The sequence below is a fragment of the Carassius auratus genome, chromosome 23 (genome assembly GCF_003368295.1).
Source record: "Carassius auratus strain Wakin chromosome 23, ASM336829v1, whole genome shotgun sequence".
Classification (NCBI taxonomy): Eukaryota; Metazoa; Chordata; class Actinopteri; order Cypriniformes; family Cyprinidae; genus Carassius; species Carassius auratus.
In genome coordinates this window covers 6,091,247-6,226,502 of record NC_039265.1, presented here as the reverse complement: position 1 = coordinate 6,226,502, position 135,256 = coordinate 6,091,247, and the positions used below count along the sequence as shown (strand labels likewise).

General features: G+C 37.8%; 4 protein-coding genes, 1 long non-coding RNA gene and 1 pseudogene across 14 annotated transcripts; 4 read left to right on the top strand and 2 right to left on the bottom strand.

Annotated features, from left to right (window-relative positions):
* Positions 1–2,139: 2,139 nt before the first annotated feature.
* Positions 2,140–6,697, bottom strand: krt8 (keratin 8). The gene is made up of 9 exons (XM_026199445.1): positions 6,216–6,697; positions 4,853–5,061; positions 4,282–4,342; positions 4,095–4,190; positions 3,832–3,996; positions 3,610–3,735; positions 3,299–3,519; positions 3,144–3,187; positions 2,140–2,980 (listed from the first exon to the last, which is right to left on the bottom strand). Exons 1-9 carry the CDS (start codon positions 6,594–6,596, stop codon positions 2,709–2,711), a joined length of 1,575 nt encoding a protein of 524 aa, XP_026055230.1. The 5' UTR covers positions 6,597–6,697; the 3' UTR covers positions 2,140–2,708.
* Positions 6,698–37,419: 30,722 nt separating this feature from the next.
* On the top strand, positions 37,420–41,137 carry LOC113041110 (keratin, type I cytoskeletal 18). The gene is made up of 7 exons (XM_026199444.1): positions 37,420–37,948; positions 39,318–39,400; positions 39,501–39,657; positions 39,772–39,936; positions 40,040–40,165; positions 40,311–40,531; positions 40,644–41,137. The coding sequence occupies exons 1-7, from the start codon at positions 37,511–37,513 to the stop codon at positions 40,756–40,758; spliced, it is 1,305 nt and encodes a 434-aa protein (XP_026055229.1). The 5' UTR covers positions 37,420–37,510; the 3' UTR covers positions 40,759–41,137.
* A 408-nt stretch (positions 41,138–41,545) lies between these two features.
* LOC113040859 (keratin, type I cytoskeletal 18-like) lies at positions 41,546–42,609 on the top strand (annotated as a pseudogene).
* Positions 42,610–59,669: 17,060 nt separating this feature from the next.
* On the top strand, positions 59,670–77,377 carry eif4ba (eukaryotic translation initiation factor 4Ba). 4 transcript variants are annotated; one of them, XM_026199440.1, is made up of 15 exons: positions 59,670–59,771; positions 61,434–61,574; positions 65,617–65,822; positions 67,076–67,192; positions 67,431–67,485; positions 67,606–67,749; positions 67,974–68,102; positions 68,245–68,412; positions 68,511–68,748; positions 70,453–70,541; positions 70,677–70,920; positions 72,309–72,346; positions 72,659–72,791; positions 74,454–74,526; positions 76,424–77,377. In XM_026199440.1, exons 1-15 carry the CDS (start codon positions 59,759–59,761, stop codon positions 76,499–76,501), a joined length of 1,866 nt encoding a protein of 621 aa, XP_026055225.1. In that variant the 5' UTR covers positions 59,670–59,758; the 3' UTR covers positions 76,502–77,377. The 4 variants fall into 4 exon arrangements, with proteins under 4 accessions (XP_026055225.1, XP_026055226.1, XP_026055227.1 ...); XM_026199441.1 differs by lacking the exon at positions 74,454–74,526; XM_026199442.1 differs by lacking the exons at positions 72,659–72,791; positions 74,454–74,526.
* A 7,301-nt stretch (positions 77,378–84,678) lies between these two features.
* On the bottom strand, positions 84,679–94,710 carry LOC113041107 (uncharacterized). Its single transcript, XR_003275342.1, has 3 exons — positions 94,121–94,710; positions 86,285–86,412; positions 84,679–85,334 (listed from the first exon to the last, which is right to left on the bottom strand). It is a non-coding gene; the product is annotated as an uncharacterized LOC113041107 (long non-coding RNA).
* Positions 89,864–134,845, top strand: tns2a (tensin 2a). Of its 7 annotated transcripts, none has more exons than XM_026199438.1 (30): positions 90,129–90,245; positions 104,578–104,643; positions 104,810–104,915; positions 105,776–105,813; positions 118,303–118,341; positions 118,437–118,466; positions 119,415–119,453; positions 120,017–120,066; positions 121,044–121,227; positions 121,327–121,377; positions 121,480–121,602; positions 122,565–122,629; positions 122,802–122,885; positions 122,975–123,087; positions 123,327–123,387; positions 123,595–123,670; positions 123,800–123,929; positions 124,429–124,494; positions 124,701–124,817; positions 125,421–126,860; positions 127,065–127,209; positions 127,513–128,486; positions 128,819–128,950; positions 129,554–129,649; positions 130,348–130,425; positions 131,147–131,224; positions 131,303–131,471; positions 131,590–131,658; positions 133,576–133,605; positions 133,826–134,845. In XM_026199438.1, exons 2-30 carry the CDS (start codon positions 104,587–104,589, stop codon positions 133,965–133,967), a joined length of 4,782 nt encoding a protein of 1,593 aa, XP_026055223.1. In that variant the 5' UTR covers positions 90,129–90,245; positions 104,578–104,586; the 3' UTR covers positions 133,968–134,845. The 7 variants fall into 7 exon arrangements, with proteins under 7 accessions (XP_026055217.1, XP_026055219.1, XP_026055220.1 ...); XM_026199437.1 differs by lacking the exon at positions 90,129–90,245 and adding an exon at positions 97,481–97,604; XM_026199432.1 differs by lacking the exon at positions 104,578–104,643 and having other exon boundaries at positions 89,864–90,245.
* The last annotated feature ends 411 nt before the right edge of the window (positions 134,846–135,256 follow it).

Sequence of the window (135,256 nt, the reverse complement as noted above, 5' to 3'; positions counted from 1 at the left end):
GTGATGGAGTGTAGCGTGGTAGAAGACTAGTTAGGTACGCAGGAGCTAAACCATTTAGGGCCTTATAGGTAAATAATAATATTTTGTAACTGATATGGAACTTAATAGGTAACCGATGCAGAAACTGTAAATTTGGGGTAATATGATCATATTTTCTTGACCTGGTAAGGACTCTAGCTGCTGCATTTTGGACTACCTGTAGCTTGTTTACTGAAGAAGCAGGACAACCACCTAGAAGTGCATTACAATAGTCCAGTCTAGAGGTCATAAATGCATGAACTAGCTTTTCTGCATCAGAAACAGATAACATATTTCGTATCTTGCCAGTGTTTCTAAGATGGAAGAATGCTGTTTATGTAAGATGGGAAAATATGATTTTTAAAAGGCAAGTTGCTGTCTAATATAACACCCATTTGATTTCATTAATATAACACCCACAGGATTTTTGACTTGTTGAGGATATAACAGCACATCTGTCTAGTTACAACTTGTAATCCATGAGATTCTGTGTACTGTCTTATTTTAATTTAATAAGAGAAAATTATTGGTCACCCAATCTTTTAAATTGTTAACACACTCTGTTAGCTTAGCAATTTAGAAGTTTCATCTGATCTCGTTGAGATATATAGTTGAATATCATCAGTTTAAAAGTGGAAACTAATCCAGTATTTTCTAGTAATATTACCAAGGAGCAACATGCATTCTGAAAATAGCAGAGGACCTAGGATGGATCCTTGTTGCACTCCATACTTTACTGGTGATAATTTAGATGATTCCTGAACCACTGGTCTGAAACCTGACTGAAATGAAAGACAAATTTTTTTCTAAAATTTTAAACATAAATGGAAGATTTGAAATGGGTCTGTAATTTGCCAGTTCACTAGGATCTAGTTTTGGTTTCTTTATAATATAGTTTTTTAATAACTTTTCTAAATTTATCTAAATGGTCCTAAAATAGACAGCATGTCATCTATGCTTTACTTGTTTATTACTTGTCTTTTTTTAATAAGCAATGTATTTTATGTCAATTATTTTATGATTAGTAATTGTTTTAGTGATTATAATTGGCACTAAGTAAAATAAACATTAAATACATTCATAAATACAATATGTGATCTGTTTATTTTAAACATATGTCCCAATCCTTTGACTTATTTTATAAGCAAAGATCTTATAATAAAATGATAATAAAATATAATAAATAATAATAAAATAAATAATAGTGATAATTTCAAAGTAGTATTGGCTAGTTGAGTAGTAGTATGTTTATTGCCATGTTTTTCGAACTCCTAAAAGAAAAAGACAAAGAAAAAAAAAAACAATAATGCCTTATTATCCCAGCATAGACCTATAACAACTGCACTTTTGTGCACTTTGGTGCAATAGGTGCTATTCATCCTTCTGACCACCAGATGTCCACAAAATAATTGAGTAATGAACCCTTTTACAATACAGTTGAAATGAAAGCTTCAGTTTTCCCAAAGCTTAGTTTCACTTGAATTCCTCACTTTATTTGGTGAGGACGGAATTCCCCATTTTATTTAATTCACTCTTCGATGATTGTGAACTCAACTGCCATACATTATACAGTATAAGGACTTGTTACCATAATCACTGTGTGATCACGGAAGGATGTTAAATTATTCATTATAGTTTGGGTGTGTATTGTCTTTCAAAAAACGTATTAATTTATATTATGTTACACTGATACACATGAATTAGCTTTTGCTGCTGAATAAGCTAACTGATTAATAAATAAACATATTTTATATTAAATATTATATAATAGTTAAGGTAGTACACCAGAGTCCTAAATTAGTTAATGTAGGTGATGTAGGCCTATCTCCTTTCCTGGAAATATACTGTAATAGCAAGTCACTATTTGAGTCAGACAGCACAAAGTCAAAATCAGGCATGAGTAAGAGGTGACATTGCTGCACTTACTGAAAAATTGGTGGCACGCAGATGCAGTTGTCCAGGGTTTCCCCACATCTGTTGCCAGTTGAACCACTATGATTTTAATTACTTTACACAAGTAGGCTAACCTTCCAATAAGAAAGCCCTTAGCTTTCTGACATGTCTTTGCAGGTTGTGGGTTTTGTAGAGAGGCTAATTATTTAACAAAACAAAAACAAAGACTAGTTTTAGGTAAACACTTTATTTTGGTAGCAAAAACAGCACCTCAGAAAACAGGATACACAGGCAACGTCTCTCTTAATTGCCAGAGTACAATGAAATGAGTTCCTACAAAATAGGCAAACCACGTGGATCTACCACTAACATGCTAGTAATTTAGCATAAACGCAAATATAACCCTTCATAGTTACTGTTGAAATCAGTTTCTTAGCATGTTGAGCAATTCAGCTAAATGGCTAGCTCATGTTAGTGGCACATCGAGGATTGTCCAGCCTACACACGTGGCCATGTTGTGCAAGGTAAGATCTGAAGACAGTATTGTTGTGCAGTGGCCTGAGGGCGTGAGGTTTTTGTGATGTGGATTAAGGCACGACAAGAGCAGTGAGAGTGTTTGGTCCCTCTGGAATTCTTTGGTCAGTGTGAATTGTTTTTTTTTTGTTTTACAACCTGGTTTATGACTGCATAACTGTCTAGTGCCTTAGACCGGCCGCAGCCTTATGAGTTGAGAGGGAAGGTCAGGAATGCATAAGAGGCGTGAGGTTTAGAGGACAGAATTGGGGAAGGGGACTCGCTCAATCTTGGACGACCTCTGAGGACTCTGACACAACTTTGCCATCCTTGGTCTCAATCATCTTGATCACAACGCTCTTCTTGGTCTGAGAGATGGTGTCACCATAGCCGCTGCCAGAGCTGTAGCCGCCGCCAGAGCTGTAGCCGGCGCCAGAGCTATAGCCACCACCAGAGCTGTAGCCGCTACCGTATCCACCACCGTAGCCGCTGGAATAACTAGAGTAGTTGCTGAAGGCGTTGCCTGCACTTTCCATGGGATAACCGCCATAGCTCGCTATGGGGAAAGAAACATGAAGAAGTGAGAGGAGAATCTCATGCATTTCATATAGTCATGCGAAGAAAGAACCCTGAAAAGATCAGCACCAAATGTCCATGATACAAGAGCATCCCATGCTAACTTTTCAGTAGGGATCTCTGTAATAAAGAATCAAACTTACTGCTCTGTTTTGAGATATTGATGGACTTGATTCCAGTTGCTAGTCTGTTGGAAAGAGTGAACAAGAAGTAATGAGACTCCTGTGCAGAATGAGAAATCTGAACTTTATCTAAAAAATAGAGTACTAGGTTTCACAGCTAGCATGCATTTCATTACCTGTCCTCCTCTCCCTCCAGGAGCTTCCTGTATGTGGCGATCTCAATGTCCAGGGCGAGTTTGACGTTCATCAGGTCCTGATATTCTCTAATCTGGCGGGCCATGTCCTGCTTGGCTCTCTGCAGGGCATCTTCCAGGTCCTTAATGCGGGCCTTGGCATCTCTCACGGCCAACTCACCACGTTCCTCTGCCTCAGCAATCTGGTTCTCCAGATTGGCGCGCTATTGAAACGAGAAATATTTGTGCTTAGTTTCAGTCCTAATGTCTGTTACCTTACAAAATACATTTGTACATTCCACATAGCTGCATACCTGTCCTTTCACGGCATCAATCTCGGACTGCAGTCTCTGAATCATGCGGTTAAGATCAGCGATCTCTGTCTTTGTTGATCTAAGGTCATCACCGTATTTGTTTGCAGATGACTGCATCTCTTCGTACTGAGAAACAGAACACGATTTAATATCTCACTCAACTCAATGAACAACTAGATATTAAAGACTTGCAGTTTGCATGATACTCAAAAGATTACACACCTTGGACTTGTACCACATCTCGGCTTCAGCGCGGCTTCGGTTAGCGATGTCTTCGTATTGAGCGCGGACCTCGGCGACGATGGCGTCCATGTCGAGATTCCTGCTGTTGTCCATCTCCACAACGACTGAGGTGTCCTTGATCTGAGACTGCAGCTCACGGATCTCCTACAAGTTCACAACGAGAGAGCGCGACATAATCAAAATGCGTTTTGTCATGAGTAAATAAATGGTATGTTTGTTGGGAATCTCTAGCTGTAATTTACCTCCTCAAAGATCTGCCTGAGGAAGTTGATCTCATCAGTGAGGCTTTCCAGTTTGGCCTCCAGCTCAACCTTATTCAAGTAGGCCTCATCGACATCCTACGATAAGCAAACATAATTCAATCACATCATTAAAGATAAAAGTAGGCGTTTATAAGTAGTCGTGAGTAGTAAAAGACAATCTACGAACCTTCTTGATGAGCACAAACTCGTTCTCACACTCTGTCCGCTTGTTGATCTCATCCTCATACCTGAAGAGAAGTAAAGAAAATGACATTGTTTATAAATGGGTTTTGTACACTAGGGGGCAGCAATGCTCCATTTTTTTTTTTTTTTGTGAGAACTGCTCATCAGTTTTTTTTTTTTATCTGGATTTGGTTTGGTGTCTCCCATGGGTCTTTACTTTAACTGGGCCATAAGATTTGTTTAGAGATCCATGAAAGATGCTGTGTAGATGTTTGTTCAATAGCTGTAATTTGACTGACTCATGCTGATGCCCATTTAATTAAGGCACATATTTTTTTTCATGGGATGTTATGAATACATTATGTATATGTATATCATGTATGAATTGAGTTTACTCCCATAAGAAATTTAAAACATGTTTTCCCTCAATTTGAATTTATAGAGCCTCAGTTATTCTGGGAACACTAAAGTGCACCATAAAAGCCTCCTCCAACAATACTTGGGCGCTGCCCATCCCCCAGACCAAACGTCTAACCAAATTGAAAAGAGGATTTTGTGAAAGCCATTGTACGTACTTGTTTTTGAAGTCCTCAACAAGGCCTTGCATGTTGTGAAGGTCAGCCTCCAGCTTCATTTTGTCATTGCCAAGGCTGTCGAGCTGTCTGCGCAGGTTGTTGATGTAGGCCTCGAACATGGCATCGATGTTGGAGCGTGTGGCCGTCTGGTTCTGAAGGAGGCTCCATTTAGTCTCCAGCATCTTGTTTTGCTGCTCCAGGAAACGTACCTACATTGGCAAGATTAGAATAGAGGTTTTGTCTCAATCAAGGCACAAATGAAAACCATACTTGGCAGTAAGCGCAGCTTCAGAGAGCAACGCCCCCAGACCGATGCTGCAAAGTCATTTTGGAAACATGGTTCTGCTCCAGCTCACAGAAGTGAGACCATATGCCAACATATTGCTTCTTCACAAAGGAAACCACTGTTTTCTTTAAATAACGAGAAATGCACATGTTTTCAGTTTGTAATGCTTTTCCCCCTGGAAATTGTGACGCATATTCCAGTAGGGTATCAGGAAGGGTGACTAGAGCTGTACTTATCCTGTGGAATTTACTTTTTGGAGAAGGGACTATCTATGTAGTTATTATTAATTAAGGGACAGCAGAAAGAGACCAGATCTGCCGGAGTCTGTAAGAGTGTGTAAATGATGGGCGGAGAGCAAATAATTCTGTGATAAGATTTTGAACAGCTCAAGGTGAACATTGCACACACAATTAGATTACAGTAAAGGTGTCACCGAGCCAGCTGACTTTACCAACCAGTTTTATCATGCAAAACAGTGTGTTTTAATCAAATAATGTAATACAAAGTAGACTATTGTAGTTACAAGAGGAAGGGCACCACAAAGGCTTAAAAGTGTGGCAGGGTATTTCCTCTTCTTGTTGAACGCTGTTACGTAACCTATCCAGAACATACCCACAGTTTTTCTAATTAAATATTAACTATATAGGTATGTGACTGACTTTTCTTCTAATATTGATCATTTTTGTTTGGAAATGTAATAGTTTGTAATAATTGAACAATGTTGATAAGCAGATAACAGGTTTTATGTCCTGCAGAACGTCCTTATTTGGGTGTGGACTCTCTGTAAGGGTTTCAGAAGAGCCTCATGGCATCCCATTCAAATGCAAAGCCCTCACAGTCTGACCACGTACACACCCTTTTCTCAGCTTTCCATAAGTCTAGCTTCTCTCTCTTTGATGAGAACGTATCCAGTCCCACATATATTTTCTGCACCACGCTAGATTCACTTCTAGAGATGTTTTAAGCAAGAAGATACAGTCTTGGGCCATTTTTCTGGGTTAATACCAACTTTAGTTTGACTCATACCTGGAAACTTTTTGACTAATAAAACTGCAAAGAAAGAAGCGTTAAACCCACCTTGTCAATGAAGGAAGCGAAACGGTTGTTGAGGGTCTTGATTTGCTCTTTCTCCTGGTTGCGGACAACCTGGATGTTGGGGTCGATCTCCAGGTTCAGAGGTGCCAGGAGGCTCTTGTTGACGGTGACCGCTTGGATGGGTGTTACACCGGTGCCCATGCCCATGCCCATGCCAAGACCATAGGCTGAAGAGCTGCTGATGAAGCCACCACCACCCATTCCAGCTCCCATGCCACGGTTGGCACCTCCATAGGAGCTCCGCACACTGTAGCTCTGCCGGCTGACGCTGGGGCCGGAGTAAGACATACTGCTGAAGCTGCGTGGGACAGATCCAGAGGAAGAGGACTTCACTGAGTAGCTGGTTTTCTTGGCGAACGACATCCTGCTGATGTGTTTTCTGTCTTGTGCTGGTATTGAATGACCCGGAGCAGGGGGAGCAAGAGCAGCAGATAAGAGCCTCGAGCAGATAGAGGACAGCAGACTCTGCTCTCCTACTATATGTGCTGCTGAGTGGGAGGAGCCAAAGGGAGGCTCTGATTGGCCGGTCAGTGTTTAGGTGTAGAGGGTGGGTGTAGTAGAAATTCAACACTTGTATCACTACATTCCTAGCCAAACCAGTACATGGATCTTTTAGTAATTCAATGTGACTAGAAACAAACATTTTTTCTGGAAATGTTAATGGTTGAAACAATAAAACGGCTTCAGTAGTTTCCACTTTTCTTTGGATAATTCTGGTTAATAGCCTATATATTATTTGTTCTGTCAAAGAATGGATTCACTTTGATAAAAGCCAAAATACAGAGTGTGAACTCATAATAATATGTCAGTAATATTAAACACTGGAACCAAAGTACTCCAATGCTGCAAACCGAATCTACAAGTCAATGTGTCACACTGAAATAGCATGCAACTATGGATTTGCTTATACAAATAAGACATCTGGAAGGTGTTGTATTTCACTTTAAACCTCTGACAGCTGATATTTTTTTATCTCTGAGTACTGGAAGCCATACAAAGTGGAGCATGCGATATCCAGCTGTGCTTTAACATCATCTCCGGTGATATAACATTTAAATTCATACAAAGATTATGTGGTAACTAACTCAAAGACTCTGTACAGTTGAGCTAAACATGGTGGAAATTAAGGATGTTACATACTGTAACACTTTGCAAATCATAACTTGACAGACAGGACTATAAGCAAACCTAGTTGAAACTGTCTAACATCATGGAGGCCACCAACAGTCTCTCACGTTACAGCAGGCAAAACCCATCAGGTTGTAAAAACTACCCCTAAGGTCCTGAAGCCCACTGGAATCCAGAAACCTCTTAAAATTAACCAGGTTTATGGTCTTTCTGGGTTTATAGTTAAATAACCAGAGGTGTGCATTTTAAAACATGGCTTAAGGGTGATGAAGGCTGTGTATTAAGCTTGTTTTAGCCATTGCATATTCAAGATGTTTCTAGATGACCACACCAATGCACTGGAATTCTTGTTAATCCTCTAAGCATTACGGTACCTGCTCAAACAAAACTGTTTCTGCCTTGACCTGTTCCTCCAGCACAGTCCTTTCCATTGACCACTCTGATTTCGTCACCAGGTGTTTCTACGGTTGGGTCATCAGGCGTGGCATGTGCTGTTACATTTAAAAGGCCTCATTAATGAAGTCAATAATGTTAATGGAGTCAGATAACAACTTCAAGCACCTAAAGAGTTTCCACAGAAACTGGATGACTTGCTGTAGTGCACGTGTCAAATGTTTTCTCTCTGAGCGTCTGCTGTCTTTCATTATTGGATAATACAAGAGCATTTAGAAAAGTTACTGATTTAATCATCAGTATCTTGAGATCCCCTCTGCTTTGATCTTCTTCACTGGTTTTCAGTCATGGATTTATAATGTTTTAAAGTGCTGGCCTTTCCTAAAATTAAATAATCCCTGGTATTGTTTTGGAGAGGAACCAGGGAAAACCTGATCAGGCTCACTTTTATCCTGCAGATATAATATGGCTTTATTTTCAGGCATGCCCTGATAATAACTTTGGACTTCGTATTCAAAACAATTAACAAGATAATTTATTCATTTATTATCATATAGCTGCCTGATAGACAAAACAACAACAACAAAAAATACCATAATTCATTTATGGAACATGTCTTTACAAAGGGAACAAAATGAGATACACATTGATAAACAACAAACAAAAAATAAATAAAGTATATTTTCCCAATAATGTTCAAATAAAATCTAATAATTATTATTAATATTTATTAAATAGTTAAAATAATAATAATAATAATTAATAAAAAAAATTATGTGGTTAAATATATATATATATAGTATATTTTTTTCTGAAATTCTCTGAAGTCTTATTTAGCAATCTACATTAATGCTTGTCAAGCAAATGTATAATTTTAAGTATATTTTTTTTATATTTTGAGGAATTCTTATTTATAAATAAATTATGTTAAAATAATACAAAAATATATAAGAATGATTATTGTTAATATTAAATATAAAAAACTAAGCAAAATAATTTGTCAGTGGTTAAATAAAATAAAATAAAATGAATATATATTCTCTAAAATGTTCTGAAGCCTACATAATTATGAAGAACTACATTATTTTTTCTCAAGCAACTGTATCATGTTTTAAGAGTATATCTGATATTTTACCAGAGACATGACAAAATACAAAGAACATGATTGTTTTGCTCAGTAATGTGGGACCATTGAAATGTACTTCTTGTTTCTAGCTATTTGTACCAGCTTTTGAAAATGGTTTATGATGTTTCTTAAGGACAGGCCTGCAGGAAGCATTCATGCCACTGAAACTAAGATATTTTTATAAACCAATGTGCCTCTGACTCACACTTTCTACTCAGAGAGTGAAAATGCGGCTCAGAATTACAACAGTGTTTCTCTGTGTCTCATTTTTTTACTTGAACCCCTCTAAACGAAGAACAGTGTACCATAACTAGTAGTTACTTGTGGAATGTCTTCTAACATTCCCTAAATGTAAAAACAGGTGTGTCTGTTCTGTTTTGAACAATCTGCTGTCATACCTTATCTCATAAACAACATGAAAACAAAACCAAGAGTTATGAATCTGCAAATGTCTGCCCAGAACATTGTTTAGTTATAAGATTCCTCTTTTCACGCAGGTATGGTGACTGACAGTGTCACTTTTAGTGACATCCAGAGAGAAAACCAGCATTTAATGTCACATAGTGAACATACCAACACCTCCTCTAGAGCCGATGTGTACATCCATATGTGTTTGTAAATCATCATGGGGGTATCTTGCATGTTTTCATGACATATTATAACAAGGGAGTGAATTAGAAATGAAGCTGTTAATTTCATAATGCACTTTCTTATTGCACAGAGTTAAGAATCAGTTATGAATCATGTTGAATCAGGATTTCATCACAGATTTGCCACCTGATATTCCTGCTGTACTTGACTCTGTATAAACTTGACAATTTAATTGAATCACTTTAACTTTGAGATTGCGATTTGATTGCATTTGATCCCATCAGGTGACTGATATGGTCAGAATCAGCTGAGCCTTTTGAAGATGGTCTTTTGAAAGCCACTTCACACCCCAGCAGAGAACAAAGAATAGTTTGAACTTTGTGTTCTGAGAAACAATGATATTTGATGCTTTCGTGGTTCAGATTTCAATGTTGCTTAATGCTTTTATTCTTGCTTCACTGGTTTCATCCACTAAGCACATACTGTTTTCGATTATCTTTGTGAAATCAGAGATACCCCTCTACACCCAAAACACATACACACACACACAGGACTTGTTCACGATCACTCCCTTTAAAGTGCGTTACACCAGATTTAATGCTAAATTACTGACCTTGTGTTGAATGCGGGTGACAGGATATGATGTCACACTCTATGGCTTCACTGTAATTACAATTCAGGCAACAGGATATGATGTCTCTCTATACCATCTGCTTTAAAAATATTAAGCAGAAGAGCTGTTTGATAATCCAACGATCATAATAACAAGAAATGTTTATTGAGCAGCAAATCAGCATATTAGAATGATTTCTGAAGGATCATGTGACACTGAAGACTGGAGTGATGATGCTAATTTTGCTATTATATTATCTATGCTATTATAAAATGTTAAATAGTTCTCTTAATTTGTAATAAAATTTCACAATATGACTATTTTACTGTATTTTTTATATAAATACATGCAGTCTTGGTGAGCATGAGACTTTCAAAAATATTAAAAAAAATTATACCAACTCTAACAGAAATATAAACATTCAGAATTCACTGATCTTAAACCAGAATTATGCTTATAAGCCTCAGACAATAAATCCGTAACTTCGCATTTTCAATTGCCGATTGAACATTTTCACTGGCCCACCACAGAATACATTTTTACTTTCAACAAAATAATTTTGCATTTATTGATATTTTCAGAATGAAAAATGAAATATTGATATTTTCAATTTTTTTTTTTTTTTTGTGTTCATGTGTTCAAAATTTACTTTTTACTGGAAAAAACTATGGGATATGATGCATTCATTATTGCTTTGTATGTAGTGTTCCTGTAGCTCAATTGGTAGAGCATTGCACTATCAAGCGCAAGGTTGGGGGTTCGATTCCCCCGGACCACAGGATAGGTTAAAATTGATAGCCTGAATGCAATGTAAGTTGCTTTGGATAAAAGTGTCTGCTAAATGCATAAATATATATAAATATATATATAACATTACCTTGATGACAAATCATCAAAATTTGAGATAATGTAGAATACACCACAGAAAATCAAATATATAAATCTGTCAGGTATTTCCAAAAAAGAAAAAAAAAAGAAAATTAAATAAATTAAAAATGCCAGAAAAGATGAGTGACACATCTGTCATAATTTGCATGCATATGAATGGAAGAAATGAACACAAAGTCTATCTTTAGCTCATCGTTGTGAACTGATTGTGAGTAAAAACTCATTCAGGCATTAGAGAAATCCCAAATGTATGAGGAGGAGGATGACCAAGGCATAGTAAAAATGCCAAAAACTTGGATCTGGGATATTTTCAGACAACCTTCAATTTCAATTTCAATGAGTCTAAGCACAAAACATCTGCAGCATTTGTTCAAAAGCTGCGATCTGAAAGCAGGACTGAGAAAGAAAGGGGGGCAAGATTCCTCAGAGGTGAAATATTCTGTGGCTTTCAGTGGTTGAGTTCAGTGGTTTGTCTGCTCAGTACTTCCCCAATGGCCGCCTGACCAGAGGCCACGCCCCTAGTTGTCATGGCAGCAGGGTTACCACAGAACACAAACTACTACTGACACACATTCACGTTTCCTGGCCTCAAGTACACAGCGCTCGAGTGTTACCGTTTGATATGTTGCCATGGAGACTTCTGAAGAGACGCCATGATTACTAGTAAGCTTATCATCAAGCGAAATATGTGTGGGAAATAAGAAGTTTGCGCAAGTTTATTCCGAAAATAAGCTTGCATTACATGATGAAAACATACGATAAAAAAGCTTGTCATATACATGTTTACAAAAGATAATCATCATGAAATAAAAATATCTTACCCTGGAAAGGTAAGTAGAAGTTACTGGGAAGTTGATTTGCTTTATTCTTTCTTTCTTTCTTTCTTTCTTTGCCAGTTTGTAAATCTACACATGCATATTTTCATATTTATGTATGTTGAAGTGTGCTAATGAGGAAAAACGTTTCATGTTATCGCCGAGGGCAAAGTTACTTCAAACACTTCAGGCTCATAAATCTCGAACCCTGAATCTACTCTGGTATGTCAGATACAAACTGCTAAAAATAATACGGGTTGTAAAAAAACACGTTTATTTGAATGTATAAACACTGAAACGTGCAAACGTTTAAGCAATTAGCCTATTAATTGTATTTTTTATTACACAGCTCTCTGAAACACTTGATTCTGATTAGTCAGTGGTCACATTTTTCAATGTATGATTTTTTTCTTTTAAGTAGCTTTAATGTAGTTACTTTAGCTACAGTACATTTAGCTTTTAAGCTGGTGTACTAACTACTTTTTCAAGAGACTACCTTATTAGTGTAAATTAATTACGAGTAGTCTGTATCTTGGCAAGCTACACTGGAATTTCGATAAAACTGATTGATATATGTTTATATAAGGCCTTTTGAGTGCAGTGTTTGGTTGCTGGGTGGAGATTTCTCACTCCTGACAATAGTAGACATAATATCCTTCCTCTCTAAAGTTTCCTAGCATATGGAATGAGTAAGGTGGCGAATGCAGCCTCTCTCTGGCTAGGACATGGATATTTTTGGATTGCATGGGAAATCCATGGAAGAATTTCAACCATTGCAGTATTATTGGAACCTGCGTGTTCATGATCCAGAGTTTCTACAACTCAGAGATATTTCTAGAGCCTAGGCCCGGTTTGTGTAGGTGTGTCTAAGGGTTGTGGGATTGACTTGAGTTGGAAAAGAGAGAGAAAAAAAAAAACACTCTCTGTGGTAACACTGTTTAAATAAGTTTCTGTAATCCTCAAAGTTATGAAAGCTTCTCCAGTGACAAATAAATATACTACAATTCATGCTAAGTATGCTACAAATACATTTGCATATTATATGGTTAATAAAAATGCACTGCAATTTTCCTTTTGGTATACTAAACTAGTATGCATTAAGTCTGATTTGTTAAAGTGGAACTACTGCAAGTGTATACTTCAGGTACACTTTAAATATCTTGCTTTTAAAGACTGATATTATTCAAAGATCATATCGTTCTCATCAATAATGACATTCAATCAGATTTTTAGGTTTAATATTAAGAAATGTGCATTGTGCGCAAGCAAACACCAAATAAAGTTGAATTATAATTTTTATAGGCTTTCAGTAAGTCTCAAATCAGTAAATATGTCAATATTTGAACTATACTTTGTATGAAATAAATGTACTTTTCACTAGGGTTGTTTCCACCATGAATTATGAAATGTAAACTCAGAATTATTGGGAAAAAGTCAGAATTACGAGATTCAAAATCTGAGTTTATTTCTCAGAATTGCGTGTACTGTATATATTCCGCAATTCTGTGTTTATATCTCTAGTTCTGACTTTTCTCAGAACGGCAAGGAACAAAGTCTGAATGGTGTGATAAAAATGTCTCAATGACCTTGTTTTGTATTAATTAGTGGTGGAAACAGGCTTCCATGCAGAATGTGCAGAATACACCAAGTGCAATGGGTCAAATGAACCGAACTGGCTATCATTTTTATAAACAATCTCTTACTTGACACCTTCTTGATCAGACTGCAGAAAAAGTAAGACATTTTTACATAAAATTAGAATAAAAATGCAAAAAATAGCTGGAAATGATAATAATAATCACGTCACGTCATACTTTGTTTGAAATATTTATTGTTCCATAATGTGTTCTTTATAATATATTTTTTTTTTATAGCAAGCTGTATCTAGTAATGAGTAAACAGTACACTAGTATTACACACCTAAGATGCCAGAACTTCCTTCAGCTCACAGTGGGACTCTTTCTCCTGTCATTATGATCTTTATCTTGTTCTTCATTCATCTCTGTTTATCTCTCTCTGTTTCCTCCCTTTTCACACAATTCACTCACACCTTCTGTTAATGAATCACCTGCTACTACCAGACAGGAATCTCTGGCAAACATCTAACGAGTGTATCCTGACGAGTGTACTCTACCTAGCATACGTTTTACGTTTCATAATTACCTACACACCCAGTTCTAACAGTTAAGGAACACTTCTCCTTTTACACATTGGTTAAGATCATTTAGATGTAGAGACTGCTGATGTTGAGAATGCACGTCTGAATCATGCATGTCTGGTTATTTTGATGGGCTTTCCCTGACTATTATGATTTAAATCAGAGAGCACACATCTATCTGGTCAAAACCTGTTTTGTTGTAAAACAGAGGGCGAGCGTGAAGCACAGTGTGTCCACCTCTTTCTGCCGCACCCTCCTGCTAATCAGACTGATACGCACCTGCATATCAGCTAGACAAGTCACAGGTCACACCACACCTTCTGGACGGGCCTTTTAAATCAGTGCTAAACAGATTTAGTGACACTGGTCATAATCTGCTGAACCTGAATTCTGATCCTGTTGCTCATCAAGTGATCTTAGAAAGTTAGTATTAGACTGAAATGTCATATATTGCCACATGACGAGGTTGGAGCCAAAGGAATGAGGGTGGGAGTGTTTTAGCGCAGTAACATCATATGACATCATGATCCACAGTGATTTGAGCCGTACTTTAGAGATGACCTCAGCGCTCATCTCTCCCTTAAATATGTTTTTTTTTTCTGCTAGGTTGCCAAGTCAAACTAAAGGATTTTTCTAAAGAAATAACCTTTTGTCTTGGGAATTCTTCACCACATACTTCTACAGATTTAGTTCCTTCCAAAATCAGACCAGGGGTGTATTCCAGAAAGCAGGGTTAACTTACCGTGAACTAAACCCTGAACTCTCGGTTGATTAACCCCAAACCTTGCTTACTCGAGGTATGTGGTTCCAAAAACGCTACCGGGAGTAAGTTCATTCAACTCAGAGTATGTTCCTGATTAAGACTCAAGACATTCTCAACAGAGTGAAGAATCGACGAGTCACTATAGAAACGGACGCTAAGAAAAAGCGCGCCAAGCTGTTTCTTTCTTCTTCTTTTGTTCATTAGATGTTTACATTCTTAGTGCATATCGCCAACTAATTGATGGATGTGCAATCATTTTTATTTTTATTTCCATTTAATCTTTAATCCTTGAGAATGTAAATTATATTGTTTGTTTTATGCTAATTATACATTAAGTCATATCAGATATGTACTTTGATTTAGAATTTAGACATTATAGAAAATACCACTCCATGTGTGAGATATTACAAGTAATAAATAAAATATATAAATATATATAAGTTAAACATGACCTTGTCATTGTGTTTTATAATTTATGCATACATCTTAATACATAATTTATAGATAACTCTTATATATCCCAATAAAAGAAATAATCATATTAGAATAATATATTACCTTATTTATTACTTATATTAGCGCTTCCTCATTAACATATCATATATATATACATAAAATAGGCTATATTACATATTGTAATATTATATAATGTTTTGTAATATTATATAATGTTCTGTCACGCCCACTGAAGGTTCGCTGAAGTGGCTCTGGAGCAGGTTAAGTTCAGAGAGTGAGTTGCTATGACTACTAACATACCCTGAAAGTTACCTCCGTTTTTGGAACCGAAATTTGAGGTTATCCGCTTACTTACTCTTAAACATACCCGGGTATGTCACATAACCTGCTTTCTGGAATACCCCCCAGAAGATGCAAAAAAACAACAACAAAAACAACAACAACAACAAAAACCAACAACAACAACAAACACCAAGTTCTGTCAGGGCCTGATCTTTTTTCTTGAGAATTCTACAGGTTGTTATCCAAAATCAGACCAGAAAATGCAACCAAAACAAAACAAAAAACGAAACAAAACAAAGCACCAAATTCTAATCAAGGCCTGAATTTTGTCTTATGAATTCCCCATAATCAGAACAGTTGATGAAAAGCAAAGCCATATTCTATCAGAAAATATCTACAGATTTTTAAAAACAGATCAGAAGATGCAAACAATAAATCTAATTAAAATTAGAACCCATTTCAACAATTCTATCAAAGCCTGAATTTCATACAGAAAAATTCTATAGTTTTTTTTCTCCAGAATCAGACCAGAAGATGCAAACAAAACAAAGCAAATCAAAATCCCATTCTATTGATTCTGTCAAAGACTGACTGTTGTCTTGAGAATTCTAGAGATTTTTATTTTATTTTCCACTGGATGGGATAACGAAGAGTACGATTTCTGGGTCACTGTTTTTGTGCTTATTTTTCTCGAACATTTACAAGACTTTACCAAAGAATTCTACCAATTCTTTTCCCCTAAACTCAAAACAGAAGAGGCAACTAAAGCAAATCAAGCAGGAACATTGCATCTGGGTCTGAATGTCTTGATTTCAAATCCATTGATGATTTAAATATTGAACGTTAATTTAAATAGAACTCACTTTTTGAAGTAAAACAGCTCCAGCAGGAGCCTGATTTAGTCCTGCTGTCATAGAGACCAAGAGACGCCTGTGGAATTTTATGACCATGTAAGTGAGAGGAAAAAACTTGGAAAATGTTATAAAACAGCTGGCAAAGATTGAAACTTTCCTAAGAGTACTGTGGCGTCCAATGTAGCAAAATGGAAAATAGCACAGTTCAGACCAGGCCATCCTACTAAATAAGCAACTGTACGAGAAGGGCTCAAATGTAAGAGAAACGATCATAAGTCCAGAAACTGAGAATGAGAGAAACTGTCCAGATGTTAACAATCTCTTCAACTCTTATAAGATTTAGACTATTTGTGAGAGTAGAGGGCCCGAAATGAAATCATGCCTGGGCACAATCATAAATGTACTGAATTTATTATTATATTAAAGGGAAAAACATTTGGATGTTTAACAGAAAAAAAAAGACTAAATATTTTCTAAATGCTTTGTAACCTCAGTGTGTTATCCAGAAACACAGATTTCCGCTTCTTTGTGAAAGAAGCGGTCATAAAATTTATCCCAGCTGTAGACATTAAACTATGACTGATACAAAAAAGAGCATGTTAAATAAATTTATGTGTTCCAGTCTTTGTGAATATACACTTTGGAAGCTTGCAATTGTCTGGTACAAAATCTAAATATCCAGCAGCATTGTGACAGGTTTACTGTTTTCACTCAAGCCAAACAGATTTCAAGGTGAATGCACACATGAACTCTAGTGACACCAGTACAGCTTTCATTTCACGATTTAATTATACTAATAAGGGTTATGAGTAACTCAAAGTAATTCTCAAATTATTCACTATACAAAAGAGCATAAGCTTCTCAGAGCCTCATGCTCTTATCTGAAAAATGTAGAGGAACTTTAATTGTTTTTTAACTAGATTGGACTGATCAGGTACAATTGTTTGCAATTGCAGTAATGAATCTAATAATACTTTAGTGGATGACTGTTTGTGCATGTTTTGAACATTTAAGGCATGAATCTATAAAAAATGTAACTTATTACAGTCATTGCATGCATATGCGTTTTTAATCAATTTTGAATGTGGTTTGAAGGATGCAAACCCTGTTAATCTACATTAAGAAATATATATATAAAAAAATGCAGTTTTGCAGAGGTAAAATGCTGATAAAGAAAAGTAATGTTCATTTTTTTTCAGTGTAGGGTTTGAGTCTATAGCATTCCAGCCTAGCACACACCCAAATGAATTAAGATTAAGTTAACAGATCTACTCAGTCAACTGATTTATAATATTTGCTCATATGTTGCTGAGATGAGCACAGACATGCAGCCTGTAAAAGTGCTAATGAAACTTTATCACTTTTCATGGCCAAACGTGAGCGAGTGAGGTATTGCTGCCATGTTTTACTTAACATATCCACTCTGTAATATGACCTAGTTATAGTGGGCGGTGTTTGTGTTTGTCGGTGTATGTGTGTGCCAGGCAGCTCTGAAAAAACACATCCGCATCAGTGTGAGGTCTGTATACACAACTCACAAGACAAGAGTCATGTGTATCTGTGTGCGCGCTCAACTGTCTGCCTGCATGTTGGCACAGTGTTAATGCATTAGTGTTGAGTGAGCTGTAGCAGAACGGTTTGTCTGGTTGGACGTCGACTGATACAGTATGCACTGAAAAGCAGTTTGGCTCAGTGTTTTATCCTTCCTAAAAACCATTAGTGAAACATCTGAAGAATTTAAAGCTCACCTTTAAAGAGCAATACAAACACTTGCTGTTTCCTCTCATTGTCTCTGTAGCTCGAGTGTCACCTTATATGATTAACGGCCACAACATTTCCTAAGGCTATGTATAGTCATTTAGTATAAATGTGCACATGGCAAAGACAAAGGAACGCTTGGGGTAATTTCGCCCACAATCTAATACATAACTAATGTAGTAATTGTCAGATAGCAAACACCTCAGAGAGACTCGGCGAGCTGTAACTGAAGGATTTTATGACATTTCTGGTGTAGATTAGTAGCTTGTGGTTGGGAGTGAGTCAGTCTGTACTGAAGCACACACGCATGTGGTTTCCGCACACCCTATCACATTTGTATCTGCTGATCTTGCTTCAATTAAAAGTTCTTTTTGGGGAATGTAATCCTCATAGCGAATGCATAACATACTTGCTTTCATTTTATGAACAGTAGGGATTGAGGTCAAGAAGTTAGCCAACAAAATCAGTTAAGCAACGCATCCTTTAGCGTTGTTAAAATTTGAATGAGCCTGCAAAGAACCCATCTTGCAGTGTTTGTGCTGTAAACATGAATGAAACCTGAAATCAGGCTGTGTATGAAGGAGAAGTGTTGCATCCCTTTAAAATAAACTAGTAGACTGTGCAATAAACCAGTCAGAAGTACTGAGTAACTGCTTAACAATTTGAGAAAAAAATACTCACACCTGCATAGCAACATAGAGAACCACCCCCGACCCCCCAATGTTTGTCTTAGCAACTGAATAAAAACATTACACATTTTTCAGAATTTATCTTAGGAACCGCATAGTAACATAAAGAACTGCTCTGAACACCTAGAAACTAATAGGCAACGTAAAAACCTCTGAATATCTGAGTTTACACAGAACACCTAGTGTGCTTAGTTAACAACACCTAGCAAGCGCATAGCAACATGCAGAAAGAACACTCTAGCCCCTTTCACACTGCCATTCCAGCAAATACACGGGTAAAGTGTTCCGGCAATTGTTCCAGGGTCGCTAGATTTTGCACTTTCACACTGCCAGTGATTACCCGGGATATGTGCGTGCTTTCACACACAACCCGTAAAGATCCCGTAACGACACGTGACATCAGGGCGTGACGTGTAATGTACGAGTCGAAAACGCTAGGCACGTTATACTTTCACTGAAGCAAGCGAACGATCTCGGCATCAGCGCGGAACTAACTGATCTCTGCTTCATTACAGTTTGCACATATATTTTCATCTCGAACGTTGATCTTCCTTCAAAACAGCCAGTAAAAGAGTCATCACTTATTCAGGCTTTTGTTCACACAGCGCTTGTCCCGGGTTGAACCCGGCAATGTTACTAGGTCCCCGACCCGGGTTCAATGCCGGAATTAATCCCGGGATGTGTTTGCTTTGTTCCAGCAATATGCCGGGTCCGACGTGCAGTGTGAAAGGGGCTTCTGAATGCCAGTGGCATAGCAATGCCCTGGTAACCACAGACAATGCTCTACATGGGTAAGCAGCACTCACTTTTTCCAGTTTAAAATTTGCTATGTGCTTCTCCTTTAAAATGCAGTAGCATCAAATTCAACCAAAATCCACTTTTTGGTGGTCTGCGTGAGTCACCAGCTCTGATTATAGTGTACAAAAACAAGACTTTTGTTTCAGACTCAGAAGGAAATTACAGATTTGGAGACGGCATGTGCATGATTGGTGACCAGCAGATGTTGGAATGAGTTCCCCTTTTTTTGGTGTTTCCTTCATTTTGGTAACCATGGTGTCCATTTCGCGGTTCCTCTGGCACGAGTCATCTGTCTGTCTGTCTTATCATCAGGGGAATTGAGTAGGGTGTGGGCTCGTTGTTAAAGTTGCACTTTTTTTTGGCCACAGATTTTTACACAAATGGAAAGACTGGCCCACAGCCAGCTTTATAAAAACCCCTGAATGGTCCAGAGGAAAACTCTGCCCCCTTTCCCCTGTTTTCTTGTGTTAATATTTTCCTCCTGTTTTGGACGTTGCCAACGACTTGTTTTTTCACCCCCCTCTGCAGTAGAACTGTCTGGTAACAGCGAAGGTCTTTGTGAGCAGGTCTGCGCATGATTGGTCAGTTGGGGAAGCGTGTAACAGCAGGTGTGATGGCAGAGGATTGGAATGCTCTGGACAGGGCAAAAGAGGAGGAGGAAAGAGGGAGGGTTTGGGTGGGAAGCAATTGGGTAAATCTAGACTAAAATGAAGGGATTTGATAGGAATCATGGGTGCTGGGAAATAAACGGCACACCTCGAAATGAGTTTAAACAACTTTTCTTTTCTTTCTTTCTTTCTTTCTTTCTTTCTTTCTTTCTTTCTTTCTTTCTTTCTCTCTCTTTTTCTCTCTCTCTCAATTTTTTGAGAGAGAGAGTGAGAGAGAGAGAGAGAGAAAGAGAAGCTTTTGGCTTTGACTTCACCACAGGAACCGAGGCCTGAAAATGAATATGCTTAATATGTGGTTTTGCCAGTTCTGCCTCAGGGCCTAGATTTTACACTGGGCATCCAGTGGTGACCATATTTAAAGAGATAGTTAACCCCCCAAAAAATAAAATTCTGTCATTTACTCAGCTTCATGTTGTTATGAAGTGATACATATCGTATCATGAGGTACCCTGCAATTCCCACCCCTAGTAATTATGTCACCATCGAATGCAATAGAATTTAGACAAGTTGAGGCACAACAAAATTAGCCCAACACATTGGAAACAAGCGACAACACAATGAAATTAGCACAACACAATGGACAAAATGGAAACAAGACAAAACTCAAGGAAACTAGCACAACAAAACAGAAAAAAGCTGTAACATAACGGAAACAAGCCACAACACAACAAAATTAGCACAACACAATGAAATTATTACAACACAATGGACAAAATGGAAACAAGACACAAATCAACAAAATTAGCCCAACTCAATGGAAACAAGACGCATCACAACAGAAAAAAGCAGAAATTCAACGAAATTAGCACAACACAAAGGAAACAACAATCTCTTTAATGTAGTCTCCTACATTCTTTTTCAAGGATGAGAGCATGTCACGCAATGTCCTTGTTGGTATCTGCTTAATTTGACTAGCTTTTACTGAGGGACCTATTGAGTTTGTGCCAAATACCAGTTGGCCTCAAGGCCTTTGACGTCAAAAACAAAAGATATGTTGAGCATCTTCTCCAACCTTTTAAAACGTTCATGAGCTTATTTTTGTTATCCAAACTATGCTTGATTAAATACTTATCTGCAGTTAAATCTTTTTGCATTTAACGTAAATCTACGATCCATTTTTGGGTTGTGGCCCATCATTGTAAACCACTGTATTTGATTATACAGTAATGCCATCTGTGTTTGGAAAAGACAGGAGATGGAAACCCTCAACTTATATACATTCTAACATATGGAAATGGTTAAAATTAGTGTGCTTTGGATGGTTAGTATTAGTCATAGTCAAGGAGTGTTGAGTAGATAATCATTGTGTTGCCAAATCCAGACTGTACGTTCCATTTTATTTTTTTATTTTTTATTTTTTTGCTTCTTAATCTCTCTTTCCAGCTCTTTTTTGGGGATTGCATAACTAACCTTTTCTTTTCTGGTTTGCCACCTAAAATCTTGCCAATCCCCCGATGAAAGATCATCATGAAAATATTCTGGCATAGTAACCAGTAATCATATCCACTACTGTATATAATCCAATAATCGCATTTAACCAATAAGACATTGCAACAAATTATTTATATTTCAAATAAAAAACAGTAACACAACTGTTTTCAGTAATGCTAATAAGGATCAGTATATTAGAATGATTTCCGAAGGCTCATGTGATACAAAATTCAGCCTTGTAATCACAGGAATAAATTACTTTTTGAAATTATATATTAAAAAATGTAAAACAATTGTTTTAATTTGTAATAATATTTTACAATAGTGCTGATTTTACTGTACTTTTATCCAATAAATACAAAATAAAAGTCTTTGTGAGTATAAATTACTTCTTTCAAAAACATAAAAAAAAATTCTAATGTGATACACCCATAAGTATAGTTATAATTATTTTTTATTTAATTTTTTACAAATTTGCTTAAAAAAAAAAAAAAAAAAAACTACAACTACACTGATTAAACTACCCCCACTCTAAATGTCTGGGGCATTGTTTACCCTTATACATCTGTCATTATTAATGGAGATGAATTATTAATAAAGCTGAATGTGCTTGGATCCATGCTGTTGCACCACACCTTTTACTGACACCTGTGAATTTCATCCAGTGATAACAGCTCAATTCAAGCCTCATTTCTATTCATGCTGTGCCAAAACCACAATTCAGACAGCTGCACATCTGCTCCAATGACGAGCGGACAGACATTGTTAATGAAACACTATTCCTGGCCCAGGTCTCTAATGCTGATAGTATTTACTCTAGTTTTACTCCCGTGGGATCCACCCAAGCAGAGCACACATGACGGAGCCTTTGATTGTGTCGTGTGACTTGGGAACCATTTGCGAATTAGCTTTGTTTTGTTTACACGAGGCATCTGTGAGTCAGAGAGGATAATATCTAGGGGTAGAGACACAGGTCGAGGGGGAGATTTTACTAAATATGTTGGCGGACTTGAATCCCCCGCAGGAGAGTGGGGGAGAGAAATGGGAAGAGGAGAGATTGGGTTACGCAAGACAGAGTGAAAAAGTGCAACAATGTGTGAAAGACCTCGAGTGCACGAGAGCAAAAATCCGATAAGCAGGAAGAGACATCGTAATTTGTTTGTTTTAAGGCCAGGATGGAAAAAAAGACAGAGAAAAGGAGATATAAAAAGAGGAATGCAGATGGAAGTGGGTTGAGGCTCATCCGCAGCGAGTGTGCACTGTTCTGATAACAGCTGTCTGGAGCATTCAGGCCACCATGGAGGATTGCCTTTCCTGCTGTCCCCTCCCCAACTTTCCCCGGTTGTTTTGGAAACCACACATGGTTTGTTAGGTATGCAGGTGGACATGTGATATGGGAGGCTTGATTTCACTCATCTTCGGTCCATACTGATGTCACAACAATGAGGCTTCACCATGACGAAAATGATCTCATGGTGATATTGTGGACAAAAGAAGGGCAGAGGTGAAGGAGAAGTAAAGAGGATGAAAATTACCTGTAGCTTACCTGCAAACTGTACTTCTGCCCTCTACTGTACTAAATGGGAAGTGTAATTACGTGCCACCAGAGGGCAATCACGATTATTTACAGTAATAATGCATGTGTACCTGAATGCACAATCATATTACCTTGATAAAGGTATACAAACAATTAAAACATGGGTTTAAATATAGCTTTATGTTCTAATATATCAATACATACTGATTAGAGCTCTACCAATATTGGATTTCGCTGATATAATGTGCATGAGATTAAATTTTTTCAGATATTAGTAAAATCAATATATTGAATTGTGTTAAATAATGTTCATTGTCTTTCTTTCCTGTGACAAGGCGGCCCAGGGAGAAGCTGTTTACGTTTACAAAGGAGATAAAATATGCACTCTTACAACTGTCTACAGCATATTACAATAAAACACTATTATGGAAACACTGTCCAACTGTGATTCATATGAAGTAGATCATTAATAACCACAAAAATCCACATATATAACATTGGCATGTAAATTAATATGTGTACTCTGTGTAGAGGAGATGGAACTGAGTAAGTAAAAACTAAACCAAGTTAACTACTAGCATGCAAAACGTTACTTTTTGGGGTAACATTTTAGTATAGCATGACTACTATTATTAATATTTAGGCTGTTTATTAGTGCTTATAAAGCACATATTCAGCATAACCATATTCTGCATGCCTAATCCTATCCAATACTTTACTAACTACTAATAAGAAGCAAATTAGGACTTTATTGAGGCAGAAGTCATAGTTAAAGGCTTGTTAAAAGCGAGAATTAGACCTTAAAATAAAGTGTGGCTCTTTTTTGTTACACAAATATAAATAAAGCAGAACTGTCACTTTTTAGAAAAAAATATTTAATAATTAAAAAAGTTTTGGACTGAAATATAATAGAATATTACAGTGCAGTCAGTGCCTTGAAGATATTACTCATACATGTATAGTGGAGCGATTGAGGATCACAGTCCAAACCAGAGTGAAAGACAAAGCTGCTAATGACCCTGTTTTTGTTTTATCCACCAATCAACACTTGTTCATAATGTCTGCAGACCAATCAAATACTGGTCAGCCAGTCGGTAAAACTAAACAAATCATGGGGGGTTGTTTTGGAGGTCACTGTCAGAATTTAAAGTAGTGACTCATTGTGTTTGCAAATGAAGCAGTTCAACTGAAATGGTTTCTCACTGCGAGCACTATAGTCTGCCATTCCCAGAACACTCTTGTGACCTCTGGGTCACTGACTGATTGAGCTTTGCCAAAAGCATACTCTGGATTTTGTTTTACTTGGAGGAAGCGTGACAAGGATCATTTGACCCTAGTCATAAAATCTTCATTCACTGGTTTATTTCCAATTCTTGGAATGGGGAGAGACTAATGAAACTGTCGTTTAGAGACATAAAAAGAATGAGGGCTCTCAAAATGTGCATAGTCACACAGAACAGCTTGATTACATACAGTCAGCAATGACTTTCACTGTTTAGAGAAAATATATTGCATGCAAAACAGTGGCAACATCCATCAACAAAGGAATGGATCAGCAAAACTACTGCCAAAGAGTGTGTGTGTGTGTGTGTGTGTGTGTGTGTGTGTGTGTGTGTGTGTGTGTGTGTGTGTGTGTGTGTGTCAATTCAGGAAAATTCATATCAATCAAAAGATGAAAGGGAGAAGACTAAACAGATTCATAAGACGAAATGCCTAAAAATATGTTTTTCTTATATGAAGGGGATTGAAAAAACTAAAACTAAATTAAAATAAACAAAACTAAAAGAAATAAAAAGTTGTGTAATTAAACACATTTAGATTTTAAGAAACAAGTTAAAAGTCTGACAAAAAAAAGTACTGTGGAGGCTCATGTTAAAGTTATGGTATCAGATGGGAAGTAAGGGAAGAAATGTTTCTTATATTATATTATTATTTACATAAAGCAAGTTTAATCATACAATTAACATACATACATTTTTTTATTCATTTTATTAAAAAAAACTTGACATTTTGACAATTTTTAGGATTTATTAATTCTCACTTTTACATGAATTCTATTTTTTTTTAGTTATTGTATAATTAATGAAATAATAATTTTAATATACATTTTTTAAAATGATAATATATTTTGACTATTTTTAGGTTTTATTATTTCTCACTTTTTAACACACTCTTAAAAATAAAGACATTCCCCAAAGAACCTTTCATTGAACAGTTCTAAGAGAACATTCGAAAGAATAATTCTAAATTCTAAATCACTCCACAGAAACTATTTCCATTTTAAAAATAGATTCCATAGATGGGAATAAACAATGTATAGTATTGTGTTATGGCTGCCAACTTTACAGTTATTTTTCCTAAAACATAATTTGCTCAGCCATAGTTTATTTGGATGCTTGATTGTTTGGAGCTGTGTTGGGAAGAACATTAGAGACTGGACCCTCTAGGAGTTTTAATTGAATACTCCTGTTTTATATTTTCTCTTAGGCCACTGCCAAGTCAAGTAAGAAGAACCTCATGTTCCGACATCCTTCTGTCAACAGAAAAATGAAACACTCAAATAAGCGCACACAGCGGGACCGACCAAATGTGAACAAGATAGAGAAATAGACCCAGAAGGGGTGTACAGACGGGAGTGTGGTTTAAAGCCTGTTAGTTTTAGCATAAGCTTGCTTAAGAATCCTTACCCATGAGTCTCTGCTGTTATCTATTCTCTCATGTTAGCTTGCGCACATTCAGGCACATTCCAGGGGAAAGTAAAGTGGCACAAAGCGAGCGGGAGGGATTTGAGAGAATGAGTGGGAGGCTTTGGGTTCTCTATCCTAACAAAATCCAGCGCTGTTGCCTGTCAACTCCTCTCTCAGGTCAGAGGTCACCGCTGCTAAGAGAGCAAGTCTGGAAGTCTTGGTTGTGTCTTTGATCACTGACTGAACACCCACCTCTGATAACAAAACCTGAACAAACATGTTTGAAAAAACAACGGCTGGGTTTACACAAAAACATTCTCATGTCTTAATTTTGTTGATGCCAAAGTGCACAATCAAGCTTGAAAATCAAGCGAATCAGCAGGGTCTCGTATACAGATGATTTTAAAGTGATAGTGCATCCAAAAATGAAAATGCGGTCATGAATTACTCACCCTCATGCCATTACAAACCTGTAAGACCTTTGTTAATCTTCAGAACACAAATTAAGATATTTCTGATGAATTTGGAGTGCTCTCTGACCCTCCACAGACATCAATGTAGTTATCATGATTAAAGTCCAGAAACATAGCAAGGAGATTGATAAAATAGTCCATGTAACATCAGGGGCTCAACAGTAATTTTACGAAACTACAACAATACTTTTTGTATGCAAAAAAAGATAATGACTTTATTCAACAATTCGTATCCTCCGCGTCACCCTGACACCATTTTGGCGAATATCCACTGAACTCACAGTAAATAGCGTATGCTATTCTGCGTCAGCTGTGTCAAGTGCATATGTTGTTTTTGTTCAAATCAAAGCGATAACAATGTAGAAAACATATCCGCGTGTCGCAGCTAACACAGAATAGCATACACTGTTTATGATTATTGCATAGCTGTCTATGGGAGGGTTAGAGAGCTCTCAGAATTAATTAAAAATATCTTAATTTGTGTTCTGAAGATGAACGAAGGTCTTACAGGTATGGAACGACATGTGGGTGAGTAATTAATGACCGCATTTTCATTTTTGGGTGAACTATCCCTTTAACGACCATGTGAAATCACATTTGGAGCCTTGTGGCTTTTGGCCAATGTCTGTTAGCACATTTAAACAGCTTAATCAGTTGTAGAACAGTAGACGTTTCTGTTAACCTTGCAGTTTCACCCCAATGTGGCGATCATGACTCACCCGTCAAGGTGTTGACTCACACGGCATAGCGGTCTTTGTGGTGTCATGAGGTCAAATTCCTGAGGATCTCCTCTGTGAAACCACTTGGACGAATGGCAAAACATGTAGTGAATGGAAAATACGCCCATGTGCTCCAAAAATAATGCTAAAGAGACAGAGATGTTCTTTTCAGTAGTGTCTTTATGCACCACTAAGTGAACATTCACTTTGGATGGACGGATCCATCCTCATACATATATAGATTCTAAGTGTTTTAATACTAGTAAATTTATTATTTATTAGATGTATTACTTTATTCTTATTTATTGTAAATTCCATTCATTAACGTATTTTTATTCGTTTATTTTTAGTTGTTGAACAAAAAAATTAATCAGCATCCAAGAAATTTTTATTTATTTAAGAGCAAACCATATAACAGAGAGAAACTTTCTCTCTTCATTAATGCTAAAAAGTGCAACAAACCATGATCATGCTAACAGTATTTACGTATTTAATTTCACTAAATAAAAAACAAGGTAAATTATGTGACATACAGTAGGCAAATTTTTGTGTGTGTTTGATAACACTTTAAAGTTTTAGTTCACCCAAAAATGAAAATTCTGTCATTAATTACCCACTTTCATGCTGTTCCAAACCCACAAGACCTTCGTTCATCTTCAGAGCACAAATTAAGATATTTTTGATGAAATCCGAGGGCTTTCTGACAATCCATAGACAGCAATGCAACTACCACGTTCAAGCCCCAGAAAAATAGTGCGGGCATCTTTAAAATAGTTCATGTGACATCACTGGTTCAACCTTATTGATATGAAGCTAAGAAAATACTTTCTGAGCGCAAAGAATTGCACACATGTGTCGTAGTACTGTCGTGAATGCTAAGATAGTCTAAGACTGATACAGAAGAGATGAAATTGTTAAATAAAGTCTTTTTTTTCACAAAAAGTATTCTCATAGCTTCATAAAATTACGGTTGAACCACTGATGTCACACGGACTATTTAAAAAATGTCTTTACCACTTTTCTTGGCCTTGAATGTGGTAGTTGTGTTGCTGTCTATGTAGGGTCAGAAAGCTCAAAAATTTTATCCGTATCTTAATTTGTGTTCTGTAGATGAACGAAGGTCTTACGGGTTTGGCACGACATGAGCGTGAGTAATTAATGACAGAATTTAAACTTTTGGGTAACTAGCCCTTTAAGTTCAGTTGTCAATAAATATTAAATAAATATATAATATCAGCCTATTATTTCCAACTTTTAAATGCTACAATTACTCATCTTATCTTGTATGCTTTCCTTGTAAGCATTATTATACACAGAACTGGCACTGATATATTTTTGTACTGAAAAGAATTGATGATAGCCCCTCCTTATCACTGACCCCAGAGCCCTCAAGACTCAGTCTGGATTGTTTTTTGCTGAGGTGGAACTTCCTGTAGAGCTGGGCAAAAACATTAACATGAACCCAATTTCAGAGGTTATCTCCTATCTTCATGTATTTATGTATTTAAGTCAACGAGCCCACAAAGGAGCAGAATAAAACCTTGGCCTTCTGGCTTTAATAATAAGACAGTGATTGCGAGTGAATGAAGAAATTGGAGCCTAGTACTGCATCCTCAGCCAAACACATATTGATGATACTGAGTCATGTGCAATTTTCAGCTCATTCCCGACAAGACATACGCTGCTGATACATGGTCTTCACACTGTCTGTCCAATTTCATACCACTGTGCCACTCTCCACAAACACATGAGGCATTTCTCTGACCAGAGAAAGAGCCATGAGCAAAGGAGGCAGAGGAAAGAGGTCATGGGGGTTGCCAGATCAAAGCCAAGTCCCCATAATGGCTGGTTTCGAACGGTCTTTTCTTGATCTGTTTTTGAGAGAGCATTTGAGGCTGGGCCTGGTTTTGATGTTTCTCACAAGGACACAGTCTAAAAGCATTATTGTGAGACAATCACTCAGGTATTAAAAATAGCGTGTAGCAATACGTTCTTTCGTAGTAATTGCATAACCTAGCATGTATTAAGAAAAAGCAATATGTTTTTACAATATTCATTCATTGTTGTTAATGTTTGTTTATGAAAAATACACTTGCTAATTGTTTGCTCATGTCAGTTTACAAGGTATTGAATACCAAACACAACCAGTGGTCGAATTATACAAATTTAATAATAAACCTAACTTTAAATTGCTCTACAAACAGGACTGAGTAATATATATATATAATAAATCATGCAATGATTTTTATATGCAATTCATGATTTTTTCCCTGATGTGAAAACAAAACAAAACAAGAAAACAAGCAAACAAACAAATACTAATAACAAGTTGAAGACATAAGCAGTATCTAGCAATAAGTAGCCTATACTGTAGACACTTGTGTGCGGGCTCGTTTGCTAGTAAACCACACCATAGTAACTGCACTGCAATGTGCTTAAAGCCCAGTAGAACATATTTGCAACCATACTGCAACACCCTGGCAACTAACCAGAACACTGTAGCATTGTGGCGGTGCAAAAATGTGGTGCGCTACATAAAATGTAGCAGGAACAAGTGGTGAAAGCAGCACAATGTGTGTCTGTTGTCGCTGTCTGGAACCAAACGATGAATCATTCCAGCAAAATAAAAAAAAGGAGTCTCCCATGCCCTGCTGCTGTCAAACATCATTATGCAGTGGTCTCCTTAAGAATGCTGGCTAATAAGACTGTGGGGTCCCGGCCAGATGAATGCAACACTGAATCATCTGACAGGATTTTTATGACCTTATAAAAAGGGAAGAATCCAGACATGGTGAAGATACCACTGTTCGCCTAAATGTCACAGCCGTGCATGAAAAGTTCTTCCTAGTGTGCTTCTAATTCATCATTCAGCACAAAGGCTGAAAATATTCTCTCACTCATAAGTCAACACGTTTTTCCATGCCTCCACACACACATAGTCTTCTCTAATTTAAGAGCTACTGAGTGTGAGTGAGCTGCTGTGGGCCTTTGAGAAGAACACAGTGGTTCTTTTCATTCAGTGTTTCGCACCTCCCTCCGTCTGTTCGGTCTATATAGTAAAAGCTGGGTCTCAGTATGCTGGACATTGTAAATGAGCCAGCGCCTCTGCGCTCCAGCTGTAGGGCCGACACTGTTGTGAAATGTGGTGTGTAAAATTCACAAGAACTCGGCAAGAGCTGGGTGGCGTGGTAAGAAATACAAAAAAAATTATGTATGAAAGGGAAAGTTGTTTCCTGCTGTCTTGGGAATGTATTTCTGGAGCTTGTTTTACGTAAGAGGGGGGATTCTTCACACTAATTGCTGTGTGATTTTCCATGCCCTGAATTTGCACTTTGTGCTGCTTACAGACATTTGCTAAATCAGTGTAAGTATGATTTCCACTTGATGGGTAAAAAAAACCCTACAGGCTTACACTGAAGGGGAAATCTGATGCATATCTATGGACGGGAATATCATAAAGACTTTGATTGGGATCTTTGGACTGTAAACAACAACCTAGAACACCCTAGCAACTGAATATCAATAAACACTGAGAGAAAATGCAAAGCAACAGCTGTAGAATAGCCACAGCGTTATTGTTGAATAACCATAAACAATAACCATAAAGAAAACTACTATTGCACAATACTGTTCTATTTATTATAAGCGCACGCTGCAGTTTATTGTCAGCCAATTTAAATGCTTGAGGTCTTAAACTCGAGTGGATTCTGATTGGCTGTTAATATTTTAATCATTCATCAGTTTGAGAAAAAAAAAAAATCAGAAAGTGATTCCAACAATATTGTAATGTTATTGTATAGCTGTGCTGTGGACTATTGTCCTAAAATTAGATTGATTATTAAATTATTATAGTTTTTATTTTTGTTAGAGTTATTATTCTTGGTTTTGCATTCCCCTGTGCTTTTTTTAAATTGCTTTTCATTGTTTGTCTTCAAAAATTTTTTAAAAAGAAGTTCAATGTTTAAAAGTTAATCTATTTTTATTTTTTTCTTGTCAACAGCACTGACCTGGATTTTACACAAAAACACATTCACTATGTGAATGAACTCTTTAGGTGCGGTTGCATTTATAATTTTTCTGAAAATGTTCACAGTTAAAATACAGTCATTTCAGTAGGGATCCATGCAACCTGTAAAGGGAAAATACTTCCTTAATGCAGATTTCACAATAATTTAAAGTTTGCTTTCTTAAAAAACACAAGCTGTGAGTTATGTTTCATCTACACTATGACAAATGACAAACATACCTTTTTCTTGTTTATGAAATTTCCCTGAAATTTCCCTAATGTGGGCACACCTGTGGATGTGGAGTTTAAAAGGGTTTGTATACACACATACACAGAACTAAACTAGTGTACATATAAACAGATCATCAGTACATTTGATGTGTGCAAATGGGGATTTACATGCATTTTTGCACGTTATCTAACATGCTCAAAGTGCAAAAGGATTTTAGATGAGACACAGGATGACTGAGCCACACACAGCATTTCCCCTCACTCTCCTCCTCCCAAATCTGATCCTACTGAGAAGCAGAACAAAGAGTTGTACTGGAATGTAGGAATCAATGCATCTTACTCACACTATCAGACATCCAGTAAGTGCCCCCACCCTTCTTACTCCACCTTTCCCAACACCTCCCCTTCTTTTGATGTGTCTGCACCCCCATCTCTGACTGACTGCTGTCTGCTCTGTGCTGTGTCAGATCCGAGGAATGTGTTCGACACCTGCCATGTGTTTAATCAGGTGCCTTCACATCTGGAACATTCTGTGCATTTTGTGGTTTCTTGTCCACGCCTGAATGTGTACAACATAAAGTCAGGTCAGGTGTCCAGCTCTAGTGACGCCAAACTGCACGTCCTACCTTGAGGTATTTGTAGTTTGATACAAGGAAAGGTTTCATGCTTCAGGTTGCAAGACAGTTGCAGGAAAAAAAATAATGGGACTTAGCGCCATTAGAATCTTAGAGGAATGTTGGTTCAAATAAAATAAAAAAAGAATATTTTAGAAAATGAAGACATGCCACACCTACCGGATTCAGCCTGACTCAGTGAGTGACACTTCATGACTATGTCAATGTTACCGGCAAACTGATTTTTGAGCTTGCTGATAAGGTACTGGGAAAAAAAACGATTTGGTAAGCGCCACACCCTCGGTGTGCACTGCGAAAACCATCTGCCTGGACAGGAAAAATTATCTGATTTCATGGTAAAATTATCATGTTTTTTCATCCAACCAGCCTGGATGATGGTACTGTACATATTGCTCATAGATGGTTTTGACTGTGACTGGAGTTTTTTTACGCTCTCCTGGCATCAGAAATGCATGAAAACCGGCGCTGAGCCCAGTTTATTTCACATGCAGATGCTTTGAGGACTGAACTGTCTTCTGACCATCGTTTGACTTATGAACCTAGTCTAAACCTCCACCATGATGTCATCAAACCAAACACTATGTGCTAAACATGCAACTCATTTGCTCTGGATAACAACCAGCTTTCTTTAATCTAACCACTGCAAGGTCTTTCACATACAACTAATTTTGAAGATCAACTTCTGGACCAAAATGACAGATTCATTAGTTCAGTGTTAGTTCGTTCTCTTTTTTTTTACGGTAATGTACAACAAATAAAGTTGTGTTGGTTTTGTGATTCTGATGAGCTGTCAAGGGATTGGGAGAAGCAGCAGTTACTGTCTATCCTTTGTGTTGTGATTGAAAGCATTAGGCAAACAAGTTCATTCAGACAAACTCCAAGATCATTCAGATGATGATAACTCAACAGACTATATCTGACAGCATTAATAACCAATAATTAGGCCAGATCCACCTGCTCAGTGTTGTAAAGGCACTTTCTTGAACTATACTTAGTACAACATGTGGCACATAACGAAATGACATCATTAACATCCGTTTTTATTTGAATTAAGTGTGCTTTGTTGAGTTATGTAAATGAATGGTAAGCCCTGTATTTACTCATGGGTGCTATGTCAACAGATGTACAAACATTTCAACATTTCAAACATGCCCATATATGGCATTTATACTTTCACCTGATAGTAAAATGACTCACTTTTATCAGTGCTCATATAACCCCTTCCCCTCCCCGCCCATATTAGATTAAGCAACTTTATTTCCTTATGATTCCCATGAGTCTCGTAATGCACATACAGATCACTTATCCTTCATGTTGTGGGAAATCATTTCTATGTCTTTCAAAATTTGGAACTGTGTGAGAGAGAGTGCATGCATGTTTGCTCTTTTTTTTTTTTTGGAAGAACAAACCTTGAATGTGTCCCAGATGAGTTATGAAGGGACCACCTGTTTGTTTTGTCATGCCTCCATCATAATTTAAAAGCAATAATCTCATAATCATCCACAAGGTTTGAACATGCTGGATCTGGCAACCCACAGCACTGATTACATTATGATTTGAAAAAAAGAATTAAATGCTTTTAGGATGATCACACACAACCTCAATAAGAAAGAGAGCAATATAAATGTATTAACATTAATTGAATGGTTGTACATTATTAAATATTGGTAATATTTTACAGTAAGATTAAATACATTACATTAAATACATTGCTGAAATCAGAAATTTTATACACTATATGTTAATATTATTTATTGGACCAAAGCTATCATGAACTAACAATTAACCATTTAATTTGTTTACTAAAGATTAATAAATACTTTAAAAAAAAGGTATAACATCGTTAGTTAATGTAAGTTAATGCATGCATAATCATTAACTAATGGGAAATTATTGCAAAATGTTAGCTAACTAAAAATAAGTCACTACACTGTTATTCAAATTATAAAGAGTACCATACAAGGAGAGTCTAAATGGAAGTATTCAGAAAAAAAAAATTATACACACACACACACACACACACACACACACACACACACACATATATATATATATATGCAAACTGAGAGCCTGGGCTCAGTGAAATGGGCTCAACAACATTGATCTGCATTCTTTCACATCGAATTCCTCCTGTGCCCTTCCAGCCTCAGACAAACACATTCCGACACAATGGATATGGGAGGATGGCCACAGAACACATCCACAGCCAAACACTCTCACAATCTAGCTTTGCTTTATTCAGACTGGCCTGGCACAGTTTTAGGACTGTTTGTGAGATCATAAAGTTTCCACAGAATGAATTTACTCGAAAACTCTTGAAAAAAAAAAAAAGTCCGTTTGTTCTGTGTTTGAAAACACATAAAAAAGCCTTTATATCACTCTAACATATTTTTGAGTAGTTTAAATCTGTCATGTATTTCCAAGGTTTGCAATTTCTTTCTGTCAAAATAAAGTAAAATACAACTTACAAACCTAAACGGAAATCTTTCGGGAATGTGGGCACAGTATCAGCTTCCTCTTCTGAAACTCAACGCTGTGAAGCTTATTTCAAACAGGTATGGATCTAATCCAATGTGTGAATGGTTTAAAACTACTTGGGGGTCCAGATAGGTTTCAGTGATTAGCTCATTTCTTTGTCCGTACATGTATGTGTACCCAGGAGTCAGACTAATTGTTCCTTTGTTCACACATCCTTTTGCAGGCGTGGCAGTCAGGAAAATCCTTTCGGTGATCGGATATCACCACTAGAAAATCGTGATAGGCTAACCCTATTTTCTCTGTTCATTCATTTTTGCCAGTTTTTCCAGTGCAATGGTTAAGTGAAAAAGATGAGAAAGATAAGAAATATAGCCAGCTGCAACATGAAACGCTTTCTTTATTTACAGTAAAAAAAAAAAAAAGAAAAAAAAAAAGAAAAAAAAAAGGAGTCGACAAATTGCAAAATATAATGATTTCTCAATATGAGTGTCTAACAGGTTTGAATTCTCTGGAGGAGTGACTCAATAGCGCCAGCAAATTCTCTACTACATACATATATATATATATATATATATATATATATTGTCACGGGAGGAGCACAAGACAGACACAGTGGGCGTGGCGTCAGGCCTCGGAGAGGCTTTTATTAACAGAAATCATAAAACACAGGGAATAAAAGTGGCCAAAGGGGGAAAGTGTCCAAAATAACAGGGAATCTGGTGTCCTCGTCGTGCTGCGGGGTATGTGTAGGTCGGGCAGTGTTCATCGAGGAAGGGTCCAGGTAAGGGGCGGAGTCCGGCGGCCGCACGCGCTCCCCTCCTTGGTCCGGGGCGCGAGGGGCGGCGGCTTCTCCTAGCGGCCGCGTCTCTCTCATCGGCCGCGGCGCTGGTAGGGGATGGACGGCCCGGCATCCTGGCCCGTCGGCCGTGTATACGGGTGCGGTTCCCATCCGGATCGCGGGTCCGGCAGCTCACGTCTTGGTGGCGCGGGAGTCCCTCAACGCACCCTTCCTGGACCCACGAGGACACCAGTGTGCATGCACGGGGAAGAGACCGGTCTCCTGAGGAGAGGCGCGTTGGGCTTTTAAACAGCGGCGGTAATGAGGCTCCACTTCCTTCAGGTGTGCCCCATCACACGCCGCCAGCCCTGACTCGTCCAGCGCCCCTCCTCTCACACACCCACTCCAGTCGGGAGCCTGGTGAAGGGCGGCGATTTAGGACGGGGTGCCGGTGACAATCAGGGAGGAGGCAGCTGACTCGTCACATTCCCCCTCCCAAGCGACATCCCCGTCCCCAGGGCGCCACCCACACGGGAGTGCTACCATCCTCAACCAGGCTCCAAACGGTCGGAGTGGGCGGGGCTTCCTCTCCGGGCGGTCCTCCCTCTCGCAGCGCACCAGAACAGGGACAGAGAAACCGGGTTTTAGTGACAGCCTCAACCAACCACAGGGTAAAATGACAATGGAAAAGTCACTTACCCCTTGTGTGGCTGGGAGGCTGTCCCCAGTTTTCCTCCGTCCCAGTCTGGGTTCTCACGAACGTTTGCAAGCGAGAGGGGGTGACGTCACCAGACGTTTCCCAACTGCGCTGTCTAGGCTCCGCCTGCCCGCATTCTCCACCAGTGTCACGGGAGGAGCACAAGACAGACACAGTGGGCGTGGCGTCAGGCCTCGGAGAGGCTTTTATTAACAGAAATCATAAAATAACAGAGGGAAAAAGTGGCCAAAGGGGGGAAAGTGTCCAAAATAACAGGGAATCTGGTGTCCTCGTCGTGCTGCGGGGTTTGTGTGGGTCGGGCAGTGTTCATTGAGGAAGGGTCCAGGCAAGGGGCGGAGTCCGGCGGCCGCACGCGCTCCCCCTCCTAGGTCCGGGGCGCGAGGGGCGGCGGCTTCTCCTAGCGGCCGCGTCTCTCTCGTTGGCCGCGGCGCTGGTAGGGGATGGACGGCCCGGCATCCTGGCCCGTCGGCCGTGTATACGGGTGCGGTTCCCATCCGGATCGCGGGTCCGGCAGCTCACGTCTTGGTGGCGCGGGAGTCCCTCAACGCACCCTTCCTGGACCCACGAGGACACCAGTGTGCATGCACGGGGAAGAGACCGGTCTCCTGAGGAGAGGCGCGTTGGGCTTTTAAACAGCGGCGGTAATGAGGCTCCACTTCCTTCAGGTGTGCCCCATCACACGCCGCCAGCCCTGACTCGTCCAGCGCCCCTCCTCTCACACACCCACTCCAGTCGGGAGCCTGGTGAAGGGCGGCGATTTAGGACGGGGTGCCGGTGACAATCAGGGAGGAGGCAGCTGACTCGTCACAATATATATATATATATATATATATAATACTTTTTTTCTAATAGGAAAATGTTATTTACCTCTAAATAGAAGTTGTGTGACTCAGTGGTAACACTGTCAACATTAGTTAATGTATTAGTATCACAAACTAACAATTTTCACATTTTTGCAGAATTAATGTACTGTAGGTGAATGTTAATTTACAAATAAACTATTGGTCGTTGTTAATTTAGGTTCTTTCATAGTACATTAAGCAATATTCATGTATACAACTTAAAGCCACAAAAAGTAGTATATTTATAATTGAACATTAACCTAAATTCATAAAAGCATTAAAGTATTGTTCATTGATATTTTGTCAATCGTAGGATTTCTTAATGCTGAGGTGTAAAACTTTATTGTAATGTTAAGTTTGTAAAGTAAAGTTGTTCTTTTTAGTTTAGCAGATCTCTACCATATAGGTTTCCTGCTCATATTACATCTTAAAATGTTAATAAGACAGATTTAAAACTCAAAAAAAAATTTTTTTTCCAGATGTCAAGAACATTTTTGTCTAATTTGAGAGAGGAAAAACGGAGCCACTTGTCATAACAAAGTTCTTAAAGGAATCCAGTCACGGAACCCACAGAACCACACTCTAGACATGGAGGAATGTGATTGGCTGAAGGGAGGGGCCTGTGGGCAGGACTTCTGTGAGCAGTTTGCTCATAAAGCCTGAGAGTGTCCCTCATGCCCCGTGCACTCTTCTGGCTTTGTCCCTGAGCTCTACATCTCTCCAGGCCATCAATCACTCATCTGTTCATTCACTTCAGCGACCATGAGTTTGAGATCAAGCTACAGCGTGCGTTCCTCCACCTCCCAGGTGCCGGTGTCCCAGATGTCCCAGATGTCCATCAAGCGTACCACCAACGTGCCGACTTACCGGGCTGCGAGCATCTACGGCGGCGCCGGAGGTCAAGGAACCCGAATCTCCTCTGCCTCCTACTCAGGTGTCCGCAGTGGAGTTGGACTTCCCTCAATGTCCAGCTCCATCCATGTGAGTGCCACTGGAGCCACCGGTGAGATCATGGGCAATGAGAAGATGGCCATGCAGAACTTGAACGACCGTCTGGCCTCCTACCTGGAGAAAGTGAGGACCCTGGAGCAGGCCAACAGCAAGCTGGAGCTGAAGATCCGCGAGGCCCTGGAGAAGAGAGGTCCTGATGTGCGTGACTACAGCCGCTTCCAGCCCATCATCGACGATCTGCGCAATAAGGTGAGTCTGAATGAACATTTACAGCATCTATAAAGAACTTACTGTGACAGTCTAATTGTGCTGCTTTGTGGTTATTAACAGTCTAGCGGACATTTATTGGGTTTCAGGACAGAAACTAACAAAACAGAGAGATTTCTTTGTCATTTAAAGCTGAATGAGAGTTTACTGATGGCCAGCACTGATAGGCAGAGATCCAAAAAAGAAACCATGGGTGAAACTAAAACAGGGGGAAGGCATGGGGGAGGGAGGCTTAGTTTCAGCGGGACGGCAGTCGTAACTTACAACCAGCCTTCCGGTGAATAAGCATTTCCATCCTGTATTTATTCTTGTCTTGTTACACATTCTTGCTTGTTTATTCCCTGTGGATGGAAACTCTGGGATCTGAGATGTTTTAGCGCCTGTCTGTGTCATAAAGGAAATGGAAAAGTCGAGAGTTCAGACGGTGCAAAATGTGACCAGCTGTGAGACTTTGGCAGAGATATTCCTAGCTTATATTATATTAAAGCTACTTGTTTAGTGCTATTCTACATTTTCTTGAAAAGAAGTTCATAAAGCAGATAAAATACTAATTAGAGTCAGTTTCAAACCAACTGTATCTTGAAGCCGAACTTTAAAGCTAATATGTCACTGATAACTAGACAGTGTTATCAGAATGATTGATTTTTCATTCATCACTCACTATGCAGTAAAGTGACAGGTAGATTGAATTCAAATAATTAAAGTCCTATTCATCAGGGTTTCTTACAGTCACAAAAGCAAATAGGATTAACCATGAGATTAGACTGATGAAAAGACATTTACAGTTTAAAGTTAAATAAATTATAAAAGATGTATAACAAAATATATATCTAGGATAAGTAAGATAAGTGTTAGTGCAGATACATAGCCAACACCCATTAGCATATGGAAAATATGTTGCGTTAACTAGTTTTAAACTATTCTATGTCTCCACCCTTTTCCATGATGCCAGGATGTGCTGGCTTGTAAACAGGGAAAGCATTTACAAAACTTTAGGATAAAAAAAAAAAAAAAGGAAATCCAGCTCAACGCTTGTTCTTCCTGCTATACGGCTTAATTTACAACCATCAAACAGACACCAGCTGCTTTCTCAACATGGCTGTTGGATAATGATTTTCTAACAGACTGTAAAATGAACTTTGTTCTCCAGTACCTCTTATCTAATCAAAATAAGATATCATATAAGAAGATGGTACTGCAGCTTGGTACAGTGTGACCATGTGATTCACACATTATAGATCACTCATACATTTGTAAAACAGTTAAAGTTAGGTGAGGGTTTATGTGTCATAATTGCACATTAAATTGTTCAATGGTGGTTTCAATCAAGAGATTTCTGTTTTGGTTGTAGATCTTTGATGCCACTGGAAACAACGCCCGTCTAGTGCTTCAGATTGATAACGCCCGTCTGGCAGCTGATGACTTCAGAGTCAAGTGAGTAACAAAACTGTGAACTAAAACAAATATTTTGACCTCATGGGAACTTTCCTGGTGTCCTAGAAGAGCGAACCATTGACCTTTGTTGTGCCTGCAGGTATGAATCCGAGCTGTCCATCCGCCAGGGTGTGGAGGCTGACATTGCCGGCCTTAGAAAGGTCATCGATGACACCAACATGAACCGCATGAACCTCGAGAGCGAGATTGAGTCCCTCAAGGAAGAGCTCATCTTCCTTAAGAAGAACCATGACAATGTGAGTGCACATCTGGCACATTTGAACATTAGCACGTCTGAAAACATTTCTCAACCTCAGAATCGATTATGGGTGTTGCTTTAAGACTTATTTTATGATCTCTCCACCCAACAGGAGGTAATGGAGCTTCGCAACCAGGTCTCCCAGTCAGGAGTGCAGGTGGATGTTGATGCTCCTAAAGGACAGGATTTGTCCCTGATCATGGAGGAGATAAGATCCAAGTACGAGAAGATGGCCCTGAAGAACCAGGAGGAGCTGAAGGCCTGGCACGAATCTCAGGTATATTCCAAAAGACAATCTCTTTCTTGAAATCGAGTCTTGTTAGTGTCACACGTCAGTACCACTGTTTTGGGGATAATGTCAAATTTTATACTCTCTCCAGATCTCAGAGATTCAGGTTCAAGTCACACAGAACACAGAGGCCCTCCAGGGTGCACGTACAGAAGTCAACGAACTACGCAGACAAATTCAGACATTGGAGATCGAGCTGGACTCGCAGAAGAACCTGGTGAGTTTGTTTACTTGTAACCATTGCCATTTTCCATCGATCTTTCCAATCCTTTTATAAAATTAGCTGTATTATTTAAAGTGTCTTGATTTTGTCTCAGTGAATTTTGCTAAAACTTTTGGGTTCTCTTGGTTTCATTTTTCAGAAAGGATCACTGGAGGCCACTCTGCGGGACACAGAAATGCGCTACAACATGGAGATCGAGAGTCTCAACTCCATCCTCATGCAACTGGAGGATGAGCTCACACAACTGCGCAACAACATCCAGCATCAGACGCAGGAGTACGAGGCTCTGCTGAACATCAAGATGAAGCTGGAGGCAGAAATTGCCACCTACAGGAGACTTCTGGATGGCGAAGACTTCAAGTAGGTTTTCTTCTGAAGCATATGGAGATTTTTCACAGCAGTTCACCATTTGTGTATAAATATAGTCATACTTGTTTTGTATGGTGGATAATAGTTATGTTTTTTCATGCAGGCTCCAGGATGCTCTTGAAGAGCAAAAGAAGGTAAAAGTGATGACGGTCACGCAGACGCTGGTGGATGGGAAGGTGGTTTCTTCCAGCACAGAAACCAAGGAGAGGAATCTTTGAACATCAAGTTTCAGATCAACCTCCACAACACATCAGAAAAACCTCATGGGCGAATGATAAAATGATCTAAAGACATGCTGGACTTAACACATTAGATATTTATTTAGTCCAAAGTGCCTTATTGTAAGTGTCTTAGAGCATATATGCAATGAGATTTAACTAGCACATTTCAACACTAACTTAAAACTTGTAATAAAAATTGGACATTTAATAAAAAACAAATAAAAAAAAACTGAAGGTCAAAAAACACAATTGATTCATTATTACATATTTTTGTAACGACAATGATTGTTTATGATCATCAATTGTCCCATTTTGTTTTTATGTTGTGTTGTTGTCATCATGTCTTGTCCTTTCAAATAAAGACACATTTATCAAATCTTTGCATTGTCTTTTCTTCATTAAAGTTATATGACAATTCAGTCAGTCTGATCAAAGGTAGTTTGGGGTGTCAAGTGCCATCATTCTTGGCACAAATTTTAGGGGAAAACAGTACTGAGGTGAAAGTACTTAAGTTGCATAAATAAAACATATATATATGTGTGTGTGTGTGTGTGTGTGTGTTAGTAAAATGTAATTGTAATTGAACTGACTTTTATTTATGGACAAATTTAACAAACAATTAGCATTTTTCCAAAAATCTTCTTTAGTGTCCTACATAAAGAAATTCCTACAAGTTTCATTACCAGGTTAATAACACTAAGCAGTGGGTGGGGTGGAAGTCCAGAGTCTAAAGATAATAGAAATGTGTCTACTACTTATGAACTGCAAAACCATAAAAGTCGTATACCCTTTCAGTGCCAGTAGTTGCATCTGATCTCCTTTTCATTAAAGGTCTCTCTTGAAAATAGAGCAAAATGCAAAACTTAAGCATTAAGAAGAAAATAATATATAGAATGACCTCAGAGGATCTCAACATGCTAAGATCCACATTTTACTCTTGGAGAAGTGCAGGGAACAGGGATTCCTATTCTAAGGACATCTCTGGATCTAGTGTACCACTGTACAAATGGGGACTGCTGGAAATGTTGGAAATGAAAAGGTTACCATGCAAATCCTGAATGAACGTCTTGCTTCATACCTGGAGAAAGTTAGGAGCTTGGAGAAGGCCAACAGTGAGCTGGAGGTGAAAACCATCCAGGTTTCCAGGAGAAATTTGTATTTTTATTGCACAGATCAAACAAGTTTCAAGTGACAGAAAATGCAGAAGCACTGAAATAAGCCAAAACACAAGTCAGCGTGAGCGGCAGGCAGATGCAGCTTTTGGAAACAGAGCTGCAGTCTCTGATTGGAATTGTAAGAGATTCTGCCTGGACACCTTGATGCAGTGCTCCACTTTTGAAAATTTCTCATGAGCATTTATGAATTTATTTTAGATTTTTTCTTACAGAGAACATCTATGGAAGAAGCTCTTAATGAAACAAAGTTGCGATATGGGATGCAGGTGGAGCAATACAAAGGCATCATTTTGTGGAGAGAATCTGAGTTTAAACAGCTGCGTGCCGACATTCAAAGTCAGAGACTGGAATATCAGGCCCTGTTCAACATCAAGATGGAGCTTGAAGCTGAGATAGCCACCTACAGGAGACTTCTGGATGGAGAAGAACGAGAGTGAGCTATACTTTTGCATCATACTCTTTTTACCATGCCTGTTCTGTTCTTTAGAAAACATGATCTTAATGTTAATAAAATATTTAACAAATTAGAGAAAGAATCCATTAGAACATTACAGACTGCCACCCAGACCCTAGTGGATTGATGTTATCCAGCTTGAGGACCTTCAAAAAGTGATGTAAAGAAACATGAGATCATTACTGTTCATGAAAGGCAACAGCACAAGCCAATATCTAAAAAAAAAAAAAAAAAACTATGAATATTTTGAATAAATTCAAATTAAAACTTTCTCCTTTGAATCTCAATGTGGAAAGCACCACTCTCTTAATTCAACCCATACAGTGTATCTTTACTTAAACTTTGTTGTTTTAGCACTCTCAAAGTTTCATTTTCATGTTATGACACACTGGATCTAATAAGCATTTTCAACATGTCATCACTATAAAAGAAAACAGTAAGTGGTGTCTGATTTCACAAAAACATTCCAACACTCATTCATAATGAAAGAGCAAAAGGAAAATATTTTGTATTTCAAACTAACAACTAACAACCAACCAACCAACAATAAATATAGAAACGAAGCCGTCCTGACAGGCCTACTCTTTGTGGTTGATTACACTAATCTTAAAGTTTTTAGTTTTTTTCTAGTTAGGTGTTAAAAGAAATGAGTGATTACCCTTATCTTTTTTTTCGAGCGTACACTTGACAAGTAATCTTTCCTGGAAATCTATCTAAAATCGAGAAATGGAAAGCTGTCAAACTAAACAATATTAATTCTTGGAACCTATCAGCATTTTACCTTTAAGACACGATGGGTCAGATTTCTTGGGGAGCGATTAAGAAGAAACACAGAAAACAATTGTGATGTGTTTAGCATTTAAGCCTGAAGGCTTATCCATTGGCATCGTAATCCACTATTCTCACAGACTATACTTTTTAAAGGATTTTTATTTTAGTTAGCAGGGTGGTATTACCAATATATGTGGTACTGGTAACCCAGGCTTCTTGCCATGTTAAATATTAAATATCCACTTATTTGCAATTTTTTGGACATGTTAGTATCAGTTTTATACAGATACACTGAAGTGAACCCCTTGAACTGATCTGAAAATGAAAAGACCAAGTGGCAGCGAACAGGGACTAAGTATAGAATGTTCCACTGTGGGCCTGTAAAAGCGGGAATTTGCGGCTAACTGTGAAGCACTGTTTCCACTCAAATCCTCATTCGTCACGCCTGGAGAAGCCTATTCAGAGGAAAAGGCGGTTGGTTTGCAGATGACGATGTCAACGCAGACATTTGTGGATGGAAAAGTGGAGCTGGCCTGCAAAATGATCCTGGCAGGCTAAAATGATCAAGATGAAGTTTCTGTGGAGTTCTAAAGCATACAAGAGTTTCTTCAAACTTGCACTAGTAGAGAATAAAAAAGTTGTCTAAGCCTTTGAATCAAAATCTAGAGTTCCAAAAATATTCAGCTTAATTTACATGCACAGTCTGAAGTAATTCTTTGTACTTCAGTGCACTGATGTCTTTCTTTTTCAAAGCCTTATTAAATAGATGAAAGAAAAAGACCTTGCTAAGGTCACATGCTATGACAAGAATCCCACTGTGTGCTGCCCACTCAGACTCATTTTTTATTCTGTCCAGACAGTTACACAAAATGCTTTTGTTGCCACTGTATTTCAGCAAAACAGCAACTGAACAATACAGAATATTATCAGCGCCAATACAGTCATTATATAGAGCGATACTAGAGTGTGTTCAAGTCTTGGTACCAAATCTGTGCAGTCTCATGACTTTGCTTTTTTTCCCTTATGCATTAGTCATTTTAATTGGACATCCTCCGTTTTTCTGGGAATGTCCTGCATTCTTTCTGAACAATGACTCACTACTGCACATCAATATTTGTTTGTTTTGCTTCCCAGGGTGCTTGGAATGCACGTAAATGCCCTTGTACGGGTATTTTCTATTTCCATTATGCCCCCTTAGATTTTCAAAGTGGTCACTGCATAAAAAAGCTATTAGAGTCTTGTGCGACAAATTAACTGGATAGTTTACATTTTTATAGAAACAGTGATGCTTGGCCATGCAAAACTAGGTGCTAGTTTGTTGCAATGTCCTTAATTTCTGGTTGCTTACTGGTAATGCTATAATGTTGCTAATACATTCATTTGGTTGCTTATGGATTTTGGATGGTTGCAAGCTGGTTTCTTTCTTACTATCCCAAGTTAAAAGTACCCACAGTCATGTCTCTATGTTATTTAGTCCCTAAAAATGGCTCTGGTGCGTCATTCAGTAAAATTCAACGAGATTTTGTTTTCACTCATTTTAATTTCCTTACCGAGCATCACTAATTAAAGATTCGATTTCACAAGACCAGTTATGAGATATATCTTAACTCACACAGCCTGTCACTTAACTGCTTGCTGACTTTCTTTCATATGTACTTGTACCTAAAAGAGGCTCCTGTCAAAAGAAGGAAACAAAAGCAGGAAAGGGAAAGAGTTCATAGCAGAAACAATAAAGAGAGAGAAAGAGGGATATGATCTTTTGAATCCCACATAACTCCCATTCCTCATGTCTGCTCTCCTCAGACAGGAGATTACCTCCAGATATCCCTCACAGGTGCGGCTTTCATAAAACCTGAGCCCCACTCCCCCTTCCTGAACATACGCTTGCTTTTGTGTGATCGGGGGGGCATTACCCCATTCTTCATCTAAAGCAGACTTTGTTTAAACTATTCTTAAAGATGCTAAATACAGCTATGTGATGGTACCCAACGGTATATTTGCATATACTTTATCCGTTTAATGGTCAAAATGGTTTGAAACTTTATTTGTTAATGTCTCAGAACAAAAAAAATTATTATAAACATTTAAGAACTGCAGAAATGTTCCTGACCATCCTTTTGTGAGTTTGGTCTGATGCAAATACTTATGATAAGTATCAGGTCAGGGCAGCTCGAAATCTCCAAAAAGTATTTAAGAAAAAAAGGAGCAAGTTAAGAAAAAATGAGCTGATGAAAGCCCACAAGATGGCCGTTAGATTTTTCCACGTGTGTTTAAGATTCAGAGTATAATTTGGCAAACAGCATGCAGCCAACCATCTTGGCAAGCTCCCTTTTTAATTTAGGGGGGAAACCCAATGGAATTTTAACCAGCATAGCCATGGCAACCAAAAACAAATCAAAACCAGACTGTGTTGACATGGAAACAAAACTCTGGCTAACGTATACGAGTCAGCATATGCTGGTTTAGAAAGACTGAGCTCATTCAGAGCTATATATAAAACGCTAGTGGGAGGAGCCCTTCAGCCAAAATTACACATCATTTGAATTACACTTCATTTTCTTGAGATTATTATACAGCATTTGAGTAACCACACTCGAGGGAGTTTACAACTTGCAGTAACTATAAAATCTAATTTCCTAGTTTACAGTTGCAAAACAAAACCTCTGGGATAAACAGATGTCGGCTCTTGATTTGTATTCTTGGTTATAAGCCAAAATTATCAAAAGAACATAACTCATTTGGCTTACAAAGAAAATAAACAAAAATAAATACACTGAAAAACAAAAAGTAACAAGTTACAATTAAATTGTTCATATATTTAAATGATCCTTTATGACTCTTTTCGAATATAAATGTTATAACTAAATATATTACTACTTTTTATTTCTACTTTTATTATTGCTAAATACTTGCACATGCATGCACAAAGACAAGACAGGTTACTCTAAATTCCTGCCCCCTATGTTAAGAGCCTCTGTGGCGGAATGCACTGGTACCTCTGAGATCTTTGTTGAAACTTTAGTTTGTTTTAGCATTGCTTCTAACAATGGACAAAAAGATGGCTGAGATGGGTCTTTTCCACAGAAGACTTCCTTTTAACGGGTGTGGGGAAGTTCCAGGTGCATCAATAAAAGGGCTTAAAAAAACAGGGTTAATGAGAGGTCACAGTTTGACCAGCTTCCTGTCATCGTCATATACAGCTGCACCGCCTTATAAGAAGAGCGCTGTAAATATTCTCATTTGAAGAGATCTGAATGGACTGTCCACATGTCTAAAGTAACCTAATTTAAGCTGCACAGTCTACATACACACCCCAAAATCAGATTTTTCTTAATGTTTTGTACAGTTTAGGAAATCTAAAAATAACTAGTGGCTTTGGCTTAGGCATTTTTATTACAGCTTAGGGGTTAGGCATTCAGACCTTTTTTTTTGATGCTACTCTGGGGTAAAATAAAAATGTGGTTAAATAAAAAAAACAAGATAAAAAAAAATCTGCTTTCCAGGCTAGTGTTTGTACAGCCCTCAATTCTACATATTATGACTATTTTAGCTGCCCATATTGAGAGTTGAACTACTGACTCTGTTTAACTTGCGTCATTCAGATCCATCACCTATCAAAATAAAAGCCGCTTTCTTTGAATGGCTTCAGAAATTGACCTCGTGAACTTCAACTCACCTTTATATGGGCACCCTATGACATAACTAAGCATGCAGGATTAGGTCAGATTAGTTGTTGATCATGTTTCAATGAACGATTCTTAACCTTGCTGTGCTGAAAATCCTATACGTAGTTTGCTGTTCCCAGTCAAAAATAATTGCTATATTTTACATCCATTTGGCAGGTACACTCTAAAAAATCCGGGGTTGTTTCAACCCAACTTTGGGTCAAATATGGACTTACCCAGCTGTTGGGTTAAATTTTGTAATTAAATTTTTAACCCAAAAGTTGGGTTAGTCAATATTTGACCCAAAGTTGGGTTGAAACAACCAAGCATTTTTTAGAGTGTATGCATAATGTTCATGAGCTAATAGTTCAAATGAGGTCTAGGATCAATGAGTTCCAAGAAGAAATACAGAACTTGTGCTAATTGAAATAAAATTAGTTGAGACTGAAGATTTAATCCAATATAATTATGTAGCAAGAAATGTATTATATTTTTTCATAGTCTGGCAACAAACACTTAAAAATAAAGGTTCCCAAAGGGTATTTTTTTACAGTGATGCCATAGAAGAACCATTTTTGGTTCCCCAAAGAACCTTTCAGTGAACAGCTCCTAAAAGAACCATTTTCGAAATCCAAAGAATATTTTTTTTTCTACTTTAAAGAAACTTATCTGCATTTGAAAGGTTCCATGGATGTTTAAGGTGGTTTATTGAACCACTGATGCCAACGAAGAACCTATTTTCAAGATTGAAGTTGAGAAAAACATTAACTAGCATTTTCTGTAAAAGGAAAATCCTGTCTGTGATTTGGGAAGTCGTGGCCTAATGGAGGGTTGGACTCCCAATCGAAGGGTTGTGGGTTCTAGTCTCGGGCCGGACGGAATTGTGGGTGGGGGGAGTGCATGTACAGTTCTCTCTCCACCTTCAATACCATGACTTAGGTGCCCTTGAGCAAGGCATCGAACCCCCAACTGCTCCCCGTTGTGTGTTCACTGCTCTGTGTGTGTGCATTTCGGATGGGTTAAATGCAGAGCACAAATTCTGAGTATGGGTTACCATACTTGGCTGAATTCCACTTCACTTTTATTACTTTTTTTTTTTTTCAGATTCTCCAAAATTTCTCCATTTGTATTCCACAGAAGGAAATTACAGCCTGGGTTTGGAACGCCATGAGAAAATAATGACACAAATATCATTACTGGGTTAACTATTCCAATAACATTTACATTTGACCACCTTTGAGTCTTAAATATTTGGTGACCTCCTTGGTGTTAATGATAAATAGCTGTCGTTTGGAGTTCGTCATTTTTCTTCAAGTGTTTTCATGCCTCACAAGTGTCCATTACCCCACAGTGACCTCCTTTACAAATGCTTGACCCATGAGGTTTGTGTTTAAACTGTGGTGTTGATAAGCTGTCAACACATCCTCATTGAAATTCCAGGCCATTATCAGTTACTATTGTAAATATTTACTTAATATCTATATATCTATCTATCTTTTTACACATATGCATCTCTCTTTGTCATTGGCTGCCTATGACACTTTATGGAAAACTTCAATGTATACCTTCATTAAAAAAGAGATTGTGTTATCTTTACAGACTTGACCAGGGTCATCAAGATGAGCAAGAGTTACTGTACAGTATGAAAGCAAAAAAAAAAGCCAATTCTGCTTTTTTGTGCAATGTTTTTTGTTCAAATTTTATTGCAATCAGTTCTGTCAGAGGGGTTATAAAAAGACATTCAGACTATATTTTAATTAGAACATAACCTCTGGAAAACTTTACAGCAGCCTCATGACACGAATAACAAGAGGATGTAACAAGCAGAAGCTGTGTAGGAAGTATATTTCAGAAGTTTTCTGCTTGGCCCTGATCTAAATAAAATTTCCAGCTGTACAGAGGCGCTAGCCAAACAGCACAAGGTTGAGGGTCGAACAGTTGTGATGATTCGATGTGAACAACTTCATAGTCTTCACTGGCCTCTGATCTCTCCTAGCACAGATATGACCAAAAAAGGGATTTTGGTGCTACTGCAAATCCCTCTGCTCCGCCCACAGCACTCTGAGGCAAAATGAAATAACTTACTCCTTATGGGGCAAAGGGAAAGAATGCTGCAAATTCAGATCTGTTTTATTACAAATACTGATGAGAGCACAAATTCTCTGAGGGAGACCATCTAAGTCCCGAAGAAAAGACAGGAGAATCTCTCCCTGTTTGGCCTGGCATGAATATGCACAGACTCCCTTACTCTTATCTGCACAGGCATTCTGGGATGTGCAGTATAAGTGAAGGAATAATTTATTAAATTAAAGATATTGTTCAGTCTCCAAGGTTTTATTACCAATGGCTAAATTTAGACAGTGGATGAGATAATATGTATATGTATATGTATATATACAGTGCCTTGCAAAAGTATTCATACCCCTTCATTGTTTTCATGTTTTGTTATGTTGCTGCCTTATGTTAAACTGCTTTACATCGCTTTTTCCCCACATCATTCTACATACACCACAATGGGAAACCAAAAACTGTTTTTTATCATCTTTGCAAATTTACAATAAATTTAAACTTCTATAATTTTGTTTTAATTTCAGTTACATTACTGCTTGCTTTTAATTCACCAAAAAGTGTCTTAATGTCTTTTGAAAAAGACCATGACTATATAATCTAGCTGTCACGTGTTGTGCAAAACAAAGCGCACAACGAAAGAGTATAACCAAAGAGTTCTTTTAATAAATCAGAGGAGAAAATAGGCACAACCGAACACAAATCCAAATGAATAAACATCAATAGTAGACAAAGGAACAATGAAGAACACAGGCTTTAAATACAGGGAACGTAATGAAGAAGAACAGAAACAGGTGTGGAGCTAATCAATCAAAAAACAGGGAAACTATAGGCAGGGTAATGGAGACATAGAAAACTAAACTAAAACAGATCATACATGTGCCAGCATTCATAACAATTACGTTTAAGTCATTTTCCACTGTATGAACAAAACTGCAATGAAAAGTATGGGTATGCTAATTACACTAACTAGCTTGCTAACATCTACAAATAAATGACAAAATGTAGCCTTTATTGTGTTGCCTTTGTTGTCTGTTATTTTAGGCATCTCATATTTCTCTTTGTTATAATAAGTGCTTTTCACTGTAGGAACAGTTGTGGCAGTAGCTCATGTCTGGTCTCTTCAATAGGCTATTTTAACAGATTCACTTATAAAATACCTACAAGGTGCTTCAACATCTCCATTAATTTATTATCATACTTAGGTCTATCAGTATTTATGTTACATAATAGTGTGTGTGTGTGTGTGTGTGTGTGTGTGTATGTATGGGGGTGGGGGGGTATATGTTACTACACTTCAAGTGTTAACTTCAAGTTAACCTGTGGCAAATTCAAATGAATGGGTATGATTTGGAAAGGCACATACATTTGAATAAAAAAGCTGAAAATGCATTTCAGAGCAAAAACCAAGGCCTGAGGTCAAAGAACTGCCTGTAGGGCTCAGGATTGTGTCAAGCCACACATCTGGGGAAGAGTTCACAAAACAATTATGCTTCAATAATGGTTGACAAAAGCATGTAGCCTTTATCATCCATAATAGAAGACACAACCAGGACTCTTCCTAGAGCTGGCCTACTGGCTAAACTGAGCACCTAATGGAGACGGGCTTGGTCTAGACTGGTGACCACGAAGCTGATGTTCACTCTACTTGAGCTCTATATATGCAGATGGGAGAAACCTACAGAAGGACATATATATATATATACTGCAATGAAAAGTATTGGTATGCTAATTACACTAACTAGCTTACTAACATCTACAAATAAATTACGAAATTTAGCCTTTATTGTGTTGCCTTTGTTGTCTGTTATTTTAGGCATCTCATATTTCTCTTTGTTATAATAAGTGCTTTTCACTGAAAAACACCAATGAATTTGGGGTCAGAAAAATATTTTAAAAGAAATTAATATATTTAAAAAATATAAATGTAAATATAAATATAAATATAGTACACAAACATATTTTTGTCTCTTCAAGAAGTGAACTGCCATTATTGTGCAAAACACCAATCCCAGGTTGCTTAAAATGTTTGTCCCTATAATAAGCGTATTGCATTTTGTTTTGGGCAATGTGTTGTTTAATATTTACTTACTGAATATTATGATCATGATGCCATTCTTCTGTAATTACAGTGTGCCTGCTTACAAGCCGTCTAGCCGAATGACATAGCTGGGCTGGTATGTCTCAGGCCAAATACTATAAACCCTTAGAGATACTCATTACATTCATTCACACTGAGCTACATTCATCTGGGAGGGCTTTTTGGTTGGAAGGTCTAAGCCTTGATGTGTCTGTTACAATCAAGGACATATCAATCTCAGTGTGATTGCGTATGTGATTGCGTATATGATTGCGTCAAACTCATCTTTCAAAATCTGATGCAGAAGGACAGAACTCAAAAGCTTTGTCTTCAGTTAATGTCTTATTTGTGGTCAGTGGGAATGTGAAATGTGTACATTTTAGGAGGCATCTGTGCAAATGTGAACATTTTAGGAGGCATCTGTGCAAATGTTTATCTGTCAGTGCTTTGGTTGTGTAAAAGTCCATCGAACCATCAGGAGTAATTTCGTAAACATTTGAGTTTTGATTACATCAAATCAGCAAATACATGTCTAAGTAACCAAATAATGCTTGACATTTCTCTTTCATTTGTTGCATAACAGGACTAAGGTAAGAGAGCATTTCCCATGAAGAAATAATGTGGGCTTAAGATAATGGAGAGGTTGAATTTATGAGAAAAATTAATCTGACAGCAAAAATGTGACAGAGAAACCTGATAAAGATGAGAAAACAGATCACTCATTCATTAAAAAAATTAAGATTACTGTAAACTAATACCATTTTTCTCTTTTAAGAAGCTTCCCATTCGTGCTTTATCTCAGTTTTATCAGACTTGTTGGCTTGTTGTCAAAGTGTTAGGGTGAAGGTTGGGTAAAAAATGATGTGCCAGTTTCGGTGCTCTACAAAGTAGCGGTTCACATGAAAGAATTAGAAAACAGGTCATGGCATGTTATCTTAAATATCTGTTCATGTTAAACAAACCATCTCAGGGCACTGTCTTGTTTAATATATCATTGCAAGTCGAGTGCTAAACTACTCTTTCATATCAGGGTGCTGTAGTTTAGAAATAGCTCTCCATGCAAGGCCAAATGAAAAAATACACTAAACGGTTTGATTACAGCTTGTATTTATCAGATGAATGAGGCAGGGATCACTTTCAAGATCAGGGTGTATGTGCATAAAGCAGTTCAACCTTGTGCTGTGCAAAAAAACGTATTCAGTCAATTTGGGTCACTCAAAAATTGAGGTGCATGTAAAATTAGATCATGAGGCCTATGAACATTCATTTCCCCAAAAAAAAAGAAAGAAAGAAAAAACTTGTTCTAATTGAGAGAAATCAACATGATAAAAAATGTTTTAAGATTTCTTAATATTAATCCATAGTGAGAGATTTATAAGCAATTTTTATTTTTATTTTTGACCAACACAAAGTCTAACAAGTCTAAAAAGTAAAATTATTATTATTATTGTTTTATTTATTTTTTTTGTATAGTTGTCATGTCCTTTGTGAGAAAAGCATGTTTTAGTCCAGTTCAATAACATCAAGTAGCATTGTCTTAAAAAAAAATGTAAAAAAAAAACCGTCAAAATTACCACAACAAAAAAAGAGGATTAAAGACATATTTCAGATTCAGAACAAGCTGACATTCAAGTCATTCAATAAATCTTGTGGCATAATGTTGTTTCTTACAAAGCAAAACAACTATTTTGGTTATCATAAAAGAAAGAATAAGTCGAATTTTTGTGGTTATCAGCATTATGGTGCAAATGCTGTCGACTGATCTTAACATGTTCTGATCCCAGAATATTCCTTTAAGCGTATTCGCGGTGTGGTTTTCAGTTGTCAGATGAGGTGCCAAGTCAATTATACGTGCATATAACTGTTTCCGTTTGTATTCAGTAAACACCCATTAAACAAACATAAATCATTCAAATTGATATCCTGAGCTGGATTTACTATAATGGGACTTTTGGGCTTGATGTCTCCCTTGCACAAAAAAGATTTCTAATGTGTTTCAATGAGATCATGCAAGTAGTATTTTGAAGTATGCTATGTCAACATCCGATATCATGACATCATTGGTTTCTTCAAATCTGTCGGGCGGTAGATGATTCATTGACTATTGAGACACAATGACGCAAAGTGTTGCAATGGGAAGATCTTCAGTTTAACGTTATTTAGAGAGCTACAGTCGTCCTACTGTTGTGAATAAGGGTGTGAAGCGTGATCTCACCGAATATATCCGTGCCTGTGTCATGACAGTGGAGTCGGTGGCATGTCGAAATTTGTCCTTCCATCATTTACTGCAGAGACGTTTACTTCTTACGGCATTACGGCTGATGCATAATGATATATATATATATATATATATATATATATATATATATATATATATATATATATATATATATATATATATATATATATATATATATATATATAAATGGCAATGGTCCAGAAGACAATCACTGACACCACAAAGAGGGTAAGTCACCGAAGGTCATTACTGAAAGGGGTGGTTGTTCACAGAGTGCTGTATCAAAGCATATTAAAGGGTTAGTTCATCCCAGAATAAAAATTAGGCCATAAATTACTGAAGTTATACCTGAAGTCATCCTAGGTGTGTATGACTTTCTTCTTTCAGACGAATTCAGTTGGAGTTATTTTAAAATAGCCTATGTCTTTGTTCTCAGACATTCTTCTTTACATTCCTCGTTTTGTACTTCTAATTAGTGATTGTTGTTTTGTTTTGATCTCTTTGCTGCATTTCCGCGTGTGTTAATTCTGAGCAGCACATGCGCCAATATTTTTTTCACTTTCATGAGCTGTACGCTCTAATCATTAAAATAAAATAAAAAACTTTTGAAAAATATATGAAAGTTTCACTTGTAAAAATAAGTTTTTTTAGATGCATCTGTATATATTTTAAGCAACATCACTAGTTTAAATAAGAAATGTAGTTTAGAAAAGTATAAATGAAAGTTTGTGTCCTAGATCCTGTAACTGGTGACCATGACCTATGAGTTTTTGACCACTTTAAGCACCATCTTGCCTTCACTAGTCAAACAGTAAGTGGTGCTATAGTGTGAATTTTTACTTTTAAGTACAAATATTACACATACTCTCATTTAATATAAACCTTATGCATATTAAATATGAAAAAAATTAAATAAATAAAAGTTGCACGACAATCCCAATATATTCTCACATGGCTTTTCTGGGAAATAAAAATAAATAAATTAAGCTCCACACATAGCTCTCCTAAAACTTAATTCAGCTTAGAAATACACTCCTCCGAGTGAAAGCGGGACTGGGAGGATCCTCTTTAAATTTGATGATAAACCGTCAGCAATCATACTGTATATACTGACAGTAAAGCCATACACTGTGCCTTATGTTTGCTGAGTTATATAGGAGCTGTTTGGCCATGTGTGTGTGTGTGTGTGTGTGAGAGAGAGAGAGAGAGAGAGAGAGAGATGTATGAGATAGAGATGTAAGTCTATTAATTGAGTTGACTTTCAACTTTTACAATGTTGACACAACATTACAAAAGCAAATAGCAGATCATGGGAAAAGGCCTCGATGGAAAATAAAGCATTATCTGGAGGTGAAAGATATCTCTAGTTTGCCAGTGTAGAACGTTTTTACAAAACTAAAAATGATCACACTACTGTTTAAAGGTTCTTGAGGTTTTTGAAATAAGTGTTTTATGCTCACCAAAGCTTTAGTTATGAAAAAGACATAGCATTACTATTTGAAATAACTGTTTTCTATTTAAAAATATTATAAAATGTAATTTATTCCTGTGATGCAAAGCTGAATTTCCAGCATCATTATTCCAGTCTTCAGAGTCACATGATCCTCCAGAAATCATTATAATGTGCTGAATTACTGCTCAAGAAACATTTCTTATTAATATCAGTTTAAAACAGTTGTGCTGCTTAATATTTTAAGGATACCATTATATATTTTTGTCAGGATTCTTTAATGAATAGAAAGCTCAGAAGAACTGCATTTACTAGAAATATACATTTTCTGTCAAATTATAAATCTCTTTACAGTCACTTCTGATTAATTAAATACACCCTTGTTGAATAAAATATGAATTTATTTCCAAATAAATCAATAAATGTTACTGATCTGAAAGATTTTAATCATTGTGTTTATCAAGAATAGAGATGTAGTGAATAACGCCAGTCGAGGCAAACTCGTAAATCACTTATGCCACTAAAAAGGAGGTTTGGGTCATTTATAATATAACTACATTTATCAACTGTTAAGGCAGATTTGGAGTAAAATGGTGAATCAGGGTTCATGAGAAGAGGGGGCATAGAAAATTGCAGATTTATGTGCTGACAGGAGAGCTTATCACAAATGCAGGGAGTCAAAGATAAAAGACGGTGCATGGTTTATGTCTTATCTTTGTCTTTGCATCTAAATCATCACTGTGTGAATACATTGCTTCACTCATTGCTTCATAAATTAAAATATGGCACTGAAAGCACATATGTGTGTGTACAGAATGTGTAGGTGAGTTATAAAACTGTTGTGTAACTGACATCTGAGATCCTATTTCACTTTCAAGATTTAAACTTTGTCAAATAAGTGATAAGGTCAAGGTAAAGTCACCTACACATGTGAATGATCAATAAAGACAACCACCACTCCTATCCGGGTTATAACAGTTAACTAAAACCATGACAAAACAGTGACACAGTTCACAAATCATGTACCAGTATTACCATATTTAAAGACATGGCATGCATCAGGTTGTGTTGGAGTCATTAATGTTTCATCATCCTCCAATACTGAAGGTTTTGTGTTATTCTGCAACAGCAAAAATAGCATGCAAGTAAAAAGGACCCTAAAGAGGGAGTGATCTACTGAAGCACGCTTTTCCTTATGGAAGCCAAATAGACTCGCAGCTGTTTATACACACCGAGGTCACCAACCAGGTGAGACACACCTCACTCTTGTCAGTCCTCTCAAAGGCTTCCGTTTATTCATCCGCCACAGAAAAACATGAGTGTTAATGACGAGGCTGTGATAGACAAGAGTTTTATTCTCTGGTCTGTAGAAAGCCTGTCATCTGTTCTAAAGGATCCGGTCTATAGTTCCCATCATCAGTGCTGATAAAGCACTCAGGTGGGCAAACAAACCCCAGAGAGTAAACAGTCGACTGACTCACCAGAATACAACCTGACAACCAAACATCCAACACAGCAGGTTGTGATTTAATAGGAACAAGCTTGCACTTTCTTCCCAGATTTCCAATGCCTCAGCAACTCTAGGCTCACTAGGCTTGCTCTTTTGAATTATATTATGCCTTTTGCACAATAATAGCAACAACTACTACTACTCCTAAAGCTAATATTATAAATAATAATTTCTACATTGTTGCTAGTGATGCATCGAAATTTTGACAACCAGATATATTCAGGTGAAGCGTAAATAAATAAATAAGCAAGCAAGCTCCAGCTGAAATACTTTTGGATGGCCAAAATCATTGACTGAAATAATTAAGTTTAAGGCAAGACACTACAGGCAAAAAACATTGTTTTTCATGTCCTTGTCAATTTTTTACTAGATTGTAGGCTATTTGGTTATTTTTGATAGGGTATTGTATCCGACTAGTGGAAATAAAACATCTAAGATACACACTTTTAAGTGTTTATTTTATTATACTCTATTTGTAGGTGTCAAATGCAACACTGCAAAGGAAGTTTTCTCAAAATAATTACATTTAATAAATTCTATTTTTTCTTCATTTTTTTTTTCTAGAGGGTTTATTCATATATAACATGTCGGATATTACACAACATTTCATTTCCTGGTTTATGAAGTGATAAAAACTGACAAAATATCTAAAAAAAAAATAAAGAGTTTTGGTAAGAAATTATTTTGCTCCACTAATTACTGACAATGGCTACACAGGTAAGAGAAACTGAATGGCAGAGAAGATGCAGCACTGTGGTCAGTATTGAAAGTAGCACAGTATTTGCATGGCTCCACCTCTCCAGACTGCATATAATCACACAGAGATCACATCGACAGCTCTTCTTATCCAAAAAAAAAAAAAAAAAAAAACATCTTCCTGGCAACGCAGTGACATCAGAACAAACACCATATCAAAACAAAAGCCTGAAACTTTCATCACTTAAAACTGGACCCAAGCTGTAAGAATGGAAGTGAAACCAACCAGCAGCCAATTATGGTACACTATCATTTCTGAAATCAATGATTCTACAAGCGCGTGTGACGCAGCTGGTGTGTAGTGCGAGGGGGCAATCCCTGTTGCCAAAATAAAGACTGAGCTGTTTGGTCATTATCTTAGAGACGGCCTCTGAGGTTATGCACCGAAAAAAGATGAATGTATAAGATGTGGCCGTCACCTTTGCCTCCCACCGCCTCATCTCTGTTGAACTGTGGGATGTTCTCTGAAACTTGGCGTGCTCCCAATCCTCCCACGTGCTCTGGCCTTGCCCTTCAGTGAACTACAGAGGTTGTGTCTATGGTTACCACTCTGAAGTTTGGGTCAAAACAACTCGAGAAAAAAAAGGGGGAAAGCCTTACAGTCATGCCTGCTGTTCCCTTGCTTATTTCTACACTCGAATGAGGCATGGTGTCATGTGGCATCAGCTTCCTGTTGCAAAAATTGTGAAATATGATTCTGAATTGATTTCTTTTTCCCTAATCTTAAAGACTTTTGAGTTGGTGAAAGGATAAGAGAAGATGTTTGGTGTCATGATATAAAACCGTGTCGATTCAGCACCTACCACAGGCACTTATTTCACTTTTTCACTAACTTGAGCATCTGGTTTACACTTCCACCATGAAACTATGTGTGTCACATGTGCTTTATAGCCTTGGCTTTCCGGAAAGCACAAATGAGATTTGGTGTGGGTTTAAACTTACTTTTTGGTCAGTGACAACACTGCCACCCTGTGCTTTATGTAGAAATTAAATGCAGTTTTATGTGACATGCCACAGTCTTCTAAAATCATTTAAAATGAACTTTTCTTAAAGGGACAGCACACCCACAAATGAAAATGTTGTCCTCATTTATTCAAGCTCATATCATCCAAACATGAGTTTCTTTCTTATGTTGAACATAATATTTATAAGATATTTATAAGATATTTTGAAGAATGCTGGTAATCAAGCTGTTTATGGTCCCCATTGACTTCCACAGTATTTCTTTCCCTACTATGAAAATCAATGGGGACCAACAACAAAATTCTTTGAAATTTATACAGGTTTGGAACGACATAAGGGTGAGTATATAATGACAAAATGTTCATTTTTGGGTGAACTGTTCATTTAACTCTTTCAATAATCATCACGCCATACACGTATATCCATATATTAATTGAGAGACTACATGGATTGTGTATTTGTACTGAATAAGTGGGAGAAGATTTAGAAGACTTCCAGTGTAGTAAAATAGCAATTAGGGGTCATTCAATATTCAAAACTTCAGAAAAAGTATCAAAAAAGGAATACCAAAAATCTTCCAGCTTTGAACAAGAAAAAAAAAAAAAAACACCTTGCAACACCTATTGCAAGTGGCATCCACACCTGGAAATAGCTTATATGATGTTTGTCAAATGAATTCTATGAAAAACCTTAAATTGAATCAGACTCAGTCTAACACAGGATGAAGAAAGGTTAACTCTACCAGCAGCTAACTCCCACAAATCTGAATCCAATCTACAGTACATCCCAGTTCTTCTTCCCATTGATAATTAAACTGAGAAGATGAAGGGAAAGCATAAGGGAGAATTAAATTATATAAAAAGGATACAGACATGTGATTCTATACACTTCTCATAAAGGGAGGGTTCAGGCAAAACTGGAAAAGAAGGGCAATGAGAATGATCTGAGTTACGTAGACTACTTTACTGAAAGATCAGAAAAAGTTGTGAAAACTCATCAACTCATCAATAAATATAGCTATCAGAAAAATGTTCAAGGCCTTTGTTTCCCCATGAAGCATAAGCAGAATCTAGAGTTGAAGGAATAAATAAATAATTATTGTAAATAGATCCATAAAAAGAAGCTACTCGCTGGTTTAACAGTTTAGTAGTTCATTAACCTTCAAATATGAATATGTTATGTATGAAATAATATTATGACGTTTTAACATATAACATACGACATATAAACATTTATATGTATTTGAATTAATGATATAAAATTAGACAGTATTCCCATTAGCTTTGCATTACTAATATTGGTGAATAAACAAAACCTTCTAAGTTAAGTGGATGGTTCATGCGTTAATATTATTAATAAATGAGTATTTCTTGAGTTACTTTCAGTAAGGTTATCAAACCAGATCTGGTTGTAAAAAGCAGTGAAAAGTATCAAATCGCAGACGAAGACGCTTTAGTTATGTGTTTGAAGGTGATAACGATGATATGATGAAGACACTCTTGCAGGTGTTGTCTCCAGGTTTTTTTTTTTTTTTTCTTAAAGCTTGAATAAAAAAATATTAAAGGATGATGACAGAATGCTGACACGATTTGAAGACGCCCTCTGCTGGTCAAAATACAACAAAACACAAGTATGCTCTCAAGTTATATAATTATCTAATGGAATGAACTTCGTGCCAAAGACGGTATATGTTCACAAAAATTTCAGGGAGCACTGTTTACACGCATTGACAACAAGATTAAACTGAACCCTAACCCATAAAGACTACATTACCCAAACCGCAGTGGGCGCAGCGCTGGATGCGTGTTGACGTCAGGCAGCAAGCCACGCCCCCATCCGGGGATGTGACACGCACTCCTTCTCCAGCATGGCGGCTGCAGGTGAGGGTTTTATAAATTTGTGCCAGGGCCGGTTGGGAAATTTTGGGTGCGACGTGTCATTAGTGTACGGGAAATGTCATTCGGTGGCAGATTAAGTGTGTCGCACCCTTGATGACCTCGATTTAGCGGCGAGGGCTGGTTGTAAAAGCTTGATCTTGAGTTGTGAAGAGACGCTGCGTAGAAACTGCACCAGCAGCTGTGTGTATGCACAAGAACACACTGACCAGCTTGTTTACTTTCTGTTCCCACAATACGGAAGCGATGTTTTCATGTACTGACGGCGAAATTGTCCTCTGCGCATTTCTCAGACAGAAAACGAAACGCATACAGCCAAGCCCGTGTCTATATGCTTGCTGCTATGTGTTGTTGTCATTGCATTGTAACTGTTTTGCTTTTCCACATATAAATGCACTATTGCTTTGCTTTGTATACAAGACACGACCGAAATAAACAAGTGGCTCGAGCGCGTGTACGTGTGAATAGTTGTGTAAGCGCACGCGCAGAGTTGAGGGAGGGGCTGCTGTAACTTCATACAGTCCCCTTGCACTTTCCCGCGTTTATCTTACAAAATACATCGCCTTGCGCGAGTGTAAATAGATAACACGTTTTGTTTCTAAGTGCATGTCGCTTGTTTAATTGAAAAATTAACCACGTCATTGATAAAACAACAATTATGTTAGGGCTGCTCTCATTGGCCTTCTGCACTGTCCCAGGACAAACGCTCTGGATAACTCAATTAGAGATCTGCACATGGCTTGAATTGACTAATTAAATTATTAACTGTCAGCCAAGATACCGTATTGACGGCTTATATTAAACAAATAGACATTTAGCATGAAAAGGAACAATGCCATTTACTTAAAGACTTTTTTTCTGATAGCATTTTAAAATCGTACAGAACGAACAACTCTTATGCATTCATATGTGAATCTAAGGTGCTTTTCGGAAAGCCCTATCTGGTGCTGAAAAATGGTAGCTCTAATGGAGATCATTCCCATGCAGCGGTCCTAAGAGAAAATGGCACAAAACCACATTTATACACATCTTGTCGAGCATTAAACCTCTTCTAGGATTTAGTAGTTTATACTCTTCCTTCTACTTCCGTCATTGCTACTCTAAAGCCGGTGTGCTTGAGTCATTGCACATACACTGAGCTTTAGGATAATGTTGTCAGAACTTGGGGGCTTTGTTTTGGTTTGCAGCGGGGTGTCGTAGCCCTACAGTAAACACTGATTCGGTTGCACAGAACTGGAATGTCCTGACAGTGCATTCTGTCACAAAGAGCTCAGAAGTGTGTAGTAGCTCACAACATTGCCTCTCTCCACATGTTAACCGCATCGGTCCACAACAGACGAGAGTGAATCTGGCCTGAAAATAGATAGCTAAATGCAGCAGTTGGTCTATGCAAATTATGTAGGACTGGTTAGTCTACATTTACTTAATTATATTAAATGCAAAGTACCCTAACTTGCATATTGTTCGATCTTCTGCTTTGTCATCCAATGGCAAATACATGCATAAGCCATAGCAGACTTTTCAATTTATAGCCCGTTTGTTTTCATAGATAGATGATGACTCATCGTAGTTTTGAGCTTAATGGTCAATCTCTGGAGACCTTTCATGCTGTTTTCAGTGTGTGCTTATTGTTTATTTATTTCGCAGGTAAAAAAATTAAGAAAAAGGGTAAGACCCTTACCCTGACTGACTTTTTAGCGGAGGACGGCGGGGGAAATGCTCCACCGAGTTTTACGCCCCCAAAGCCCACAAGCTGGGCCGACGAGACCGATGACCTGGAGGGAGATGGTGAGATTCAGATATGGGATTTAACATCTACCACATTTGAATTGTAGATGCTTTGCTTTCAAAATATGCTTTTTCAATTTCGATAACTTCTTTTTGATTTCAGAATTGAAAAGATAATGTATAAAGCACATAACAATTTACTTCCCACTTGTATTCAGTGCCTGTTTAAAATGACATATATATATATGCTTTCAAAAACCTCAGCGTCAGGCATGAGTCAAACGATCGCGAAACCGTTACAGGTGACCTGGAGCTTCAGTAGTAGCTTCAACAGTGAACTGCAGTCAGATGAGATGTTGTCAGACCATATGTCAGTAAAAACTAAATCTTCCTGTCCTGTCAGCTGTTATACTGTGTGCTCGGAGCGTGTGCTCTTGGACGTACAAATGTGGCGGTGCTTCCATAAATAAAGATGTTTAACAGTATTCGTATTCAAAATGGTACGCAAGTGCTGCTTCGTTTACAGGTTGTTTATATCAAGACTCCAGACTGTGGCTAAAATGGACCAAAAATGTACATTTTCGAGTGAAGTTTTTGTAGTGTCTATTTCGTGCACAACTTGAACAAACTACAACAGGTAAAGCTGTCAGCTGTGTGGATATTAACAATATCATTAACAATTCTCGTTTATAATTGATACTATGGCTTCTTGTTGACAAGATCTTTAGTCTATATGCTGTGTTTTCTGTTAATGTTTGAACCTCATATTATTTGTGGCGCACTTGCTGTCCAGAAATCACAATAAGCATTGTGCTTTGTTACCTTTTAATAAACAAAGTAGGCTATCATCTTTTAAATTCTGCCAAATTCATAACAAACAATACTGTTATGATGCTCCACAATGCGGCGCGTGATCACGTTATATCTTTCTCTTTTACTACGAAATGAACATCAAAAGTTATTTTATAAGATGGCCTACAGTACATTTTACTGAAATGTCTCGTGTAAAAGCTTATTCAGTGCTTTAAACTGCTGAAAACGTGTAAAGCTTGTAGTAAACAATGCCACGCAATACATTTACCTCAGAATAGCCATTCGGCTCATCAGTCAGCTAGAAAAATAACAATAAAGAGGATCATTTTGCTATATTTATGCACTATATTGCATATTTATATTTCCACTTAACCTCTTGTCTACGTGATAAGAGAATGCAAGGTGCTAAAGATAAAAGTCAACACCTCCTATATAACGGCATGTTAATAATGAAGAAAAATAGACTGGATGTGTGCATGACGTGAAAACATTTATTGTTTGCTTTGAGAAGGAGCCCCCAGCAAGTAATGCTGACATAGTTATGGCTGGCGATATTACCACAGATTTTGTGTAATAAACAACTCTTTGTGACTGTATATTTTGCAATTTGGAAAGATGTTTTGTTCCCACTCTAAGTGAAGCTTAGTTCCATGGACATCTACAAGATGGATTCAAATGCTGATACTGACAAGAAAAGATGAGACATAAACACATGACCATATGACTGAAATGATAAAGTGTTTTATTTTATTTTTTTTCTGTGGCCTGATTTTGTTTCTTATAGAAGCCAAAGGATGCTTGCTTAAATGTTTTTTTTTTTCTCGCTTTTTTTTTCATAATATATAAAGTCTGGAGCCCTTGTATTTGCAGTCCTGGTTTAGATTCCCTTTTTTGAATGACAAATAAAGACTATTGATACCTGCTGATAAAGATAGTTTCACCACTGTTTTCTTTGGTTTTGGTTTGGTTTTCACAGACTTTAGGGAAATGCACATGCTTAAAAAGGGAATAAAAAATGGATCTATAGCTGTCATTGGGCTGAAATGTTTTCATTTTCAGTTAAGTGTAAAAGTTTATATTATTTAAGACAAACTTTACGTTTTGTTGTTGGATCATTTTATAGAGGCTCAATTTAGGATTGACGCTTATTATAAAAAGCTGAAGGTTAAATAAGGACATTACAGTTCACATGAAAATACTGTCATTACAACGCTCATTACATACCAAACTTTCTAAGTTTATTTCTTCTGTGAACAACTAAATTAGATGTTTTGCATTCAATAATTCTCATTCAATAAAGGCATCAAGTGACTACTGGCTGTGAAGGTCAAATAAAGTAGGCCTTATTACTTATTCCAATTGTTAGTAATGGTATTTATTATAATATTTGATAATATTCCCCTCCACTGTAGTTTTCAAATGTCATTTCCATTTCTGCTCTTTCAATACAAGAAGTACAGTAGCAGTTTTCCATGGCAAACCTGGCACTATGCCTCTTAATATAAATATAAAATACAGTGCAATCATTTCCGTCATCACACAGTGCTCATTCAATAAATGCACAGCTAAAACAGTTTAAAAGAGATTTTTAAATCTAGATTTAAAAGTGGTTAATGTTTTAGCACATCTGATCTCTTCCGTAAGCTGATTCCAACTGTGGGTGGCATAATAACTAAAAGCAGATTCCCCTTGTTTTGTTTGAACCCTTGGTATTTCTAACTTACTCTGCTGCAGCTGTCTAATCAGAACATCTAATTCTTGAAAAAAAAATTTGATGAAAGTATGCTGATTTAGTTACTCCTTTACCATGGCTTCTTAAACTAAGGTCTGTCTCCAGAATCACACCAAGATTCCTGACTTGATTTTTTGTTATTAGACCCATAGAGTCAAGGTATGCATTCACCTTGAGAACTTCAGCTTTGTTTCCCAATACAATGACTACAGTTTTTTTCCTTGTTTAACTGAAGAAAGTTCTGGCATATCCAACTGTTAATGTCATCAATGCATTGGCAGAGGGAGTCAATGGGGCTGTAGTCATTTGGAGATAAGGCTAGGTAAACCTGGTAATCATCAGCATAGCTGTGATAGGCAATTTTGTTCTTTCTCATTATTTGACTTAGTGGGAGTATATACAGGCTAAACAAGAGCGGTGAAAGAATTGAGCCTTGTGGGACTCCGCATGTCATGGACATCCACTTAGACTTATGCTCACATAATAGCCTTTCCCTTCTAAGTATGACCTGAACCATTTGAGTACCATCCCAGAAAGCCCGACCCAGTTTTTCAGTCTCTGTAGTAGTATGTTATGACCAACAGTGTCAAACGCAGCACTAAGATCTAGTAATATCTGCACTAATATTTTGCCAGAATCAGAATTTAATTGAAGATAATTTATTATCTTAATGAGCGCTATCTCTGTGCTGTGATGTGTTTGGAAACCAAATTGAAAATTCTCCAGGTATAAATTTGAGTTTAAGTATTTGTTCAGCTGATTAAAAACTAACTTTTATATAATTTTGCCTGTAAAAGGAAGATTAGATATTGGTCTATAATTGCTCAAAATGGTGTTATCAAGATCTTTTCAGAAGGGGCTTAACAACTGCAGTTTTCAGCGAGTTTGGAAAACTCCCAGATAGAAGTGAGGCATTCACAATTTCTAAGAGATCTCCTTCTAAACAGCTAAGCACTCTTTTGAAAAAATATGTGGGAGTGTGTGAAGATAGCAGGTTGACAATTTTAGGTGCTGTACAATTTCTTCCAAAATTTTACTATCAATTTCTTCAAAAATAGACAGTATCTTCTTTTTTATATTGCAGCCAAATCTGTCTGACCACTGCATAACTTGAGGATGTGCTTATCCCCTTCCTGATATTAATGATCTTTTCTGAAAATTTCGAAAGTTTGTCAACAGTAGCAAAAAGAGTGCTAGTGTTCTGAGTGAAGTTACTGTTTATGAGGTTTAAGAAGAAACTCTGTGTAGCTGTAGCTACTTCCGCATTGAAAGCACAAAGGCTATCTTTATAGTATAGTGAATTTCAAGTTTCATCTTCCGCCACACTGCTCAGAATTTTCTGCATTGTTTTTTCAAACTCTGTACTGCTGTTGATTTTCTCCAAGCTGATTTCTGTCTGCCAATCTTCTTACTGGCTATTACAGGAGCAATATCATAACATAATATAATAACTTTCTTAACTATTGAGTTAAAGGAATAAAGGACATTAGGGAAAATGATAGGAGAGTTTACATTTTGGGATGAACTGTTCCTAATCAAGCTTCACTTCTTTTATAGTTACTACATCCTGGCACACAGAAGATGACGTGTATCGTGCGCCGCCCATCGATCGGTCCATTCTCCCAACGGCTCCACGTGCAGCCCGTGAGCCCAACATCGACCGCTCCCGTCTACCCCGCAGCCCCCCTTACACTGCCTTCCTGGGAAACCTCCCCTACGACGTCAGTGAGGACTCCATCAAAAACTTCTTCCGTGGACTCAATGTGAGTGTCTCCTCTTCCTGTGAGCCTGCAGAAGAAATTCTCACATGCATTGTACTTTGTTAACATGGATTCTGCCCAACAGCACCCTTTGGGGGTTTCAGACTTGTACTGTTTTGCATGTCTCACAACACCTTGTGGTAAATAGTGCATGAAGAAAATGATTTTTTAAGATGTTTTGAGAGAACAGCTGAGTTTCTGGGGGGGGGGGGGGGGGGGGTCTGCAACGTCATTTTTAGGTACATTGTCACATGCCATTACAAGTTCAGCAGTACAAAATACACATTTAGTTTAAATTTAGTATAATCATTTCATATAAAAACTTTTTTGACTGTTCTTTTACCGCATTAGTTAAGTGTCAGTTCTAGTATAGTGGATAAAGATTTTAATATTTTGTTTATTCAATATTACATTGTGTATCATTATTATTATTTTTTTGTTACTTACACTTCCATTGAAAAAAAAATCTATATATATATTATTAATACTTTAATATTTAATATTAAAATATTCAGCTGGGATGCATTAAATTGATTAAAAGTTACAGTAAAAAATTTGATAATGGCATTGAAGGCTAGAGTAGTGACTGCTAAAAAGTCAGCTTTGCTATAACAGGAGAGCATTATATTTTAAGAAATATTCAAATAAAAATAGTTGGCAACACTTTATTTTAAGATGTCCTTATTACACACTTTATATATATACTTACTATTATAACATCAATAAATTTTGCATAATTACATGCAAGTAACCCTAATCCCAACCCTATCGTAAGTATATTAGTTACATTAATTATTGTTACTCAGTTAATTAAATGATTAATTACACTGTAGCAAGGACACTTTAAAATAAAGTTTTACCAAATAGTCTAATAAATTATCTGTCTGTCCGTCGGTTGGTCGGTTGATCAATTAAGGAAAATGCAGACTGTTTAAATCAGCATAAACCCTAAAAAATAGAATCCAAAACAGCTAGATGGTGCAGAACTGATGTAATGCACTTGATCAGAAGGCAGGAGCCTTTGGACTCAACTTTAATTTAATTAATTTACCATTTTTAAAATAAATTAAAAATTGTAACTTTACACTCCATTTAAAAAAAATGCAAGGTATACTGTAAGATGCTGGAAAAATAGACAAAATAGCACTGCTAACGGAACAGCAATTGTGTGTAAAACTGTAGTGCTGTTTTCTAGCCCATAGCGTAAAGCATAAGAAATATGAACAACTGTAATTATTTCTCTTTAATTCCTACAGATCAGTGCAGTTCGCCTCCCAAGGGAGCCCAGTAACCCAGAACGGCTGAAAGGCTTCGGCTACGCAGAGTTTGATGACGTGGATTCTCTGTTGCGTGCACTCAGTCTCAATGAAGAGGTGAGACCCCATCAGTAGTATTGGTGTTAAAAGTGTTAAAATCCACCTTGTTGTTGTCTGTGTGTCTGTCAGTAACAGATACAGACCTGTGTGCTCCTGAATTATAGAAATCACTGTTGGTGTTGTTGGTAGTTTTATTTTGGCCACATGGTGGCGCTAGTTGTCTGTTACACTTATCCAAAATGAAGACAAAAGCTCTCAGCTCTGTGATTGACCCTTCTTCGTACTCTCTTTCTAGAACCTTGGAAACCGTAGGATCCGTGTAGACATCGCTGACCAGTCCAATGAGAAAGGTGTGGCTCTGAGAAACTGATCTGTTCATATGTACCATAATGCAGATGTAAATCTTTTTTATTGGAGCAAAAAAATCTATATTTGCAAATTCACAATCATTTTGGACTTATCCTGATTAGAGAGAGATGAGCGCTCCTCATCCGGACGGGATCGTAACCGTAGTGAGCGAGACATGGGCCCTGACAAGACCGATTCTGACTGGCGTGCACGGCCTAAATCTGACTCTGATGACGGTCCACGCAGGGACGACGCCTTTGCAGAGCGTAAGCAATTATTTCATGTGACAAATATTTTTGGAAAAGGAGTATAGGAGGAAACTACTTTGAAGCTCTAAAAAAATAAAAATATGTCAAGCTACAAAACATATCTATTGTAAGATTACATGTAAATGAATTAGTTATTAGTTAATTCGTTAGTTATTTGGTTATTGGTCAGCACTGAAGAGGGAGTACAAAAGTTGTTGTTTTTTTTACCATCCACTTCTTAGGGTCCCGAGATCGTTATGAATCGGACCGTTCCCGTGATGGCCAGAGGTGGGACAATGACCGCTATGATGGAGGAAGAGACAGATACCGGGAACGTTATGATGACAGAGAGCGCAAAGACTATGACAGAGGTATATAACACCTTCATACATTATAATTCTGACAAATATGCAGTTTTCCTTTAAGAAATATTTTTATCATCATTTTTGTGAACAGTTGTGCTGTTTACATTGGTGATCTTTCTTAACCTAGTGTTATCTAACCTTATTTCAGGTTATGATTCTCGCAGTGGGGGTCGTCGAGCATTTGGAAGTGGCTTTCGGCGTGACTATGATGACCGACGGGACGATGGACGGGGCAGTGGGGAGCGCTATGGAGACCGATATGGTGACCGGGAAGAGAGATACGAGAGACGAGATGATAGGCGTGAGGACAGAGGGGGTACGGTGCATTTAATTTATCTTGGTCACTCCAGGAACCAAACCTAAAGAAGTCTTTAATCAGGTCATCTAAACAGACTGGACTGTGTCTGTGTTTAGGTCCACCTCAGAGGCCAAAACTGAACCTGAAGCCCCGCAGCGTTCCCAAAGAGGAAGACCAGAGCAGTGGCCCTTCAGCCTCGGGACGAGCTGCGTCCATCTTCGGAGGAGCCAAACCAGTGGACACGGCAGCTAAAGAGAGAGAGGTGGAGGAGAGGCTCAAGAAAGAGCAGGAGAGACTGCAGAGACAGCTGGAGGAAGACAAGAACAGAGGACCTGAACGCAAGCCCAGAGAGAGGTACAGGACATTGATATACATTTTTACTTAAATGTTGAATTTTATTGTTAAAGAGAGATCAACCAAAAATGAAAATTCTGTCATCAGAATTATTTTATATTAAATATTATCAAAAATAGTTAATTTAAATAGTACTAGACACAATTTTGAAATACATAGGCCTACACTTTATTGGCTGAATAATTGGAGCAAAGATGACGCACAAGCTCAGTCTTAGTGGTGGAAATTTTCAGTTCGTTCATCAAAATGATTCGTTCACTCATTCGTTCAGTTACCATTTCTTCATATTACACGAAATACGCCACAGCAAGTAGCGAAAAAGAGTGTCTTATGTGTTATGTCTTAAGTCAACAAACGTATTCACTTGTGACAAAAACTGATCTGGCTTTATTAAAATGTGTGCATGATCGCATTCAACAAATAAAGTCTAGATAAATTGTTCAGATGAACAAAGCACGAGTTATTCTTGCATAATTATTTTAATTGTTTGGTCAGACAGTTCATATATTATATATTTACATTCATAAATCGGGGATTAAACGTGGAGTTATATTCATTATGCTAAATATCAAAACAAGCGTATGTGCACAGTACTGCGCTTTGCGAGATTGTAATGCTAAATGGGCGACTGATCCGGTATACTCTCATTTATTTAGTTCACGAACGACATGTACCAGTTCAGTCATTTCATTCACGAACGACAAGATCTCTCGATCTCGTTCAGACTCATGAAACTCGTTCGGTGAAGGGCGTTTCCGTTCACTACATTCAACAAATCACATGCTCCATTACATCTTATACTTGAAGACTATTGGCTCGAGGTTCAGTAATTCTTTGACAGGATGAAACAGTTCACAGATACCCGGTTCACCGAGCTGCGCATGCACTGCTAATAGCGCCGCGCTGCTGTGGAGGGAGGAATTTCACTGAACGAGAAATATGAGGATTACATGAACGAGAACGATTCATTCACATAAAAGATTCGTTCAAAAAGAACGATTTGTTCACGAACGACACATCACTACTCAGTCTGCGGGTAGAGATGGAGGCGGCAAGAGAAAAGGTGAAGACTGGGGAGTGGAAGCTCCACAAATACACAAATAGAAAGAGCAAAGTGTGGGAGGCATTTGCTGAGATAATGAAAGATGATGACCAAAGTGGTGGCTTTGTCATGGCCCAGTGACGCTACGATGAGCATTTACTATTTAAAAAAAATACGGGATAGGAAGTGGGTCGGGTACAATATTTTATTTTTATTTTTTTGTGGTCCGGGTTAGTTGAAAACGTTGGTCGGGTGCAGGTTGTTTACACACTGACCTGCGCATCACTGATATATATATATAAATATTTTTTTAATTGAAATAATCTTTTTAAATGTATCACATTTGTTCATAACTAGGAGGTTAACTAATCATTAACTTTGTTAAACTTGAGCTACACTTATAAATCTTACCAAATTAAACTATACATTTATATAAATTGCAATAATGACCTGTAGCTCAATTTACTCTTGCATATTAATATGGTTTTGTGAATGATTGAATACACCCCCAATAAAAAAAAACAAAAAACTTGGATGTGATGATATTAACTATTTTAATTTGTCTAATTATGTTATTTAGTGGCATAGTACTTAGGGTATACTTTCACATGCTTTCCCTTTTTCTAAACCGTGTTTTCACTTTCATTTTCTAAAACGCTCAGGCATCCCAGCTGGCGCAGTGAGGACCAAGCGACCGAGCGCTCACGAACAGGAAGTGAGTCATCACAAACAGGAAACACATCGAGCAGGGGTAAGTGATCACTGACCAGTTATACACCGATCTGATGTACACAAAACATTAACAGAGACTGCTTTATAGGAACTGATCATAAGACACATACATAATCGTCACACCGTCGCTATATGCAATGATTTATCTCAACAGTGTCGAGGCGTCGGGAGAGTGAGCGCTCTGTAGAAAACGAGGTCTTCAGCAGCCGTGACGAGGATTCATCCTCACATGGAAACCAGACTGCTCCTTCCAAACAGGAGGGGCTGCTGCTGAAAGTTGTCCCAGCGCCTCCACCGAAGGAGAACCCTTGGGCGAAGAGGAGCACCATGAGTGCAGGATCCAGCGAGAGTGATAGTAAACCTGTCGTCTCTCCCAGCAGTAGCGCGCCACCCAAAAGGTTTATAACACAGATTGATGTGTTATATATCGATAGCTATTATCCAAAAATTATTTCAGTACAACATGTACTATATTATTACAACTATATTATCTAAAATATTATATAATTAGTACACAATAATATACTCTACATAAAAAGTTTGGGGTCTGTAAGGTTTTTTTTTAATGTGTTTACAAAAACTAAAGTAAAAACAGTTACACTTTATGGTACAGTGTATTTATTACAGTGTTATACACTAATTTAAGTATTAAGTAATATTAAAGCTGCGGTAGGGAACTTTTGACGCTCTAGCGGTTAATAAACAGAACTGCTTGCGTCTTGCGGAAGAACATCGTAGCCGGAACTACTTCTCTCTGTTTATGTCTATGAAGGATCACAAAGGTACTGGGTTACTCCGCCGCGGTACCCCCGAAGCAATCTAAAATAGTCCGAATATAAACACTTATTATAGATGCACCCTAGTGATTCAGGACAAGCTAAAAACACGGTTTGGAAAATGGATTCATGGTGTACTTGCTTATTATATACATTTTGTAAATCTTGAACACAAACAAAGTTACGGACCGCAGCTCTGATTGGTTATTTTTTACCGGGAGCGGTCCGTAACTGCAAATGGCAATAGGAGCACTGGGAGGAGCCAGAGGAGCTTGATTTTTTTTCACAGATTATCTCATATTCTACTGTCAGGACATAATGACAGGTTTAACAAATATGTAAAAAATATATATTTACAAAAGTTACCTACTGCAGCTTTAATTAACTGCATGCACTTACTTTATGATTAGGGTTAGGATGCGGTTTGGTTTAGGGTTAGTTGCATTATGCATATTTTATTGTTATTACTATAAAAGTGTGACAAGGACACCGTAAAAATAAAATCTTACCATAAATATTATGAAATATTATTACAATTAAAACTAAATATTTCATATTTAAATAAACTAAAATGTAATTTATTCCTGCGATGCAAAACATTTTCAGCATCATTACTCCAGTCTTCAGTGTCACACGGTCTGTTAGAAATCATAATAATATGCTGATTTGCTGCTCAATACATATTTCTGAATATTATCAATAAGGAAAACAGTTGTGCTGCTTAATATTTGTGTTGAAACAGTAATACTTTTTATTTATTTTAAATAAGGTTTTTTTCCCCCTAACAATTATAGTTGTCTTTACTCTCACTTTTGATTTAATGCATCTTTGATGCATAAAAGTACTGTTTCTTTTTCTTAAGACCACAAAAAATACTTTCTGACCATCAACTTTTGAAAGTTTGTGTATATATTTAAATATATATATATAGAGAGAGAGAGAGAGAGAGAGAGAGAGAGCTATATAGAATTGTTCTGACTTCAGTATTTTTGATGTACTTTATGTTTCAGTGCAGCAAGCTCAGCTGATGCTCCTCAAAGAAATAAAGGTAAGCTTATAGATGTTCAAATCCAGCGAGCCATGAAAAGCAATAATGGTGGAAGGTGTGAAAGAAGAAGTCAAAGAATATACTCTTTTATTCCACACACAAGTCACAACTGGAAACCCCTTAAAAGTCATATTGGATTGACAACAGGGGATTATTGTCTTTTGCAGTTGCCAGGCAAGAGAAAATGTCCAGTAGCCTCTCTTCCTAAAAACAGCCTTTTCCAGATGTTTAGTTAAGAAGCAGTTAACTGAAGCAGACAGCCTAATGCAGCTCCTTTATTAGTAGAGTTGTCCTAGTGTCCTCTCCTTACAGATGAAAACAAAGCAGATGGGGTGCGCCGGGACCGGGGCCCCTCTCGGGGGCGTGGTGGGGCCTCGGGCTCTGGAGCATGCAGGGGGCGTGGAGAAGCAGCCAGCCGAGACCGAAGGAAGGAGACGGGAGACAGGTTAGCTGTTCTCATGGCACCCCCTACTGCTCAGAAGCGGAGAGATCTTTTTTCCTTCTGGGAGGATATATTAAGATACTCTTTAAGTTCTTATTAGATTTTGTAGTATTTCTGAATTATAAAGGTGGTGGTTGGACAAATGTGTTTCTTGTCTAGTTTGGCCTGTAGAACACTGTGTCCATTCGCATCTTTCCAGTCAAAAATAAATTAATTGTTTTACTGATTTTTTTTTTTTTTTTTTCAATCAGTTGAATTATAATTCAGTGACTCACTCATAAAATCAGTTACTTGTGATGAGAAAAAGTCACTTGAGAAATCCAACACACAGATTGACAATTTGGATTGGAGTGATACAAATAGTGAAAAGACCAATTATATTTAATGACTGAAACTAATTGTTGTGTAAAACAACAGTTTAAACATAGTTCAGCTCAATAGTTATAGCAAATATCTCTGGGCAAGATGCATTTGGCCTCAGGAACAAGAGAACAAGTGTATGGCTCCGGAGCAGGGACTTCATCTCATTTCAACATCAAATAGAATTAGTTTTTACAAACTGGATTTTACAGTATCAATTTAGGGCTGTGTGATTTAATACATTTTTATGTTAGATTTCCATTTCTGAGAGGTAAAGCACTGTATACAGTATACCAGTCAAATGTTTTTGAACTGTAAGATTTTCAATGTTTTATATATCACCAAGCCGACCATTAAATTGTGAAATATGTTTACTATTTAAAGTAACTGCTTTTTATTTAAATATCTTTTAAAATGTAATTTATTTCTGTGATGCAAAGCTGTATTTTCAGCATCATTACTCCAGTCTTCAGTGTCACATGATCTTTCAGAAGTCATTCTAATGTGCTGATTTACTGTTCAAGAAACATTTTTTTTATAATCAATATTTAAAACAGTTAAGTACATTTTTCATCATCATTTGACGGATAGAAGATCCAAAGATCAGCATTTTTCTGAAAAAAAAAAAAGCTTTTGTAACATTATACTGTAAAGTTTAGAGAAATTATGTAAATACTTTTATTTAGCAAGGATGCTTTATATTGATCAAAAGTGTTGATAAAGACATTTATAATAATACAACAGATTTTAATTTCAGATAAATGCTTTTCTTTTGAACATTCTGTTCATCAAAGAAACCTAAAATATTTTTTTTCAGCTGTTATCAATATAATGATAATAATAAATGTTTTTGCTGCATCAACTCACCATATTGGAATGATTTCTGAAGGATCATGTTACGATAATAATGATGCTTAAAATGTAGCTTTGAAATCACAGGAATAAATTACATGTTAAAATATATTAAAAAAGAAATCCGCTGTTTTAAACAGTAAAACTATTTCAAAAATGTTACTGTTTTTGCTGTACTTTGGATTAACTAAATGCAGGCTTGGTGAGCAGAAGAATTCCGCAAAAAAAAACATTAAAAATCTTACTGTTCAAAAACTTTTGACTGGTTGTGTATATTGACCAAAATAGTTGTGCTTACGATTTTGCCATGATCAAGCAGCCCTATGTTGATTGTAATATTGCCAACAGGATGTTTTCCCCTCGGGGTCTATGTCCCTGCTCCTGAGTGTTTTTCTGAATGAGTGTAGACGCTCTTGTGAGACTCTGTCTCACTGTGTTGTGCGTTACTTGTAGAAAGGATGCAAGAAGAGAGCGAGATCTCAGACCAGCACCAGAGCCAAAGAAATTTGAGGAGCCTCCCAGTCCTGTGAGTGACAGAGCTAACACTCTCTGTGGGTGTGAACCCATGATCCCCGCTCCCTCTACTTTTACTTCTGGCTTTCTTTGCTCTCCAATCCTTTAATGAAAGTTTTCTCTAGTCCCTTTTTTAGATGCTTCTTCACTCTGTGTCATGGAAATTACAATGTTGGTCACAGACTGTAATTGTAGGCCTCTTTTAAAAGATATGTGACTTGAAAAATGTAAATATTTATTTGAGTCTAGACACATAATTTTGATCCTGGCATTGAATTATAGCTGTAGTATAGAACGGAGCAGAGAATACTGATGCAGACCTCTCCAGTACATGCTTGTGTGTGAAAGCATTACATTTGACACCCTCTTCCAAGCTGTTTGTGCAATGGCCCATCAACCAGCCTTATTTTATAAAGATGATTCAATTATAGATTCAAATCCTAGATTAGAATTTTCTGAATGCGTGTGGCATCTGTAAATGAACAAAGTCCTCGATATCAGTATCTGTTGCATCATTTGCAGCAGCTTCTGAAAAAAAAAATGTAATTGAGATCCATTCAGGTCTGTTTGCACACTGGAGTCCATCTGGAGTTTCACCGTGTCAGAACTTTTCAAACAGACACATAGAGTTGGAACTTGATTTGGAAGGGGTTTTCACGGTAAGCAAAATGGACCTAATTAATGGACCAGATGGAGCAGACCTTAAAATACACCAGGTGTTAAAGAACTAGTTTTTCAGCCAAGTTTACTGGTGAACAGTGTCTTCTTGAGGACATTTAGACTGTCTATCCTCCTGGTAGTCCTGGATTTATCGACATGGAATAACAAGGTTAAAAATTTTGACTAGCCACATGGAGGTAAGAGGCGCTGCTACCCCTGCTACGGTATTAAGATGTGTTTTGGTCGAAGAGAGACAACATTTCCATTTACATCTATAGAGCAGACCTAATTTTATTTATCTTATACTTCAATATCTAATATATTATTGACACATGACAAAAAAACTGCATAACCTCATTCTAATTGTGCTGTTTACCTATAAATCAACATAGTGTAAGAGACATTCATGTTATAAGCATTAGATTTGTGTCTGTTTACTTATCTTATTTGTTGTTTTGTTTTATTTATCAGAAGTCTCGCAGAAAATAGTTCTTCCACTTCTAAAAAAATGCACCCCCCCCCCAACATTATGTTGTCTCAGACTTTTACGTATATAAATGTATTATATATTTAACTTTATTTTTTGCACCCACTGTAAGTGTTTTTAATTACTACAACTAAATTTAAATCAATTATTTGATGCAACAAACTTACTGTTTACATGCTTTTACATTATACTGATATATATAAAAATACCTGCGACTACATCTGTATTTAAATTCTCTAGTTGCTTCTGTAATTAAAGTGTTGACCCTGCACTTTAACCCCCCCTTAAACCTAACCATACCACCAATTCTGTCCCTAACCTTACCCATACCCACTTTAATAGCAGCAAAAGTGATTTGCATTATAACATGAACACAATAAGTACATTGTACCAAACAGTTCATTATTATTGATCTAAGTGCATAGTAGTTAAAGACACCTAATGTCAAGTTGGACCCATTTTTCCCCCTAAAGGAATTACTCTGAAGACTAAACTAAAATTTAATTTTGTAGAATAGAAAAATTCCATACGGCTTTTGTATCCTTGGTACATGTTCAGAAATTTAAATGGGGATTATTTAGTTTCACTTGTTGCACCAGTTATGAGCTAAAACCATCATTAACATAAGTTGATTCCTAAAAGCTAATTTTAAAGCAACAATTCAAATGAAAATCACCTGATTTTGAGACCATAAATCTCATATGAACCTCAAATACCAGCAGTGTTTTGGTTACATCTTACTATCCCCTTTTTGTTTTAACAGAAATTCAGCTCAGCCAGTAAATACGCGGCCTTGTTGATGGACGGGGAGCAGGGAGACGACGAGGAGGGCGGAGATTAGGAGGTGGATGGACTGCACAGACGACAGTCTAAATTGAATTACAAATTAAACCTACAGCTTTTGTTTCATGCAGCACTGAAGGACCCAGATGAGCCCTTTGAGAGCAAAAACCCATTTTTAGAGCAATCCCTTCCTCTTAAGGACTGAACCGAAAATCTAGTGGAAAAACACAGGACTCATTTTTAATGTAAAAAAAAAAAAAAGTGGAAGGATGAATGCTTATGACTAATACATGTTTTGGGGGGTGGGGATTTAAATTCACATGAAAGGGATCCTGCTCTTGCATACATCATAAGTTGAGTGCATTTCCCGGTAGCTTGATTGCACGATGAGTGGCGGGAAAGTGTAGAATCAGGGGAAAAGTGCCACAAGATGAATGTTTTCCCTGAACTTTAGGGCTTCCTGAGCTTTCTGAAAGAACGTTTACAGCAGTTGCTTTACCGAGATCTCTGGTCAAGTAAAGGGGTCCGTGACTTGCATTGTTCATCCATTGGTTATAAATCTCACAACCTTGGTTTTATGTCTTAAACTGGCATTGGCCGACAGGTCTGATGATTTGTATTCAGGGATAACAGCCGCTGAATAACGGCAAGCAACGGATCAGAACCTGTTAGTTTTGGTTTGATATTTCTCTGCGCTGCTTTAAGCAGGAGTCTCCCATTTTGGCACTTATCCTTTTGAGGACTTTTTTTAGCCACTCCTTTGGACTGATGTGCAATAGGAATTGACATATTCCTCTGAATCTCAATATTTCTACAAAAGAGACTGCTGCAGCTTTGGATTGAGCCTATATCTTAAAGGTAGTGACATGAATTGCTTAATGATTAAAACTGTGTACCATCTAAAAAACAATAAAAGACTACACTGAGACAGTTATGCTTTGGAGGACTTTGTGAATTAAATTGCATCTCAGAATATTTTTCTAACTGTGTTTTGTGTGTGTGTGTGTGTGTGTGTGTGTGTGTGTGAAAATTATAAACGCAACACTTTTGTTTTTTATGTGCGGAACTTAAAAGATCTAAGACTTTTTTATGTACACAAAAGGCCTATTTCTCTCAAATATTGTTCAACAGAAACATGCTAAATGGGTGGCATGTCCGGTGAGTATGCTGGCCATGCAAGAACTGGGATGTTTTCAGCTTCCAGGAATTGTGTACAGATCCTTGCAACATAGGGCCGTGCATTATCATGCTGCAACATGAGGTGATGGTTGTGGACGAATGACACAACAATGGGCCTCAGGATCTTGTCACGGTATCTCTGTGCATTCAAAATACCATCAATAAAATGCACCTGTGTTCATTGTCTATAACATATGCCTGCCTATACCATAACCCCAGCGCCACCATGTGCCACTCGATCCACAATGCTGACATCAGCAAACCGCTCACCCACACAACGCCATACATGCTGTCTGCCATCTGCCCTGTACAGTGAAAATTGGGATTCACCATGAAGAGAACACTTATCCAAAGTGCCAGACGCCATCAAATGTGAGCATTTGCCCATTCAAATTGGTTATGATAACGAACTGCAGTCAGGTCGAGACCCCGATGAGGACAACGAGCAAGCAGATGAGCTTCCCTGAGACAGTTTCTGACAGTTTGTGCAGAAATTCTTTGGTTATGCAAACCGATTGCTGCAGCAGCTGTCCGGGTGGCTGGTCTCAGACGATCTTGGAGGTGAAGATGCTGGATGTGGAGGTCCTGGGCTGGTGTGGTTACACGTGGTCTGCAGCTTTTAAAGATTAACTTACAAGTGTGCATTATGCTCTACTTTTTGTAATTCTATGAAAAAAGCCTCTTATGCTCACCGAGAGTACATTTATTTGATCAAAAATGCTGTAAAAACAGTAATATTGTGAAATATTTTTACAATTTAAAGTAACCGTTTTCTGTTTGAATGTATTTTAAAATGTAATTTATTCATGTGATGGTAAAGCTGAATTTTCAGCATCATTACTCTAGTCTTCAGTGTCATATGGTCATTTAGAAATCAGTCTAATATGCTCATTTGCTGCTAAGAAAATGTTTATTATTAGTAGTATCACTAGGGTCCAAATTTTTAGTTGTGGGTTAAATATTTGTGACAAATATTAGTGGCATTATTAAATGTTAAATCCTTTATTTGAAGAATATTCCTTGTGTATCAACCAGAATACAAATTTAAGTGTATTTCTACTCATTTGGCACTTGGGGAGAATTCATAGTATTGGACCATAATGCGAGCTCTCCCCCGAAGCTCTATGTCTCCTGGATCATTGGTATAATTTTGAGGTCAGAGGTCAGCAATCATTCATGAAGTCAAAGTCTGACTTTGGCCTGCCTCTATGTTCAAAGGATCCAGAGCCTGGATACTACAAGCCATGACGTCTGCAACAAAACCAGCACTTAGTGTTTGTGTGTATATCCTGGATACAAGCTTGGAAGGCTGGAGTTTCTGACAATTCTCATTTCCCATGAAAATTCCAGTGGAATGAGGTGTCATTAATCCCAGCATTATGAGGATGTTATTAAAGAGGGAAAAGGATGTTAAAATGAACAGTCCACCCTGAAGCATAACTGAGTACTACATTCAAAATAAGTTGGTGCAATTTTACACTGGCTAATTAATTACTTGGTTAAATTACTAACTGAAGGGAGTTAAAACAGGAAGAAAGTTATGCTGAAATAATGTTTTTGGACAGATTGCTTCTCGGAACCATCCAAAGTCATGCATCAAACTATTATAAATACTACTCCACTCATGCTGTGCGTCCCTTTAACACCCCCTTTATCTTATGACCTTCTGCTGGACGGGGGCCAAAGAATGTGCCCTTCACCCCGGCCTTTCAGGACTCATTAACTGAGCCCAAGCCCCAAAGGGTCATCTCTGTTCCTAGGACAGCAACCCTGACAGGAAGCAGACAGGGCCGTGGGATGCGGACGGGAGAACAGGAACCCGATGTTCTCAGAACATCTGCGCATGTGGTCTATCTCTTTGACATTTTCTCAGCATCTTTGGGTTTCTGCCTTTTATATCATTCTATTCTGATCTGTGAAGTTTCTCCTGTGGTGAACATCCGCCTGGTTCTCGTTCAGTAGATGTGTTTATTGAGCCTGATTGAAGTCAACAAGAAATTTCAATTAAACCTAATATATGTTCCTGGTCTTATTGCAATGGTTCTTGTGTACATTATTCCAGAGATAAAAACTTTTTTAAATATTTTTTTTTATATTTAACGACTCATGCTTCTGATTGTGGACATGTGCAATGACTGCTTCAGGATGTTTGTAGCAGCATTTCAACATCTGCCACGATATACGTTGATTGTAAACCACTATTAATAGCTAAATGCCGCACATCCTCCTTTTGTACCCTTGGGTTGGAGCACATTGATGGCTATTTTTCCCCTTTCCTTCCTGGCACTCTGTTTTCCAGCCATTTTAAATTAAGTTCCCTCAAACCACAAGACCATATCTTTAACTGCTAAAAGAAGATTGTTCTTTCAGGCTATTTGTAGCCTAGCATTCATTTATTTAAACACTGGAAGCACTAGAGGGAGTATTTTTGCAATTTGTATTTTTGTTATAGTGACCAGAACTGCAAAGTTTTAGTCTGATTGCTCTTGTCCTATGAAAAACCCCAGGTTAATCAGGTCAAGTTGGTCACCATACATATGAAAACTTTATTTGTGGCCCTATATTGGCAACAGCACATAGCCTAGTACAGAAACCAGGTAGTCACAAACACTTCTGTGGCCAAGATATATTGTTCAAATATATTGTCCTTGGCAGAGCTACTTCAAACCGAAGGTAAACAAAACAATTGAAGTAACATAAAATACAATTTACTTTTGTTGCATTTGAGACCGTGTTATTGTTGTGTGGTCAAATGCCTGACTAGTTTTGCTTTATTTGGCATTGGTGTGTGGTGCAACATTTCTTAGAACTTGGCAAGATTTCCAAGCCTCCCTTGTTTATGGAAAAGTGACTAAATTATGGTCCTAGAGATCACGCTTCCACCCTGGTTTGGGCACAATTGGTTTCATTCTCAGTCAGTATGCTCAAGAGTGTCAAGGTTTAAAAATACAGAACCAGCCCAAGCCCTGGAAGATTGCAGGACAGTATGGCCACTTGTTTTGGGGGACACTGTGAAATATGCTGTGGTAAACTTAGAAATTTTCTTCTAAACTCCGAGGGTATTGAGGTCATGGCTTTGTATAAACAATAGGTGGCCTTTTAGCGTCTCTCACACACCCTCTGTAGGTGGGATGTGTTGTGAGATCATCCACATTTAGTGGATCAGTTCAAGCATTACAGCACATGCTGAGGGTTAAATGATGGCTTTAAAAGTTTAAAAACAATTCCAAGCACCCTGCGGTTTTACTTCCTCTAAAGAGTTTTAAGGATACGATAGAGGACTACTGTCTCACAGAGTTTAGCCACAATTCAAATTAAACACACTTGAACCAGCTTCAGGCCTTCAAAATCCCTAGAAACTTCATAGCAAGTGTATTGGTGTTAGTTGGAGTTAAAGGATTAGTTCACTTCCAAAATAAAAATTTCCTTCTAATTTCCTCACCCCCATGTCATCCAAGAAGTTCACGTCTTTCTTTCTTTAGCCAAAAATAAATTCTGTTTTTTTTTTTTTTTTTGTGGAAAACATTCCAAGATTTTCTCCATATATTGGACTTCAATGGGACACAGTGGGTTGAAGATCTTTCAATGCAGCTTAAAAGGGCTCTGCATGATCCTAGCCGATGAAAAAGGGTCTCGAAATGATCAGTCTTTTCCTAAAAATAAATAGAGATTTATATACTTTTTAACTACAAATGCTCATCTTTCACTAGCTTGACTTTACACCTTGTGTAAGAACATTAGAAAGGTGACGTGTGATGTAGGTGGAAACACCGACCCGGTTTTTATAAAGTGAACTTGCAAAGAAAGTCAAAGGCCCTATATAATGGTAAAACAATGATGTCAGATGATTTTGAAGTTGGAGGAGAACATGAGATGCAGTTTTTCGCCTAACCCTACCTTTTTGAACTGAAGTACGCAGATGAAGAGCTGATTGATTATGAAATTGATGATTGATGACGTGATTACAAAATGTGTAAAGATGCGGTTCGCAGAGCTAATGCATGAAGATCATTTGTGGTTAAAAAATTTGTAAATTAGTGCTGTTAAACAATTAATTGTTAATCGCATCCAAAATAAAAGTTTTTGTTTACATTTAAATAGTATATATGTGTACTGTGTATATTTATTATGTATATATAAATACCATAGACTGTATAAAAACATGGACGTAGTGTCCTTGACATCACCCGTAGACTCCTGAAGAGAGTTTTTAAAGCTCAAAGTGTGCAGAGCGGGCCGTCGCCACCTGTCATTCAAGTGATTATGCCCTTAATTATGCAGAACTTTAAGGCTTGATACAATTTAAATGGATGAGTTATAAAAAAATTCACACCCCTCACAGTTCTCATGAAGGGCAAAATTAGCTATATAGAGCAAAATAATTTTTTGCACCAGGCTGTAAACATGTTTTTTTTTTCTGCTGTGAAGTTGGGCATTTTAACATGGGGAGTCTATGGGACTGACTCCCTTTTGCAGCCGGCCTCAAGCGGCCAGTCGATGAATTACAGTTTTAGTCACTTCCATGTTGGTTTCACGAGAGAGAGCGGGAGGTTGCCGTTCGATAAATACACACACATGCATGTATATATTTAAGAAAAATATGTTATGTTTATAAAATATATTTATATAAATTATATAATTTATATGAATGCTTCTCAGGGATCAGAAGCCTACCCCGTAGTTTCTTACCCTTGGAGAGAGAGCTAGGTGCTTCCTCTATCTTTCTCTGAGTAGGTTGATGGGATGAGCGTCAACACATAGGAGACTCCAAACTCAACACCGCAGTCCCTTGCATATGAGGAGCTAGAGGAGGTTGTGACTCGCACTGTGCCCAGGCTCAACATCGACTCGCCAGCCAAGAAACAGGATGCTCATATCAAAAGCAAACTGGATGAGAACTTCCTTGAAGCCAGATCACAACCTTTATCTGGGCCTTCCATTTTTCCCTGATCTCCATGCTGAGGTGTTAAGATCGTGGTAGAAACCATACTCAGCCTGACTCAGACTGGTTCCCTCGGTAGACTTTCTGATATTTCTACATTATTTAGCCCTGAGCAGGCTCTGGTATTGGAACAAGAAGTAGAAACTCTCTTGAGGAGGCCATAGAATGTCTTCCTCCTCCTCGAGAGAAGCAGAGTTCTACAGCCGTTACTTCATCGTTCTGAAGAAGGATGGGGGGTTGCGTCCGATTATAGATCTGTGTCTGCTGAACTGCACTATAAAATGATTTCGGTTCAAGATGCTTACTATCAAACAGATCATGTTCGAAATCAGGTCTGAGGGAGGAAAATTGTTCTTGAGGATTGCCTTTTGGGGGCAAAGCATACAAGTACGGGATTTGTCCATTCAGCCTGTCACTCTCACCCCGCACTTTCACAAAGTGTGTGGATGCTGCCTTGGCTCCGTTGCAACTCCAGGGCATCTGCATACTGAATTACATCAACAATTAGTTGATTTTAGTTCATTCAGAGCAGATGTCGTCTTCGCCCATATTAAAAAGCTGGGGTTACGGTTGAATGTCAAGAAAAGTGTGCTTTCTCCATTACAAATAACCACTTATCTGTGCACAGTGTGGGATTCATCAACGATGCAGGCATAGTTGTCTCTTGCTCAAATCGAAGTGATTCTCACAGCCCTCAGGGGACTGAGAGAAGGTCACAGTTTCAGAGACTGTTGGGTCTGATGGCAGGTGCATCCAATGTGATACCTTTTGGCCTGCTGTACTGCATATCAGTTTTGTTTGATTTGGTCCACCTAAGAAAGGGGCTCCAGCAACCAAGCAAACCCTTGAAAAAAGTCGGGTGGGTGGTTGACACCATCACACTGGCCTATGAGTCATTTGGCTGGTTTTACCTGTAGGGGTCAGAGTGCACTCTGCCTTATCAGTGGGCATAGCCCTTCAGGATGTTTGTGCTGTGGCAGGCTGGTCTTCATGACGTCTCGCTTCACTATTGAACTGCTTTCACACATGCTTCAGAAAATGGTCCCACCAGGGTTTTCCCAAGGCGTTCAGCACAGCATCTCGTTCTCAAAGGGAACCATGGTTACATATGTAACCTCGAGACATTTATACACTTTTGAGTTGGTAAGACTATTTCAAAGGGTAAATCCAGAAGTGTCTCATCCTTCTCCTGAAGAGGTTAATGTCATAAAGCACTTATCTTCAGCTCGCCCCAACACATACACATTGGAAATTTCAATGATATCCTGAAGACCTTGATTAGCAGGTTCAGTTGTATTTAATTAGGGTTGGAGAAACTCCAGGAGTTATAATAAACATATTTTTAGTCCAAGTCTTTTGGCCAAAGGCAGGTGCACCACAAAGTTCAATGACCACAAATGTCTTTAGTAAAATCAGCTCAACAACGCTGTTCGCCGTTTTTTATTTTTTATTTTGGTGCATTTTATTTTCTTTTAAATTACTTAGTATAGGAAATTATGATACTGCAAGAACAGTCTTCTTTTTAAGTTTAGTTCATCACTGATGGAAAAAGACACAAACATTTTGGCTCAAAGTCTTCCTTTGTGTGCACTGAGGAAGGTTTTGAGGGTAAATGTTTGTGTCTTTTCCTATCATTGATGAATGTTAAATGACCCTGTTCCAAGAGGGCAAGAGTTTTGCTCCAACACACCTGTTTTTCTAGAAATCTTGAAGACATTGATTAGTTCGATTAGGTACTGTATGTTTGATGTGTCTCTGAGAACTGGAACTAAACTCTGCAGAACACTAGCCCTCCATGAGTAGGATTGAACGTTCTTGCACAATAACAGTGGTTCTCAACAACGTTCCTGGAGCCCCCAAGCACTGCAAATGTTGCATGTCTCCCAATTCAAACACTGTTGATTTAGCTCATGAAACTCCAAGACCTGGTATGTCAGGCAAAGGAGACAAAATGTGCTGTGTGGGGCTCCAGGAATGTGGATGAAACCCACCGCCGTGGAACACCTAGAGTGGCCTAAAACATCCTGGCAACTACATAGAAATGTATTGCAAACTATTTTCAGCACTTCAGGTATCGTTTTGCACAGACAAGAACCAGTTGTGCTTTCTTGGGATATGAACCAATATTTATTACATAAATCACATGTTGTATTAACCGCAGGAATGTGGACTTTGCTGTTTGTTGTTTTGTTGAAGCATTTAATTTATTTTGTTTTCATCTGCAATTGCTTGTAGCTGCTTTGCTTAAGCCAATGCAGGACCAAGTGTGCACTTAAGATTCTCATCTTCCCGTCTGTCTATTTATCTTTCCTCTCTTTTTTTGACCATGCAGTCTTTGTTTTCTTTATCTATTTTAAGCAGTCTCTTCAGCTTTTCTCATATGACTTCTTTCCTTCTTCCTGCTTACCATTTTTTATTTTTTTGCAGCAGCAATCCGAATAATAAAAAAAGGTTCAAAAGTCCAGACAACATCTGTTAAATGCTATGTAAATCCTTTCTTTTCCACTCAGTTCATAATTAATCTGGTCGATGTGTTGTCTCTCTCCCCTCTGTTTCCCTTCTTGAAAGCCTCCATTTACCATTAGCAGATATTGAGAATTATGTCTGCCTAGGTCCCTGCCAAAAAGCGCTTGGCAGATGTTGGCAGCTGGCTGTCTTTTAGATGATAGCATTCTGGAGCATTTTCCTACTGTGATCACTTCAGGTGTTATAAAATGCTTCTTACTGAGAGCTATATGCCAGGCTCATCGACTTCATGAGGTGGCAGAATCTGTGTATCAGACAAACACATTTCATTAGGATCAGTCCATAGATCATTCAGTTCTCTATTTGCACAATGTGACGTATTACTCTTAAAAATGCCTGGCTTTGCTTTTTTAAATATATCTGTTAGTTTTCATTGCACTTAGTTTTATGGAAAAAGTGCTTGCGCAGCCATTGTCTGAGCTTATCTTATAAAAAGAGACTGTGTGAATTTAAAGGTGAAATGTGCAATTTTAGTCTGTTCCAATTGTTTGAATGAGCAGGCACATATAGCAACATTGGTAAAAATTTTCAATTAAAATCATACAGGTTTGGAACAATGAGGCAATTAATCATAGAATTAAAAAATAATAATAATTCTGTAGGATTACCTCTTTCAGTCAGGTTAAAATTTCATTTGCCTCAAGTCCTAACAGATTTCTATGCTGCATGTAAACATGCTACATGACTGACGTGTTAATGTTATTTTCCAGAATTTTTAATAGATGATGTTTCCAGGCATGTCGCATGAATACCTGTAAAGTCATAACAACATGGTTGTACCTGATAAAGTAGTTAAAGGGACATTGGTGTTCAGAGAGTTGGTTTATGTGTGCATTCAGAGAAAGAGAGAGAACAGGAAAAGAGGAGGGAGGGAAACGAAGGGGCCGAGGAGGCACGAGTGGAATTTGCCTTAAAAGGGGAACGATTTAATAGTCCCACAGGCCACCATGTCACCCCAACCCCCTCCTTTCCTCTCCATCTACATCTCTTATCGTTCTTCAAAAAAAGAAAGGTCCTCTGAAAAACGTAAAACACGCAGCTGAAAATAGTCTTAGAAAGGCAAAGATATAGAGTTTGACTCTGGGAGGCCTTGTCAGGGTAAATCGGCACCAAAGGGCTGATTCTGTTCACACAGGTTCTCAGTTACACAGCCTAAGCCCGGCAGCTACACATCAACGCTGCCAACTCGCATACCAGCTTAGCCTGAAGCCCTGCAGAGCTGCGGCTTCCCTCACTTCCCAGCAATAGTTGTTGTGGTCTCATACGCCATTTCATTTCCTGGTGGATAGTCGTGGTTTCAGCTGGCCTGGTCCATGAGAATGCTGGGAAAATATGCAAGGAAAAATGAGTAAATAGATGAGTGGAATCTAGAGATGTTTATATGAACTTACATATTAAAATTAGTCTAGAAAATGGCAAATGTAAATTATATAATTTAATATACATTATATACATATATACATTTTGCACTAAATGTTGCAAATATGGCAACGTCAATTTAAATACAGAAATACAAAGTCATTTTACATATTGCATTGTCGTTTTGCATGTTACATTTCAAAATGAATTTTGCTACCCATATGCTTCCATAGGAAGATCAGTAAGACTTGCATGTTCCTCATTGTGGCCAATGTACATTATTTTTTTATTTATCTTCATTTCAAAGCCATACATTGTTCTGGGTAACTAAATAAGATAAGGTTGACTAAACATGATAAACCTAAGTAGGACATTTTAGCATGGGTCATAAAGTAAGACTAAAATTAAAATAGCTGACAAAATTAACACTGTGTGGATGATAGGGTGTTGCTGAGTGATCGCCTGGGTGTCATGTGTGGATGATAGGGTGTTGCTGAGTGATCGCCTGGGTGTCCTGGGTGGATGATAGGGTGTTGCTAAGTGATCGCCTGGGTGTCCTGGGTGGATGATAGGGTGTTTCTAAGTGATCGCCTGGGTGTCCCGGGTGGATGATAGGGTGTTGCTAAGTGATCGCCTGGGTGTCATGTGTGGATGATAGGGTGTTTCTAAGTGATCGCCTGGGTGTCCCGGGTGGATGATAGGGTGTTGCTAAGTGATCACCTGGGTGCCATGCGTGGATGATGTGTGGATGATAGTGTGTTGCTAAGTGATCACCTGGGTGTCCCGGGTGGATGATAGGGTGTTGCTAAGTGATCGCCTGGGTGTAATGTGCGGATGATATAGTGTTGCTAAGTGATCACCTGGGTGTCATGTGTGGATGATGTGTGGATGATAGGGTGTTTCTAAGTGATCGCCTGGGTGTCCTGGGTGGATGATAGGGTGTTTCTAAGTGATCGCCTGGGTGTCCCGGGTGGATGATAGGGTGTTGCTAAGTGATCACCTGGGTGCCATGCGTGGATGATGTGTGGATGATAGTGTGTTGCTAAGTGTTCACCTGGGTGTCCCGGGTGGATGATAGGGTGTTGCTAAGTGATCGCCTGGGTGTAATGTGCGGATGATATAGTGTTGCTAAGTGATCACCTGGGTGTCATGTGTGGATGATGTGTGGATGATAGGGTGTTTCTAAGTGATCGCCTGGGTGTCCCGGGTGGATGATAGGGTGTTGCTTAGTGATCACCTGGGTGTCATGTGTGGATGATGTGTGGATGATAGGGTGTTTCTAAGTGATCGCCTGGGTGTCCCGGGTGGATGATAGGGTGTTTCTAAGTGATCGCCTGGGTGTCCCGGGTGGATGATAGGGTGTTGCTAAGTGATCACCTGGGCGTCCCGGGTGGATGATAGGGTGTTGCTAAGTGATCGCCTGGGTGTCATGTGCGGATGATATGTGGATGATAGGGTGTTTCTAAGTGATCGCCTGGGTGTCCCGGGTGGATGATAGGGTGTTGCTAAGTGATCACCTGGGTTTCATGTGTGGATGATATGTGGATGATAGGGTGTTTCTAAGTGATCGCCTGGGTGTCCCGGGTGGATGATAGGGTGTTTCTAAGTGATCGCCTGGGTGTCCCGGGTGGATGATAGGGTGTTGCTAAGTGATCACCTGGGTGCCATGCGTGGATGATGTGTGGATGATAGGGTGTTTCTAAGTGATCGCCTGGGTGTCCCGGGTGGATGATAGGGTGTTGCTAAGTGATCGCCTGGGTGTCATGTGCGGATGATATGTGGATGATAGGGTGTTTCTAAGTGATCGCCTGGGTGTCCCGGGTGGATGATAGGGTGTTGCTAAGTGATCACCTGGGTTTCATGTGTGGATGATATGTGGATGATAGGGTGTTTCTAAGTGATCGCCTGGGTGTCCCGGGTGGATGATAGGGTGTTGCTAAGTGATCACCTGGGTTTCATGTGTGGATGATATGTGGATGATAGGGTGTTTCTAAGTGATCGCCTGGGTGTCCCGGGTGGATGATAGGGTGTTGCTAAGTGATCACCTGGGTGCCATGCGTGGATGATGTGTGGATGATAGGGTGTTTCTAAGTGATCGCCTGGGTTTCATGTGTGGATGATGTGTGGATCATAGGGTGTTTCTAAGTGATCGCCTGGGTGTCCCGGGTGGATGATAGGGTGTTGCTAAGTGATCACCTGGGTGCCATGCGTGGATGATGTGTGGATGATAGGGTGTTTCTAAGTGATCGCCTGGGTGTCCCGGGTGGATGATAGGGTGTTGCTAAGTGATCGCCTGGGTGTCCCGGGTGGATGATAGGGTGTTGCTAAGTGATCGCCTGGGTGTCATGTGTGGATGATAGGGTGTTGCTAAGTGATCGCCTGGGTGTCCCGGGTGGATGATAGGGTGTTGCTAAGTGATCACCTGGGTGCCATGCGTGGATGATGTGTGGATGATAGGGTGTTTCTAAGTGATCGCCTGGGTGTCCCGGGTGGATGATAGGGTGTTGCTAAGTGATCGCCTGGGTGTCCCGGGTGGATGATAGGGTGTTGCTAAGTGATCGCCTGGGTGTCATGTGTGGATGATAGGGTGTTGCTAAGTGATCGCCTGGGTGTCCCGGGTGGATGATAGGGTGTTGCTTAGTGATCACCTGGGTGTCATGTGTGGATGATGTGTGGATGATAGGGTGTTGCTAAGTGATCGCCTGGGTGTCCCGGGTGGATGATAGGGTGTTGCTAAGTGATCGCCTGGGTGTCCCGGGTGGATGATAGGGTGTTGCTAAGTGATCGCCTGGGTGTCCCGGGTGGATGATAGGGTGTTGCTAAGTGATCGCCTGGGTGTCATGTGTGGATGATAGGGTGTTGCTAAGTGATCACCTGGGTGTCATGTGTGGATGATAGGGTGTTGCTAAGTGATCGCCTGGGTGTCCCGGGTGGATGATAGGGTGTTGCTAAGTGATCGCCTGGGTGTCATGTGTGGATGATAGGGTGTTGCTAAGTGATCACCTGGGTGTCATGTGTGGATGATAGGTTGTTGCTAAGTGATCACCTGGGTGGATGATAGGGTGTTGCTAAGTGATCACCTGGGTGTCATGTGTGGATGATAGGGTGTTGCTAAGTGATCATGGTGTCCTGTGTGGATGATAGGGTGTTGCTAAGTGATCGTCTGATGAAAATAATAAATCTTGTTCTTTTTTTTTCACAGCCTGCATGATTCGAGGCATCTTTTAATGTTCTCCTAACACTAAAAATAAGCAATTAAGGGGAAAAAAATGCATAGCTTGATCTCAAGAAGAAAAGAAGAAAAGTCAGCTTATGTCTGTTTACAATCTGAATGACAGAAAACTAGAGCACAATGGTGTGTGTGTTTCTGGGAAAAGTAGGGGGTGGGGGCTGATGTCCTCTGGATTTTGGCTTGTGAGTTGTGTACATTTGGCGGACCGTACGCTGCTTTAAGAGTACTATTAGACTTTTGATTTAATGGGAATATTCTCACCTGTGTGTGCTTAGAAGAGGGAGATGAGATGTGAATTGGCGAACATGTGTGTGTGTGTTTGAATGGGAGCCAGGAAAAGGGGAAGGGCCTCAAGTGAGCGGACAAAAACAGCTGCTCTTGTGTGCTTGGGAAGCCTCATCCAGAGAGAGCGACGGTGGAGAGACGGACCAGCAGGGTCCAGATCTCTATATGGGTTGTGCCCTGAGTGCGGATAGCTGTGGGGACGAGCCAGATCCGGTACCCGTGAGAGGGTCTTTAAGGAGGGAGAGAGCAAAGTCCAGGGAAAACATGAGGCTGACCAAGGTGGGTACTTTCAAAATTCGCTTACAGGTGAAGAGTTCAGAGAACATGTTTATGTGTGTGCCTTAATGTCGTAAGATGAAGACTCTGTTTGTGGTGAAACCCACGTGAGGAGCTGGGGTCAGTAAGAAGTTACGCAAGTTGTTGTTATGAGTGAAGTTACTCTCTTGTAGTGCAGGACAGCATCAGATAGGATGCATTTGCAATTAGCCTACGTACAATATATGTTGTGCATTTACATGCTTGTTATATGGAGGGTCTAGAACTGTTTTATGCTTGGTTTGTCTTTTCATGTTTATCATGTTATTAAAAATAGATTTGTGCACATTTTGAAATTTGCTAAGGTATTCTGGGGTGTCGCTAGGGTATTTTTCATGGTTGCTAAGGTATTCTTAATGAGTAATAAGGTGTTCTGGATGGTCGTTTATGTATTCTGTGTAGTTGCTATTCTATTTTGTATCGTTGCTCTTTGAAAGCCAGTGTATAGTTCCCTAATATTTATTTCTAATTTTAGATAAATATTTTTAGCAATTTTTGTGATATGTCTGTTTGGCCAGTTCTCCAAAGACTGGTGAGTCTTCAGCTGACTGAAGGTTTTTATTAATCTTGAAAATCAAGAATAACACTTTATTTTAAGAACCAATTCTCACTATTAACTCGCATGCATATTATAACGTAATATTAGCATATTGGCTGTTTATTAATATTTACAAAGCACATATTAATGACTTATTCTGCATGACCATCCTTTTTATCTTACCCCATACCTAAAGCTTAACATCTACCTTTTTAATAAGCAGCAAATAAGGAGTTTATTGAGACAAAAGTCATTGTTATTAGTGAGAACGAGACCTTGTAATAAAGTCTGGTCACAATAAATATCATACCTTTCCTCAAAAAGCAGCCTGATTTGACGTATTATTCGTATTGTAACACAAACAGTGTGTGGGATGAGTTACATGCTAAAGTTGAATGCTGAGGATTAGGGGTTTGTTCAGATTTTTATGTGAGGATGAGCATGTGTGTTCTGGAGTAACAAAGTCTCCCTGATTGTTGACACTGACAAAGAAGGCCTGGAAAACTTGAGGAGGGCTTCATTGTGTGTTTACATGCTTGAGAGTGAAAGTCTGTAATGGTCTGGTCCCCGAGGCTCGTTCACGTGTAGTGCAGCGTGGGAACTTTGAGCCCTATGTATGATGTCACAAAGTTGTAGCTGATCCTGTGAAGCAGGCCTGGGAATCATTATACGTCTCTCACAGCAGTTATTCAGCCATGCCACTTTAATATTTTGCCACAGGTCCGTCATTTGTGGCCAAACTCAAACGCATTTTAGTCTTGTCAGTATTGGACTGTAAAAGAGTCCATCCACTGTCCTGTTGATATTTTAATAGCAAACTTGCATAAGGCTGTGGTTTATTTTAAATGCTTCCTCCTACTATTGTAACCATAATGTTTGTTTTTACAGACATTTTTCATTTTAATACCAAGCTAGTTTCTTTTCTTTTGCTGTGGTTGCAGAGTTTAATGGTAATACTCCTAAATCAGTATATGATCATGTCACGTCGAGGAGGATCTTGGTCTGCTGATGAGACTTTAATGAAACACTGTGTTATTCAAGCATATAACTCTTTTATGATGCTATCTAACTAAGCAATCTGACATTTAGCTTGATGTTTTCTAAGCCCCAGTGGAGCAACCAAAGTTTTGTTGTCTTAGTCAAGGGCTTAGATCAACCCCTCGCAGGATCTGAACCTACGACCCTTCTCATCCTTAAACACTAAGCTGCACCGATGCATTACTTACTCGTCACACCAAATCATTCATCGTGTTCTTTCATTACATATTGCATTATTAGTTGCTCTTGGCTATTTTTTTGTTTGTTTGTTTTTTTGTAATTTAACAAAGAGAGGCTTTAGCCTCTCAGAATCTTGTCCTCACTGAGCTGCTATTGTCTTAGTGTGACGAATACCTAGGCTTCATTCCAGTCTTAAAAGAATCTGTGAGGTCTGCAGGCTCTTTTACATTCTGTGTCATTCTTCTTTGTCTCTGAGGAAGAGCTATACTTCTGGATGGTCACTTTGACCCGGAACAGAACTCGGGTTTGGTGAATATGAACTTTGGTATATCTAGGATTTGGCCCTAAATCTGTTCCAGTGATTATTTTATTTTATTTTATTTTATTTTATTTTATTTTATTTTATTTTATTTTAGTTTGTTTGTTTTTCGTGTTGCTTAGTTTGTTTTTTGTCCTTAATTTTGTTGTAATTAATTTAGTTTCTTTGTTTTTTATTTTGTCTATTGTTTTCTTCTTGTTTGTTTTATTTATTGTCCTGTTTTATTTATTGTTGTTTTATTTATTGTTATTTTCATTTTCATTTTGTTTTTGTTTAATTTCATTTTATCCTATTTTGTTTTGTTTCATTTGAGTTGTTTTGTCTTTTTGTTTGTTTTTCAAAAGTTGTGACAAGCTCCTTTCAGCAATTCTTTCCAAATTTTCAATTTATTTATTAATTTTTTAGTGATGATATAATTTCTATTAAGAGATTTATTTTTAGTCCATCTCTAGTTCTAATCAATATTCAGCAAACTGCTGTGCATTATGATGCATCTGAATTTCCATTCTTCTATGCAGTCTAAAAACACATCTGTTCAGAAACTATGCTCTTTGTTTATCTTTGCTCTTTGGGACTTATGGTATATTCCTAGAATATCCATGGAATGGCAGAAACTTTAACAAGTGCTAGTTTATTGCAGCCATAATCCACAGGCATCCACTATAAACACCACACAGGAAAACGCCTGGTCAGTGTATAAATAGGCTGTTTTTTCTGAGTAACACACACTCATGCATGCTGCTAAAGCACATACAGGGGCATAAACATGTTTTTATTTTTTCCACCGATCCCAACATGCACATAAATATTAAAACATCAACAAATATATACCAAAACCTTTACATTTCTGAGCAATCTGAATTACAATTCAGGCAATTAAACCCCCCAGAACACCCTAGTAACTGCATAACAAATTTTTCTCACATTGGATACATTGGAATTCTGGAAGCACTGATCACATTCCCTCATTCTCATATGAAATCAAGCTTTGTAAAGCTTGGATGCTTTCACATATCTACAGCGTGGTGTAACTATCTGCATATTCTCAAGAGGACATGGTCAAACATCAGGGTGTTACTCTGACAGCATGAGGATGTGTGTGTAGTGAGGGAACATGAGAAAAATCGAGTGTGCAATCAGGAATGTGAACTGGAAACACTTGAAAGGAAAAAGAAAGCCATCCCTGTCCTTTTCGTGCCACTTTATCAAAGCCCCATTTTGCTGGGGTCATAAAAACAAATTTTTCTCTGAATTCTCTTTGCGCTCTATTTCCTTTCCTCACCGCCCTGACGTCTGCCCGCTGCAGAGTTTGTGCAGCACTGAAAATATTTTGGGAGTGAGTTGGGAAATGGGCAGAGAATGAGAAGAGGGACATGATTCAGCGTTTCATAAAACACATAAAAATATGTTTAAATATTGTGTGTTTCTTCTGCCTAAGAGTCATTTTTGCATGAAGATTTCAGCTTTTTTCATGCTAAATAATTTAATGATTAAATGTTTAATTGTTTTAAAATGCTTTTATGCATACATGTTGTTTTATATGTCTCAAACACAGACTTCTTAACATTTATATATTTAAATATTAATACTATAAAAATGGTAATATGAAATATTAAAATCCATTCTAAAATATTACATTTTAAATAATGAAAACAGAGTGAACTGATACTTATCTAAAATGTATATGCTGATTTTATTTTATTTTATTTTATTTACTTCCTCTGTTCTATTTCCATCATAACAATTTTGACAATTAGGACCTACCTCTCTTTTTCTGGTCTCTAGCACACACCTTTCTTTGAATCCCTCTACCCCTCCTCACCATCCTGCCTCAGTCTCTCTCTCTTTCTCTATCTCTGTCATCTACTTCTCTCCCTTGCTCCCTCCACAGCTGTATTTAATCAACACTTGGCTCTTTTGTACCCAATCATTCCTGCGCTCACCCCTCCCTCCATTTCCTCTTTCTGCATGTTCTCATTTCTCTCTCTCTCTCTCTCTCCCTCTCTCAGCATCCTCCTCTTTTTCAAATGTTTGTGTTGTCCCTCAAACTTTCATCCAAAACTGTTGGTCAACATTACATCAGCGCACAACAAATATGTGTTTCCAAAGCACATTCATTTGAAAAGGGCCTAAGATGTAAAAGTGTGTGTGCTGACTTGGCCACAGGTGTTTGTAAATATCGGGGACTTCCTGTTTTGTTATTCTGAGTGATTTAGGTGCTGCGGCTATACGGCAGAAACATGGCTCCACTGACACACAGTTCCTCCTCCACAGCTGGGGGTGCTGTGTGTGAGTAATGATCCTGCTCCGTTTCACCACACACTGCTGTGATCGTTTCCCCAAGGCCAGCTCTCTTCCAGAACCACCTTTTTCCACTCCATTCTCACTTTTTGTCCACAAAAGTTTGGGGAGTCTAGGATTTGTGTTTAATTTTATTAATATTTTATTTATTTATTTATTAGTATTTTATTAATACTAAGGCTTCATTTATTTGATTTAAAAAATACAGTACGTAATTGAAATAATATTGCAATTTAAAAATAAATATTTTCTATTGGAACACATTTTAAAATCTAATCATATAAAATGGCTTTACTTTTGGCATTAAAACGGATTATTAAAGCAGAGTGAAATTACCTCAGAAATCATTTGTATTGTCGTATAATTTGTTTTAAATATTTAAAATTGATTAATCTCTAGTTGACAGTTTTGTTATAACACCATATCAGTAAAGTTAGTTACTTCTTAACTAAGGAGAAAAAATTGCCAATGTGAAGAGCTTGAGAAGAAATAAGAGAAAAATCAAGGTAAATATGCCCTAAAAAAAACTAAATTTCCCCGGCTGCGTCATTTTCACTTAAGCTCTATAAAAGTAAATATAAGACGTTTCTTCTATTACATGCATTTTTATAAAATCAGTTGATTTTAAGTTAAAGATTTCATCTTTTTGTAAAGAAACGAATGATACAATGCCTTGAATTTACTTAGTTGTGATTTTTATATTTTTTTTTATAATATAATTTATTTATTACTACTTTTCAAATGCCTTATATGTGCATAGATTTTAATGTTTTACATTTGTTACAAACTTTTTCAAATATTTGTTTAAAATTGTTAAATCATTCAAACCATGTGAAAATACATCTGATTTAAGTAATAACACTCTCCTCCACAGGCCACATGATTTGAGGCATCTCTCGTTTTCATAGCACCAACATATGGGATGAGTTACTTGCCAAAATGTAATGTGCTGTGGGTTTGTTTAAATCCCAAACCTTAAATATGAAAACAGGGAGAGATGGAAAAGAGAGCGCATGTTCATGGGAAATGCAGAAAAAATGCAGTTCTATTTTTAATGATCAAACATGAGTTCCAGACAAAGAACTCTCTCTCCTCTGGTTCTGTAAACAGAATTAATTTGTATGCACATGGCTTGGTGAGTGGGACGGGACGTGTTTCTCTAATGTTCACAGTCTGCCTGCTGGAGGGCCCCTCTCTCCCCAACCATGTGCCTTCCACATCCTGTCTACACATGGCCTGTGTGTCCTACACACGTCTCTCTTTACCCTTTCTCAACAAGCCTCACTCTCTCACTCTCCTTAATTGGATTGTATCATTTCCCCTCCCTGATACTCAAGCTTTCTCTGTCCTGTTCTCTTTCTTCTTCTCGCTTGGCTGTGCATTATATGGTCAGAAATGATCCAGTCGGTGTTAAAAAATAAAAAATAAATAAATTGTATATTGAATTAAATTTTTTTATTTTTTATTTAAGATTGCAAATAAATGCAATCATTTATTTGCATGCATTAAGTGTGTGTGTCTATATATATATATATATATATATATATATATATATATATATATATATATATATATATATATATATATATATATATATATATATATATATATATATATATATATATTCCGCATTTTATTTCCTGTTTCCAATTCAGGCATTTCACAAACATTCATTACGTAGTTCAAAAAAACATTCAATAATACATTTCTATTTGCTGATTTATATTCGTCTGGATGTTTAATATATTAGTCTTAATGTTTTCTGTGTTTTAACTGAACTTGTTTCATGAATGCATTAATCAGTGGCACACATCTCATGGTGTTTGTCTGGGGCTTCATTGCTTGAAGCCACATTTAGTTGGCTGTGCGATTCCACAGAGCACATTTCTGTTTATTCTGCTCGTGGACAGATGGACTGCATTCATCACTTAGATTTGTGGCCATTTGTTATAATCATGTAGTGTTTGAAAATGTTTCTTAATTGGCGAAAACAAAACCCAATGAGGAACAAATTTGTCTGCTTCAAAATTAAGTCTGGGATGTTTGATACGAGGCCTAGCTGAAGGTGCTTTATCGTTTTTTTTTTTTTTTTTTTTTTTTTTTTTTTTTTTTTTATCGTTGTAACTGGCATCTTTTCAAAAAATGTATCAAAATCGACATTTAGGACGTTTATAAACTCTTGTGATCTCGTCTGCAGATGTAACTCCACAAATGACCAGTTGATGTCGCTATTGTGCTTTCAATAGTACTTTCAAAGTTTTTTTTTTTTTGGCGGACAAATATGCATTACAGTGATTGTCAGTCTAACTTATGGCTAATTATTTATTATTGTAGAGACCGTAATAATATATTGAACATAAAAAAATTATTATACAAAATCTGTCTAATGCATATCAGAAACAAGGTAATGTAGGCTACAACTTAATTCCATAATTAACTAAACTTGTTTTGCATAATTGCTACCTATGTTAATGCCACAGTTTCCTGTTGAATAAAAGAAAACATAATAAAATATAACATTATATAAAATGGCATGTAGATTATAGAATTAATTCTTAATTAAAATAAATAAATTTAAGTTTAAATATTCAAAGCAAACTGAGATAAATATTTAAACGCATATGGTTTTGAGAGAGAAAGATATGTTGTAGAACAGCGCTGCATTCATAAAGGCAGGCGCTTCTCATTTGCATTCCATCCAATCAGCTATCGATTCGTCAGGATGCAGCCAATCAGAAAAGTTTGCTTCCAGAAACAACATTCCACAGTGTTCTTTTCCCGCTGTAGCTCCTCCCACTGCCAGACTCTGAGTCTAGTGAGAGCAAAGAAAGGAACTCCATCAGTTTCAGTAGTCGAGTGACACTCTTTTGACTCAATGGGAATGTAGCCCATGAAATCTTTAAGGAAACATTTTTTAGCTGGAATATTCTCCAAAAACATGAGCAAGGTAAAGTATTTTCATTAAGTATGGATACATGTCTAGAGACGTCCTGAATGTAAAACAAATGTGCATAAAATGGTTGAAATTAGATGTGACTAGATCTCTTTAATGTATTAAAATACTTTATATTAAATGCTTTTGTATGCATGTCACGCAAGTAATATGTTAGGAGTAACATTAATCTGATATGTAGTTTTCCTCTTTTATGTGTCAGAGCATCCTGGAGGTGAGTGCTTGAGAAAAAAGTGACTTTTGTTTCTGTTTTTAACAGTAAATATGATGCAGTAGTTTTTATCTGAGCATAACAACACACTGTTGTCCCATATGGTAAATAAAAACTCTTGTATAAGATATATAGTGTGCTTTTAAATGGAAAAAGCTGGCATTGGTGCTGCTGTGTCAGTGCCCACGCTTTCCATGTTCACTATCATGGCATGAAACATGTCAGATGGATAACTGCAGCATGAGCGAAGTCTCGTTCTCTCTCTGCCCTACAGAACCACTAATGAAAACCTCATAAAGTCTTAAAAGTTTTATCACTCTGCTAATTAAGTCTGGCAAGAACTAATTCAAAACCAGCGTTTGAGTTTGTATGTTTATTGCGTTATGTCGTCGATGAAAGGAAATGCGTCCCTTGGTTTTCCCCAATCTCTGCCGGGGGTGAAACTGCGCTGAAAACTGGAGCAGAAAGAAAGAGTCATCATATGACTTCACGAGCTGGTAACTAATAGTTACTGCGTCATCACGCATTAAACGCCTCACTAGAGACTACGGCTGTGTCTCAAAACACAGTGAGCTTACTACCCAGACAGCAGTTTGGGGTGGATCGATTAAGACAATCTATTAAACCTGTACTATTAATTTCAATTGTATTATTTCTAACAAACTTCAGTAATGTAAAGGAATGCTCTCACAATTCTTTCAACACGGTAGTGGCCAAAATAATAATGATAATAATATGTCGTATTAATTTGTTATTTAAACACATTTTTAACTGAATGTGTCAAATAAAAATAAAAAATGTGTAGCAAACACCAAGCAAGTGTTATTGCTGTTGAATACATATTACAATGGTTTATTGCCAAGGTAATATCATGCATTTTGTATATGCACTACAGGTACTTCAGCATTATTGTATGTTTTGAAGTATGTACAAAAATATCAGTGTGCTGTTATTACTGTGAGACTAAAGATAAGTCAATATGCAATGCAAAAGAAGACTCTAATCAGAGGATATAATATAATCATCATTTAAAGGATGTTTTTCTGCTGTACAGCTCTGAATACAGCTAAACAGCCATTAAATATGACCACAATTTGGAGAATGTAAGAGAGGCTTTCTTTTTCAGTGGGCTGGTTGCTTGTTATAGCTTAGTAAATATTTGATATGATTATGAATTGTCACCTACATTATAATAACTTCTCTCTCTTTTTCTCTCTCGTGCACGTTCTATGAGCTGTCACTTCATATCGGACCTCGCATGGATTATTTCAGCTTAGTGTATCCACCTGAATACACAAAACGGATGTAATGCAAACCTTATTATACCACACTCGTCTATAAACTGGTCTGCCTGAAGAGAATCATGCTGTTTAACTTATAGCAAAGCCCAGGGAACGAGTTATAGATGAGTAAGAGAGCCGTACAATAGAAGTGCTACCTAGCAACACACTGTAATAATTCTTGCTGTTGATTTTAGCGCAGTAAAAAAGTTGCAAGTAATTACTATGTGATATAAGCTATAATCAGGGGGATTTCTTTACAAGCATATTGAGCCATTTATGTATAGTCATAAAATGAGTGTGGTCACTGATTAGTGTGTTTTACTTGGTTCTTTCTGAAGTTTCAAGTTTCACGTCATATTGAAAAGCTCAATCAAAACCGTCTGTAACCGACCGCCATGGTTAGATTATAGTGTGCGGACGTTTACTGACATGAAGGTTCACGTAAAGGTCACACCGCAGGAATTCCTGATGAGTAATCGGACATACGTCGGCGTTATTGTATTTTATCTTTATATTTTGTATCGGACTGCCTTAAAGCCTCTGACTGTCCCTTGGCTTTCTCTTGGGTTATATATAGTAACAACAACAGCGATAACAGTCTGACACTAATGGACTGCTGTGTGATTTAGTGTGTGACGGGCTTACAGGAGGAAGTGCGAATAATAACTCACACAATAGGATGTGCAGATTAGCTCGTAATTTCCTGAGGATGGAGCAGGGCTGTGACCATCATGCAACGGGATGCATCCCGTATTCAATGCATTTGATTTTTGACGACCAGTTCTAGTAGTTGATTGGTTTTTCGCTTGATAGTTTGATGTGAATGCTGCGTGTGTTGTGTTTTGGTCATTGTGCATCTGTTTGTTTGTCATGGAGACGTATTTGATTAGTGCAGGAAGTATGCTGACTTCATCACTGGAACAGGCCGCCTCTGTTCTTCCACTGCCTGTCCCACCCTACACACACACACACACACTTATAAACACACACTCGTATTCACACACATGGCTCCTTTGCTTTCCCTTTACCACCCCTCAGTGAGGGGAAAGGCCTGTAACACTTTTTTATTCTCCCCAGCTGAGATACTCATTCTTTATTAACCCTAAATGTTTGGTGCATTCAGCAGGATGCTGAGCTGCAGATGTGAATGAGGCCTACAAACTGTGATGGAAAGAGATGTGCTTTTACTTTTCAAAGCAGTCAGGTATTAAAACATGCATGGGACCCATCGAAAAAGGAGTATGACTTGACTAAGGACAATTATTTTTTGACTTTAGATGGAAAGCTATTACTTTACAAACATCTGCAATGTTTTTACAGTACTGTACTAATGCTACAGTAAAAAAAATTGGAACATGTATGGAGAAAAATGTTTTCGGCATCTCATTACATGTGTTTATTTGATTTCCAATCAAGTAATATTCTTCTCCGAGCCAAAAGACATGCAAAAAAACATGCATCTTGACAATTTTTGGACATAACCACACCTTGTACAGGTACTCCAAAGACAGCCATCTCAAAACTAGGCCTGATATCCTTCACATATGCCTCAGACAAAATGTTAAATATAGCTGTCCAGTAATCCAGCAGTCTGGTACAAAACTTTTTACTTAAAAATATGTTTAGAAAATATTTTGAACATTTAAAATGTGAGAAGAAGTAAAAATAAACATTAAATTAAAATAAAATATATAAAACCCCATGTTATTTTATCAAATCATCAAGGCAACATTTCAGATGTTAAGTTAGTTTAATTTGGTGTACTAAAATAACTTAAATAAAAATTCATAAAAAATTATGTAGACATTAAAAAAACTACTAAAAATAAAAATTCACTAAACAAAATTAATAAAACATTAACCAAAATTAAAAAATATAAAATTCCAGCTAAAATTACATTACATGACATTTATTATTTTTACTTTATCTTTTTATTTAAACCTTTTTCTTGAAAATGTTATAAATGTTTTTCAATACCATATGAAACAAACATGAATACAAAGAGTACTTTTCTGTCAACTTGGCACATTTTAAGCTAGATTTAAAAGATTTTCATTTATCATTTTCCTGGACACTCTTATATGTCATTGACTCCTGAATGTCAGTCGGTGTTTATGTTCTTCTCGGGCTTCCATTCATAGTTTGCATTTACTGAGTTGAGTTGGAACACAAAGTTCGGTTCTTTGCAGGATATTGCACACAATGTGAGGATCTGTTAAAGCTGGAGCTATTCATGGAAGAGAAGAGAGTGCAGAGGTTAAGAATCATGGGAAAATTGGTACATGGGTGTGCGTTTCTCCCAAAATACGGACTTGCCTCTCGCTTTCTCTCATTTCTATGTCTGTTTATATCCAGATTGTCTGTTCAATTCCCCTTCTGTTCTTTCTTTTGAGTTTGAAGGGAAGGGTTTTCTGTTTCTGAAAGGCTCTCCTTTTTGCTGGAGAGTCTTGGCATGCTCTTCTGGATGGCTAAAATTAAGTGAACAGTCCCTCCTTGTCTCTGCTCCGTGCCCTGGGGGCCACCCCTACCCACTAGCCTCTCTTGGCACACTGTTGGCCGGGCAGTGAGTTAGTTTGTTGACGGGTGTTGCAGTCACACCTCAGAGAGCACTGGACCTGTGAGACGTGGTCTTGCACACTCCGTTAAAGACGGTGTGATTACTTTGTGCAGGTAATGGAGAGTTGATTATTTCTTCATTTGGGCCCTTGACCCTTGTGGACTTTAGCAGTGGAAAGGTAAGCTTTATAATGTACGTTCTATGTTCACCTAATTGGGGTGCACAGAAAGGTCACTTTTATGCTTAATATAGCTAAACTACTTTTTAAGTGCATTCATGTTAGTTGAAGGACCTCCAACTTTTAGTTGAATATAACTGTAGTACAATTAATTAGACAGAGTGCTGTAGAGCAGTGAATATGTTCAATGGTATGCATAAATCAAACAAATGGGACTTTTAAAGCAACTTTTGCCAGAGTAATGTATTGTATTTGTATTATCTGAATTTGGGGATTTTTAATTTTTTTCTTTTTCTTTTTTAGAAAATATCACAATATTTGATTAATTGCTTTTTTTCCCTTTTGATTATTTACCAGAATATGTAACAAACATTTTTTACATATATAATTTAATTGTTTTACATTTGAAAAATATCTGCCATTAAATGTATTAAATGCAAAAACAGTTGAAACCAGCATGAATACAGAGTACATCTGGGAGCTTGTCACACGTGTTTTTATTTTCTTTATCGTGGACACTTTTATACGTCATTGAACCCTTGGCTAAAGTTAAGGAAAATGAATAGAGTGAACATGGGAAAAACTAGAAGCTGAAATTAGAAGAAAGAAAGGAAATCCAAGCATTAAGGAGCTGTAAAAGAGAAAGAGAAAAGCAGCTGATGATTTCCATTTGGGTGGGCAAACTGAACTCCTGGAGCGGCCAAACAAATCAGCTTGATCTGGCTGAGATCTCTGAGAGAGGGATAACACGAGATGATCTGGTGATAGAGGGCTTTCTTAGTAACCGTGGATGTTTAAATGGGATGCTTTAATGCATAACGCATAACGTTTGTCATGGGTCACTTTTACAGGGCATTTGCTAACGTCTGAAGCAGCTGATCCTGATGTTTGTTTATAGTGAATGAAAGACTTTCTCTGATTAAACGATTATAGTCTGCTATTAAGATTTCTCAACCTCCTTCTTCACACTGAAGAAGTTTTGTGTCAAAGTACAGTCAAAGAACAAGCAGTTATGAATGAGGAGAGGACAGTCTACAGTGACACCATTAACAAATGTTCCTCTGCTTCTCACTTACTTTTATTCCAGGTTTTACATTGGACATCAAGTGATGTTCCAAAGCTGATACCATTTAAACAATTATTTATTATAACATTTAAATAAAGTATTTAACATCAAACATGATCACTATTATGAACTATATAGATGCAGAATGCTTATGAAATAAAGCGTATATACAAGGTTTTAGTGCATTTCTATGTGGTTCTGAAAGTGTAGATATATGATGATGCTGTTAGGGTGTTGCTATGTGGTTATGATGTTTTGGGTGGTTGCTAGGGTGTCGCTATGTTTTATGATGTTTTGGGTGGTTGCTAGGGTGTTGCTGTGTGTTATGATGTTTTGGGTGGTTGCTAGGGTGTTGCTGTGTGTTATGATGTTTTGGGTGGTTGCTAGGGTGTTGCTGTGTGTTATGATGTTTTGGGTGGTTGCTAGGGTGTTGCTGTGTGTTATGATGTTTTGGGTGGTTGCTAGGGTGTTGCTGTGTGTTATGATGTTTTGGGTGGTTGCTAGGGTGTTGCTGTGTGTTATGATGTTTTGGGGGTTGCTATGGTGTTGCTGTGTGTTACGATGTTTTGGGTGGTTGCTATGGTGTTGCTGTGTGTTATGATGTTTTGGGTGGTTGCTAGGGTGTTGCAGTGTGTTACGATGTTTTGGGTGGTTGCTAGGGTGTTGCTGTGTGTTATGATGTTTTGGGTGGTTGCTAGGGTGTTGCTGTGTGTTATGATGTTTTGGGTGGTTGCTAGGGTGTTGCTGTGTGTTATGATGTTTTGGGTGGTTGCTAGGGTGTTGCTGTGTGTTATGATGTTTTGGGTGGTTGCTATGGTGTTGCTGTGTGTTATGATGTTTTGGGTGGTTGCTAGGGTGTTGCTGTGTGTTATGATGTTTTGGGTGGTTGCTGCACACTGCACATTTTGCATGTCTCCTTTCTCTGACACACCAATTTCAGGTCTTGGAGTCTCTACTAATGAGCTGATGACCTGAATCAGGTGGGTTTGATTAAGGAGACATGCAAAATGCACATTTGGTGCAGTTTTGGTGCCATTTTTGGGGTAGTTCCAAAACCAGTGTTGGGAACCACTGTTCTAGGTGGTGTTCTATCTTGGCCTTCACAAGTATTGTGTTCTGTAGGAATATATTCACTAGAGATTCCCAATGTCCCTGAAGACAATGGTTGTGGAGTGAGGAATGGCTGTATGTGATGGTGCTAGCTTGTTGAAGCTGTGGTTATGGCACCTAATGGGCACATGCTGCATTTCTCGCCAGCTGTCCAAACAGGGTCGAGAGAGAGAGAGAGAGAGAGAGAGTGGAAAAGAGTGCTAAACCCCTCTACCTCTCTGCCAAATGGAAAAACGCACAACCAAACACAAAGCTGCATTATGCTGCTCTGCTGTGGGACGTCATACAGAGTTAAAACCAAACCAAACCCAGTGTACAAACATGCTGCATGATGAGTTTGTGCAGTCTGTTGTTAGTCTTGAGCCTCATCAGAAGTGATAACATACAAATTTGTATTTGAGGACGATATGTGGCTGTCAGGTATTTCGTACTCAAGCGCTACACAGTGGGCTTGCTATGTAGAGCTGTTTGTGTGAACCAAAGCGTCTTCATCAAGTTTCTAACCGCAAGATGTGGCACTTTCAGATAAAAGGTTTTGTCGGGTTTTTGTTTTTGTTCTCAGCATTGAAAAATGAGCTGCTGTTCATGGAAAGAGAGACAGAGGCCTGACATCCAGAGGAGAATTCAGGTCAGTGAAGGGAACCGGGCAGAAGAGCGGAACGCAAGAGATTTATTTGGAGAAACAGTGAACTAATGGCAGAATGACAGGATTACAGATGGTGATAGAGAAAGAAGCATGAGTTTAGCGTCAAATACAAAGCCTTTTTTTTAAATGTTGTGTTTGTCTTTTCCAGACGGGGAAGGGCGAGCCCCACGTCTTTAAAGAAAAGACCTTCAAAAAGAAGCGGCAGTGTGGGGTGTGCAGGCAGAACGTGGAGAATTTGGGCTCTTTTTGTCGAGGTGAGTAACATCTGACCATTTCAGCCTTTATCTCAGGTTCTTTTTTTGTTTGTTTTTTGATGCAAAGGACCCACAAATATGATGTTCCCCTTTTGACATTTTTATTTATAATAAATGTATCTCTCACAATTTATACTGAAAAGAAGCATGCTACTATAAGGAAAACATGTAAATTATGAAATTAAATAATATAATTTTACTGTACAAAAAAAAGTACTATTTATTTGTATTTCTATTTTTTCACACTAAATCCTAATCCAGTTTTACGGTGTACTTTGACAGCCCTAAAAACATATCTTAAAACATCTTTTCATGCCAATTATGTTATTGCTAACTATTAAACTATTAGTAATCGTTTTCAGTAATGGAAATAAAGCTGAAAAACTTTTAATAAAAATGTAATGAATTTATGTTGAAGTAAAAAATGTTGTTAAACTCAAAGGTAAAACTGAATTAATAATTAAAAAAACATATATATAGAAATATTAAAATGTGAAATATTAAAACATGACATAATTAATAAAAATGAAATGAAAATGTAAAATATAGAAATAAAACATTCAAAATATTAGGAAATGCTACATTTGTATTTATATACTTCTAAAATAACACTATTCCATGGACTTCTAGACTTTTACACATTTTTTTAATGAATAAATGGTTTTCTAAACTTTTGTTATAATCATAAGAAAAAAAGATTTATAAGAAAGATTTTAGATGCTATTTTAATACTATTCATCCCTGATGCAAACTCCCAAAATTATTAAATTATGTTGCATCTTATAGTTCACTAGGGGGTTCCCTAGTATTCCCTGTATTCCTCCCTGACCAACACATTTCCCTCTCTTTACCGCCCACAGTCTGCAAAACAGCCACTCATAAGAAATGCGAAGCCAAGGTAAGAACATTTTTCCCATTTCTCATCAGGTCATCATAATGAATTTATCAATGCCTCTTTCACTCCCTCTTCAGATTAACATAGGCGTATACAATGGTAGTTTATGTATTTAAAGGCAAGCTCTCTCTCTGTGTTTCCTGCACTGAAGACCTCCCTGTGTTGGGGTGGCAGTGCTGGCAGCCGCACCCCTGCACCACTAAACTGTAGTGAAAGACTCATTGATAAGACCAATGGGTGCCAGCGCTGGCACACCCATATCAGGCACGGCTCCAGGGGAGCACCCTGGGATCTAGAGTCCCAAGCAACGCTGTAAAGCTTTATTCATAGTTGCTGACCTTGTATAGAGGAACTACTGTGATGCCCAGTGTTATATAACCTTATTCGTCACTACTTGGCACTGGCAAAAGTTTGGTCAATGTGCAAAGAAACAGTGAGTGTTTTAACATGCCACATGGTTATTCAATCAGCGAAATCGCAACCCACTGAAACTCTTTACGACACAGAGAGCATGCAGTTTGTCTAGAGCTGTATCATGCTTGGAGTTGAGCTCACTGGCTGAATAGCTTCATTTTCAGGCATGAGTTCCTTTAATGACTAGGTTAAATGATTATGTGCATTTCATGAATCAGGGGTCAGAATCTACATTTTACCAGACAGAATTCACTTAAAAATCTAGTTTGCCATACATATGTATTTTTAATAATAATAAAATAAAAATCTAAGTATATGTTTTTTTTGTAGCTTTAAAAGTTGATTAGTTGATTTTCATCGCAGATTGCAAAAATCAATGCAGTTAATTTTAATAGTGTGGTACAACTGCAATTCTGGGCTGGTAACTGAAAGGTTGTAATTTTGAATCCCAAACCGGTAATCAGTTTGATGATTTCTTTTGTTTTTCATAAAAAGTCATAAAATTATTTTCATGAATTATTGAATTTTAAGAATCAAGGCAGAAGCATGATCTAAGTGTAAATGGTGCAGTACAATGGTTATAGTTTTCAGTGTATAACCAAAGGTTGTAGGTTTGAATCCCACAGCAGGCTATAACAGTTCAGGGTTAGATCAACTGATAATTTGTCATGATTCATGCATAAACAGACTTTTCTTCAGATATCTGGTAGATTAAATGTTTAGTGCAAGAACCCAAGAGCAGTATGGGGACAGATTGGATATACACTGGCAACCTCTTTTCCCAGACTCCTGCTTTCTAATTTTCCAGGGTACTACACGTTTTGTTACCCATCTAAAGCATGTTTAAATTATCTTTTGATTAGTCTAGTTTTATATGTTCAGTGAACCAGGCATGACCATTCATAACCCTTAATGTTGGCTGTGATAGTCATCAGCTTTGTCATAGTGCGGAAGTGGCCACCCTCTGTAGAGAACATGACCTTTAAAAAAATAAATACATTTGACCAGCTCTTAGCACCTCACAAGACACACACACACATACACACACACAAAATTCAAGAACACTTAAGCCCTCTTTGGTCACAGTGCCACGACTTGCTTCATATTAAAGTGCTATTACAAAAATGTTAGACAGCTTTGAGTAAAAAACAAACAAAACCCTGAGCACTCCTGCAACACAAATCTCACATTTTACATGATTACACACTGTGTTTGACCCTAAACAGTGCTTCATTTCAGAGTATAACCTGCAGTTATTTTATTTAGCGCGGCAGAAATCAGTATAAAGCCCTTCTCTGCTGCTCTTTAATATAGAAAATCCACTCAAACACCATTCAGCTGTTTCATGTTGCTCTCTTAAGCTTTCGTTCCCTTCCTGGGCTCTGTTGCATTATTAGATGTGAATGTTTTTTTATTCACCTCCTCATAGCACTGGCCTTATTGTATTTTACACCAATTAAGAGTTGCACACTTAGATAGCTTCATCTGTGAATTGAATGGGTATGTCCATATGTGAAAGCTAACAGTTATGTTAGAAATACAGATATGTGGACTATAGAAAATAGGAAAATACTTAATAGAGGAAGCACTCTCAGTCAGGAATGGCTAGTTGACTTCAGGAGCCACGAGGGACTTATTAAACTCCTCCTCTAATTGTAGAAGTACCTTATGAAGTACAGTGTGATGACAGATTGAGGTGTGATGTCTGGCCATATTTGACCTCTTAATGGCAGTTTCTCAATAAACAGTGTTGTAGTTTGTTGCTATAGGGTAAAATAGGGATTGGTCAGGGAAGTCATGCACCTACCAACTTGTTGATTATTCATTTTGTAATTTTTGTTTAATCATGAATATTTCTTAAAAACATCTGTCATGACTCAAGCATCTTCTAATGAAATACCATCATACATTTGCCTTGTATGCTTTTTTGTTTTTTGGTTCCGAACTCCATGAGATGACATTTAAATAACACTCAAATAAAGCCGCCAAAATGACCATATATTGGGAACAATATCACAACAAGTCAACAGATTTGTGAGAAATTAAGATTCACAATGATGGAGACTGGTATTTATATCAATCTACGAGTGATAGAATGGCCTGCACTGATCCGAGTTATATACAAGGAAAAAACTGTTAAATAACACCAATAATTTATTAAAATAAAATAAATAGAGATTTGATCTATCTCTCTCCAACCAGTCCTTAATATCTCAGGCTTCCCCAGGACAACAGCTGGCAGCAGATGGTGTTTATCTGGACTGACTCATTGCTCTTTTGATTTAAGATAAAATCTGTTTATATCCTTCATTGTTTTTGAGGTGAACTATTCACTTGAGTCATACTGTAGAGATGAGCTGGCTCTGTCTGGTCTGTAACCAATAAAAACATAGTTTAACCACCTCTGTGTGTAGCCTACAGTGACGGTGACCAATAGTTTCAGACCTCACTGGTCTGTTAATGTTTTTTTTTTTACTTCCTACCTACTTACATGGAAATACCACGGCTCTTTTTTCCCAAAATGCATTTCCTGAAAACAAAGCTGAAAGGGAATTAATGTCAGAACCGCCGTCTTTGTTTGTGTGTCTGTCTGGTGTGATACAACCTCGTCCACAACCTTAAACCACAGGAAATAACCTCCAGCCAACTAACAACAATTGACTCCTCTTTAACTTGCTTTAGCATTTAAGATGAACCTTAGCTGTCACTGAGTCAAGCTGACCCTGCATGACATATCACAGTTCAAGAGTCACAATTTGCTGTGGAGGATGTCAGATTTTAGACTAAAGTTAAACTCTATTTTTTAAGACAGTTGCTAGTTGATGCCAGTCTAGAGAACTAATGGTCTGGTAAGTGAAGCTGCTGTGTATGTAGAGCATTCCAGATCCCTCAGTCTTGAGTGTCCATGACCGTTAGCATGCTGTCTTGGCACATAAAGTCAAAACTTGACTGTATTTTTGTTTTTTTCCACCATGCATCCTGTGAGTGGTAGGATCTTATCTATGTGCCAGAGTGGAAAATTCAGTCCGTAGAGAAAAAGAGATGATGGTGGAAAAATATTCAAGGGGCCAGAGAGGGGAAAAAAACGAGAGGAATAGATGGCAGAGTAGACCGTCAGATGGAGGAAGAGTCATTTCCGCCTCTCTTCTGGGCAAAAAGGGATCCTGTTTCCCATGGTGCTGGTGGCTGAAGTGGGATATGAACTGGTATAAAAGAGGGAAGTGAATGGGTGGGCTCTTCCAGTAAATCGTTCATTTCATCACCCCTCTTTATGAGCTCATCAATGCCATGTGTTTCCCAAGCTTCCCTCAGGCCAGAGTGAGTGTGTTTATATATGAATCCAACTATGTGTGTCTCAGCTTTGTCTAAATCCATGTTAGTTTCATTTTGCATCATTTAGAGGTTGGTGTTCTGACTCAGAGGCCTGGATTACATCCGACTCCTAATGTTGGGTAACAAGGAGAGGTATATGCCAAAAAACAGAGCTAAAAGGGTATAAAACCATGAAGGAGTCCACCGTGGATGCAGCCTAGGGCCCTGTCATACCATTTAAGCAAAACATTAGTTTTTCTGTCATCCACTGACTTGCGAGTCTTCTGTTTGAGTTATAACAGTAATTTTGAAGATACGTTTTCTTTATTGAAGAACTAAAACATGACTCCAATAGCAACCTGAAGAGCAAAGGTAGACCTGAGGCTACAGCTGAGGGCTACAGGCACATGCTGTTTGAACAGATACACATAGATGATGAGACACACTGATGATTCACTACGCATCTGATGACTAACATGATATTAAACATCAATATTAAACATCAATCTGACATTGTGCACAGTCAGTTAAACATTTTCAGTTGTCACAGTTTTAAGTGTTTGTGGCGAGTGGGGCGGGGCCGAGAGGTGTGGGAACGAGGAGTGAGGCCAGGTGTAGTGATTGGAGATGAGCTACACCTGCGCCCCACCGCCAGTATCGAGTCCCACGTAGGAGATGGAGGGATATAAAACTGGAGCGACTATAGTGAAGGACGAGAGAGGACCAGGCCTGGGACATATTTTATCTTTTGGTTTTTATTTGCGTGCACCAGTCGTCCGCGAGAGGCTGGTGCGCTGTTTTGTGTTTATTTTGAATATTAAAGTGTTATTTGATTGTGCACCGGTTCCCGCCTCCTTCTTCCCGATGAGTATGGAGTTTTTTATATTATTACAGTATTCATTACAATATTGCATCTATCTATCTATCTATCTATCTATCTATCTATCTATCTATCTATCTATCTATCTATCTATCTATCTATCTATCTATCTATCTATCTATCTATCTATCTATCTATCTATCTATCTATCTATCTATCATGGTACAAGTGGATAAGCAATGTAGATAGTGTCTTAAATTGAGAGGAGATCCCTGTTAACTGCATACACTTCTACACTGCCTATAGATTAATTCATATTTCTATTCTAAATTCTATATTCTAATTTCTCTATATATTGTTGTTGTACTATTTCTGAGGGAACTAATTAAATTAGCGTTTCTTATTCTCCCAAAAAAAGAAGAAAAGAAAAAGTCAAACTGCCATGAGTTTCCCATTGCATTTTGCCATCCGTGTAATTGACACCATATGGAAACTCTCCGTATGCATAACTTTGAAGTGAAGAAAGATATCTATAACATCAGTACTTTCTCCAATATGTCTTCGTCGTTTGTATTTATAGCGTCCATAAAGGATTGTATAAACACGTGAGATCAGAACAACTGCGGCATGTCGTTGTCTGATTACACAAGCCATGCTCGCAGAGGTGGGACTTTTCCATTGCTGACACCTGCTGATTGTGCTCTGTTAATTGTTAGATTTGTTTTCATTCGGAGGGAATGTATTTACTTCTGTTTATTCCTATTTTATCTTTTTGATTGGTTGTGTCATGTGTGACTCTTGCTTAGTTTGGCAGTGAGACCATAGAAGGGGTGAAATAACACTGAAGCTCCTGTTAGAGAGACGGAAGGAGAAAGACAGAGAGTTAATTAGAGGATGATTACAGCTCTGGTCTGTGTGGACACATGTTGTCTGCTGGAGTTTGGAGAACATCTCAGTTATGGATCTCCATGTAGGGGAATCAATCCAAATAAAAAGATGTAATCACGTTGTGTGAAAGCAGACCTGTGTGTATTCCCAGCCTCTCCTGTGGGATCTGCTCAAAGCTGTGTGTGTGTTAACATCCTCACAGCTGCTCGAGGCTTGAGAGCATGTTAACACACACTAATTCACAGTGAAATGACATTTGTCTCATGCTAATGTCTAATAGTTAATTAACTGGTTTGGTTGCAACATACTTTGGTATTACCTTATTTTGTACAAATATGTATTGTGTGTATATTTTTTATTTTGTACAAGTTATTTAGATGCTTCTGTATTATTATCTACAAAATAACAATTATTCCTTTTATATAATTCTTATATATGCAGTTATTCCTTGGCCCCTGTCAGATTACATCCATACTGGCTCCATTTTGTTTGAGTCTAATGCTGCTTTATGGATAATTATGACTCAAATATTATATTATATTATATTATATTATATTATATTATATTATATTATATTATATTATATTATATTATATTATATTATATTATATTATATTATATTATATTATATTATATTATATTTTTAGTAGTAAGTATTATTATTATTATTATTATTATATAAATTATCCTTTGTTATCAGAAATGTAAATTTTTTTGACATTTTAATTTCTATTATTATTATTGTTGTTGTTGTTAAAATGTTTTATTTTTATATAGATATTGTATTATTATTATTGTTATGTTGTTGTTATATTATAGTATATATTCTATACAATTAATTGAATTATTATTGTAAATACAATATCTGGAAAATTTATAATACTATAATTTAATATGAATGTTTAAGTATTATTATTATTTTATAAAAATCAAAATGGTAATATATATAAAATGGTAATATATATAAAATAATACTAATAATAATGAATAGTACTGTAGTTTTTTCCCATTTTGACATTTTTTCAGTCAAGATTAACTAATATACCATTATTATTTTCTCATTACAGTAATTGTTTGCATTGCAGTAATGGAAATTATTATTATTATTTTTAAGAAATATAACCTTCTTCTTGAAATATGGCCTGGACGTTGTTATGTTTCTTGAGATGAACACTCACTATTGAAAAATTCATTAAATCAATAGTTCACCCAAAATTGTACATTTTGACATCATTTACTTGCCCTCCTGTCGTTCCAGTTTCTCTCTTATGTTGAACATAAAATACTTCCACAGTTTAACTTCCCTGTTATGGAAGTCAATGGGGACCAACTTTTTGGCTTCAAAATATCTTCTTTTGTTTTCAACATAAGATTTATGCTTATACAGGCTTGGAATGACTTGAGGGAGAGTAAATGATGACAAAATGTTAATTTTTGATTGCACTGTTCCTCTAAGGCTGTTTCTGTTCATCTTTAGTGAAAGCCAGTATATCTGCTTCTCCTGAGACCCCTGTATTCAGCTCGGACTAATAGCAGTAATTACACTGTTTACACCCAAGCCCACCATCCAGCCTTGCTCTCCTCCCACGCTTCCTCCACCGCTCTGACATCCCTCCATCTCTCTCCCCCTCCCTCCTCCATTTCCTCTGCTCTCATGTACATCTCCACCCTTCTTGTATTCCTGCGCTGGTTACAGTGTGACTGCCTGTTACATATCCTTCTCTAGCCATCCTCTGATCTGCACTTCCTCTCTCTAGCCTCGTTTTTATCTCTATGTACATCTCCAGACCCCAACACACACGTGTACATGCACACAGAGCAGTAGGGAACATTTCCTCTCTGCCTCCGAGGAACTCTTAAAAAAGCCTCACACCTCTATGAACAGGAAACGAGTGCAGAGCGGATGAAGCAGCTGCTACTGAGAGGACAGTATCAAAGTCCTGTTAAGATAAAATCCTGTTCAAACTACTACATATACACTACTGTTCAAAAGTTTGGAGTTAGTACATTTCTTTTGCTAAAATGGCTAATTAAATGTTTTTAAAAGATGTGTTTTTTATGCTCACCAAGGCTGCATTTATTTGATCAAAAATACGGTAAAAAAATGTATTCATGTGATCAAAGCTGAATTTTCAACATCATTACTCCAGTCTTCAGTGTCACACGCTCCTTCAGAAATATGTATTATTTATATTAATGTTAAAAATAATGTTGCTCAATATTTTTGGAAAATGTGATAAAAAAACATTTTCAGGATTTTTTGATTAATAGAAAGTTCAAAACAAAATAATTTGTAACATTATACACATCTTGCTGAATAAAAGTAATATTTCCTTTAAAAAAAAAAATCACAATTTGTATGATATTTTCACAAGTCACAATTGTATAATATTTGGTCTAAATGAATTTAAATAATAATAATAAAAAAGTGCTGAAAGCTGAAATAAAACATTTTAAATGCAAAGTTTATTTGGCCATTACAATATTAAAATGTATCATATGAAAAATGGATTTAAAGCAGTATAAAGGAATTAAACAGTGCAGGAAATGCAAGGTTTAATTCTAGTATGGATATAATTGCTATTTGCATATATATATATATATATATATATATATATATATATATATATATATATATATATATATATATATATATATTTATATATATACCATTCAAAAGTATTTAAATATGCACACTTTTACTAATAATTATTTGCCTAATTTGCAGAAAATAACAAAAATGAATCACATATATGAAACAGTATCATATTTTCAATTTCTTATTTTCTTTTAGAATATTAAATATGGGCGGGGGGAGTGCTGAATGATGTCATTCGTACAGGAGAACAACTAAATTCTGGAGAACAACTAAATTCTGACCAATACCAATACATTGAAGAATCATCAGTACCAGCAATCATTGATCTTGTACCGATATATTTTGTACGTCCCTTCTTTAAACATGCTACAGATTGTGTAAGGTTGCTGTGTGACTGTAAATATGGTGATGTCAGTAATGAGCTCAGTCGTGTTTCGGTGGAGTCAAAACACATCCCTGTCGCATAAATAACCTTCCTTACTACTGCTGTGGTATTACATTTGGCACGTGTACTCGCTTGTGGACCGCTCCTCACCCTTAACGTCCCATTACACGTGGGAACATGTTCCTCGGGCTCGCAGCAGAACACAGGGGCACAGAACAGGGGCCTGCTGTTACTTCAGAGACAGATGGAGGGAGGGAAATTAGGAGAGGGGTTGGGGAAGAAAGAATAATGGATTATAAAAGCGGGATGAAAGGCTGCTGCAGGAGTCGTTTCGTATGATTTGGCCCTACAGATGGAATTCAGAGTTTGTTCTGGCTGCAGGCCGGCCGGTCTGAGGGAGGCATTTTGTTAAATGAGGGAAAAATGAAAAGCGGAAAGTGTGGATTGGATAAGGAGAAAGAAAGTCAGAGCGAGTGATGGAGGGAGAGAAGGAAGGTTACATACGGGAAGAAACAAAGGAGGAAAAAGATTAGCGAGAAGTAGCCAGAAACAATCAGGCTTGCGCGGCAACAGAAGTTTACCGTGGTAACCATAGTTTCCACCAAAATAGCATAGTCGCTACACTTATTAGTGGTTGTTGCTCATACTTCGGGATCTGAACAAACCCATAATCCTGCATATTAAACTTTGGCATGTAGCTCGTCCAGCACTTTTTGTGCTGTGGACCTGTGTGATACCTCAAATATTGTTTGGAAGAGATGCGATACTTTTCTCAACAGATAGACAGTTAGTCGATGAAACATCTGAAAAGTATCCCAGAAGCACACATATCTATACTTGGGTGGAGGCCTCTTTTGATGGGGTCCGTAAGGAACCACCAAGAACATCCGACGCACCACCTATAGCGATATCATGCTAAAAAAACAATCAGAACACCTTAGTGACCCACTGGCAGTTATGTAAAGGCAAATGACACATTTCCTTAAGAAAATTAAAAGGCCACCTAATATGCAAAATTCACTTTTATATGTTATTTGAACATGTATTGGAAATGTATTGGCAGTGTGTGTACGCAACCAACCTATAATGATGTTTTAATCCCCATAAATCATAAGCAGTCTCAGAACAAGCTGTTCGCAGAATCTGTACAATGTGATGTCACTCTGCACAAGCTCCACCCACAACTGCTGAAGGAAAAATGGACCCGCCATGTTCCTCTTCACGCTAGAGCTTTTAAAAGCAGCATTATGAAAGTTGAGTAAGAAATGTCTTCTTATTAAAGCTATAAAATAAGCTCACTGCTCTGTCATTCAGTTCAGAGCAGTGAGTTATTTTTATTGTGTGCTTTTATTTTATCGTTGGAATCATATTAACAGCGTAAACAGCAGTAGGTATGGTTACTGTATATTACGCTGCTGTCAATTAATACACAGATCTAATATAAACGTGATTTCTTTCCCAGCTGTTAACCTTCATAACATAAACGCCTGTTTTTTTTAAACTTATGTTACAATCAAATAATTTATTCTTAAATTGCTAAGCTGCACAAGTGTTTTCTGCATTGATAATAATAATAATAATAAATGTTTTTTGAGTGGCAGATCAGTATATTAGAATGATTACTGAAGGATCGTGTGACACTGAAGACTGGAGTAATGGCTGTACATTAAATATAAATAAATAAAATATTTACTGTAATTAAATAAATGCAACCTTGCTGAGCATTAAAAATATAAAAATTAAATAGAACTTACCAACCTCAAACTTTTGAATGATACTGTATTTTGGTGGAAATTGTGGAATATTTTTTGTACGTGAAGACCAAACTACAGTTCTAGAGCAAGAGAAAGGGTGAATGAGTGGAGCATGAAAACATGAACAGGATGAATGAGGAAATGTTTGTGGAATGATTGACATGCAGAGGAAAAAAGCAATGAAAGCGGAGGGGAAATTTACCAGAGGAAGCAGGAAAATGTTCCCGTGGAATAAAAAAAAAAAAAAAGTAAGAGTGAGAGAGGGGCATTAAAGAAGAAACATCTGCTCATAGTGACAGAGCATGAGTGTGTGTGAGGGTCAGTAGTTGGCTCTCAGGTGCTGATGTCTTTAACACAGAGGCAGTGATATCTTTTACACCTTGTAAAAATAGTTACACCATGTTTCACTTAACACTTATCTTCCCTTACATGCAAATTGTGCAGCCCTCTGTGTGCGGGAAGAAATAGAGAGATTTCTTGTCTTTGTATACATGGGGAAGGTGTTCTTTTTTCAGTGTAGTGAAATATTATATATGAGTTCTGTGCGCACTTCGTTTTAAAACATAATCAATTGCTTTTCTCAAATGCAATGGCAGATTTTTAGTCAAGAAAAAAGGAAACTTGATATCATAATGGGATCCTACCTACCTGTAGCAACTCACAAAACATCAATGTGAACAATCACAGCTTATTTGGTAGTGTGCTGTTTACAGCATAGTATCTACTGGATACTGCTTAAAAATGGTTATTTTACATTTTGAATTCAATTCTGTAAAATCTTTTATAATGAGTCAAGAAGAAAATCAATTTATCTATAGATGCAAATACTGTATAGATGCATTCATCAAACTGGAAGAAGAGGGTCAAGTGCAATGCAAAGTTTAACATTATGTCCAGAAGTTTGAGGTCTAGAAGATTTTAATTTAAATAAATTAATACTTTTATTAAAAATGGATGCATTGACCAAAAGTTACAAAATCCAGTCTACAAAAAAAACATTAAGCAACACAATTGTTTTCAGCATTTATAGTAATAAGTGTTTCTTAAGCAGCAAATTTCTGAAAGATCATGTGACACTTAAGACTGTAATGATGTAAGAGTAATGATGCTTACACTTCAGCTTTTACCATCACAGGAATAATTTACTTTGTCTATTTGTAAATGTATATAAAACACTTATTTTAGATTGTAATATTTCACAATTATACTGTTTTTACTGTATTTATTAAAAAATAAATGCTGATTTGGTGAGTATATGCAAATGTGTAATAAAGTAATGCTTTTTTTTATTTTATTTTTTTACAACCTTTTACAGTACATTCGAATAATACTGTGCTTATGTAATTATAATACTCTCTGAATATACTTTATATTGTGTATTGCACATTTTAGCCAATGTACTGTACCTGGTCATCCAGGTGCTCCATTCATAAACTTTTGGTCAAATTTAAATCCCCATATAAGCTTTAAGTTAATTATAGCTACGTTAGCATATAGATAAGCTCAATGCTAACAGACATGCTAAAAGCCACACAACTCCCAGTGTTGGCATATATTTGGAGACACAAATACAAAACCCCCAAGTCCCTCCATCCACCAGAGCTTCAGAGGTTATGCTTCATTTTCTTGTTGAACAAAAACATACAGTCTTTTAATAACTCTCTATCTCACTCCCTAGACTCAAACATACACACACACACACGGGTAGTCATAGGTCAAGGCCTAGTGCAGCGTATATGCACTTCTCCCTGCCTCAGCCCTTTTCCTGTGGCCAAACAAACAGGGCAGGACAGGGCAGGGGATCGGATATGTGGGGAGGGGAGGGGGGCAATTCAAGTTACATAAGCATGAATGTCATTGCACACACACACACACACACACAAACACTTTTTCCCGCCAGCTGTAAGCTCCGCCCCCTTTACCCTTTATGTCAAAACATGTAAACACTTTTGTTTGGATGGGTGAGGGTTGTCTGTCATATACATACTGTCCCACAATTGATGTTGTGGTGTCTTGTTGTTTTGTACGCGATCATTTTAAGAGGAATGTGCATACTAATGTGTTCGGTTACTGCCCATCACCCACAATCCCTTGCATCTCACTCTTTCTCCAGTCTCAGGGTTATCAGCGGATAGTTTGTTTATCTGTTGCTTTGGGGAAGCATTTCCTTCTCCCCATCCCAACAGATCCCTCTTCACCACTCCTTTCCCCTCGTCCTGGGACAGAGCTGGGAACAACCACAGGGTTTTGAGTGAATGCGTCCGTGTTGGACGGTGGAGGTGATGCAGATTTTGAGTCATGGTTCTTTTCTCTGTTTCAGATCAACACATCCTGCATCCCAGCGCAGCCCTCCGAACTGGTAAGACTTTGTTTATCTGTTTATTTCCTTCCTTTTTCCTGTTGTGTTTTCACTCAGTGCATCTCATCTGATTTTTCTTCTTACTTCTTACATAGATACCAGCAGGATCTCTTTGCCTCTCATTGGTTCAATCATTGATTACTTCCTTTTTAATTTACTTATTTATTCATTGATTCACTTTTTCATTCGCTCACTAGCTAGTGGTAAAAAGTGGTAAAAATGACTTTATTGGCATATTTTGAATTTGAAATCCTTTGAAGCTTTAATCAAAACTGTTATTACACTTTTATTGCACTACTTATTACACTTTTATTACACTGCTGTTCAAAAGTATAGGGTTGTTAGAATTTTTTTTTTTTTTTTTTGAAAGAAGTGTATTATGCTCACCAATGTTGAGTTAAAAAAAAAATCAGTAAAAAATAGTAATATTGTGAAATATTGTTACAATTATAATAATTGTGTTCTTTATGAATATATTGCGAAATTTAATTTTCAGCATCATTACTCTTCAGTGTCACATGATCCTTCAGAAATCAGTATAATATACTGATTTGCTGCTCAAAAAACATTTCTTACTATTATCAATGTTGGAAACAGTTGTTCTGCTAAATATTTTTGTGAAACTATGATACATTTTTTATAGAAATCATCACATCATATATCTTTACTGTTACTTTTGATCAAATGAATGCATCCTTTTTACTTTAAGAAATACATATCTTAATGACCCCAAACTTTTGTACATTAGTATATTCATGTACTAATCATTAGCTGAATTAGAGGGTGTCTCAAAACCTACTGACCAGTGCTTTTTAACAGTGATGGCCTATGATGGCCAAAAATGTTTAGATAGAGAACTTTAATCTCATTTAGTCTCATTCTTTAATTTAGTTTAGTAGTGGTTGTTGTAAGCAGGGGTGTCATGTATGTTTTGGAGACACTGCTGGTTCAGTTAAGACCTACTCACTGCATGATGCTTCTAGAAGTAATGATGATATAATAAGACCAATATGTGTTGTTGTGACTCTGTTTATGATGCTTTATCTGTGTCCTGTGATCTGTATCTGCTGCAGCGAAGGGGAACGTCCTCCTCTAGACACATTCAGCATCTGGTGAGAACTTTTTCCTCTTTTTCATTATCTCACACTAACCCCTTTTGACCTTAGTATTAATTGAAATTTGAAATACCCCCTAAGATTTTAAGTTAATATTTCAGTAAGATTTACAGTATACAGTAACAATATTAAAGTGTCTTCTTCAGTTCAAGCCAGTAGAATCTTGCACCAAGAGTTATCAATTAGGATATAAATCAAGACAAAAAAAACATATATTTTATTTTATTTTATTGAAGTCTTCAGCTGTGACGTCAAAAGTCATTGAATCACTATTTAATTTTCTGTATCCAGGATCTTTCTGTGGTTCTGACTCAAGGCCACTGTTTAATCAATATCAATAGACTTTAATCATAAGGTTTTTACAGTGGCTTTTTTCTGTTTATATATTGCACATGTGTGTCTCCTTAAGAGTAGAACAAAAAATTAAGAACAAACATTTCTGAAATAAACCAAAAAGACAATCTTTTGTACCAAGAGTTGGGCACTCTCAACTAGACAAAAGTTTACTGAGTTTATTGTGTCCAAACACAATGCTATAATCTTATATTGTCTTTTTCCAGGGCTCCACCAAGTCTCTGACCTACACCAAACAGAGAAACACTCTCCCGAGGTACGATTGTCTGAAAAAAATCAAATCAAAACTCAACCCATGAAGTTCAGCGATCACTGCAGGAGTGTAGAGCATGCTTGAGTTCTGAGACTTTATTTCCTCAGCTAATCTCTACTTACCTCAGATAAGTTACTGCATCTCAGCAGGGTTTTTTCCCTTTGGATTTGATGTGAAAAGTCAAAATCCCCTTTGGCCGCAGTGTGGTGAGGAGCAGAGATCTAATATGTGTCAGGGAGCATGGTTAGTTTAGCTGCACAGCACTGACAGCTCAGCTGTGTCCAATCAAACTCTAGTTATCCAATAAAATATAATTTACTGGACTTTCACATGATTTTATGATGATTTGAGCAGTTTTGTTTTGGAAAAGCTTAATTTTTTTTATTAGGTATGCACCAACATCGAAATTCTGGACAATGTGATAATTATAAATGCTAAATGTTAAATGTCAAATGTTAAAATTATGTATTATTTATTTTATGTTGGGCAAAAAAACAAACAAACAAACAAAATATATATATATATATTTTGAATGCTAATTTAAGTGAATTTATGCATCCCAACTTTAAAATGTGCAGTATAAAAATTCTTTATTATTTTTTATGGGGAAATATTTAAATTATAAACTCTATCTATCTATAAAATCTATTTTATCTACATTAATGTGCAGTATACAAAATTAATAATATTGAATAATTTGTTTAATTGTAAATTATAAATTTTATTTTATGTGGTAAAAAAATTTTTTACAAATATTTTTACAGCTAATTTAAGTGAATTTAGGCATCACAATATTGTAATGCACAATGTCACATGTGGTTGCTGCAAGCCCAACTGACACTCCTTCGTAGAATCCCCTGGCCTCGCTGTTCTCAAGCCACCCGCCTCTGGCTCACTCTAGACCGCGGCTCACTCTAGACTCTAGACTCATTTGACAGAATATTTAAGCTGGTTCCCCCCTCTCTCTCTCTCTCTCTCAGGAGCTTCAGTGTGGATCGGGTGATGGACAGAGTGATGGAGAGGCACTATGATTTCGACCTCACATACATCACAGAGAGGATCATCTCCGTGTTTTTCCCTCCTCTGCTGGAAGAGCAGCGGTACCGCCTCAACCTCAGGGAGGTGGCAGCCATGCTCAAGTCCAAACACCAGGACAAGTTTCTGGTAAGTGACCCAGCATGTATTTACTGTATCTAAGGGAAGTTTACTTATGTCATTGTAATAGAGGCATTTTCACTGTTCCGGTCCATTTCCCTCCCACAGTTATTCAATCTTTCTGAGCGGAGGCATGACATCACCCGTTTAAACCCAAAGGTAGGGGCTCACTTTGTACAATGTTGCTAGTTGCTTTGCGGCTGAACTTTTAAAGACCTGATTACACCACCCAAGATTAAAGTCTCTCCTTGTCTCTCTCAGGTTCATGACTTCGGCTGGCCAGATATGCACGCTCCTCCTCTGGATAAGATCTGTGCCATGTGCAAAGCCATGGAGAACTGGCTGAACTCCGACCCCCAGCATGTGGTCGTTCTGCACTGTAAGGTCAGAGGCCATTGTAGTCTTTGGACGGTTCATGTCAGGGTCACAGGTTACTGAAGTGTGCTGACGTTACCTTTAAGGACCACCCTATGGAGCATTGCCACAGATGATAACATGAAGCCAGATCTGAGAGGATGTCCTGATTTGGCAGACTTTTAGTTTTATGCGAGATGTTAAAAAAAGCAACGAAAGCGCAAAGAATAAGAGATGAGAAAGCACAATACAAATTGAGTTGTTTTGGATCTTTAGCAGGACCCAAAATCTGTGATTTAAATCTAGTTTTAATCTGTAAATAAACAGCATTTTAGGACATTTTATATTATAAAACAAAGAAATGATCAGATCGTCAGATGTTCTTCCACTGAAGCTCAATTTGGATTATCATTGTTAGTATTTACACAAACTTGTTGATGGGAACATGCCAAAATATATAAGCAACCACCCTAGCAGCTGCTTGAAAACAAGCTAAAAAACTGTTTATTGTGAAAAGCATGTTCATTTTTAAATTAGATTTCACTAGGGATGTAATGATGCACCCAAACCAATTGAAAAAAAAATAAAAAAAAATAAAAATGCAGTTGAATAATTTGGATTAGATGTTAAATTAATTCCATATAAACATGCTCATGCTGCACGTAATGCAACACCTTCATTTCAGATTTCCAAGAAATTCCTTTCATTTGTATTATTTTATTACATTTTATTTATTTATTTATTTTTCGGGATTTGTTACTCATATTTTGTTTGCAAAATAATAAATCTCATTTTGTTAAAAAAATCACGAGAAAGTATGATTTGTGGAATCAATATCATGAATCATATCATATCGCATTGCATCGTTACATACCTAGCTTTCACTCAAATTGTTAAGCTTTTCAAAACCTGACTGCCTGAATGTTGTCTTCATTTGAAACAGATCTTAAGTGCAAATCATATCTGTAGCAGTTGTATTGATTGTTTTTCAGGGCAACAAAGGAAAGACGGGTGTTATCATTGCTGCCTACATGCATTACAGCAAAATATCAGCGGGGTAAGCCATTCAACATAGCAATGGGACACAGATTTTATATAAATGAGTTTTGTTTCACGTAATTACAGCAGAATTACTGAAAGAAATGTTTGAGTCATTATGGGGGGCTTTCTGATTAATTAACAAGAATCTGTCTCTGGTGTTTTTTCATTAACTTCATTTGTGCACACAGGGCAGACCAGGCTCTCAGCACATTGGCCATGAGGAAGTTTTGTGAAGATAAAGTCTCCTCCTCACTCCAACCCTCTCAGAACAGGTACATCCCTTTTGATTTATTCATCTTTGTGATCTTTACATACTCTTTTTTTTTTTTTTTTGCATTTATTTACACTAATGTCTCTGCAGGTATATCTATTACTTTGGAGGGCTGCTCTCAGGGGCCATCAAAATGAACAGTAGTCCACTCTTCCTCCATCAGGTCCTCATTCCTACCATCCCCAACTTCCAGGAAGATGGAGGTGAGTGAATACTTTCATGATGTCATTCCCTGACTTCATTCATGCATAAGCCCTCGATGAGGTCCCTGAGGTAATATGCATCTCTGTGAGAACATATGTATTCATTAAGCAAACCTCCTTCACATTCACACACATTTCAAGTTTGTTTTTAATCTTTTGCAGTGGAGGAGAAATAGAGAGACACAGGGAGTTCGCCAATTCCTCCTTCATATCTCACTTTTTCCTCACTCTCTTGACAGGTTTCTTCCCTTTCCTGAAGATCTATCAGTCCATGCAGCTTGTCTACACTTCTGGCATATAGTGAGTGAGGATCTATTTGAGACATTTACATAATTTAAAGCACAATTAATGGTGTTTGCTAGGACAGGCACCAGTATGAAGTACTAAGTATTACCTAGCATTATAAAGTGGGGTGTTTAATCCTTCATATCTTCTTCAGGAAATGAATAAATAATAAATCTAATTTAAAGAGTATTTTTGCAAACCATGTGTGTGTTTCTTTTGTAGTGACCTACAGGGGTCTGGGAGCAGACGGCTGATTGTTACTATTGAGCCTGCACTTCTGCTGAAAGGAGACATCATGGTATGTGGGGGTGTTTTTATCTGACCCTGATATATTACAACTGTCAAAACCATAGGCATTTCCATCACTTTATTCTCTTTTTCTTGCTCTTTGTCACTTTTATGGTCTGTTTCTCTGTCTTTCCTGTAGGTAAAGTGTTATCACAGACGGGTTCAGTCTGCTGAGAGGGACTCTGTGTTTCGACTGCAGTTTCATACTTGCACCATTCATGGAGCTCAGCTCTGGTTTGGCAAAGGGGAACTGGATGAAGCTTGTTCAGGTACATTCTTAATGGAACAAGCCAACAATCATATGCCAAGTTCATATATTTTTACAATAAAACCAGAGCCATCTGTCCAAATCTGACCGCCTTGAGCTGAAATGGCCTTGGGATATCAGCTGAGCTTGTTTTTTTACGATGTGATTTTTGTTTCGGTGGTCTGTGTTCTTTTAGCTGTGCTGTAAATTATCACCCTCGTTCCCATTGGGTTACACCTGTGCACCACAGCTGCGGAATTGAGATGAGAGACAGATTTTCACATGACAATATATTCTCTGTGGGCTTAGATACAAGCATGGGAGGCAACTTTAATTGCTTGTAAAACTCTGGGAAAATTCCTAGACATTAATCATTGTTATAATCAAAAACATTTATGTAGTGTGTAGTATGGAAAGAATATTATATACAATGCCCATAATTAATGACAAATATTATTAGTTGGCAAGGGTCTTCTGTTTTCCCAATGATTAACAATCTCTATTCCCACTGTTTCCTGTAGATGACAGATTTCCCTCTGATGCCACAGTGGAATTTGTGTTTTCATCTGGGCCTGAGAAAATAAAAGGTAACATCAAATCCTTAATCAAACTGCAGATAAAGTTCTTACTAACTGTTTGCAGTTTAAGGGACCATGAAATTGTTTGACAAACACAATTTTCTTTTCTGAGCTGACATTTGCCATTGAAACAGTGGCGTGCTGTGTTATAATGCAAATGTACTTGGTTGTAATTGTATTCTGTGTGTGTGTGTGTGTCTGTGTGTGTGATCTAGGGAGGGTAAGCCAGAGGAATGATCCAGCTGTCAGCGTGGACTATAATACAAATGATCCGGTGGTGCGCTGGGACTCTTATGAGAACTTCAATCAGAGACATCAGGACAGCCTAGAGGGTACAACTATTCATTCATACATCCACATACTGGTATTTTTGGTACTTGTATTATTTTAAACAGGACTTTCCTTTTTATTTGTAAATAAAAATTTGATACTACTCTCTACAATGAAAAAACATCTTGCCAGATCAGAATATTGAAACGAAGAGGCAAAATCGAGATTCAGAAATAAACATGGAACCAGCACAACCATGAGCACATTAACAAATGGTCAGATTTACACATTGACACCTTGACAGAGGTGTTTTTTTTTTTAATCATAACCAGTGTTTGTTCAACAGCAAATGAGCATATGCCAATTTATTTAAAAAGACTGCTGTTGGCATTTAGAATTTTCACCATGATACACGAGTTACTTTTTCAAGTGCTGTAATGTAAACAAAACAAAAATAATTAAGAACATAAAATATTGCATAATATATGTAACTTGTAAAAGGAAAATAATGTTAATCTGAAACTAAATTATGACTGTTTTTGCTCCAAACCTTGAATAATATTTTAAATGGGCTTTAGGGAAATATAAAATGGCGAAATATGGACCTCTATATTATTTCTTGCACTAAACATTGATTAAAAAACAACTCTCACAAATCCCTCCAGATATCGCACACACACGTGGGCCTCTAGATGGCAGCCTGTACGCTCAGGTAAAAAAGCGCCAAGCTGCAGGCTCCACCTCCTTGCCATCCACCAATGGGAGCCCTGCAAGGAGCTCTGAGGAGCGTCCAAGTCAACTTCTGTCTGTTAGCACTGATTCTGGACATTCTTCCGTCCCACCTGACCGGCTTGATGAGACGACTCGACAGGCCCCGCCTACTCAGCAAGAGCGAGAGGAGCTTGAGCGCCTGCTGGGTGGGATTGAAGGTGATGGAGGGAGGGACCGTGACCGAGAAACAGCCATTTTGGATGATGGTGATTCCTTGCCTCCTGAAAGGACTGGGTCACTGAGGTTGGGACGTTCATGCTCATGTCGAGTAGGCTACCGATCCCAGCGTTGTGCTGAGCCTGGATGCGATGGACTCCACCACATATCTAATGGGTACTGCCTTGATCGTCCCGCCACCACTAATGGACACACAGGGGCTCCCTCTCCAGGGATGCCATCTGTCGTAGGGCTTTGCCAACATCACAGTGCCCATCCTCACCAACCTCTGCCACCACCAGATCTGCTCTGGGACCGCCAACAAGGTCAACAGCACTACCTACATCGCACTTGCTCTGACGGACCATCACGCCACCTGTGTCCATATCCATCCCAAGAGATAAGTCCCCATCCACATAGTCTGTCTCCCAGACTGCTCTGTAGGGCGGACGATTACATTCCATACCCCCACCATCACCACAGTCATCCACACCACCCAAAACCCGGCGGACCCTACCACGATGTCATGATAATAGATGGCCTAGTGACACCTGGCTGCCCCTGTCGGGACTGCTGTCTGCGGCGAGAAGATTTCCACACCCTCCGTTTGGACAGAGAGGAGGGAATACACTGGGAGAGGGAGGCAGAGCTTCACAGGGATACTGGGTTAAGACGGGGCAGAGAGGCTGATATGCAAAGAGGGGCAGAGATATGGGACCGGGAGGCAGGGTTAAGAAGGGGAAGAGAAGTATCTCTGCACTGGGAAAGAGACCGAGAAGCAGAACTACAGTGGGAGAGAGAACGAGAGGCTGAATACTGGCACAAAAGGGCTACCATAGCCCCCTACGGGCCTCACAGTCATGAACTACCAGCATTTAACTTTGATCCACTTCCCGCAGGCCATCCTGCATACCCTGAACCCTCCCGGTCCCACTCTCATGCCCATCTGGATCTCAAATACAGCAGCAGTTCCAGTGGATACCAAACACCACACCAGACATGCCCCTGCTCCCCCTACCAGCCGTCACCCTCAGAGAGTCGTGGCTATGCCTCGGGTTACCAGTCTGAGTCCACATCCCCTCTTCCCCCTCCCTCCGCCTCCTGCTCTGGCCCAGTGCACCATGCCAGCGGACCTACAGATAACCACCCTCAGCAGTACACCTCTGATACAAATACAGGTGAGAAATGACTTGACAGGTACAATTAAAGTCTTTTATCACAGTGTATTGGATTGTCTTTAAATTAGAATATTTTGCAAACAAGTTTTCATCACCTTATATTAACATATATTAACACATATTATGTGTATGTCATTCATCTGCATTCAGTTTAATCTGTGCATGATCAAATTTGTTCATTATCCTGTATGCTGCCTGGTGTAGATAGCATAGGCTGGCGTAGTCACATTACCCATGGTTCCCTGCGGCGGACACATCGAGATCCGCATGTCCCATGTTCAACACCCTCGGATATTTCAGGACCTCCAACACCAGTCCACACAAGCAGCCCCTTGCGAACCCAGGAGAGGTAACTGCGTTTATAAGTAGATGTGGGATTACTCCTGCAGAGTTTATCTCTGACCCTAATCCAGCACACCTAAACCACCTGAAGCTTAATCTCCAACCCTTCAAGCAAAACTGAAACTAATTTCAAAACCAGCTAATTGAGGTGGTCAGGGTTACCTGAACATAACAGCAGGTGTGCTGGAGTGGGGTTGGAGATCTGGAGTCTGGTAGCCCCCAGGAGCACATTTGGCTACTCCTACAGTATATTAACATTTTACCTAATGACTTAAGATAACATTGTGTTGATTTCTTCTTCCATTTTTAGTCCTAGCCTGAGTATCCGTGAGTCAAGAGAAGTGAACAGCGAAAGCAGTTCAGCCCACTCCCACAACAGGACACACCCACCTGGCCCACAGTCCACCAGTACCAGTCTGGGGTCTCGGCAAACTGTACTTTCTTCCAGTCAAGAGATTCCTGAGATAGACCCCTTTCCTGCCACACCCACCACTGCCCAACAACTCTCTGCACATTCCTCACCAACGACACCTTCCACCCCTCAAATCTTAGCAGAACACTCCACCCCTTTAACCCCTTCATCAGAATCCACCCACTCACAAACAAACAGCTCACCTACTGCTGCTAAAGTGCCACCCACAGGGGAAATGGTACCACAGTCAACTGAGACTGTTAAACCAGCATGCTCACCAGTTCCCTCTTCTCCTATCCCGTCCATCCAAGATCATTCGCAGAGCAATGGAGTATCACCATCTCCTGAACCAGACACCCCCTCTTCTACCCCTGCATCCCCTCAGCCACCCACTGGCGAACACGAGAGCTCTTCTTCCCCTGAACCCCCAGTGCCTGGCTTCGCGACATTGGGTAGGAAGTTGATGTTGGGCTCTGGAATCTCACTTCCTGCAGGACACAGTATGGACGGCAGCCCCAGCTCCACTCCTACCTTTCCCAACTCTCCAGCCTGCTGCACCCCATCTCCTCCACCAGGCTCCTACTCAGGGAGCCTAGCCATCTCTGTGCCACAGCCTCCCCTCCCTGAGAAACGACGCCCATCCGGCCTGCCAGGATCGCCAAATGGGAGGTCTGGAACGCTGAGGGCATCCATGAGTCATCAGCCCTCTGGTCAACACCACGTTACATTCTCACCTTCAGTAGGAGAACTAACTGTGCCCACTGAACAGGGAGAAGTTGGTGTGGAGGGTGAGATGGGCAGCCAAGTCAGTGTGAAATTTGTGCAGGACAGCTCTCGATTTTGGTATAAACCTGGCATTTCCAGAGAGCAAGGTGAGACAACCACTGTTGTCTTATAATTTAACTATATATAACTAAATGCAGTTTAGAGATGCCTTCATGACCAGCTGATAATAAGAACAATCTGCATTTGTAAAACATAAGTGCAGTATACTCCAAAATAACGGCAAAATGTGGCTTTTGAGTTGACTTTTGATGTCTTATTGGTGATCCTTGCACTTTTCATAACCCTTAGTATGAGCAATACTAATAATGATGCTTACTTTTGTGTTTTGCACACGTGGCAACAGATTATTGCTCCATATGCTTGGATCTTTTTTTAAAATAGCGATGTCTCATTAAATTGTTCTGTCCCTGTTCAACAGCTATAGCTGCACTGAAAGAACGAGAGCCAGGGGCTTTCCTCATCCGAGACAGTAACTCTTTCCAGGGGGCCTACGGTCTGGCCCTGAAAGTTGCGAGCCCACCCCCCAACGCCAATAACCACAGCAGCAAAGGTACATCACCTCTGCAGGCATTTCCTCACACAAACATTTATCTTGCTTCAGTGTTGCTCCTAAAGCTCTTTGTCTGCACAGGAAACACACAACTGCACCTGAAGTATTCTTGCTGAGCTAAAATCAGAAATTCAAAAATAATGTTTTTAATAAATTGTCTTTGAACAAACAAATTGGTGGATAGGGTTGTGCTCTATTTAGATTTGAACTGAGAATGACATTGCCAATTGGAATTGAGGCAGCAAAAACTAAGTAGAAGTGCAATTCAAATGTAAATGCAAGAAGAATTAAAATGAATTCAGTGAAATTATTGTGACAATTTTCTAGTTACAAGAGCAAAGTCATGACAAGCTTTGAATTTTAGCTTTTCGTTGTCTTGAATGTTTTATTGTCATGGTTAAGAGCAGACCAAGTGCACTGTTTATTTTTGTATAGTTCAACTAAATATTTAATTGACAAAGCATTGAAACTGTTTTAAAAATCTTGTGTGACTTTTTACTTTAAACAGTGAAATATGTTTATCTAAGGTTGTCATGATTTGGCATATAACCAGAATTAGCATCATAGTCTGCATTAATTGTATAATTTCCTGTCTGTTAACAGGAGGAGACCCTCTGGAACAACTGGTTCGACACTTCCTGATTGAGACAGGGCCTCGAGGAGTGAAGATTAAGGGCTGTCAAAATGAACCCTACTTTGGTGAGCAATCCAGGAATCCTGTATGAAAGTCTACAGGTTGGCTCGCCAAAAAAACTGATTAAGCTTAGGGTTAGGGTCCTGGTTTAGCTTAAAGGGATACTTCACCCAAAAATTATAATTCTGTCATCATTTACTCAACCTCATGTCATTCAAAACCTGACATTTTATTATAAAGATGTTAGAAAGTTCTTGTGGTTTTAAACTTGATCTGGAAGACCAATATCTGAGTACAAAGTTGGAGTTAATAGAACAGCCATCCTGAATAAAGCTGTTTGAAAGTTGAGCTTAGGTTAGTGTGAAAATGAGTTCGCACTTTCCTGAGATATCTGAGGGGGGGATCAGTTTGCTCAATGCATGCAAGGTATTCAGACAGCAATACTGTCCAGTCTCCATGATATCTCCATCATGTATTCTAGCAGAGTGCTGAATATGCCAAATAGTTCAGAACACTTGTTTCATAAAAAGAGCCAAAGGACAACCTTGAGTTGTAGAAGTAGAGACAAAGCTCATATCTTTGATGTAGCGTTTGTTTTTCTATATTAGAATGCCAAAATGTTCTTTTATGCTTTCAATTAGTTGCTGTCTGGCTAAATTCTGGGGCTTTTGCAATCTGGCACATCAGTTTTAAAGATAAATAAAGTTGAAGTGTTATGAAAGCTAAGTATTGAGGTCCTCTGTGTGTGTTTTGTCATTGGTAGGGAGTCTTTCAGCACTGGTGTATCAGCATTCGATTACACCTATCTCTCTGCCCTGTGCTCTCCGCATCCCAGAGAAAGGTAAACAAAACGCCACACGTTAACACCACGCTGAGATATCACTGAATGAAAGCACAGACACAACATATGCTCATTGTGGGGTTAGAGTTTATAAGGAGTTATAAGGTAAAAAATTGATGCTTTAAAACAACGAAAAAGCTGTAACAGTAGTAAACAGAATAGTTTCCATAATATTCTGCATTTTGGAAATTCTTAATACATACTGAACAAAACAGTATTTTTTTTTTTTACTTCCTTGTTACTGTATTCAACTAAACTTAGAAATATTTTTTTTTGGATTCATCAAAAAACCACTGTGTTGTGAAACACTGCTTGGACTGTATGTTTTTTTTTTTTTTTCATTGGAATGTTATAGCTAAGTTTCTAAGTTATAGATAATATACATAATGTGTTATCTATTTTTCATCTTATTTATTGTCTATTGTAGCAGTTATTTTATAAATTAGCATTTTAAAATATATTAAAAAAAGAAAACAGATATAATTTGTAAAAAAAAAAAAAATCACAATATAAATTTTTCACTGTATTTTTTTTAAAATCAAATCAGTGCAGCCTTGTTGAGCTTAAGATGTTTGTTTAAAAAATACAATAAATTAAAATAACAATTCCCACACTTTTTAACCCTTGTGTAAACAGATATGATCACAAGATTTGTATTTAAGCAACTTCCAGTGTTTGAATCTCAGAGACTGGTCTATAAATCCTGATGTCACACTGTCAGACCCAATAGGTGAAGTCGTGGAGGTTCAGCCAGTCAGTAACATGAGTACAGCTGCAGACCTTCTGAAACAGGGAGCAGGTGAGTGTGATCCAGCACATCTGTCCTCATCTGTTACGTCTAACTGTAACATCTATAACCTCTTATGTTTTTCCTCAGCCTGTAATGTGCTGTACCTGAACTCCGTTGAGACCGAGTCTCTCACGGGACCCCAGGCTATCGCTAAGGCCACAGGGGCATCAATGTCACGCAGCCCTCGGCCCTCTGCGACAGTGGTCCACTTTAAAGTGTCAGCCCAGGGCATTACACTGACAGACAGTCAGCGCAGGTACGCCCTCTCTTTACATGTATAAGTATTCATTTCATTTTTCAGTTTTCTGTGAGCAGTAGAAATGTCAGGACAGATTGTCACACTGAGCTTGACTATGAGAGGTCGGGGTTTTCAGGATGTTTTTCAGGAGACATTATCCAATCAACAGCGTGACTTTCAGCAGTGTGGACCCACAAGACAGGAGGTATGATTGCGGTGGCAAAAATGCAAACTGGTGTACAAGGACCTGGTGTACAAGTGTGGTTTATATAGCTACTCTATGTTTTCTCAAACATAGTTATTTGTTATTACATTATTTTATATTAAAGTGTGTTGTACAACAGTATGCATTCCACATCCAATGCAATAACAACCCATTAATTAAACCGTTAATGCAAATATACAAAGGAAAATGTGGATATAGGAGCATTTTGTTTCTGATTGGTTTTTGTTTCTTTATTTTGTTTGCTTTTGATATCTGATATCTTGATATTTCGAGGTTTATTTTCTTTTAATTTCATCTTATTTTTGTGTTGTGTATTTTTTTATTTCTTTATTTGTTGGTTTATTTTGTTCTTTATTTGCTTTGTTTAGCTTTTGTTTTCTTTTGTTGTTATCAGGATTTTTTTCTACATTTTAAATATATATATATATATTTTTTTATGTTTTGCTTTGTTATTTTTTTTTTTTTTTTTTTTTTAGTTTTTCTTTTCTTTTTTCTGTTTCCTTTTATTAACAGTTGCCTGCCTAGAACAAGTTTAACAAGTTCTAAATTTTAATCAGGTAGTGCATGATTCCTTGTGGGCTGCTCTGTCTGTGTGTGCAGTATGTGCATAAATGTTTTTTTTTTTTTTACTCATTTATGTGTCTATATTTCCAGTTTTATGTAAAACAAGCTTTGTGGCTTTGAAATGCAAACCCACCCTGTGCAGACAGAACACTTTTCTTTTCTTAAACCATCACTTTGGACCCTGTAAATAGTTTGGGCTCTTTTTTATTTTGTACAGTAAATGCTCTTTCATGGCACACAGCTACCAGTCTTGCATCTAAAGAATTTGAGGCAATAACATTAAACCAGATGTTACAGGAAAGAGCATTTTTCATTTGCATGAGCCCCAAAAAATGTATGTGCCTTTGAGCAAACTTAAAGGAATAGTTCAACCAAAAATTAAAATGTACTGATAATGTACTCACCCTCAGGCCAACCAGTATGTAGATGAGTTTGTTTCTTCATGGAAATTGATTTTTTAGTGCAATACTTCTCTTGGTCCTCTGCAGTGAATGGGTGAATCCAGTGAGAATCCAAACATCTTAATAAAAACATCACAATAATCCACATGACTCCAGTCTATCATTGTGAAGAGTAAAATTATAAGAAACAAACCCATCAAGATGTTTTTAACTTTAAACATCACCAAAATATGAGTTCATAATCCCAAATAACCCTTCTTCCAGTGAAAATTTCTCATCAAAATCCACAGTCACATTAGTGCATATTTCTCTCCTGATTCAGAAGACACAACTTTTTCAGTGGCCAAAGCAATATTATAGATAGAGTACTCATATTCAAGCCAGAAGCAATGGTTTGAAGATGTTTTAATTATAGTAATATGCATTATAGAAACTTTTTTTTTGGTGAACTATTCCTTTAAAAACAGTTTCTCAGTTGCAATTTACAAAACATGATTTGGCTCAGACCTCCAAAATGAAGCCTCAAAGCATTGTGTTACATGCAAAGCATACTCTACACAAGTAAGTAGCTACATGAGCTTGATTTCACATCCCAGACAGCAAGCAGTTTCGGCCCAGGTCTGGCCCACATCTGGCCCACATGGATTTCATGCGGGCCAGATGTGGGCCGGATCTGGGCCTACACTATGTTGCTGTCTAGGAAATGTATCAGAATGGAATTGACATGCAGCATAAATATGTTAAAACCACAAGATTACACTAAACACACACAGTCAGTACTTGTGTAGAGTATGTATTTGTCCTCAGATTGAGAGCATGTTCGTGTGTGGCTGCAGCGTCCAGTATGTGAGAGTGTTGTGTGTGTGTGTGTGTGTGTGTGAGAGAGAGTCTGTTCCTCAGTCTTGTCTCTGTCTCCCTCTTGCTGCCGTAGGTGGACTAACTCAGACAGCACGACCTCTAAGTAAGTCTAAATGATAAGTGTGTCGTCTGCACTGTAACTGTTCAGCTTGTTTCCTCTGTGTTGCTCTTGATAGGAAACTGATTATGTGCATGTTAATTTACTCTTATATTACCACAGTCCCGATCATCCTGTCTGTCCATTCCCTCTTCATTTGGATTGCAAGCCTGATTGATATTTTATCCCCAGTGGTTCATTCTGGTATCTCTCTGTCTCCTCTAAGAGTGTTTGGTTTTGTTGCCAAGAAGCCCGGAAGCGTGGCGGAGAATGTGTGCCATCTTTTTGCAGAGCTGGATCCCGAACAGCCCGCGACTGCCATCGTCAACTTCATTAACAAAGTAATGCTGGCTCCACAGAGACGCTAGGGCCCCGGGGTCGAGGAGGATGGTTTATCTTCATGTACACTGCCGCACACCATAAGACTGTAATGTTGCACCTTCTGTCAAGTTTAAGACTTTTCGCCAAAAAAAAAAAGACAAGGGCTTTACTGTTGACTAACATGATGCCAAAATACATTATAAACCAAAATATACTACAGAATGTAACCAAATTAAAAGCCAGCAGTCTGTTGTGGTTTTGCCTTTGTAGAGCTGTCTTAGTGCTCATACGATTGTAAATGACTCATAATACAATCACTAAGATAAGGGTTTTCAAAAATATAAAGCACTGTTATTGACCCATGAATACACGTGTATATATATATATATACTCAAAACTTGTGTATTGCACAGATAACAGTCTCTGCAGTATGACAATCATCAGTTTAGAAATACTGATGTCAATTTGGTTTTTGAGTTGACACACTAAATTATGGTTTACATTTTTTTATTTTATTTAAAAGCCAAATTTCAGTGTGGTTTTTGTCCTTTTAACTGGAAAGGAGGTGCCATGGTTTCTATTGGAAACTTATTTCATCCACAATATCAATTATTTGTGAGTAAAGGTAATTGCGACTTATCTCACAATTCTAACTTTTTTTCTTGAAATTTTAAGCTTCTATCTTGTATATTCTGACCTTTTCTTATAATTATGTTATCTCACAATTCTGCATTTGTATCTCACAACTCTGAGTTTATATCTTGTAATTCTGAAATGTTCTTGTTATCCTGTTTATATCACAATTCTGAGTTAACATCTCACTATTCTGAGTTTTGTCTTGTAATTAGTTTCTATCTTGTAAATTCTGACTTTTTTCTTGTAATTATGTTTATATCTTACAGTTCGGCTTTTATATATCACAATTCTGAGTTTCCGTCTTGTAATTCTGTCTTTTTTCTTGTAATTCTGTTTATATCTCACAATTCTGAGTTTCTATCTTGTAAATTCTGACTTTTTTCTTGTAATTATGTTTATATCTTACAGTTCAGCTTTTATAAATCACAATTCAGAGTTTCTGTCTTGTAATTCTGACTTTTTTCTTGTAATTCTGTTTATATCTCACAGTTCCGAGTTTTGATTTTCTATCTTGTAATTCTGACTTTTATGTCTCACCATTCTGAGTTTACATCTTGAGATTCTGACTTTATTTCTCAGAATTGAGAGAAAAAGTCCAAATTGTGTGAAAAACGTACCTTTGTTTTCAATCCTTTGGTGGAACAAGTTTCCATAGTTTCTTATTCTGGCCCGGTGTCTGCGAATGATAGGGAAAGTTAAG

What these genes read in the sequence shown, in the direction of transcription:
- tns2a (XM_026199432.1), top strand. Translation starts at nt 90,132, where the DNA reads ATGGGTTGTGCCCTGAGTGCGGATAGCTGTGGGGACGAGCCAGATCCG. An exon ending in TGCTGAAAGGAGACATCATG is followed by an intron (nt 123,671 to 123,799) that starts GTATGTGGGGGT and finishes TCTTTCCTGTAG; the next exon opens with GTAAAGTGTTATCACAGACG. An exon ending in CCCTTGCGAACCCAGGAGAG is followed by an intron (nt 127,210 to 127,512) that starts GTAACTGCGTTT and finishes TTCCATTTTTAG; the next exon opens with TCCTAGCCTGAGTATCCGTG.
- krt8 (XM_026199445.1), bottom strand. Translation starts at nt 6,596, where the DNA reads ATGTCGTTCGCCAAGAAAACCAGCTACTCAGTGAAGTCCTCTTCCTCT. An exon ending in GTTGAGGACTTCAAAAACAA is followed by an intron (nt 4,343 to 4,852) that starts GTACGTACAATG and finishes ACTTCTCTTCAG; the next exon opens with GTATGAGGATGAGATCAACA. An exon ending in AGATGTGGTACAAGTCCAAG is followed by an intron (nt 3,736 to 3,831) that starts GTGTGTAATCTT and finishes TCTGTTTCTCAG; the next exon opens with TACGAAGAGATGCAGTCATC.
- eif4ba (XM_026199440.1), top strand. An exon ending in TGACCAGTCCAATGAGAAAG is followed by an intron (nt 67,486 to 67,605) that starts GTGTGGCTCTGA and finishes TATCCTGATTAG; the next exon opens with AGAGAGATGAGCGCTCCTCA. An exon ending in AGGAAACACATCGAGCAGGG is followed by an intron (nt 70,542 to 70,676) that starts GTAAGTGATCAC and finishes TTATCTCAACAG; the next exon opens with TGTCGAGGCGTCGGGAGAGT.
- LOC113041110 (XM_026199444.1), top strand. Translation starts at nt 37,511, where the DNA reads ATGAGTTTGAGATCAAGCTACAGCGTGCGTTCCTCCACCTCCCAGGTG. An exon ending in TTAAGAAGAACCATGACAAT is followed by an intron (nt 39,658 to 39,771) that starts GTGAGTGCACAT and finishes TCCACCCAACAG; the next exon opens with GAGGTAATGGAGCTTCGCAA. An exon ending in AGGCCTGGCACGAATCTCAG is followed by an intron (nt 39,937 to 40,039) that starts GTATATTCCAAA and finishes TACTCTCTCCAG; the next exon opens with ATCTCAGAGATTCAGGTTCA.